Raw genomic sequence first — 144,179 nt, 5'->3', positions numbered from 1 at the left:
CATTGGTGTTTTGTGCATCTGTATTTCTATGTAAAAGTGCCAGATCCCCTAGAACTGGAGTTACAAACAGTAAGCAGTTGTAAGCTGCCATGTGGGTGCTGAGAATTGAACCTAGGTCCCCTGGAAGAGCCTGTGCTCTTAAACGCTGAACCATCTCTCCAGTCCTTCCCTCTGTTATTTAAGGCAGGTAAAGTAGAGTTATAGTTGTTTTAGTGTCCTTGTCAACTAATTCTAATACCTGTATCATCAGCCCTGTGGCTCTCCCTTATTCTGGGGGTCGTCAGCCACCAGGCCCCAGAGACAAGGGAGCATAGTGACGAACTCAGGATTTGGTAGCTCGTGAACATGAAAATGACGACTTCTGGGACCAGCTTCTGGGCAGCAGATCAATTTTATTCGGGGTTAATAGGGGTTATATAGAACTTTGGGGAGTGGATACAGAATTCCAGGGTGAATGAAGATCATTGGCTGAAGGGCTAAGGTACTGAAATGCCTCATTTATATGAACAGGCATTCCAGGAATCCCAGGGGCTTGTTGAACGGGTTATAGGGAGAAACGAAGTTGGACCTGTAATTTCCCTAAGGGCCGTAATCGGATAGAGGGTATGCAGATCCTGGCTGCCAGGGTAGAGAAGAGAAAAGCTCTCTCACAAAGGGAGTCCTCCATTTTGCTAATTTAGCTCAGGGCTTTCTGGTCACGGAAACCTTAGCTGCATGGTTCCTCAACGAGCCCTGAGTTACTTTTGACTGACTTCACTCTGCCCTCACATTCATTTTCATTTTCTCCCTTCTTCAGATGACTTGTCATTTTAAATTGGGTACCAGGTATTGTGAGTTGGGGAGGGGTATATATATTTCCATAGAAATTCATTATATCTAGAACGTGGTTAAATTACTTAAAACTGGTTTGGTCCCTTTGAGTCTCCTTCGTATCATTTTTGTGGGTTAGTGTAGAGCAGCAATTTATGGAAGCCAAATATTGCCTCCTGGCAAGTCAAAGTATTTTGTAGGACTCCAAAGAGTGGCCTATAAATTGCAAGTTTTATCAGCTGACTGGAACAAATATTATTTCCAGCATTGTGGGACCATCTTCTAAGATCCAAGGGTTCCTGGGTGATACCTTACTGAAAACTGCTCAGTGTCTCAAGCCTGGAAATGGTGAATTGCTTATGATGAGACATAAGCTAGGCACAGGGAGAGTCTGGCTCTCCCCTGCCTCCATCACTGCCAGACTGATGAACCTACTGAACATGAGGGAGGCAAATAGGAAATCACACATAAATTCCACCAGAGTCCTGTTTCTGTTGGCTGTAAGCATTTTTGGTGTCACGGTATATTTTCTCTCATTTTATAGAACACTGGAATCTATCTATAGTTTTGGGTTCACTTTTGTCTCAGTTGCCTATTATAGGCAGTTTGTTATTTTTGTTTTGTTTTGAAACATGGTCTCTCTGTGTAGCCCTGACTACATATTTGAACTCACTATGTATTCAAGGTTGCCTTCAAATTTATAGAGATCTGCCTGCCTCTGCCACCCAGGTGCTGGGATTATAGGCATGCACCACCATACCCAGCACCAGTTTGCTTTTTTAAGCTTTCAATAGTGCTTACAAAGTCTGAAGACTATACACTGCAGTCAGGTCTATTATAAGGTAGATCTGTGGATTCAAGCAGCAGCAGATCAAGAGAGTTGTGTCTGTAGCAAACATGTGGAGATTTATCTTTATTATTCCTTGGATGATAGAGCATATCAGCTACTGACCAAGTATTTAAATTGGGTAAAGCGTAAGTATCCAAAGATGGTTTAAAGTTTACATGCAGGTGTACTAGGTTATAGGAAAAGATGGTGTCATTTTATGCTAGGGAATCAAGCATCCCTGGGTTTTGGTGTGCTCTGCCAATAAGGGATGACTCTATACCTCCATTCTTTTCTTCTTTTTTTTTTTTTTACCCCTGACCTTGGCTTTCTGTATATATCCTCAGATATGCACAGAGCTTATCAGTGTACACTCAAGTGGCACAATAGGAGATTTATACTCTCACTTTGGGGCTTTCTTATTTTTAACAGCAACTGTCTATAGTTAACACAAATAAATGAATAAAAAAGCCAAGAGGACAAACTCATGATTCTAAGATTCAGCACCAATATCTTTCTACCCTCATTGCTTAACCCTTCTCACTTTCAACCAAACACCCACTGTCAAATACATAAACGTTTTCTCTTGTTGTTCTCTACTTCTCATGTACAGAATGTTCTTTACCTCCTGGGACATTCCAGCCAACTGTATGTGTGTATGTGACATATGTGTATATATGCAGAAGAAGGTGACAAGTCAATGCCTTTGTTCCTTTTCTGGGGATGATGATCTAGTCACAACTAGCAGAAGGAATTGAGTTGTAGGGAAGCTTTGACAGAGCCAGAAGGAACAAATGGGAGAAAGTCAGTGCCAGGTCTTTGGGACCACTGCCCAGTGAGCATGGCGTGAACTCCTATATGCCAATTAGCTTTCTACACTAGGCCATGAGCAAAGCAATATGAAGACGAGAAGGGCAAAGAACAGGTGAGAAACAGGAAGCATGAGTACCAGTGGTACCAGTACTTATATTATCTGTAATTTTCTCATTTTCCTGCATAGAAAGAAGTGAATTTACTCGGAATTTCAGCATCAGCTGTTGCATACAAGGAAGAGCCTACAAATTTACTTGGATGGTTATCAATGTTTCCTTGGATCTTGCTGTTCCCCAGCTGACAGCAGAGCTTCCTCCTTATGTTAACAAGTATTAGGCATTCTCACAGCTGCCAAATGAAGGCAAACAAAGAGAACTTATTTCTCACAATTGTAGTCAAGTGCTCTGGAGTCTTAGCGGAAAGCACCCACACTTATTTTTAATATCTTGGGTTTGTAAGTTAGTGAAGTAACCTGGCCTGAGGCCTGGAGAATAGGTCTCCTGGTTCATTATAGACTAGGAATGCCAGGCATGAAGACAGAGGGGGGCAGTGCTGGAGGGAACACAAGGGAAGCCCATGGGAAAAGGCTTGTCCAGAAGAAGGGGACACAATGTTTATATCCAGGGACAACTGTTAAAGTAATTTCTATTCTCCCGATGTAATCGTCATCTCCAAGGCTTACTACTGCTTCAGAGTGCTAACTTAGGCCTAGTCCTGAAAGCTTCAGACCTCCGTACAAGCTACTCTAGGCGTAGAATGTTTTCAGCCTCTGAGACTTACTATAAGCTTACCCTCTCTAATTCTTTTTGAATGCTGGCTGGCTGGCTGGTTCTACTCAGCTGTTTTGGCTCGAACTCCTTTCTAAGATGGATGATTCAGTTTGGCTTCTCTCAGCTTCTGACTGAATTGCTCTTCTTGACCTCATCCTTTGGCAATATGTTCTAATATTCTGGCTCCTTCTCATCATTCTCTGGCTTATTCTGTCTTCACCTGTGTCCAGCTTGTTCTCTTGTTTTCTCTCTCTTTCTCTTCTTTCCTTCCTCCCTTTTCCCCTCCTTCCCTCCCTCCCTCTCTTTGCTCTCAGTTCTTTTCTGATAGAGAACCTTGGGCAATATAGGCACCAAAGAAGACAGATTTTTACATTAAATGAAAGAACCATTAGAGTTGTGCTTTATCATACAAGGCTAAACAATCACAGGCTATGTAAAAATTATTATTGTTCAAATCTGGATGCGTTCCTGTAAGTGCAAGGCAATGAAAAGGTACAGAAGACAAAGCTACCAAGACTTTTCTGAAGACAGTGCAGGGGAAAGCACTCCGTCAGTTTCTCCCTCAGTCCCAGGTCCTCCATCTTCTATAATCTTATGCCCCCCACTGCCACATCTCAAGCCCTAGCACTATTTGCACCACTTCTTTTCTCTCAATAAACTATTGTTCACTGTGTTACAAACGCTGTTCAGGAATCACCACAGTGTCAGCTGATATACCAATCATCTATGTGTGGTGTCTCCAAGGGAATATGTGTTTCCAAGATCAGAACCAAGCATTTAAACTCTGAAGGAATGGCAAGGGTGGACCTAATATTTTGTGTCAGAAAGCCTTCTTAACACACTGTGAAATTACATGAGAGAAGACATCTGACTTTAGTGCCAACAGCCGCTAAAGGATTTCTCTTCATTTACTTTTGAAAACAGAACACTATGGACTGGATTAATTTCATAAAGAAACATTTCTGAAAGCTGTGAAGTTCAAGATTAAAAGCTACAATTGATGAAGGGTTTGTTTGCTTCCTTGCTTGCTTTTGCCTTTTGATACAGAGTCTAGCCCAGGTTGGCCTTGAACTTGAGAACCTCCTGCCTTACCCTTCCACACATTGGGGTTACAGGTGTGCTCCACTGTGCCGAGGTATTTTTTGTTTTAGTATGAGTATGGCCTGGCAGAAGACATCACAAAAGATGGGGGAGGGAAGGAAGGGAAAAAGGACAGAAGAAGAGAGAAAAACAGAGCGAGGATTGAACTTTTATTGCAAACCAAACTCAAGATAGTGACATCATAAAGGTGCTGGTTCTTTGACACAATTATATCAATTCAATTTTAACATCAGTCTCAAATTGCAGTGGGCTCCATCCTCAGGGCTGGCTGGCAGTAAATGACACAGATCTGTCAACAGACAGAAAGCTTCTTAAGGTCACCACTAAGTACATGCCCACACTTCTAGTCACTTTTTACACCATCTGCCTTCTGCCCCATGAAGACACAGCCTCCCTTAAAAACCCAGTTCACCATATTCATTCCTCTCTCATAGGTTTAAAATAGCACACTCTTCAATGACCTCAATAATTTAGAATTCATGAATAAATAACTTGCCTAGGAGGCTACATTGGGGCTTCTATTTTTACCTAGAGTCTCTCACCAAGCAAAGTGACCTCTCTCAAGGATCCAACAGTGACACCCGTTGGTCTTCTGGCTTCCTTGGGAATGGCTTGGTAGAGTGTCAGTATAGAATAGTTTCTGAAGTACTATAACGGACTGATATGCACTAGACTTCACAGCAAACAACAAGTTAGGTATATATGCCTTGCTAAGAACTCCTAGACGTTACGCTGAGGTGAATGGCTTTCCTCCATCACACAGTTCCACCATGGCATTTCTGTCCTGCCAAGGTCTTGAAGGCAATGAAACCAGATAGCCATATCGAGAGAAACCTATGAAATCTTGTGCCAAAATATATCATTCTTACTTAAATTGTTGCTCTTGGGGATGACAGCCATGAAGCATCTGGCTGACACATATATTTGCAATGGCCGCCACTTTCTCCATTTCTGTCTTCTCTGACAACTTATGAGAAAGCTACTAGGGGTAAATGTCCTTAACTCAAGATTCCTCAGTCTGAAATTCTTATTATTACTGTAAGCTTCACTGAACCAGGACAGCCACCACAGTCCATCTTACTGTATGAGACAGTTGTAATGTGTGTTCAAGATTACAGTATATAATAATCAGCTCCAGCCATCAAATATCTTCTTTCTTATCTTCAAAGAGTAAAACTTGAGCATTTCAGGCAAGCTGTTCAACAGTCTATTTAGCTCCTAGTTTTGACTCAGTAATATATCTTTAACCAACATGATCAAAAAGATAACTTTTGTTAGAATTACTCATAGCACAGTTCATTAATTCATTTATAAATATTTATAAAGAATTTTGTATGCACTGGATTTTGATTGAAAAACTTTAAAGAGCTCTGATTTTGAGAATTCAAAATAAAGTTGAAATGGCTTTAGAAGATTCACTGGATTTTGGAGGGCAAAGACATGAAAGAGCTACCTTCAATATCATGTGAAAAATGGTTGTAAGAATAATAACAGCACATGCTGGTGTGGTGAGTAAATGTGTCCTAGAGAAAGGAGCAATGTAGATAGGTTAGTAGAGTGGGCCAACTTGTCAAATGTCTCAAAAACCAGAGAGGGGAGTTCCAGGTAGGTGTTGAAGAGAGAAAAATCTGTTGTAAAGACCCTGAGCTGGGGCACATAGTGAAGAAAATAGTTTCTTTGGGGTAAGAAATATGTGGTCTTCCTTGAGAATAAAACTCCCTTTTGTATGTGCAACTTAAAGAAAACCAACACTTGCCATCAGAGTCAAAAGTAACCGCCTTCTGGCCTAGATGTGAAGCACAGAAACAGGAATGCAAGGCACCCCTCTCCCCGTTCACAACCCTCATTCTCTGTAGCCCTCATCTCTCAGATCCACAATGATGTGGGTTGCAAGATGTTCCGAAGGCTGCTAATAAGATGCAGCAATAATGTATTCAGCTCATAGCCTTTGCTAGAAACCACACTATCCACCTCCCGGTCGCATTTCCAAGGTGCTGGAGGAGGGTTGCAAAAAGTCTGAAGGGTGGGGCATAGGGAGAAAGCAGGCCTCACCTAGGCAGGGCATTCCCTTCTCCTCAGGCCTTCAGGGGACATGGCTTCTCACTGATACACAAAGTCAGAATGAACTAGGAAAGCCAGGCAAGGAAAAAGGCAGAAAGGATTGAGGACAGAGATGGCTTAGGAGTGAAGGAGGGTGAAACAAGGAGACACTTAATTATGCAGAGGGCACCTGAAGAGTAATTGGCATTTCTGTGCATCGTCTCAGAGAACAGAACAAGGCTTAGGCAGACTTGCAGCCACAAGACTGTGATGTCTTCATGGGCCAACTTTTTTCCTGACAAGCCACACACACATGACTGTAAGGCACCAGAATATTACCCCCAAATTCGTGTGGCATAAAGATCATTTTGAGTTGATTATTTCTGAAAAACTGTAAACACGGGGGAGGGTTAGAATCTGAAAACAGAGGAATTAATACACTTTATGAGGATTTTTACATCCCCACAGGGGGTTTCATTTGAATATATTGATGTGTTTCTCTCCCCACCCCCCATGAAAAGGGAACTGGCTGAGCCAATAGAGATTTACCAGCGGTGAAGGTTGTCACCTAAATAACTTTTTCTTTAGACTTAAGCCTGAAGTCAGAGGCATGTCTTCTGAGTTTACCTGTGGATAGTCCCATGCCTGTCCCTCCCCCTACCCATACTGTGTACCCACACAGCGCACATGTTGTTATGCTGCTGCCTGACATGCTCGTGCTAATCTGTCTTTTGGCACTAGGAATCCCAGATAAGAACTGTGAATCTTAGAAAATTGTTTTCCCTTCCTTTGCTAGTGTGAGGCCTGTGGACAGGCCAGGTACCTAAAGAGATGGTGAGACTACGAAAGCTGCCTCTCTGGCTCTGCAGGACAATGCCAACTAAGAAAGGACACCTCGGAAGACAGGAGAGGACATTGGTTAGTTTCCCCAGGTCCTTTCCAGCCATGGAACCATGCACTTTTTTTTTTCCTTAGTAAAATAAAGTTAGTCCAATTTTATTGGAATACTTACGGCCTGGGGTGGGTTTGTGTGAGGTTTGCCATTCTGCCCTCCCCTTCTTACCATCTATGTCTGAGATACATAGGTCTGCTGTCTCAAAAAGCCAAACCAAGCAAGCAAGCAACCAACCAAACAAACAAAAACCTATGCTTGAACATTCTGGGTCTCAGGACACCTTTTTTCTTACATCCTGCAAAACTTTTAGTCGGAGTTGCACATTTGAGCCCCTGAGCAAACATAGTTTGTATTCTTTATGGTTGGGCCAGTTTTGCTTTTTAATCTCAATTTGTTGCCGATTCAGCATGGCAGAAGCAGTATTTTTGAACTTTATTTTCTCCTAGAGCCTTCTGCAGGATTCAAGAGTTAGAATAAGAGAGACGGCCAATAGTTGCATGTGTCATTCAGCTTTTATTGAGCACCTACCAGGTGCAAGTGCTTTGGTTTCTTTGCTCTCAGAGATGTAAGTTTATACAGGGGACTGTATTATTCTCTGGGAAGATCAGCTCTCAGACTTCTGGTGGCAAACTGTTCTGCACAACTAGCACCCTATGGACAAAATCCCGGGAGTGATGACTCTAAAGAGCAAAAAGAGACGCATCGGGCTGCGATTTAGAATTTTAAACTAAGCTCTGATTGATAGAGGCTAAGAATTGTTGAGCATGTGGAATTCACAATTTCTTCAAATCTTTCTCCTTACATATCATCTTTTGGGAATAGAACATCTTGGAGTTGGTCTTGTTTATTTAAAGAATGTATGACTGCAGATGGTCTTCAGCCTAGAATGGTTCAACTTGTGATCTCTTCACTTTAAAATGATACAGTATGATACATTTTTAGTAGAAACCATATTTTTGAATTTTGATCTTTTCCTGGGCTGGTGACACATTGGGAGACATTGCTGTGACACTGAGGGCAGCAGCAATTCCCAGTCAATCATATAATCACCAGAGTAAAACACAGATAGTCCACACCACCCTGTATTGCTAAGCTGTGCTGTTCCATAGATAAGGTGTTCAAAAATACATTTCCGACTTGGGATATCTTCAACTTACAGTAGCTTTATTGGAATGTGGCCTCGTCATCAGTCAAGAGGCACCTGTATTGAGTGGAATACCATGGAAGTATCTCTATTAATCTTGTTCATGAAGCACCAGAGGCAGAACTGTTTGCTAGTGAGGATTTGATAGCTCTCTTTAATTGTAGTCAAGAGCTGCAACTGAGAAAGCTCAGTTTAAATGATAAAACTGTGAGACATCCTAATGTTACATCATAAATATGACATCATGCAATTATATGATGAATTAGATTCAAACACCCATCAATAATGATGATCATAGTTTCATCTTTAACAATTTAGAAACTTGTGAGAATCTCATGATGCTCTAACATTTTATGAGAACTCTATTATTATTATTATTATTATTATTATTTTGGATTTTAAAATTTGCTTTACATCCTTGCTGTAGCCCCATCCCTTCTCTCCTCCCAGCCCTACCCTTCCTTCCTCTCCCTCCCTGCTCCATTTTTCTCAGAAAAGGGGAGCTCCTTTTCCCATCTTCCCCAGCTCATCTAGTCAAATCATGGCTGAGTGTGTTCCCTGTGGCCCTGGTCTACAATTCTTCTTAAAAGACCTCGCTTTGGTTGTAAAAATCTGGACATTTGAACTTTCTGGTTATTTGTATATAATAACAGTTATCATACAGCAAAAAATAAACAAATAGGAGTTAGAATTTAGGTATCAGGCATGTATTTATCTCCCTGAGAGAGGAATTTAGCTTTCCTTGAGGTTCTTTGTATTTTTGTATTGCTTTATGTGATGGCGACTATAACAGCATTCAAATCTTTCTTGATTATGTTATCTGAAGTTCTCAAGCCCTTTGCATGCTGGCACACATGGTAATTAATAGTTCATGAATGGCTCCCTGGAAGAGCTAAAGAGTGAACTAGATCCCTCTGCTCATCTGTAACTCATCTAGGCCCTTGGGTAGGGTAGTCTGGAAGCATCCTTTAAAGAGCCACCTCGCTCATGGCTCTCTGTCCATCATTTACAACTATCCTTCATCATCTCCATTATCCCAGAACAACCTTATGAGTTGAAGGACAGTTCTAGAAGCTGAAAATCGATGAGCAGCCTTTCAGGAAGGAGGAGCTGGCACAAGTTTGTAGGAGACAGCAGCTGCTGTCCTTGGGGAATTTTGCTGACAGTATGAGAGTAGGGCATGATGTCACAGGAACCCTGGCTTGGCTAGCTCAGTGTGGCATCCAAGGCAGCTGATCTCTTCATCCAGTTTGAAAAGACTTCTCCTCCTACCGCTCTCCCACCCTCCCCTTCTCCCTGCCAGTCAGAGCGATAATTGTAAAACCACACAGCTCCTTTCAGAAGTAGGCCACGAGATCCAGAGCCGGGTGTTATCATGGCTGTCATGCTGCAATTATCTCTGAGGACGCTCTGATGACAGCATAATGCATGTGGTGCTTTGTGCTAAAAAAGTCAATGTCTGTGGCCTGGCCAAAAGCAAAACGTCCAGAGATCTAAACACAATCTTAGAATGACATATGATCTGCTCAGGGCGCCAAGGCAGGGGCACCTCTCCTCATCTTCAAGATTATTCTTGTGATGTAGAGCATTGAGCCAGAACTTAGGCATTCTTTTCCATCTGGGAACCCTCAGCTTGAAACAGAGTAACAAAGGATGCTTTCTCAGTCACCTGTGTCAGAGTCCAGAATTCAGATTTATCTGAATTTCAGAGGAGAGTGTGTCCTGAGAATAGGATTTTTTTAAAAGTCTGAATTCAAAGTGTAGCACTTTGTATCTGTGTGACTCTGGAAACTTTAATTATTTTCTAACCTTAATTCTGAAAAAACAAAAACAAAACAAACAAACAAAAAAACAAAACCCGCATAATACTACCTTCATGAAACATTAAAATTCTGACTAAAGAAACACAAATGAAATATTGTCCAATTTAAATGCCATCAAAAGCAGTTGTTGCTACCACTATCACTGAGTTCATAATTATTGTCATATGCACCATGCAGGGTTTTCAGAAAAGAGCTCTTAATAGAACATTAGCCATATCCTTGTCAAAGTCTATATGGCAGCTTATATGTTTTATTGCCATTTTCACTTGTTAAATTGTTTTTAGCACTGAAAGAAATCTCATGAGTATTATACAGGTAATTAGAATTATGATACCAACTGTAATCTCAAAAAATTTAATGGGTCATGTTTATGATGAAGGTCAACTGCTAGTATCAAAACAAAATAAAAACATACTACTTGTAGAAGTAACCTGTGAGTACAAATGTTTCTTTAGGATCTTAAGCGGTTCAAAGATTTTCTTATTAGGAAAATTTAAGGGCCTGGGGAGATGATTCGGGGAATACAGCACTTGCCATGAAATCTGAGGAACTGAATTCTGAACCTCGAGACCCACGTAAAAGTTGGGCAGGTGTGATGGCCTGCCTACAACCACACATGGCACAGGAGGCAGGTTCAGGATCCATGGAGAAAGCTAGATGGGCTAGATTAGCTGGGTCTACCAGCTCTGTGTTCATGTGAAAGACCCTGCTTCATTCTGTAACTGGAGGAGAAGAACTGAGGGAGACAGCAGATGTTACCCTCTACTCTACACACACATTTTTAGGGACACCTGCACACACATACACACACACACACACACACACACACACACACACAAATGCCACAACCATCTACACAGGCCTACTGCCAAAGAAAATGGCTCAGTTGGTAAAGTTGCTTACCATATAAGCATGGGGAGCCGAGTTTGAATCCCTGACACCCATGTAGAAACAAAACAAACCTGACATGTCTTTGTGTGTCTGTAATTCCAGGACTGGAGAGGTAGAGACAGAGGAACCCTGGAGCTTGATGGTCAGCTAATCTTGTGGAGTTGGTGAGAGACAGTTCAGTGAGAGACCCTGCCCCAGAAATGAGAGATAGAAAGACACCCAAGGTTGACTTTAGAAATCTACAAACAGAACACATGCATGCATAAATGTGCATACATAATGCCCATACACAAACACACATGCTCACATATAACCATCTCAACATGCACACCCCAAGAAGGCTACTAGAAGAGTTGAAAACAATGATAAATGATTTAATACTGGTATCTTTTACAACTTCTTGATTCTTTGTGAATTACACATCACTCACCTCAATCCCACTCTCATCTTCCCATATCTTCATATCCACCCTTGCAACCTCCCCCACAAAATAAAATAAAATAAGATAATAATAATGATAAAGCCAAACAAACAAAAGCAAAAAAGGAAAAAAAATCTTGTCATGGAAGCTGTAGTATGTCACAGTGTGTTACACAGTATACCCTTGCCTACACTACCCTACAGCAGACCAAGGGTAGGGCAGGCTCTCCTGCATTCACACCCTTGGGTCTGGCTCCCCTGCTTCCCTGAAACCAGAGTCAGCTCTGCTGCGTTGCCAGGTGAGGGGTGGGACCAGCTCAGCACAGTGCCTCAGGCGGCAGTTCAGACCAGGTACATCTGCATGGACTTTGGCGATAACACCGGCCTGGGACATCAGCACAGATCTCGGCTGCCACTGGACCAGGGACTGAGCTGTGGCCCCCTGCAGCGGTGGATGTCCGCAGGGCCTCAGGTGGGAGCACAGGCCACCCAAATCAGCATGTCCCCTTGTGGCAGCACGGTCCTTAGACATTCACATGGTCTCCAGTGGCAGACCATATCACCGGTATTTTGGCCTTTGGTGGTAATTTGGGTCACAGCCACAGTCCCCAGCTGCAACAGGACCACAGACCCAGACAGGGCCCTTGGTGGCAGCCTGGGCCAGGATCTCACCGTGGCCTCCTCAGATCCACCTGTTCCTCATCTCGGATGAGGCTCCAGTTCCACCTTTCTCCACAGCATACAAACTCTTTTGTTTCTCTCTCTTCCATCTCTCTGTGTACTCCATCTTTCCCATCTCTCCATTAAAAATCCTCCCCGTGTATTGGCGCCCGCAGCAGGTGCTCGAGTTGGCCGCCCCTTACATAATATTGATAATTTTTTGTACTAAAAGCTTTACATATTAAAACTTTTATATTGTTGAACCATCAAGAACATGGTGTTTTCCCCCATTACACGACTATTTTATTTATTTACTACTGAATCGCCAACCCGAAAAGGCTTTGGCTTGTTCATTATTCAGAAACAAGCAGCTGCTTTTCACTATGGTCTAAGTCACTTGAAATTCAGAAACACTTTTACTTTAACTCAGTGACTCAACCTGTGGGTCACCACCCCTTTGGCAAATTTTTATGTCCAAATATTTACATTATGATTCATTACAGTAGCAACATTACAGTTATGAAGTAATGATGAAAATAATTTATGATTGGGGTCATTATACAGCTATAAAGAATTGAAGCATTAGAAAGGTTGAGAACCACTGCAGGTCAGCTAGAGGCAGAGCACTATTGCTTATCTTGGTAAGCAGCTTACAGCCGGGGATATTTAAATCAGCCTTAATGTGTACTCAAAGCTCATTCAATGAAAATGAGTGAAACAATGGAAAAAATATATTTATATTAAAAACAAATATAGGGATTGGACATGGTCATGCACACCTTTAATCAGCACTTAGAGAGGCAGAGGCAGTTGGATTGCTTCGAGTTCGAGGCCAGCCTGGTCTACAAACTGAGTCCAGGACAGCCAAGGCTACAGAGTGAATCCCTGTCGTGAAAAACAAACAAACACCAAAACCCAACAAATACAGGGCCAATGAGATAGCTCAACAAAGCCACAGCTGTGCAAGCCTGAAGTTGAGCCCACTTCCAGAGGCATATCTTCTCCATCAAGGCCACACCTCTTAATCCTTCCCAAACTGGAGACCAAGTACTCATATGAGCCTAAGGTGTCATTCTCACCCAATCCTCCACATTATGTTTCCTGTGGAGATCCCCAACTTTCACAACATCACCCCAGAGCTTGAGATGAGCCATACATCTGTGGTATGGGGAACCTATGCTTGCTCGTTTCTGTTAGCTTGGCCACTTCATTGGCTTCTAAAAGCATCTAGCTTGCACTGGCATGTGGAGAGTGCACTGCATAACCATCACCCCAGAAGCTCATGTTTTCTGCCTGAAGATACTCCATGAACCAAACACCCCTGTTGCAAAGTGAGGTGTGCATTTCTTCACACTGTGATATTTTTACATTGTCTTGGTAAAGTTATAGAGAGTTTGAAAGCAGTAGAGAATTGGCCTTACAGTCAGATCTGAATCAGTGTTATAACCATTCCCGAATGAGCTCTCCTCCATGGTCAGCTGTGTACACTCTTGGGTCCTAGTTACCTCATGTCGGTAGACTGACTTCAAGAGTTCAATCAGGTAATGCATGGACATACATAGACATCAAAACACATTAAGAATAATAGCGATGACTAACGTTGGCAGTGTTTACTGGGTTCTAGACTCTGCTGAGCACTTTGAACAACTACACATACCAATTCTGTATATGAAGGCCCCTTTGCAGTCCAGCAAACTAGGAAAGAAGTGCTAAGTAGTTTATACAAATTGAGAGAACAAAAGTCTTATTCCAGAAGGCAAGCTCTTTACTATTCTGTGAAACTGATTATACTCTTAGGTAATAAAAATGATCACCTTAGGTTGTTACTACTGAAAAATCAAATCCCGATACAAGTTTAAACATTGGCTTGGGGTTTTAAGTTGTAATTTTCAGGTCCAAAGACTCAAGGATGAATGGGCAATTGGACTTCTTTCTAGAGAAGTTTATGATAGGAGTGGAGCTGAGTGAAAAGAGACAAGGGTCATTTGTAGAGAGTTAATGGGTCTTGATTTCCTCTGTTGTAAATATTTTCCCCTGCCCTGGGTTTTTAGAAGCATTAGAAAAGGTCATTGTGAAAAGTGTTTAGCAAGTTATTCCTAAGGCTATTGACATCATCAATTCAGCCCCAACGAAGTTTGACAAACTGTCAGATCATGGTCCAAAATCTGGTACTCAAAATTTGTGCTCCTTAGTGAGTATCTTTGTTGATTAGATCTTGTCCTCCCACTTAAACAAGAATGAAAAGAAATAAGAAAAGGAGGAGGGGGGGAAGAGACAGAAAGACAGACGAGGGTAGGGAGAGAACCCATGAAATTAAGTTTACAACTGACAGACTCTATCAGCTGCCTCCCATTAGGGGAGGAGGGGAGTGTTAAATAGTCCAGGAGGCTGCCCAATGCAGATTGTTGAGACTTGCTCTTTTTTTATTGTCCTTCCTCAGTGCGCTCCATTCCTCAAGTAGATGCATCATACAGAACTCTGAGAAATGACACAGAAGGCTGCAAAGGGTTGGTGCAGAGGAATAATTTAGCAGCAGAGTTCAGTTTCTCCTCATGTAGTTCTCTCTAGGCAGAGTTTACTGGTCTTTGACACACGTGTGCTGCAGAAGTCACTCATTTTTAGTAAAGTGGTCTCTAGTAGGGACCCAACTACAGTTCCAACTTGCTTTCCCTGTCATGATTCTCTCTCCAAACTCTTTGGGTTGGCATGTTCATGAACGGATCCCCTCCCACACAGTGGAATCAGTGTCCTCTTCTGTTTTCCTTACCTTCTCTAAACAGTAGCAGGAGACCACAGAGCAGGACTTAGGAAGCCCAATTGTGGGCAGTCTCTGGTGAGTGATGCTCAGGACCAAAGCTCTGACCGGCTGCAGGAATGTGAAGAAAAGGTTCCGTTGGTCTCCAGTTTGGTGGAGCAGAAAGAACCACAAGAGGTATACGTCATTTGCAGAGTAAAGCATCTAACATCAAGATTAAAGGGAGGGAAAAATGGAAAAGATGGCAATTTTCTATTTCCTCTTCTCTCTCCCAATGATTACTGTTGGCTTTTGGACAACTGCTTCACCTGGAACAAAACCCCAAATCACCTGAGGAGGACACCAAGAGCAGCCAGAGTTCATGCTGACACTGATGTTATACCTATTTCAAAGTTCTTGTCCACTGTTATCTTTTGATCCTTCTTGTAGCACAAAGAAAAGAATGAAAAATCTGAGAACGTTTATTGCTGATTTTTGTTGGGAGGTTATATATAATCATTGCCCAAAAATAAATCAGACAATACCGGAAAGTATAAACAATTAGAGATCACACAGTCTTGCCGTTTAACGAGGAGATTTTTAAACACTTCTTATGTAAGTTAACACATTAGCAGAAAATCATAATGTCTCTATAGCATGTTTTTTAAATCAGTATATTCTCAGCATGTTATACTAGAACATTTTGATACCGCTTTAACCTTTTGAAACATTCCCCCAAAGCATTCCCATCATATGGAAGCTACTTTATTTGACCAACTTCTTAATGCTGAGAATTTAGTTTTCTGTTTTACAGAGAAAAATCCATTCATAAGTATTCTAAACATAATTTTCAGGGAGTTTTCTTAAGCGGTACCCTGGATCAGAGGGGTTTTGCTTTCTTTTGCTCCTCTGTCAACTATAATTAAATTACATTAGGGAAGTTTAAGAGGAGCAGAATTGCTTCCTGCTCTTGTGTAAAGAGGCACAGCAGTTCAGTGGCTTCCTGAAGGTGAATCAGCCCTTTATAGAACTATCACAGCCAGTGTTTTAAAACATCAACTGAGATGAACTTGTGAGGCACTAAAAAACCACTTAAGCTGCAGATCCTAATTTTTTGAGGCAGATTGAGGAGGGAAGGTATGTAATCTTGAGCACACAGGTCTACCTCTTTAGACCTTCTTTGAGTTTGCCGTTGATACCAGCAGTTTGACATAAGGCCATCTGCTAAGTCAGAGCTACTTGTTTTAGGTTTCCTTAATGGCACCATAGTTTTTCCTGATAATCAGTCATTTCCACTCCAAATATTAAAACTCCACTATGTAGACCACAATCAGAGGGCAGGTCTGGAGTTTCTGAACCCATTTTGGGTTGTTTTTGTTTTAGCTGGGAATGTTCCCCTCTTAGAATTCTGTGTGGCTAGTGGCAGGCATTCTCCGGTGACCACTAGGCGTCACACTTTCCCCTCCCTCTTCCAATTATGCTGCTTGTTCAGTAAGTGACTCATTTGCTCAGTCATGAGCTCTTCATCTAAGGGGGTTTCTTTGCCATGGTCATTATGATGCACAGGCATAGCAGATTTCAGCAGCGCTGATTAAGCCTGCTTGTTTCAGGGTTGCTAGCTTTTCCAGCAGACCTCCTCACTGTAAACCGAGGAGGAGGCAAGAGAAAGACCAAGGGCCATGCTTTCACCATTCCTAGGGAGAGCCACAGAATTCCATTCCTGTCACTATTGTGTAGATAACTGGGCTCTCTTTGCTAACGGGATGCTGGCCCAGACATCTCTGAGCTTTCCTTATTTGTCTTGAGGAAAATTAAGTAACAACCTAGTCAGTAGCAGGGTTTGTATTCTATGAGCGAGGTGAGTTGAAATAGAATAACACACCATCAACTCTCAGGATTTACTGCATTGAAGGCACTGCACTTAAGAACCAAAGGGGAATATATATATATTGTAAATATACATTTGTCTGAGAAACTATTCAACAAGTATTTATTGAATAGTGGGTAAGCATTGGAAAAACGACATGAAGGTAACACATGGGGAGTATAAAACTTTCACTATACAAGAACACTTCAGTGCTGCACACAAGTGCATGGACCTTTCTATCTGAGAAGAGACTTCATGGCCAATGTTTTCTAACCAAAATGACTCTTCTATGTAGCCCCCATCACTTTACAGAAAACCTCAGTTTTGTGGCCTCATCAATTCCTGTTTTATTCTCTCTCTACCTGACATCCTTAAGAAAAGGAGACAAACAACAACCTGTCTTAGACATTGAGAAACACAGAAAGCGCAAAAGAACTGTTTTTCTCAAATCACAAAGAAAGATAGAAACCAAACCAGATCCCTTCTCTATTTCATGAGCTGTCCCATGGGATGCCAAGAAAGTGGCTTTACCCAGGATATAGATAACAACATGAAACACAGCATCTTGTAGAGAGCAGATACTTAAGAAATATAGACAGCTGGTAAATGGAAAAAAAAAAAGCTTCTTTTGTTTTAAAAGCTAGTTTTCCTGAAGCCCAGCACACCCACTCCAATGCTTCTGAGAAGGAGATCTCATCCTGGAGACATCATCTCTCCCTCTCCTGTCCTAGATCAAGAGGTAGGACTCCTGGAAAAATTCAAATTCACTTGGGCAAATACACTGGCTGTGACTGCCTAAAGCATACTGGAGACTTCATATGGTATTAACGAAAAAGCCACCAGTGGCCAAGTTGTAAATAAAGAGCGGAGTAACTGCAACTTAATTTTTTTCATGGAGTAGCCATCTCTGCGCTTATTTCCCTAGTTAAAGAATGGCATCCTACAACCCAAAATAATATCTTACTACTCTGACTTAGCCTAATGTAGCTTCTCGTAGGGGTCTGATCCTCATATGGCACTCGAACAATAATCTAGCTTATTTTGGTTGTTTCTCATGAGAATCTAGTGGAAGAAGAAAGGTTAATAATCCAACAGAAGAAAGAAAATATGTTAATTCTCTACTTGATTTGTTTTCTAATCAGCTTTAGACACTACAGATTTATATCTGTAAATTTACTGATGAAATGTTACTGTGCATATCATGGACTACTGTGCAGTAATCATGTGTCCATACTCTTCAGACCACACATAAAACTAGACCTTAATGACCTAAATGACCTACAGAGAAGACTGTCCTGCACACCCAGCCCTCTCTGTGTGATTTCTACAAACCGGTCAAGCATGGGCACCTTCTTTTGGTGGTCTATATTTTAATTTCCTTCTTGAGAAAAATACCAGGCTCTGTGAATTTGAGGCCAGCCTGGTCTAAAAATGAGTACAGGACAGCCAAGGCTACAAAGAGAAATCCTGTCTCAAAAAAACAAAAAACAAAAACAAACAAACAAACAAAAAAAAAACAAATAAGAAAGAAAGAAAGGAAAGGAAAAGAAAGAAACAAAGAAAAAGAGAGAGAATAGTAGAGAAGTGAAAATCTATTATAGGAAACCTAAAATGTTTTAGGCCTATAAGGAACAGCAATCTTCCCCTTATTAGTAGAATGTTTTCCTCTTCTTCACCATAAAAACACATACACTAAATAAATCACAAGCCATCTCTGCATTTACTGGAGTATTACTTTCAAAACAAACAGAATCGCACCAGGAAGAAGAATACTGCCAGCTTTTACCGTCTTGTACTTCCCGAATTCCAGCCCTTCCCTTTAAAATTATGCTGCAAGATTCTGAATGATCTCATTCCCGAGTCTCCGCCACCCCACTCCCCCCGCCCCCACACACACCTTGCAAGAAACGCTTTGAGAGGCCCTGAGAGATCCATTCCTTACTCTTTGTCACAGTTCCTAAACAGGGAGTGACGGCACTAACACAGGCATCCATCCAGCCCGAGCACCCAGCATCACCTCACCTAACAGACTTGGACCCAAGAGCTGGTACCCTCAGGTCAGTTGGGTTTCCAGCATGACTCATCTGAAAAACTCAGCTCAGCTTGTGGACAGCAGCTTCATTCCTGTGAACATACTTTCTGAAGAAGCGCCCAGCAACCAACCCTAGCTTCGGTTCCAAACCATCATATCCACATTCCCTTTGAAGACAGGCTAGCCATCTCTCCCTGGAACTATAAGAAGAGGCTAAAGAAGCTAGGAAGTCCCTGTGAAGATGTAAGCATTGCTATAGACCTAGTTAGCTCCCAGTTTCTTGAGTATAAGGCATATATTGCACAGGATATTGAGAAAGATCTGGAAATGGGAACTTTCATTACATCCAGGACACAAAGAGTTGGAAAGACACAAAGAACAGAAGTTTCTAGAACATACCCAGGACTATATATTTCCTACATTTTCCTTCTGTTAGAAAACTTGTAGTTGAGATCTGGTATTCTAATAGGTGCCTAGAGTTTACCTTAGTCTCCTGCTGTTTGGCATAACTTTTGGTTCTCCATGACCATACAAGGTTCAAAACTCAACTTTTTTTTTTCTTAAAGTACTTGATCACATAAATAAATACTTTTGCATAATATCACTTAACTTCCTTGGAATGCTTATTGAGAATTCCCTGGGTGTTCAGGAATGTGTACTCATTTATCTTGTTTTCAATATACATTTATTTTCTTTTTTTATTGCTGAGACTATAAACCTAAGACTTTGTATGTGCTAGGCAAATGCTCTACTACTGGGCTGTATTCCCAGCCTTCTTTTCAATAAACGTTGACATAAGTATCCTTAGCTCTGAATTTAATACTACATGGATAAAATGGACTGTGATTTTTCTGGGAAGTTCTTACTCCAGCACAAGCTGCATTACTTTTATCCAAAACAATTCCCAAGAACAGTCAGTTAAGAAACACAGCACATAAGAAATGTGTGTGTGGATCTCTAAATAGTCTACAAGTACCCTTAATGATATGCCCTACTGAGGTGCAGTTATCTTTAGGAGATAGTTCTATCTAAATTTCATTTTCTTTACATTTCATCTTTTGTTGTTTTTTTTCACTAATGAAGACATAACATTTATACAAGTTATATCTTATATCCCCCAAATGAATGTGTTTGCACACACATGGATTTAGATGAGGGTGACTCTTTTAGAGAAGCCAATCATAAACTCAGCTATGAAGGTAGGAAAGGGGTGATGTGAATGTGGACAGGAGAGCATAAGTTGCATTTGGAAATTTGCATGTCTGTGGTCTGCACAGTGTTGGGTTGAAGTGTTAATGGAAGGGCATCTGTGGAGCCTGGACTTGAGTGGGGCTCTGTGGGGGTAATCAAGAGCTCCTTCTCTGAAGGTCTGGTGGAATTCTGCACTGAAACCCTCTGGCCCTGGGCTTTTTTTTTTTTGAAGGGAGACTTTTGATGACTGCTACTATTTCCTTGGGGGATATAGGATTATTCAGTCTTTCTACCTGATCTTGATTTAATTTTGGTAAGTGGAATCTATCAAGGAAACTGTCCATTTCATTTAGATTTTCAAATTTTGTGGCAAATCCAAGTGGGTTTCCCTAGTAAGGAGAACAGAGACTGTCTCTGATATGAACTCAGTGGCTGGCTCTTTGACCTTCCTCCTTCCCGAGGAAGGAGCAGCCTTGCCAGGCCACAGAGGAGGACATTGCAGCCAATTCTGATGAGACCTGATAAACTAGGGTCAGATGGAAGGGGAGGAGGACCTCACTTATCAGTGGACTTAGAAAGGGCAGGGAGGAGATGAGGGAGGGAGGGTGTGATTGGGAGGGAATAAGGGAGAGAGCTACAGCTGTGATACAAAGTGAATAAACTGTAATTAATATAAAAAATAAAAATTTAATTAAAAAAAGAGCTCTTTAGTAGACGACATGTACTGAATGCAATGCTACATGCTAGGAGAGTACTGTTGGCACAGGAAGTGTCAGGCTTAATGGCCTCAAAAGAAACAGGCCTAGAGACATGGAGGTAAATGTGGAGGCTCTTTAAAACACACAAACTTAAGACGACAATGTCCAGTACAGTGGTACTTGAGGAGTATGGAAGGAAAGAAGATACTCCCTCAGGCACTTATCAATAAGCTCTAAGGAAAGAAATGCCGAATCGCAATCTCACCACGTGATATACTAAATACAATACTAAACAAACTTAGCTTCAGGTGCAGTTTACAAAATAACCGTTTTTCGCTATACAGCCACATATATTTTAAAAAAAAATGATTCAGTTCCACTCTTGATGGGCCACTACCTGAAAAGGCATGCCTAGGAATAGGAAATGCAAACTGGACCACAGATGTCATGAAAACAGAAGCTCCCAGAAGACAACTGGTTCCTGGTTCTCAGGTCTTAAGGGGATGTCCTCATTAGGTCACCGTACAAGGCTTTCATCCTAAGGGAAGGTCACTTTGCCCTCCAATGACTGGAGTGTTCTGAACACTGAACCATGCAATGCCTCAAGCACTTATAACAGATGGAACAGTGGGCCTGGGAGGGGCCTTGGGAAATGCAGTATTATTTCAATGATTTGATCTTTATGATCCGTATGAAGCATTTACCAACTGTAGGTTCATCATCACTCGGAGAGGCAAGTGAGCTGTGCTCACCTCGCTGGATAGATGCAGAGCCTCAGTGTAGCTCCCTTTAAAGACTTATAAAATACCTTAGTCTAGTGGTTAAAACTCAAAATCTTAGGCTTCTCATAAACCATCATGTTCAGATTCATGTAACTTTAATGTAAATCCAGGCCTAATTTTCCATTGCTTTCTGTCAATTTTGATTAGATTTTTTTTCCCTTTCATTTCTTAATAACATTCCTCAACTTGAAATATCCCCTGTTCAGTTCAGTTATTTCTTCCATGATTAGTTGTCACCCACAATAACGGATACCAAGACTGGGGAGTTTGTTAGCAACCAGAATAATTACCCCCTTTAATACTCATTTTCATTTTTTTTTTTCAAATAAAAACACGATGAACTACGGCTATATAGCCACTCCCACACAGACACAAATCTCCATGTAAAAGGACTCCCATGATACAGTCCAGTCACATGGTAATGACAATGTGCATATGAAAAATGATGGAAGCCTCAGCATATCTCTGGTTCACTCAGGTTCAGTAAGAGAACAGTCCATGGACTTGCAGCCTCTGCTCCCTGCAGATGCCATGGAAACCTGGAGCTGGTTACCAAATAAAGTGCACTTCCTCGCTGTGAGATCTGGGGGACTTAGAAGCAAATGAAAATGAAGATCTAGGGCTTCTGAGTAAATAATCAAGAACGGGGTTCTGGAATGGCTAGAAGAAGCTGTGTCAAACTTTAGTGCATCGAGTTCAATAGAAAGAATGGATCAATTCATTCATTGGGATTGATCATGCCTTTCTAGCAACTTTCTTGTGCTCCCCAATCCTTAGGGACAATACAATGTCAGCACAGGGGGCAGAAAACTCCAAATACTATATAAAGAAGGATTGAATGTGACAGCACAGCATCAGGCATTATCGGGCAGCTATTTCACAGTGGGTTCTAGATGTTAAATCCGGAAGAGATATGCTTTACAGAGCCAGGCTATCAATCACGCACCCAGCGTTTACTGAACACATCCTCTCTATCAGACACCGGATGGTCCATGATAAAGAAATTTACTAAAAAGAGTCTATCAGCATCGTATTTTGTATAGCCAATTCCTGGTTGATTGATCCATCCAGCCTTGGAAAAGCCTGCATAAGTGGGATTATATCCATCGACCAGAGAGATGGGCACAGGGATTGTTGCCATGTGTCACCCCTTAGAGGACCTCAGTGAAGGAACATCCTCAGCACATCCCTACTTCCCTTTCTCCCAGCTTGAAAGAAGGGAGTAGTAGCTCTCCCATCTCACAAATAGGGAGACCAAGTGAGAGAAAGATAAGGAGATTTTCCAAAAATCACCTAGGACATATGGCAAACCAGAATCCTCACTCCCTACACAGTTATTGGATGGGACTCCATAAGACAGATTTTCATCCAAGGCAGAGTCTAACCACAACCAAGGCTCTTTACAGGCTGCCATTCAAGTGGTGTCAGAGAAATGCAAACAGGGTAAACCGGCAGAGTCAGGGCAGCATAAATAGCCAGATTAGTCATCTGAACCCATTTAAAGAAGGATGTCCGTAAGAGACTAAACAACAACAGATAAACAACGGGGGAGACACCAAGTGATTCAAATGAGACCCTGAGGATTGGCTCTTACTCTCCAGAGCAACAGTGCATGAAACAACAATCAGCAACGTGTGTTAATTTGCAGCCTAAGCCTGCTGCTCAGCCTGTGCTCTACCCCCTCAGGTTGACTGAATGTTAGGGTCATTTCTGACTACTGTGTTCTTTGTGACTGGGTGAGGGAAGACGTGTGTGTGTGACCTGACAATGTTTCCTCACAACTGAACTGTTGCTATGGCTCAAGAGATCAGTGTTGGGATGCAGACGTGACCTCTCTGCCTCCAGCCATCTCTGCCCCTGTCCAGCTGCCAGGAGTGTATTCAGAGACTGGAAAGAACATGGTGTTTCCTGCCCATTAGCCCTGCCTGGTGACCAATGCTGCCCCTCGTCTTTCAGAAGAAAAGAAATTCTACCGTCCAGGCAGAATCTGTAGTCCAGAGTATGCGGACAGCGTTCACGTGCAGAACAATGTGAGAATGGACTCAAAGCTACCTCCGCTGTAATGATGGTGCCTAGTCACTGATTGTGGTCCTGGAGAGATACCCTTGTGGTAGCTGGGCTCAGATGGGTTTTCTGAAAAATTGGGCTGGGAAAAAGTTTAGAATATAACAAAAATGTATGAAGATCTGTCAAATTTGGAAAGCTTTTAGCAAGTTTCTAGGAGTATATAAAGAGTATGTACAATGTTTATCAATAAAATGTTTTTTAAATGTTTTTATGTATAAGAACAAAGTTAATCTAGGTGTGTGTGTGTGTGTGTGTGTGTGTGTGTTGGTTTATGGCTATGTAGGTATCAGATGTGTCCCCATTTATATGCATGTGTGTGAAGGCCAGAGGTTGATGTTGGATGTATTCTTCTATTTTTTCTTCTTCAAGACTTGATTTCTCTGTGCATCCTTTGGCTGTCCTGGACTCACTTTGTAGATCAGGATGGCCTCAAACTCACAGAGATCCACATGCCTCTGCCTCCCAGAGGTAGATGTTTGCTGCCATGCCCGGTTGATCTTCCTCTGTTGTTATGAAACTTACTTTATTTTTTTTTAAGATAGGGCTCTTGTTTAACCTAAAGCTGTCCATTTCAACTAGCCTGACTGGCCAGGAAGTGCCTGAGATGTGACTATCTCTGCTTCCCCAACACTGCAGTTACTGACACATGCTGACCCATCCAGCTTTTTTGTGGGTGCTATAAACATGGACTCAGGTCCTCTTATTTTCACTGCAAGTGCTTTATCCATAAAACATCTTTCCAGCAAAAACTAGTTTTTAAAATGGGCAAGGCAGGAAATTTCAAACTTGCAATTCCAGCATTTCTCTCTGGAGATGGAGGCAAGGTCATCATGAATTCAAGATCAGCCTGTGCTATTTCATGAATTCCCGGTCACCTGGGGTCACAGAGTAAGATCATGTATAAAAATAACAAAAAAATTAAAAAATATATATATCATGATTGGGGTTGGCAAGATGGCTCAGTAGGCACTTGTTTCCTAGGCTGATAACCTTAGCTCCATCCCTGCAATCTACATGGTAGAAACAGATATCTCAAAAGTCATCCTATGACTTTTACATACCTCCACACATATATACTTACCAATAAATAAATGTAAAATCAAAGCTCAATAAAATTTCCTTTCATTGGGATGGCCACATTGAGCTCTGAAAGAGGCCCTTCTTCCAAAGCAATTATACCCATCCTCCCTCTCCCCGTCCCACCAAGCTCCGTTCAACTCTCTGTTCAAGTAGACAGAATTCCTTTAAGTTTTTGTCTTGTCTATATTGTTATGTGTGTAAGCTACAGAAAAGGGTCTTCTTTTAAACATTAATATCCTACTGCTCACTGTCTTTCAGAAAGTATTAAGCCTCAGTTCCCTAAGGGGACCCCGAGTGTTTGGAGAGGAACATGGATAGGGTAATCTAGGAATAATGATGAATTGATGGAGATGAGGCCTCCCAAAAAGGCAATTGGGGAGGTTAAAGAATACCCTTCCCTTCTCCCTTTAGTACAGCACCATAAACTAGGCCTGGAGGTAGAAAATTGTCTAAAGATCACCACCACACATGTACTTGCAAAGACTTGGGTGCCTGATGCTAACAATTCCTTTAAACATCTCATCAGGAGAAGGCAGATGCTTGAAGAGCATGTTTGGATGATGTCCACTTGGGGGACAGGCAAGGAGCTGTGTGCACACATGTGCTAAACACCCTGCCACAATGAGGTTGCCTCCCACACAGCTTCTGAAAAGAAATGGGACCGGGCTCTATGAGGGTTAACTTGCTATATGGTGAATACAGAAAGCAATTAGCAACTCACTAGACTTTCCACCAATAGAAAGGCCCTGTTGTGAAAACTGACCCTTGTTTGACACCTCAGCTATTTTCAAGTTAAACATCTATATTCTTCAGCTCTGCTAATCTGTAAAGGCTAGCATGCCCTGTGCTTCTGGACTCCATGGAGCGCTCCTGAAGAGCAGAGTCAGTTCAGGCAATAATTAGGTTCTGCTGAAGAGGAGGAGGGAAATGTCAAGGGTTTATTATTTCTGGTCATCTTGTTAGACACTGATATTGAAATGCTTCAAAAATAACACACAGAGAGAATGCAGAATGCTGAACTCAATGAAATCAACTGCAGTGGCTGAAGAGAAATTAATCCCTTTCTTTTCAAACCATCTAGAAGTTAAGTTTAAAGTCTCTGCCGAGGGTGGAACAAGATGGCTGGGTCTCACTGCAAACGCAAACTGGCTGCCGGACTCTGACATTTTTATGTCAATACGTCCTTCACCCCAAATACTTAAGTCAGTAAAAGGAGGGATGGATGAGAAACCTGGATTGTAGTGTTTGAGTGTGCCCAGGAGAAATCATCAGTTTTGCCCGTGGTAAGAAAAGAATAAACAGGAGCCAGGAGTGGTGGCACACACCTTTAATCCCAGCATTCAGGGAGGCTAAGTCACATGGATTGCTGTGAATTCGAGGCCAGCCTGGTCTACAAAGTGAGTCAAGGGCAGCCAAGGCTACATAGAGAGACCCTGTCTTGAAAAGCAAAACAAAACCAAAAAATAAGAAGAAAAAAAAAAGAGAAAAGAATAAACAAATAACTTCAGCTCCAAATTACAAAGTGTTTATTCCTTAACTAAATGTGAATCAATAAAGTGACGAAGTGTTAATTTTCTTGTGGAGATGATAGCTGTGGGAGTCTGAGGAGTCTAAAGCAATCTGAGCAAAACAAGAGGCTTGAGGCACAGGTGCAGGCACATGACTGACAACCTGGGACTCATTCCACGAAAAAACAGCAGTGAGGACTGGCCTGATCAGTGGGGCTAGGGTGGTGTGTTCTGTTTCACAGCACTGTTTTCTGTTCTCTGTGGTATCAGTGTGACAGGCTGGGGTGTCTCAGCTTGAGCGACTGACAGCACTCAGCCTAAAGGATGGAGACAGGAAGTCTGAACGTGCTCACCCGAATGTGACTGTGAAGGCTTTATTACAGTCTGTAGTCCTGTGTACTCTGCACACAAAGAATTTTATTAATGTTCTCTCTCTCTCTCTCTCTCTCTCTCTCTCTCTCTTGTTCCTTCACACGATTCTGCTTATATAGCTGGGCGACTAGCTACTGTCATCACTCCTGAGTTATGCTTGGAGAAATGGAGAACCAGGGAGGTTAGATAACCTGGTAAGGCCACCGATATTAAGGTTGGGTAGAAACAAATGATTCTCAATCCTCTGGGCATTGAGCTAGTCTTTCCTTGTGTTGCCATCTGCACGAAAAGCGTTCACTGCTAGAAGGAATGACTTGCTTTTTCTAGACAACCCATCTCCCTGTGGAGCAAGTCCCTAATGAACCCAGGCCTGGCTTTGTAAATGTGGTCCAGGTGCTGTGTAAGGGGTGTGTGTGTGTGTGTGTGTGTGTGTGTGTGTGTGTGTCATATTAAATAGGTGATCATAAAGATAATCTTGAGAACCTGAATGGGTGCAGGACCCCTGTGAAGGCAGCATTACATCTAATCCTATCGAAAGGAGTTAAAGTCACAGTCACTCAGATCAAGGTCACATGCTAAGCTCTTGCATGCTTGCCTGCCCTTGTCCCTACAGCCACCCCGTGGGGAGTCTTCACAAGGGAGCCTCTGGCTGACAAGAAATCGACTTGTCATCTGCTGAATTTGAGCCTACTCAGCAGAATGCTCCTTCCCAAGGTGGCACAAAGGGTGCAGCCTTTCTACACAGTGATTCATCTCTTCTCTCTCTGGCTAACTGGGAACTTAGATAAACTCCACCACAGTAGAGCAAAATATGTGGAGAGGGAGGCCAGTTCAGGGCAGAAAACATCCAACTGGTGAGAAGGTGGAAGCCAGGGCCAGAACGTGCTTTTTGTGTCTCTAACCTTTTCCAGCCATGGCACTGGATGCTCTCATGACCTTCAAAGCCTTTGGCTCATCTTCTCTCCACTGCCCTTTTCAGCCACCATTTTAGTCATCCATCTGTGGCTTTTCATTTTGCTGTTCAGTGTCATTTAACTCCTCTTTCCTTGGCCTCTGAGCCAAGGCCAAAGGTTGTTTAAGGTCCCTGAAAATTCGGTTTACTCTCCCACAAGGTGAACTGCTGCTTTCTGATGAAGCCTCACACCGTCAAAGAGCTTGTGAAAATATTCCACACAAAAATAGCCTGGTGTTTACTGTGTGAGACTCAAGTTCTGGTGTACCCAGCCTCCATCAGCTCTCTCTGGTTTTCCTTCTCAGTGACAAGCAGTCACTCACCTCTAGACCTTTTCAAAGAAATCTTTCAGGTGATTCTGACAGCATATTTGCAATATCTCTTAAGACTCAAAACAGTTAGGTTTGGAGAATTGGCTGAAAGCTACAGCTGGGTATAGTGACATATCGGGAGGCAGCAGCAAGAGGACTTCGGTAAACTAAAGACCACCTTAGGGGATATATGTATATATTTTCTCTCTCTCCATATATATATATATATATATATATATATATATATATATATATATTCTCCATATATAAAGTACTGTGTTAACTAAGAATAATTAGGTCTACACAGAAGACTCTGATTCACACACAGGAGAGAGAGAGAGAGCAAAAGAAAAGAAGAACAAAAGAGGAAAGAAACTTATAGACTGGCTCCTTCCTTGCTCACTCTGAGTGGGCTGACACAGGATGTTGAGGACATGAGAGAGGGCCATTCCTAAAAAGGAGACCATTAGTAAATAACAGAATGCATAATTCCTTGCCTCTTCCTCTAAGGTTGATTTCTTTAAGGGCCAGTCTTAGGAGTCTGACATCCATGAATATTGAATAAAGCTTCCAGGCTACCTCAGGATTGGTCCAAACCCTAAGAGTGTCAATTTCTCCAAACCCTAAGAGTATCAGTTTCTCTGATCCAAACACAAGATGACCCCGAGTGGGCCTCTGAGCAGCTCCAACAGGTTCATTTTCATCATGTGTAAGCTTTGGAACAACCCACTAGGAAGAAGACCACGAAACAGTGAAAAGCATTACTCAGTTCCAGCTTTTCCAGATGTCTTGCCAGGATGACCTTTGGGATTACCAGCAGATGCTGAGCCTCATTTCCGGAAGCCACGAGGTTGAAGGCAGCAGGATGTACTGCAAAGTATTCTAGCTTCTTGTCCAACATATCTGGTTATTTTGTGCATGTAGAGCATACCTGGCTAGGAGCAGGTACAGAATCAACTGAGATGATGGGAGCATCCATGTATGAATACGTCTTCTTGATAAGAGGAAACATGTGAACAAACATTTATAAAATGAAGTAAAAAGTACAGGACATCATAGGTGATTAAGAATAATAAATAAACAACAGCCAGTGTTTACATAGCACTCACTGCATATGTGTTATTATGGCAAAAAAAAAAAAAAACCACAACCCCATAAAGACCCTCTTTAGCATTGTGAAGAAAGCAGTTTAGTGGCATTTTGTGATGCAATTTACATTTTTGTGTAATACAGTTATCACCACCACCCAGAATCAGAAACTTATCAGTCCACCCTGAAAGTCTATTAACTCTTCCTCTGCCCACCAGTCACTGGCAGCCACAGTCCTACTGCCTGCCTCTGAATCTGACTACTTTTGTTACCACATAAAAGTGAAATCACACTGTATTTATCCTTTTGTGACATTTTAAGCATTGAATGTATATTAACATATTTAATCATAATTTTAATCATAATAATAGCCCTATGATGTAAGTAAAATTGGGAGAATGAAATACACAGAAATAACTTCTACATGAGCGGGAGAGAGTGCTCCCATAGCTTCTCTCCCCCCAGAAGTCCAGAAGCCACAAAAGGAAGCAACTGGTCTCCTTGTTGGAGGACAGCCCAGCCACCTGTCACCCCCTTCTCAGTTACCACAGAAGGGCTGAGCAGCTGGGCACTTCTGTGGACTGAAGAGGGAATGTGCTGAATGAGTTAAATGCCCCTTGTCACCCTCCCCTTCCGCACTCCCTGCAAGCTGAGCTGGTGACCCAGGCAGGACAGCAGCCAAAGGATTAGTCCATCACAATGAGATGGTCTATTCTGGGCAGGCGGCAGAAACAGATGCCTGGTGCCTGCACCTTATAGGAGCAGTGCAAAGGATAGCACCCACACAGGCCCACATTGCACCCACTGAAGTGAAGCCTATTGAGGAAAAGGAGCCAAATAAGAGGTGGGCAGGGTTCAGCGGAAGCCTCAGGCGTAGGGGCGCTAGACTTGTCTGTGTCAATGGAGTTTCTTAGGCATGCTCTTGCAAGAAATCTCCCCCACCACCTCATGTTCCTCACCATGCCAGCCCACTCCTCATGACTATGCTCAGGGGTATTTTTGCTGTATTTGCACCATAGTGGATTCACTATGGGGATAAACAGCAGTGGAAACTGATGGCTGGGTGTAAATGACAATTCAATCCTTAAATTGTGGTGGGGAGGGTCAACTGACTGCTACTCTTATGGTCTCTTCCCAAGGAGTTTCAGACGCTGGGAGGCCTGCTGTGTGTTGGTAAGGAGTGGGGTGTGCCCAGTACTTCCCTGGAGAGAGCTTCAGTGATGCCCTTCCAAGATATGCCAGGGGAGGCGGGGGGGGGGTAGAAGGAAAGGAAAGGAAGGGCTCCTAGACAGGTTTGGTTAAGAAGCCAAGGTTTGAGCCTACCTTGGTGATGTTCTTGTAATTCCATCTCTCTGGAGGTGCATGGAGGAGGTTGGGAGCGGGGAATAGGATGCACAGGAGCTGAAGCACAGCCACAGCTACCTAGATTACATAAGATCTTATCCCAAAAGGACAAGGAGGTGTGTGAGGAGGAGGAGGAGGAGGAGGAGGAGGAGGAGGAGGAGGAGGCCCAACCTCAGGGCTTTCTGCTCAATTGGAGTGCCAGTCCCTCTCAGAGACAGAAAAGTACATTTTGGAGCATAGACAAGAGAGTTTATAGGTTCTAGCACAGACCCTATGAGAGCATAGCCAATGCAAAGTTTACAGTACATAAGATGGAAGAAAGTGTGACACACAAAATGTTGCAGTGTTGTGTCTTTTCATGTATGTTCTTGACTTGACCTTGAAAGTGGATAGGATGACTTCTCCCTAACCTTGCTTCAGCCATAACATGTGCCTAACTTTTTTGCTTAATGTTTCCCTCCTTTTCTGCTCAAATACCATATCCATTTTCCAAGACATAATCTTTCTAAACATCAGACAATGAGAATATTTGGTCAAATGTCAGATCTATTTTAACACATCCCAGACAGGAAGTAAGTACTAAAGAATTTTAAAATGCTGTCAATGTGTGCTTATGGATATAAACAATTATTTAGACCTGTTTGTAAGTCTTGTTAGACTTCTGTGAATATAAAAATTGGCATTCCCTTCTGCCAATCTTCTAGGCCTTCTTCCTGGGGTCTCCCGTTGAAAATAAACCACACAGCAAGCATGTCTGGTGCATTTAGGGCTTTTGCTCATGATTCAGCTGAGAAGCTCTCTCTGCAGACTTGTCTGTCCTCAGAGAGAATCCCAGCTCTGCTATTGATATTCCACAGCTCCTTCTGAGCTCACTTCTCTACTTAAATTCTGGGCTCCATCTCTGAGCCTTGGCTTCTTTTCTAGACACTATCTCACTCTTGTTCTTAAATGCAGAGATTTTCATTATCCACATAAATAGATAAATGTGGAAAACAGGAGTTCAGTATGTCTTAGGAATTTCTATATGCAATGAGTTTTAAAACAATGTTGAAAGGAACCTTGGAATCCCATGGTGGCATGCAATATGAACCAGCACTGAGCATGCGTGTGTGTGTGTGTGTGTGTGTGTGTGTGTGTGTGTGTATGAATATTCATGGCTACAGAATAAGTAGCTACAGAAATAGACATTCCAATAGTTCCCATACATAAATGCAAACTTATAAAAGAACATTACACTTGACATCTTGAGATGCTTCATTGTTTAATGGAAGGATTCTATCATTTGAAGAAAATAATTTGAAAAAAATACTTCACTATACACAGGGGGGGCCCTTTAGGTGTGTGCCCAGTGAGATTTCAATGCCAATGTAACATCACACAGAAAAGATCTCTCTTGGTTCCAGCCACAAATAAAGAGGACAGAGTTTCATGATTCCATCTGGGCCAAGGTACATGACTGCCAAGAATAACCTGGCACCAGGGGATTCAAACTCTTTGCCTTCAAGCTCTGGCATTCCAATAAGGACTGTACTGGACCATTACGGGAAACTCAGCAGGCTAGGAACAATAAATGCAGCTTGGCATTTGGGAGGAACTAGAGCATGGCTCAAAAAATGATCAAAATGAGTAAACTGTGTTAGCCATTTTTCCAAACACACACACACACACACACACACACACACAGAGAGAGAGAGAGAGAGAGAGAGAGAGAGAGAACTAACAATCTTCTACATTAAGACTTGAACTCTCATGTTGAGTGAACTTAGGTTTCCAATATTCACCTGAAACTATTTCTACTGAGTAGAAACCTGTAGAAACCTGACTATAATCACTATTTTTAAAAAGCATATTCTTCAAGCATTTTTGGTATTTTTGTTGGCTAATTAATTTTTAAATTAGCATACAAAATAGAGGGTTTCATTATAGCATTTAAATACCCACATCATTGTACTTGTATTCATCCCTTTACTCTCTGCCTCTGTCTCTCTCATAAGTAAATGTATTAGTGTTACTAGAATATTAAAATATATATGTAATATTTGAACCTAGATGTTACATATGAGAGAAAACACAACATTTGTATTTCTGAATTGGGTTTGTTTTGCTTAGCATGAAGCAGTTTACAAAAAAATACTATGTATATATAAGTGAACTTAATTTTTATTTCTTAGGGGAACTCTGGACTTACCCCATAAGGATATTGATTGCTAATGTGCATAAAGTAGACTATGGTGATAATAACCATCAGGATAATTCAGTTTATGGAACACTTCTATATCCTGGATGCTTTCCTAGCAAGATTGTGTGAGACCAGTTCTCTTGGCCTCCACCCTCAGTCTCCCCAAAAGAACACTGATTGTACAGTTCAAAAGCATGTCTGCAGTAATACTTAAATTTAGTAAGAGCAGACTTGAGGGGAATCTTAGCAAACTCCCAAACCCTGCAGTTTTATTAATTTATTTTAGCATAAAAATAACGATTTCATTTTTACATGTATACCATGTACTTTCCCCAGATTTCCCCTCATTGTTCTCCTTCTCATCAAATAATTCCCCTTCTTATTGTGTGTGCGTGTGTAATTGATATTTGTCTTAGTACTGCTCTTCTGCATTGCCCCAGTCTAAAGATGGGATGTAAGTCTTGAACTTGCCTGTGCTGACCAGGGTGAGGGAATATGAGCATTCAAGAATTTAATCTCAAGTTTTTCAGACTATCTACTCTCAATGCCGAGAGTATCAAGTAATAACGATGTGATAAAAAAAAAAAAGAGAGAGAGCTTGAGCCTAGGAGATTTAGTTTGGATCAGTATGCCTCTTATACCTCCCATTGAAATGCTCAAATGCCTAAAGCATTGCTCACACAGTCCCAGCTGTCAGTGCCTGCTCTTTAAGACACAAAAGAAAGAGATTCCAACCAACAGGAGATAGAAGAGTAACAAGCCAAATGGAGTAGAAAACAAGATGCTCAAGAACTATGGCTGGCATTCGAATGGCTCTTGCACTCAGCTGTTGTCTATGAAGTACATAATTGAAGGCTGAACTTTGGCATTCCAAGGTGTCTCCTTTCCCTCCCTCATCTGACCCTCCCATAAAACAGTTGTCTGTCCAACTGTGGTGACAACTGGATGGTCTCTTTTTCTCAGGCTTGCTCTCTAAGTACATACTTGACACTAAATGCACATTACATGTAATTCTGCTTTTAAACTAACAGTTTTTAGGCTTTATGGCTGGGAACTAATGACTTCATTTCCTAGGAGATAAAAGACAGAGCAGAGCATAGCATCCCTCCGCACAGCATATATCCTAATATCTGGCCATTTAGCTCAGGGGATCCTTTGGAAGGTAGAACAGGGCAGTGAGACACATATTTTCAAAGGTCTAGAAATTACCTGGGACTTTGTGATAATGCAGAGTCTAAATTAGCAGGTGGGGCCTGAACTGTTGGGTTTTATGCAGCACCCAGTAATGCCATGGGGCCTTGTTTGAGGAGCATATTCTGCAAAGAGAAAGTCAAAAATAAGCAGGAGAGAGGGACTCGAGGAACATGAAGAGGAAAAAACCCCCCTATGCACATCTTGAGTCTCTCTAAAGCACTGAGGGAAGGAAAGAGAGGATATACATTCTGCCTCGTTCTGATAAAACTGACTAAAGTCTTTGCTACCAGCTAAGTCTCAGAGTGTGTGGGCTAATCTGAGTATGTCTTCATCCTCTGGAAGTTATTGTTTTGGGAGGTCCAGGCAAGATATTTCCATTTTCAAATCTTAACAGAGTATTAAAACATTTTTATATTTCCATCCAAAGCATGAAAGCTTAGTGTCTGGAGGTAGTTCCTGCCTCCAAGCTTGTTTATTTTAATTCCCCATGACTCATGACCCAACTATTCCATGTAGTATTCTGACTTTAAAAATTCCGAAGGCTCATAGATGAGCAGTACTCTGGCTGAGACAGTGTGAACTCAGGTCTGGTTCAATGGACTAAATTGCTTTACTTAGCTGAAGATTTGAAGCTTGATTGACTTGCTATTTTGGGTTAATTGGATTCTACTTGCAGTGATACCAGGTAGCCTCAGAAAAAGGACACTCTCAAGTCTAGTCACAATTCTTCCTTGCCTTTATATCTATCTATCTATCTATCTATCTATCTATCTATCTATCTATCATCTATCGATCTATCTTTCTTTCTACCTTTCTCTTTCTCCTTTTACCTGTTACCCAAAATCATGCTGTTTGAATAAACTTATAGAGGGAATTTCTCAATATCTGGAAAGGCACAGCTCTCTTTCCTAAGACACCCATGCATGCCCTTGTCTCGGTTGTGTATTGTCCTTTTCTTGAGCATCTCTCTCTCCCTTCTCATGCTCATGTTTAAGTCTATATTAAAACTGTTACTGGGCCAGCAAGATGGCTTAGCATGTTAAGGTATTTTCTGTTAAGCCTAAGGACATTGAGTTTGATTTCACAGACCCATACTTTCCCCAAAGTGTCTTCCAAACCTCACACTACTATGCTGCACACGCATCAAAGCACACAGGTATGGGCACCATCCCCACTAAATAAAAAGCAAACAACGAACAAATAAATAGTGTATAAAACAACATAAAACAAGTAAGTATTTAAAATCTGTTTTTCAAACAAACTCTAATTTTGTTTCATAATAAAAATAATAATAAAAGTCTAGGGAGACTGAAGTGGCCATTGAAAGATCACTGAAATCCGGTCCTTAAATTCCAGATGTTTCATTACATCTTTTGTGCCTGGTACTAAAGCTTAAGCTCCAGATCTTGCATCTATGATATGAGCACTAGACGACTGAGCTACACACCAGCCCTCCCTGATAAATGTCAAGGTATTACTGAAGGTCTAACCTAGACATAAAAGTCTACAGAGCAGAAGTATCCTTTGCCTTTTCCTGAGTTTACACACCAGTAAGCTTCAGAAAGCGAGAATCTAGAGGATTGAACTTTTGATTCACATTTGACCCTGATCAGTCTACAAAGGTCAAATGGATTAGCCTTCTACACACACACACACACACACATTCATTATTAGAAACTGGCTTCTGCCATTTTGGAGTCTGAAAACATTCAGACAGCTGGAGACTCAGTTCCCAGCCCTGCCTGAAGGCCTGACCTGAAGACCTGAAGGAGAGCTGGTGTAAGTTTTTTGTCTGAGTCTGAGTCTGAAGATGGAAGACAAGATCTTGGGTTTAAAATGGCAGAGAGGCTGGAGGATGGCTTAGTTGAGAAAGTAGCTTGCCTCACAAGCAGAAGGACCTGAGTTTAGTCTCTAGAACCCGTGTGGAAAAAATCCAGGTGTGGTAGGTAGCAGGTGCTTGTAATTTCAGTGCTGAGGAGATGGAAACAAGTAGATCCCTGAGTATGATTATCCAGTCTAGACTACCTGGTGAGTTCTATACCCTATCACAAAAAATAAAAATAGCACCCCAGCAATGACACCCGAGATTGTCTACTGTACTCTACACACATAAATACACATGAGCACACATGTGCACACAGATGAATGTACACACACATATACTAAGGGCTGGGGTGCGGAAATAGGTAAATAGGCAGAGGGATTCTAAATTATTCAGGCACCATTCTATTCAGCCTTGCAGTGAACTTGATGATGCTGTATTTTGGACTTAAAGACTCCTCCAAAGGACTCTCTGCTAAGACTGTATTTTCTTGGGAGGTAAAATCCAGAGCAAGTAGAGCCTAGAGGGGGAAAGTTAAGTTGGTTGTGGTTTGTCAAGTAATTGATGCCCCTAATCAGCAGGAATTAGTCTATTAATAATGGCTCCCCTTTCCCCTCTAAGCCTTTTTGTCTCCTATCTGGTGTTAGAGAGTTGAAAGGGAGGAAGTAAAGGGGTGGAGAAAGGTGGAAGAGAAAGAAAGAACTCATAAACTAGTAAACACCAGCTAACTTGAAGATATCAGCATGCCTCCTCTTTTCTATCCTTGACTTTCCTGGCTACTGTGAGGTGAACTCATTTCCTCTGCCTCCACTTCCATTACAATGCACTGTGCTGCCACAGGCACAAAGCAATTGACCATGCTTCCACAGACTGAAGCCTCTGAAACATGTCAAAATAAATATTCTGTTTTCCTTGGGTATCTTGTCATAGTGAGGAATCTGCCTAATGCACACAACACTCATCCAGAGAGCACCTGGAGGGCACCTCTGTTCTTCGCAGTCCACTGGTGCAAAGATCAGTCTCATTCGGAAGCGCCCCCCAAGACACACCTAGAATAGTAATGCTTAATCAAGTACCTGCACATTCAGGGGCCCTGTGGAAATGACACCTAAGATTAACAATTCCGGCATAAGGGTTCATGGAGAGTAGGTATGGAGATGTGAAGGAACACTGGCTATTTCTCACTAGGCTGAAATTTAAGCACTGGCTTAGCATCATCAGAATATACCTTTTAACGGCAATGCTATGAAAGTGTGTGGTGTGATGTGTGTGTTTCCATTGCCCTAGTTTGATCCTTTTAGAGAATGTAATAAAACCATGTGCTCCCTGTAGCAGCCTGTAGCCTTGGCTGTTGTTCTGACCTCTCACCATCCCAGAGTCCTCCTAAATCAGCTTACATCTTACCTTTTTCTTGAAGCATAAAACAATTACTCTAGTATACCAATCTGTTTCTTCAGGCTCTAAGACTCTCATTACTGCTCACCGTATTTTCTTGGCACTTTATCACATACTGTTTGATCCTTCCTGTTTTGAGACCTGAGCTCAGCAATTGAAACCAAAGGCATTGGAGTTACATATATTTATTAGATCTGTGTGCTATGATTTTCAACCTGCACATTGGTAAAATGAGAACAATAATATTAACACCCAAGTCAGACTTAGAAGAAAGAGGTAGAATGATGGCTGTCAAGTGTTAGAGGCGGGGGGAAATAGGGTGAAGTAGTGAGAATTTTGTAATTTTGGTTCCTTTTTTTAAAACACACACACACATAGAAACGGGGCTGCTTCACAGCAGCTGACTATGATTTGCCTCGTGCTCTGGCAACGGTGTGGTTTTGCCAGCTACAGATAGTTTCTGTGAGTGTGTACTGTTTGGAAGTCTGAGGACTTTTCAGAAGATATATAAACTCTAGAGCTTCATAGGTATGTGGCTGTTTGGTGGTTGGAGGCTGTTGGTTGTGGTTTGTTGTGGTTTGCCAAGTAGAAATAAGAAAAAGAAACAAGAAAAAAAATATCCTACTGGGGAAGATCAAACTTTCCCCAAGGAACTAGAAGCCCCTAATCAGCAGGAAGTAGTATAACAACAACAACATCCTGTTTCCCCTCTATCCTGTTTTCTCTCTTTTCTAGTGTTGGGGGTTGAAAAGGAAGAAGTAAAGGATTGGAGAAGGCTGGTAGAGAGAAAGGAACCCACAAAGCAGCAAACACCAGCTACAGGTGTTAGGCAAAGTCTTAAAAACAATGTATCTTATTTTGCAAAGAAGCGCTAAAAATAAACAATGACAGGAATGCTCGTTTTACAGGATTCAGATGGTCCTGCTTCAGAACAGTGTCACATCAAAGAACAAAGTACAGTAAGAAAATACTGACATCAAAGTAACGTTTTACTCACATTCCTCCATACCTGGAAGAAATAAAGTGCTGACATTTTACAGTAACTTCTCTTATGTGCTTTTGTTACACTTCATAATTTCTCAGAACCTTTTTTTTTCTTTTTGTCTTTCTATTTACTCCCCTCTTGGCCCTAGATTCTGGAAATCTGGCATCTTACCCTCTCCTTTCTTCCTTGTCCATTTTTTTTTTTTGTCTCTCTTGTCTTGCAAACACATAACAAATCAGCCGCACCCTACAAACACTGGTACCCTCCACACCCTGAGTGGTGACAAAGGTGAAAAGAAGATAAATATCATACATATTATTTCTGTTCTGCCTCATGTCAATATCTTCCAGGCCTCCAGAAGAACAGCTTCTATTGTTTCCCTGTTGTCAAGTATTATAAAAACAAGAGAATGCCACACCCTTTACAAACATGCACACTGCTCCACCGGATCACAAGCTCTTTGACAGAAATTCTCTTTTTATATTCTTTTATATGTCATACCCATTCCACCTGCTAGACATTTGTGTGCAGTGAAGGAAACAGTTTGTCAGCTACTGTCTAATATGTAGCAATACTTTAAATACAGTTAATGCAAATCAGAAACTGAGAAGGTTTTTTTTTTCCCCCTTCACTTGATTTGTTTAACTTATGAAATACCACATCAGTGTTTTAAGACCTGGGGTCTCACAGCTCAGGAGTTCAATCGCGCCCTTCCCAGAAACTCCCCCAGACCAAGACTCGTTGCAAAAGCAAGAGGTTTATTAACCATTGTACAACGGGGTCACCCCTGCCGGTCAGCAAAGAGTGGCACCGGGAGACAAAGGCCTTTAGGTTTTTAAAAGAAAAATTGCAGGAGATTTGAAGTTTTAGTTTTGGCAATTTAGGATTGGATGAGGAAGCTATAAAGTAAGATAATTGGTTAGTCTTAGGTGCTCAAGCTTGGCCAGTCCTGCCAAGTGTGGATGCAGCTGCACTTTAAGGTGGGGGTGGTTAGCTCATCCTTGAAGATTAGGGGCTACAGACTTTTGGCTGGAGGTCAAAAGCTACTCAGAAGAAGTCTAGGTTCGTTGCTAAGAAACGCTATCTCAAGGACAAGGGTCTGGCCCTCCTTTTGCTGAGTGAAGGTCATTGCTTGCTTGCCCTTTTTTTATATCTGTCCTCACAGATAGGGTCACATTCCTTCACTCTCTGGAAAGGTACTAAGAGGCTTTAGCTTAACCTGGACCTAAAACTCAAAACTATAGGCTTTAGAAGACATATAAGTTACAAAGTTAGCCTAACCCTTTCAGTGTCTACCATCTTTGGCAGAGATGACAATAACTACTATAGTCCCTTGTGTAACTTTTGCTTGATTGATGGGGAAGCAAATGATTACTAGAGCCTAGCTCTTATTTATATTTTATACCATTTATAATTTATAGCCTGGCTATAATTTATACCATTAAAGTACTGAGAGAGGCTGGGTGTGGCCATTAATCCCAGCATTTGGGAGGCATAGGCAGGAGGATCTCTATCTCTGTGAGTTCGAGGCCAGCTTGGTCTACAAAGTGAGTCCAGGATATTTAGGGCTCTGTTACACAGACAAACCCTGTCTCAAAAACAAATAAACAAACAAAGTACTCATCGAGTTCACAAAGAGGTGATTTTACTTACCTGGATGAGCAGAGCTACTTTCTTGTTGCTGTATACTCTGGAAAAATTTTCTTGCTTCAGACAAGAATAGCAAATGCTAATAAACACACAAACAAGACTCTATATTTAGGTATTGCTTATTCTTTGCTCAGTATAAATTCATTCTGACTCTGAGGTCAACCTCCTTTGTTTCTCAGAAGAAGAAAACAGCACTGTAATGTGCACGTTTTATTTAATGGTAGCTTCTAGTTATGACATTTTCCTTTAGGAATAGAAGAGAAAGAGATAAGTTATTGTCAGTGCAGCCACAAGCAAAGCCAACCATCCTCTAAAGACTGAAGAGAAATGTCAAAAGGGATTAATCATGTCTTGAAAATGTGTGGACATGTTATCCTCATATATTGAGAGAGATGTGTTTAAAAAATTGAAGACCATTATGAGCTAGTTGAGCTCAAGCTTAAATAATATTGATATCAGTGGCCCTGTGACCTCCACTGCCTCCATACAAATACAGAATTACGCCATCGACGTTTCATCTGAATGGAGGTTGCTTGTAAGAATAGTGAGCTTTTTTTTTTTTTGATGTTTTGTTTTTTAATGAAGCCAGTCTCAGAAAAAAAGTATCACGTTTTCTCTTGTTTGTGGATCTTATTTTACATGGATACATAAAATCAAGTGTGTATATGTAGTTTAGGTGCATATTTAGTTTTATGGTATATACATAAAATCAAGAATGCATGTATCATATATATAGACGTAGACACAAAAATAGAAGAAAAATGATCTAGGGTAAACAAAAGAGACTAATGGGATGAAAAAGGAAAAGGAAGGGATGAGGAGACATGAGCAACATACTCATACATATGTATACTTATACATGAATTGTTCTTATGAGGCTTAGTATCATCTACAACAAATATACAATGATGTAAAAATATTGAACATCTTTACATTGTTGCATTTATCTCATTATTGTTTTATATTTTCAAAGCATCATATCTGAATGAAGTTGTACTGTTTTGGAACTTTCTACTTTTTCAAAGATGACACTTAAAAAAAAAAACTATAAAAATGGAGTCATAATGAGATTCCCAGAAGCATGAGGAAGAGCAAAATTATATTAAACATAACACAGGAGGCCTGGAATGTCACAGAACGTCACTTCACAACCACCTACTAATCAGACAAGTCAGACAAAAAAGGACAAGCATTATGTGACGTCACCTATGCAAACCATCTAAAGGAGGCAAATTCACAGAGATGGAAGAGAAATAGAATTACTGCTTAGTAAGCATGAAGTGTCTATTTGTGGAAATAAAGTTTTGGAGCTAGAGAGTAGGGATGGTTATACAATACTACTGTGACCGTAAATAATGCTACTGAAGAGTATGATTAAGACTGGTGGAAATGGCACATTTTGGGTTACATACATTTTACCATAATTAAGAGCAAAGACTGGTCACTCAGTAGATATCACAAAACAAAACAAAACAAAACAAAAACACTGAGATAGGGCTAGCAGCCAAGCTAACCCCAAGTATTGGCCCAGCAAATTCATGCTGAAAATGTGTAAGTCAAATGTAGGTGGTCAGGCCTACAATTTCCAGCTCCTGGGAGGTCAAGTCATCAGATAACACACCCGAGGCCTGCAGCTCCAGCCTCAGTGAGAGACTCTGCCTCAAAAACTAAAGGCGGAGTGTGATCAAGAAGACACCTTACCTCAACTTCTGGTCTCCATGTGCATGCACACCCACATGAACATGGGCACATAACTAACACACATGCACACATAGTAGGGCTAATTGTTCAGTGGCAGAGAGCTTGCCTGACATCTGAAGGCTCTGGGTTCACCTCTAGCACTGAAAAAAAAAAAAAAAAAGGAAACAAATCTAACTCTGTGTTTTAGTTTTTTAAGCTATAATCAATAAAGAGGCAGAGATGTCTACAAAATCTACATTGGCCTTTGTTCTGAAAGGGTGAAAGGGAGCTTAGCAAAGGTCCCAGGAAAGCCTGATGGAGGGTACACTCCCTTTAAGTGATAAACTAGAATACAGCTCTACATATATGAAGACGTTGTCAGGCACTAGAACACAAAGCACAATGGGCTAGAACCAGTGAATTGAGCTAATGTGGAATTTCTTGAATGACATGTTGCTGTGCTGTGGTACTAACACTGAATATGAGTGAAGAGGTCATTTTCCCATCCCTTTGGGGTGTAGCAATACCAAAGTAAGCTATCTTAAAGTGAAAACTTAGACATGTTATGACGACGTGAGTTCAAACGGTTCTTCCTCCTGACTCATGACAAACAGATGGGAGGTCCCTATCGTCTCATTACTACCTTTAGAGGTTCCACATTTGTCTTTCAGAACCTAGAGTTTAAAAATGAACATGACACTTCTGGAGGGGTGTGCCTAACAGTGCCTAGCACTGACCACATGTAACAGTCAGGATTATGTGGAAAAGGCAAGCCAATACGGTAAAGAAAGAGAGGGGAGCTGATATAGGAACAAGAGGCTACACAAAAGTGGGAGCAGCCTGGCCAGGTCTGGAATCAAGAGCCAGATGATCCTAGACAGTGCCGCTAACTTTCTAGTTGAAGCACTAGCTAGAGCACATGTTGAACCTGATGAGGAAACTCGAGGAACAGAGCATATCCGGGTGACAGAGTAGGGCAGGAACTCCTGAGCGCAAAGGAGCTGTGGCTCTGAGCAGCCGGGTGGGCTACCGCCAAGCACCAACACGGAGTGTACAGAGCATCGCTGGTCAGCAGGGCCATAGGAAGGAAAGACAGTTCAGGAGCAGGTGGACACTGTCCGGAACGTGGCTGACATCTCTGTGTCCAACACCATAACAATGTCCACAAAATGCTCCCTGAGACATGGCTCTGTTTCACTTCTATCTTCTGAGTCTCACATGTTTTTTCTCTTGCCAGTTCTGACTGTGAACTGAGTAGTGCCTAGTGTCGGTAACACAAATGGCATAATGTCGCCTTTCCACATCTCATAGCTCGTTTCTAGATATTAAACCAAATAGCATTGAATATGCTTCTTAAATATGAATAAATAAAGCTGTTCTCCACTCTATTCTTGTCCTGCTCGAGTGAATAAAAGACTGAAAATTGGATTTTTTAAGAGCCAAGAATATTTTACTTTTCCCTTCTGACACTGTTAATTTACTTCGTGGTAATTGATGGTAGAAAGAGATAGCATGTTGTTACTCCCCATCACATCAGGCTGAGTCACAAGGCTGTCACTCCACATTTTTAGTTCAATTGTAAAGTGTTATCTATCAGCAAATTGAGCAGTTTCTAAATTGGCTGTCTTTATATAATGCCTAACATCCAGAGGTAGAGTTTTGTTTGCTATGATAAAAGCTTGAAAACAACCAAAAGTATCCATTAACAGAGAAGTGGAGAAATAGGGTATGGAACAAATAGGCAATGGGATACCATGTAGCCTTTAGGGGGGAAATAAAAATAAGACAGTACTACTTACAGAGCCACACTGTCTTATTTAAGCAGAAAAGGGCACTGCAAGAACAGCTCAGTGTTCCAAAGAGATGCACACACTGTCATTTACCTCTAAAGAAAGTGACTTGTAGGAATAATTCAGGGGTGGTGGTGGAGTATATCATCTCTGATTTTGGATATTTTTGTTTGGATGGCGTGATGGTCAATTTTGACTGTCAACTTGACACAATGTAAGATCGTCTGAGATGAGAATCTCAATGAAGAACTGTCTAGATAAGGTCGGTTTGGGTGTATGCCTATGAGGAACTTTCTTAATAGGGGTTAGTTGAAGTGGGAGACCCATTTCAAATAGGTGTTTCTTGGGCTGGGCCCTGACCTGTGTAAAGAGGGCTAAGGAAGTTGAACAAGACAGCATGTGCGTGTTCATTTCTCTCTCTGCTCTTGACCGTGGATGTGATGTGATTGGATATTCCAAGTTCCCTCCTGAACTTTTCTGCAGTGATGGACTGTCCCCTACAATTGTGAGCCAAAATAAACCCATTACCCTCTAAGTTGCTTTTGCCAGAGTACTTTTATCCAAAAACAGAACTAGGACAGATGGATGAATAGATGGTGATAGAGACAGACAAATGATAGGTAGATACATAGATGATAGATAGATGGTAGAAACGAGAAAGAACACACAGAGGAGATAAATGACAAAGTTGTAGGTTAAAAATCTGCCTTATCATATAATGAACTCTGGATTATTTTACCTTCTCTTGGGATCAAAGATGGTGAAGAAAAATTTTATCATAATAAATGCCATGGTAAGGGAAATAAGTTCACCTACTTGGTCAATGTACCAAAATGTACAAATATGAAAAAGACATTTAAAAAAGTTCTTCCTCTGCCTTCGTTGGGTTGGTCAGTATAGGCATCTTTTTTTTGTGCGTTTTTAATTCCATCATGTGAATGTAGACAGAGATGTAAATTATATTAAAAGTGGTTCTTCTCCAAGGTACCATCTTTCTGCACTACTGAAAGAAATCCTTTCTTCCGACCCCCAGAATCAACTATTTTAGGAGACTAGGAGCAGCAACACTTTTACTACCTAGGTTAGTTAAGAGGCTTAGTCTTCTCTATAACTCTTGTCACGGCAGGATTGGATTTGCTGTGTCTCTCCTTATAATTTACTTTTTGTGTCTAAATTACATGCTTCTCTTTATTGTACCCAGATGTTTGGCAGATGTGTAACTTCTGGCCTTCACACTACAAACAAAACAAACAAACATTAAACTCTACACCATCTTCTTTTTAGTACACGAGTATCCAAAACACAGGAGCAAACTGCAGTTTTTCATGAACTCCTATCCAAATCAGAGGTTCAGAAAAATCCCACATGAGTGTGGGCTTTGGGTGGATAGTACAGGTAGTATAAGAGCAAGATTCTGGGGGAGGGAGAGGATTTCTCTTCATACATGCTCTGCATCTCCCTACACCACTCTTCCTGGCACTTGATTAGCTAATGTTTGTATTAAAAACACTTCTCAGTGATCGTAACAGAAAGTGCCATCAGACATGATCACATGGTGGGGACTTTCTCTTCTATAAACTACCTTGGCCATCTCCTGATTAACATTCAGAACTAAGCACTGAAAAGGTTATATATATTGGCATCTTTTAAAATGCTTTTCAACTTATTTTTTTTTACAACAAATCTTGCCTTTACACTTCCTTCCTTCAGCAACCTCATTGTGCATAAAGGGGCATTCATTCACCCTTCTTGAAACACAAGCTCTACTACCAATACTCAGCTATTTTTTCAGTTTTCTTAGGAAGAGCAGCACCCTGGAGCTGAGCTCTGCCTTTGGATCCACTCTATTATTTCTTGTTAGGTTTATTTCTTGTTAGGTACAAGAAATTGGCTTAGCATCTTTATCTCATTACGATTGGCTTATTTAGAGGAAAACTGAAGAATGGACAAGGTTGGGGCTATGATCATCTGTATTAGCATCTTATCAGATCACTGCTCTTTTCCAGGTAGAAAACTCACGAAGATCAGGGGAGGTCAGCAGGACCATACGTTTCTGATTATACTAACTTTATCTCACTCAGTTATAGCTGTCCATAACTTCTCACTCTTCTTTCTAACTCAGGGCTCTGTCACTTGTTGGTCTATCTAGAAAACCAAAAACAGAAAACATGGCTCATTCACTTGCTTCCTGTTGATAATTGTCCAAATGTCATCATCTTGCTGGACGCTTCATTTAAAATTACGACCAAAAAAACACTTCCATTCTTATCTCCTTGCTTGATTTTCTTCTAGGGATCTTCACCTTGCATATTTTAATCTGGCACAAATTTCCAAATGTAATTCTAATTCCCATTCCCAATTGTGGGCTACCTTTACACACTGCTCTGAAGACATAAAGGAGAGTCAGCTCAAAGGAGTGGATCCGGTACTAACTCACTAACTGCTGTTATGTCCTAAGCATTTTATTTTGCTTGCTATCCCAATGTCTGCCTAGCACCAACGTGGCTCCATACAAACTAGTGTTTAGAGATTACTTACTTCCTGCCTCTTGGGCCATCTCTTTGTTGGCTCCATCCATTTGGCTGTCATCAGAGTCTCTACATTAGCTCATCCTGACTTAGTGCTCAGCTGTCATTGTTGGATGTGGGAACATAACTCTTGCTCAAGCTGAACAATGAAAAAAAAATCTCCCTCGAAAGACTTGGAATCCACAACAAGAGATCCGAACTCAGCCAGTGACACCATTGAATTGGGAAAATGTAAAACTTTCAGAGGTGCTGTTAGCAAGCCCTGAGTTAAAAAGAAGAGTGAGAAGTTATGGACAGCTACAACTGAATGAGATAAAGTTAGTATAATCAGAAACGTATGGACCCGCTGACCTCCTCTGATCTTTGTGAGTTTTCTACCTAGAAAAGAGCAGTGATCTGATAAGATGCTAATGCAGATGATCATTTGTGCAGACTGGCAAACAGAGACTTGGTCTGTGGTTAGAAGAGAGGAAGCACCATGAGTAGAGATGTGTGAAACTGTAGACTTCATGCTCTTTGCAGCTCTATTACAGTTTGTTTATGAGAGTCAACGGGGCATCAAGCCTTGGGTGTTCAAATGCCCCATCATCTTTCCACTACATTACCCTTCAAAATTTCTATAGATGTTATTTTACCACTTGTTAAGAAACAATAAAGCTGCCTCAATGAGGGCAGATAGAAACTTAATGAGGTAGCTCCTGCTTCTTTAATTTTCCAGATGAGGGGTTGTTAGGAAGGTCCTGTGTCTGTGGCATTACTGTTAGGAAGTAGCTTAGCTGGGTTTGCTAGCTATGATTTGAAGTCAATACTCCAGCACTCACATGAACTTCCAGTATGGACCTCAACCAACTCCAGCCACCTTGATGCTATGTCTTTTCACTACTTGTACTGATATTTTTACAGACACAGCATGTACTAGCTCAATCCATCTCCAAGTGTGCAACAACCAGCATCCTTATTTTCTGGTAGTTATTTAAACAACAGACTTTCAGAAAGAGAAAAACTGACACTATAGGCTTTCCAGTGTTGGAGTGGGATCTGGAGTATGGTGTACAAAGTATCTCCACGGCAAACTGCAGGACCAAAGAGAATGAGCTCAAAAATTTTGGCTGTCATGATCCATGTAACAAACAGTGCCATCAGAAGGAGGAACACATACTCTCATTAGAAGGGAGGGAATTGTGTGTGAGAGCATGCGTGTGAGTATGTATGTGTGTGATGGAAAGAAGGGGAGATAAATCAGAGATATGAGAGAGAGATTTTCTAGCTCTACTGAAAAGTGTCGAATATTGGAAGGCTCTTTCGAGTTAACTGAAATATAAAACACAATCCTCCTCTCCCACCTAAGCATGTTCATGACAACCAGGTAGATTAATGCCCAAATGATGGCCTGAGATACTTCTTTACAGGCCCCACTGTCAGGATTTGTTTGTTTTGACCTACTTTCATTTTTTTTCTGCCTCTGGTTAATGATTGACAAGTAACGCCTTGGTAACAGGCTACGGGACTCACTCTCCCTGTTCTCTTTTAAGGCAGGGAGTAATCCTGAGCCTGGGGACAGTGGCATCACCCTTGATTACAGCTGCACTCAGGACACTGTTGGAGCTGAATGGAGCTTTGCTCAATGAGATGGCTGGTCCCCAGCCTGACACCCTGATGGCAGCTGCTGTCCCTTCCCCCTTTTCCCTCCCTCCTTCCCCTGAAGGACATTTATGTAAGTATCACTGAACGAACAAACAAACAAAAAACCCAAAAAAACAATGAAACAAAAAAAACCCAACAAGGTAAGAAATGAAGTCCTGAGCTCAGCAGGGTGAGAGGGCACACTGCCTCACACTGAGGGGACCAGCCCCAGAACTGCCAGTATGCACCCCATCACTCTCAGGAGATTCCCACTTCCTGTCATCATTGGGCTGTGATGCATGCATGCTCTCTTATTCCTGGCATGGAGATAGCTGCCAGCCCTAATACCTACTTCAGAGAAAAGCATGAGGATCAGATGAGATTTTGGATACGAGGTGTGTAGCTAGCTGAAAATGCTACACAGAGGTAACCGACTGTCATTTTCATTACTCTTCCCAACGTGCTGGAGACCTGCCTCCCACACCTGTCTACCGAAAGCCCCACTCTACTTAAGGAGAGAAGGGAGGCTTCATTCAACATCTATTTCTGAATGACAGCAGCTCCTGAAAGAAATCAGCCAATATTTATGATTCACATGCAAAAATGTGTCAAACATACTTAGCCAACTTCTCATGAATTCCTTGTGCCTAGCAACCAAAACCGAAAAATGGAACATATGGGATTGTGGTGATCTGATACCAATTTGTCCTGAATGAACATCAAAGTTACCCTCTTTCTCCAAATATGGATCTAGTACAATCACCATTGCCTGTGAGTGGAGATAAATAATGATCCTCCCACTTGTATTTTCCTAGTTATTTCCATCCTTATTCTTTCCATCTTTATTCTTGGCAAAGACAGAGACCCACAGATGCCAGTACTCAGTATGTCTCCTGACTGGCTATTGCCCTGCCTTTTCTAGTGCAAAACTGTTAACTTCATGACGCTTTCTTCCCTATTGGGCACATTGTCTCAAACACCACAAGAGCGGCAATTTTCTCTGGAGGAAAAACATTCAGCTATTAGCTCTACCTCAGACAGTACACCTGGGTGAATCTGAAGAGAGGAAAGCCCAAGAACATACTCCTTTTTCTGTAGGCTGTTATCTGGAAGGTGTCTTCCTTTGGGAGAAGTAGTTTCTAGCTTGCCCGAAGGAAGAACTTAGGAACCAGGAGAGCCACTGGATGGCAGGGGCATGGTCTTCAGCCATGGATATGGGCGGTTACCTGGAAAGGAGACTCTTCAAACTTGGGGCGCTGTGCAAAGGGATGGACTAGTATGGAATGCCTGCCAATCCAGGGAGCCCATGAATCTACAAAAACGCTGAGCTGTTTCATGCTCCAAACCAGTTTCTTTCAGCGGAATTGCTTGAACGAGTTGAAAAGGCCCTACTTAACGATGCTTATTTCGTTGACTCTTGATTAAAAAGTCCACATTTCTCTCTGGACGAACTTTTCTTTTCTGACGTTTGTTTAAAAAGTAATCATTAAAAAATTTCAGATTTGAGATGAGAGAATTCACAAAGAGCTCTTCCTCCCTCTTCTAAGAGAAAAGATAGGTGGAAATCCCATAGGGTTATTGAGTGAAAAGAAAGAAAGAAACAAAGAAAGGAAGAAAGAAAGAAAAGTAGAAAGAGAAGTACTAAAGAAAGGAAGGGAGAAGGATTTTGAGACATGTTGCCCACATTACAATTATCTGAGACCCAGTCTGACACAGGCTGGGATATTTTTGAGTCTTTCAAGTATCTGTAGTGTCTTTCAACATCTTTCCAAGGTTCCTCCCTAAAACACCAATCATCTCATAGCTTTGCCCAGCCAACCTAGCTTGTACATCACAGGCAATTATTGCCCAACTGACATATGTCCTTCAAACTCAGCCATAGCATTCTAGATGAGTCAAAAGTGGTGGTAGTGGGTATTCAACTGTATGGAAGTATCTCCCTGTAGCTCATACCTTGATTTCTCATCTCTGTCCTTATATCTCGTAAACTCCCTGAAATCATTTTAGAACTCTAGAGGCTCTGCTGTTAGCACTCCTCTGTCTTTGGAGCCTTGGGCAAGATAAGATCCTCAGTCTCACTATAGTTATGAATAGTGCATTTTTAGTAATTGGGGCAAGACTAGGCCCATTCAGGCTTGGTTTGGCTGTAGACCATTTTAGCATCTGGAGATTTAGCGCTCAGCAGGCTTTGGTTTGAGGACTTTATTTGCACCTGGCTGTCTGACATTGAAGAAAGAGTGACTTTGGAGCTCCTTTTGGCACATGTGAGATGGCTATTTTCTTTTCTATTTATCTTACAAGTTTACCAAAATGGAGGGGCTTATTTAGATCTAAGAACAGAGTCATGTTCTAAGGAAATAAAGAGATTTCCTCTCTAGGTCTTCCCTGAACACTTCTCCTTCAGCAAGAAGCCTGGTGTACTGGCTGCTGGGCCTTCCTCCTTTTTCAAATTTGGATTCCACTGTGTGCTCTGAACAAATGACACACTCCACGGAGCTAACAGTAAGAGTTATGTGACTGACCTGCAATGAACTATGAGATGGGAAAACATGGTCTGCCTTTCCAACCTCCTTCTTGCTTGTGCTTGGCATCCTCCTCCACAAAGAGCTCTGATGAGTTCAGGGTATCAATGACCAAACACAGCCACCAAATTTCTTCCTAACAGGTAGTCATTATAGCTATAGAGAAGTAACATTTAGCAAACACTTAATGAGCCACAGGAATCATGAAGAACTCGTTAAGAACAACCAAATTTAAGACTTCCAACAATCCAACGAAATCTATGATTTTTATGATTCTCATTTTACAGATGTGGAAACCAAGTCTTATCCAGATTCAGTAACTTCCCTTGATCACACAACTAGGTACAGAAAGAACCATGATACTACCTCAGTGTCTGACCCATGGGTAGGCTCAGCAAATACAGATTGAACCCATCAAAGTCTAATCAGAGAGAGACGATCAAGGGATGGTACTATAGCATGGACCTCAGGTATTTTTATAGTGAAGTTTGCTTCTAAAGCTATATTTGCAAGTACTGTCCGGCTGCCTGACATTTATCTCCACAAAATGGGCAGGTGGTGAAGCTAGCATTCGCCTTTCATTCTTCGATTATTTTGTGGTTAAAAAAAATTAAATGAAATGATTTAAATCAGCATGCAAGGCATCATGTCATTTTTTTAAACAAACAAAAAAAATTGCCTTTAGAAAGGTGGAGCCCCTGCCCACAGTCCCCACTTTGTTAATGTGCTATCTTTTCTACCCAGTTCCTTAAAAAAGAATTCCTTACATCATTGCATTTTCTCACTTAGGAAAGGCTTTTAAAGTACCAGCCACCATCCTCTTAACACCCTGGGACCCCAGGAGCACCAGAGAGAGGTGTGGTAAAGAAAGCAAATAGATCAAAGTGAGGACTAAATGCCTGCCGAGCTCATTAGCACCCAGGCTCAGAGAAGCAAATGCTATTTTTATCAAATGTACCTTCACTTAAATATCAGAGATACATGGAAAAAATAACCAAAACCCACACAAGGGCTCCCTTAGAAATGTTTGTTCCGACCATTCAAGACTGGCAGTCTTGGGTGTTCTTCTAGCCCCATTGTTATCCTCAGACATGCACTGTGTGGTCCTCCAAAGGTGCCCGCTTCGTTATTTGCATTTGTTGACTTGTGGAGTTTCCATCCCCACCACTTGCTCTTGGCTCTCAGCTCAGACCCAGCGGGAAGCACTTCAAACCCAGTGACTCAGAGTTTGTGCCACCTGTGAACTGGAGTTGCTTTTCAACCAGCTAAGCTCTGATCACATGCAGTTCCAGTGATGATTCCTTTAGCCAGAGCTAGCTTTTGTCTTAAGACATGAGCTGCAGTCAACTTCATGAGAGCATAATTAGACCCGTGTGCTTCCTTACAGGGACATCTGGGACAAGACCTTGGCTTCAAACTCAGAGGTCACAGGCACCAAAAGTGTCTGTACTGACCACTTGTGTTAGGAAGTTTCCCTCCCTCTGTCCCCCCCCCCCCCCCCGTGTAAACTTGGTTGTCCTGTACTCACTTTGTAGACCAGGCTGGCCTCTAACTCACAGAGATCCACCTGTCTCTGCCTCCCTAAGTGCTAGAATTATGGAGTGTGCCCACCTATAGGCTGCAGAAATGACTCAGTGGTGAAGTGCTTGTAGCATCAGTGAAGAGCAGAGTTTAAACTCAGAATCCACTTCAGCATGAGTATGTGTAATCCTAGTACTTCCAAGGCAAGACATCAGGTAGAGAAGAGACTCCATGGAGGCTCATAGGTCAGCTATGTTGGTGTGTGCAGTGGCAAAACACTGAGAGCCTCTGTCTCACACAGATGGAAGGTGAATCCCATCACACATCACTTTCATGTGTGTCTATGTGTGTCATGGCGTGTGTGTGCCCATACCCACACATACAAGTAACATGCACATTACCACACAGGCACAAATGAACTCCTAAATCACTTCTGCTTTTACCCTTTCTCTCAAATCAAAATATGATAAGAATGTATACATCTTCCTGTTATATAAGCTTGCTTTGCTAGAATTACAAGTTATCTGCCTCTTGAACATTTTCGTTAACTGCTCACAGTCATCTTTCTGACAATCTGGCAAAAACATATTGACAACATTAGTTCGCTGTGGGTGTAAAAGCTATAACTCGTAACAGTCCAAGTATCCACAACTAGGGAGTTGTTCAAGTAAACTGTGGTACCAGAATGCCCATTAATCAAAAGCATGTTGTAGAGACATTGGCTGATATGGAAAATGTTAACCTGCCTCTAAACGGGAGAAGTGTTACAAAAGCCTCATCTGTGGTCAAACCTAGGAGTGGCCTGCACAAGTACACAACAAAAGTCAGGCACACAGGTGTAAGAAGTTTTCCATTGTGTTTTTCTCTGTTCTGAATACATATTACTCTTGTAAGTATGAGGAAATAAATGACAACATTTGAGGAGGAAAGTAGTACTTTCAATGTCCTCACTCATGCCTGCACTCCCAGAAGCTAGCTGGATGACCACAAGTGAGGCCTGCCCACTTCTCCAGGAGACTTGGTTCAGCTTCTACTTGGTTGGATTCTAGTTTCAGTTCATCACAGCAAGGACCAAATGATGGAGTCCATTGCAGCCAGAGAATGTGGCAGAGCTGAACAGGAAGCAGACCAAGTACGGGGTGTGGCCAGGGTCAGGCTGTAACCTTCAAGGTTCAGCCTTGAGTAAGCAACATCACCCAACAATCTACAAAAACAATTCAATGTGCCAGAGACTGGATGTTCAAACACTAGAACCTATGGGAGACATTAAGGATCAAATCAAAATAGTATTCTTAGTGTTAACTCAGCACTGAACAACTGCAAGTACTGTCTTCAGTACTGAAAGAATAGTATATATACTGAAAGAATAAATGGATCCATTGACCATCTTTCATGTAAAGCACAGCAATGGAGAAATAAAACAAAGAAGAAATAAAATTTCAAGTATTACCCTGAAACACCAACCAATAAACATGAATCATAGGACAAGCAATGACCCCAGAAGGCAGGAAGATACAGAGAATTGTAGTCAGGAGAGATGAGAGCCATAGGTATATTTCATAGCTTAGAGAGCCTAGGACCTATCAAGGACTATTATGTTAGCCAAAATTCCAAAAGAAAAAAAGATAAAACATGGTTTCTTATGTTGTGCCAGGAGTAGAGATGCCTAAAGTGATACCAGATGTAAATACACACAATAGGTAATATACATACAGCTTGGGGCCAAGAACATAGGTACTTGCCCTTAAGTTCGTTATCTGACCTAGACTAAGGCCAAGAGAATAGCATGGTAGAGTTGACAAGCCGAATACTTATCTAAAGCAAGATTCTCTCTTGCACATAACCTATTCCTAGAGTGAAATCTGGGTTTGGAGTATTGCTGATGACAGCTAATGACCATTGTTCAGATCAGGCCAACCTTTCCAACAAGCCTGAGATGCCCATTTTTTTTAATCCTAACCTCGTCTCAGTTTCCATCTAGTCAGGAGTCCTTTCTACAAGCTTGCTATCTAGAATCAGCTTGTCTCTATGAAATGAATGAGTGAATGGCATGGCCTTCCTTGTCCACCTCAAGGTTATGTGATCCTATCCCTTTGATTAGCATTTGTGAGATCTCATCTTATGACAAGCACTACAGAGAGAAAGGTGATGGTCTTGGAAAGCCTCGTGGTCCTATGCTGTATCACCATACACACATAAAGAACTCCTGGGGTTGGAAGAATGGCTGTTCAGTTACAGGTACTTGCTGATCTTGCAGAGGACCTGAGTTCAGTTCACAGAACTCACACTGGTTGGCTCACAACCACCAGTATCTCCTAAGTCCAGGAACTCCAGAGCCTCCTCAGGCACATTCATACTTGTAATGGACATCAATTCAAGCAGGTACATAAACAAATACATTTTCTTAATCTTAAGGAGGAATTTTTAAAAACCTTTTGGAGGAGAGGAAAGAGGAAAGGTGTTACAATGAAGATATGATGAGAAGAATATGAAAGAATAATATGCCAGAAGCTTCCTGTGACCTCATTTGACAGCTCTCTTGAAGGCAGCGTGAGAAATGTTAAAATGTGGCCTCAGCATTAGGCTGGCGAGCTTGACTCTAACCATGATCGTACATTAGCTAGGTGACCTGGTGGGTGGGGAGGACATCTAGATGGCTTAACTTCATCTAGAAAATGGGTCTACTGGGGTCTGAATGGTGTCACTCCTGTAATCATGGAACTTGGAATGTAGTGAGTATACATCTGTTTGCCTTTGCTGATCCTCAATCGACTCTTCCAACCATTCCGATTTCAGATAAAAATTTCAGGGATTTCTTTCATTGCCACAAAGAAAATAAAAAAAAAAGTAGGGAAGAAAATATAAAATTGTGCAAGACATAAGATGTTCTTTGGAGAAAGCAGTGATTTGCAAAACTGTTGACCCCCACCTGGAGGCAGGTACAGCTGATAAATCTCCCTAGTTCCAATGTCTCAGAGGTATCAAAACTCACCAATTCTATATTTAGGTCCCATATGTTCCTATTGGCCACAGTTGCCCACAAATACAAACATTTCAGTGCACAAAGCAGCAATTTCCGAAAGATTTTCCTTTTAGAAGAGGTAGATTCTACGAAGCTTAATCGGTCTAAGTGGTTCTGAAATATTGTATCAATTTACATCAGAAAGGTCATCGTGAAGACTAAGCACAGGGTTCTGTTCCACGTCTGGGATTTAGCTGACTAACTCCCACTAATGTTGATGGGGCCATGCTGCCAAATCCCCAACCATCACCCTAGATATTTGCTCCAATCCCTTACTGTTGAGATTGAAATGTGTTCTCCAAAGCAAAGCTGATCCGGAGGTTGCAATGAGCCTCTGCATAGTCAGACAGGACAGCGTGGCTGATGCCTGGGGACCTGGCACAGCTCAAACCGGCAGTGAGAGGCTTTGCCGAAAGGCGCCTCCTCACACTGTCCGCTCACCTGTCATTGGCTTCCTTTACCCTATGTGTAACACTGCCCATTTGCTTTCCAGGCTCACTGCTCACTTCCATTTATGAACCCCGGGGAAAAATAAAATCCCCTCCGCCCACAATTTCCACATCTTCCCCAGCCAGAACTCATTCATGGGGATCCTTAACTTCTTTCTTTGGGATAGACATTCCCAAATAACTCCTTTAAGGTGAAATATTTCTATTCCAGTTTGGCTGAGATCATGGATCTCCTCGAGTGCTGCAGGTTCCTAGCTCTGTGGCGTAAGCTTACGTCTCTTCAAGCCTTCCTCGTGGCCCCAGGGCTCCAGTCCCAGATCCTCTGTTGCCACTCAAATGCACAGCTCCTTTCACTGACCCTGAGAATGGAATCAGAGTTAAGCTGCCCAGAACCCTTCTACCTGCTCTCAACCTATGCCAGGTCCCCAGACCTTGTCTTTGGTACAGACCCTAATTAACTCCCAGGCTGGCCATCCTCAGATAACAAAGAACAGGTCCCAGCTATGAGAGATTTACTCAGCTTCGGGATATGTACCTAGGTAGCTAAGACTGGTCCCCATCGCTGTCCTGTGTCAGGTCAGGCTGGCTGTCCACAGGAAAGGCAGCAGGTGCACCTACCAACCTGGGATGGGATGACACATTACTTTCCCTAAAGGTGGCAGATAGCATTTGTCACCCATGAAATAAGCTAGGAGCACCCATGAGCTAGGAGCCCTGAGGCACTCTCATCAGCTTGACAAACAAACAAAAAAAACAAGACAAAGAGGTAAAACCAAATTCTCAGTAAAACTTTTTATGCCTTGTTGATTGAAGTTTTTCTGTCTCACTCCATTCCCATCTCCCAACTTGATACACACACACACACACACACACACACACGAAGCAGACACAGAATCTTCTTTTTCAGAATACAGGCTTCGAAACATGACAATCCCAGATCACATCCTGCTGTTGGAGGCGGTCTGCCCCTCCCCTCGGGCTGAGTGGAGGCCTTGTGAGGGGAGGAGAACAGCGTGCCCTTCTCTTATTCCTCATGACAACATCCAAGGGATTACAGATCATCGTTGCTCAATTTATTACTGAACTGACTTGAATGACCTTCTATCGCTTAATGTTTTAGGACTTTTGGATATTTCAAGAAAACAAGTTGGAAATGAGGGTGTTGGGAGCATGCTTACAAAGGAAGGCACTTCATTTGTGACATTAAACACGTTGTGGGTACAGTTGCTCGTAGTTGGAAGCAGATAAGAACAGGTCTACTACCTGCACCTCGCTCCTCATAGGTGCCAGAGGCTTGGGGCAATGGCCCGGATGAACAGTGTGTCTGGCCCACAGCAGGTCAGCATTCATCTCTGGTTCTGTCCTAAAAGGCCCAAAGCTGAAAGAAGCTCTGGGATCATCTTCGCCGTAACTACTCTTTTAGGCTTGGTTCAAGGTTAGCTTCTACACTGTCTGCTAGAGTACAGCAACCTGGTGGTGTAACCTTTGGGTGGACACAAGGCCGATGTGACAGGCTCGACTGACTCTCAGAGCACTGTATAGGATGGAATTGATCATTTACCTCTTTGCTTCTGTTATTTCTACCCAACCTTATAGGGTCTGAAAAAGTCTAGGGTAGTCTGTGTTAAGTTTTACCTTGCTACTCGCCAAACTAGTCGATGATTCTGAATGTCCATTTAGTACTACTTAAAACTCTTCCATCAAGGGGCTGAAGAGATGGCTCAAGTGGTTAAGAACACTGTCTGCTCTTCCAGAGGTCCTGAGTTCAATTCCCGACAACCACATAGTGGATCTCAACCATCTGTAATTTGATCTGATGTCTTCTTCTGTCATGCAGATATTGATGCAGATAGAGAACTCATCTATATGTTAAATAAATAAATAAATCTTGAAAAATAAATAAAATGTTTACATTAAAAAATACTCTCATCTAAGCTGGGTGAGGTGGCACACATCTGTAATCCCAGCACTTGGGAGGCAGAAGCAGTTGGATCTCTATGAGCTTAAGGTCAGCCTGGTCTACAAGTCCAGTCCAGGCCAGCCAAAGCTGCACAGAAAAACCCTGTCTCAAAACAAAACAAAACAAATAAACAAAAAAAAATTCTTTCTTTGACCCCAATTCTTTTGGCTTCCGAATACCACTCCCTCCCCTAACTATAAGGGCACCTGATGGTGTAAAAATCTTTAGTGGGTCCTTCTAAATTACTATGTAGAAGCCCTGACACCAGTATATCAGAATGTTGCTTTATTCAGAGACAAGGCCTCTAACTGTATAATTAATTTAAAAGAAGATGATTATATAGTTGGCCTGGGCGACCTGTACCCTTAGCACACATGAGACAAAGGACAGGAGGATTTCGGGGGAATTCAAGACCATCTAGGCTACAAAATGAGACCCTTTCTTGACCACCCACCTCTAAGTAAAAGAAAGTTAAAAACAAAGCCCACAAACCCAGTCTGACAGTGTCCTCATGAGAGGAACTTAGACAGAAAACTTGAGAGATATGCACATACAAACGAAATCCACATGCACAGTGAGGTGGCGGCCACCTTGAAGAGGTGTCAGGGCGAACCAATGTACCAACACCTTGGTTTTGTATTTCAGCCCCTAGAACGATGAGAAAATGATTTCTGCTGTCTAGTCACTCTGTGATCTCAGCCCTAGCATACGAAAAGAGACAAACTGAAGTCGTTCAAAAATGTAAAGCAAAATAAAGTCAAGGGATGTATTCTAAGTATTTCTGTCCTCCAGGATGTTATCATTTTCCCAAAAAACCTGCTGCTCTGAGTGGGACTTTTAGGCCTGCCCTTCTCTGTGTCCAGAGGTCACAGAGTACATAGAATACAGCTGTTATCACTCATATCTGTGACCTTTGAAGTATTTGAGGACCTACAAGTAACACATTTTGTTCTTTCAGCTATTTTTTTCCTCATACTAAGCAACTTAATCACTTCAAGCCACTTGCCAAACTTTTAAACACAGTTAATAGGCTGCTACCCACCACTGCACCAACACACACACACACACACACACACACATACACACATGTGCTCATGGGCAAATGTACATATACTTACTCACGGACTGAAAAGACTTAAAGCTTAGCAAAAAGCTCTGAAACTTAAAAGAATCTATCAGTGACATCCTCTCACAAAATATAGATTAGGGTCACATCCATCACACACATGAGAAACATCAACCCATCCACATAGATTCCTTCATTTAATAGAAAGCAGGACCTTCTGAGGGGTGATTGTATACAGAGAGGATGTATTCTTCTCTGTGACTGATACATGAGTTAATCGTCTTGTCTCTGGCAGGTGTTTAGAAACATCAAACAACTGCAAGAGATGAACCTCACTAATGAGGGATGTGCTTCTACCAGGAAACACTCCCCATTTTATACCACATCAAGGCATAAATACAACAGACCTTGTTTTCCACAGATTCCCATTTCTTTCACACCCAAGCATATGCTAAGAGCGCCCAAGCGACACTCTTCCTTCAGCTTCAGGGAGGTGTCTTGAAACATTTTTAGCTTACCAAACACAAGGCAGAGGAGAATCTGTTTCTTTACTCAAGGATAACCGTCTTCAACCGCTTATTTATACTGCAGATGGAAACCTATAGATTGAAATAGACACATTTTCATTCTAAAATTGGCATTTACGTGGCTCTAGTTAAAAGGTGTAACCATTGGGTTGGAAAAACAACCACCCAGGAAATTCTACACTGTTTCCTGATGCCCAAACCAAAATCTCATTGAGATTAGAACATGTATAAAGTTAAACAATATAGGAAGAACATTAGTTTATAGATACAGGACCACATGTAGGAAATGATAAGACTAGAAAGGCCCTGTGACGTTTAAGCAGAAGATCCATCCCCATTTAAAGGTACAAGGAAAACAGCTGATTAAAAATTCTAGAATGGTGCTGTGTGATACTGCAGCAGATAAACCATCATAGCTATTTAAACCAATCAAAGTTAAATCAGATTAGAGATCCTGTTCTTTAGTTGCACTAGCCACATTTGAAAATCTCAGTAGTCTCATGTGGCTAATTGTTCCCAGGTTAGACAGCATGGACAGAAGAAATCACCATCACCAGAAAAATTCTACTGGACAGTGTTAGTCTAGAGGACTCCTTTTGGCATCTTGTTAGACACCAGGCTCTAAAGAGGTCAGGGGTTGAGCAGCATGCCTGCCAACTGTGACAATCCATGGTGGGAAAGAATGAGAGAGAGAGAGAGAGAGAGAGAGAGAGAGAGAGAGAGAGGGAAAAAAACAGTCCTAAATAAAGTTACTGTGGTCCAGTATTATTGACATTTGTAACCCAAGAAATATACTTACATGGGCAGAGAAATGTCAAGCTGAAGCCAGAAAGGAGTTAGGAAATAACCACTTACACACTTCACCATTCACATTTAAACATTTGTAAAACTTGCCAGCTTCTCTCCATCTGCTCATGCCTAATCACACTTTGTTATTCATCCCTCAGACAGGTTTCATCTATCGTCCACTTCCTGGACTGAATGTTCCTCCATTACAACATTTACTTAAACAGTAAATGTTGTTTAAATAACTCCAATCAAAATTGAAAAATGCAGACTCTTCCCAGGTTACAAAAAAAAGGCAAGAACTTTATTTTAAACAAATCCTCAGTTGTATAACATACCACGTCCATATCTAAATCAAAAAACCCATAATAATAATTCAAAGGAAACAGAGGGCTTCCAGAAAAACATATTATCCGAGTGCTACTCTTGCCTAATGCTTCAGCTAAATACACAGTAGGTAGGAAAGATGGAATATGGCACTTAAATAAGAGCAACGAGAGGAAAATTGTCTCAGTCCAAACAACAGGTTTTTGAACCTTTGGTATATGTCTCAAATAAATATCCATAAACACGTCTTAGCCAATAATGTCTGCTTCCAGGTTTATTAAGCCAGTGACTGTGTGCATGTGTGTGTGCTTCAAAAATAACTGATGCTATAAGTTGGGATGAACAGGGGCTGATTAAGGTCTCTGGTGTGAGCACACAGGTAAGTTTAAACCATGGCAAAATGATGTGCAGCTGTGTAGCACAAAATTAGGTAAGAAAATGAGTAAGATCTACCAGTTAGAAATTCTGTGGCTTGAGTAGATACCCTTCACTTCATCATCAACAACAACAACAGCAACAAGAACAAAAAAAAAAACAACACATATTTTAATTTCTATCCACAGTCCATAAGCTAGAAGGCAGAAATATCCCAAAGCTCAGAAACACATGCTCAACAGTGAAATGACCATCTCACAGAAGTGTTGTTGAAATTCCCTCCCTCCCATCCCCCACCCCTAATAAACAGCACCAGTGCAATTTGAGTTTTAAAAAAACTGGAAATATTGAGACATTCCTAAGGTTTTCATAATGACTAAGAGCCAGTCATGTGGGGCTCTACTGCAAACTCTGCCCTGGCCAGTCTCCAAAAAAGCACCCCATGTAATTCCCTCTAGCTTGCAGATAAACTGTGTTAGGGCTAATATAAGGCCAGATCAAGGAAAAAGAAAAGCTGGCATGCTATCCTGGGTTTGAGAGAAAGGGGCATGCTGATGTGGGAGAAAGATCCTCCGGGATCTTTTTCTGCAGCCCAGGACAAAGGTATGTGCTGAGATGGGTCACAAATTTTATATCAATGAGTGTTTGACTCATGCCATTCACCAGAATACAGAGCTCAGCAGAGCTCAGTCTTGCTTGGCAGCTGCGCCAGTCCACTATTGTCAGGAGCAGGAAGGGCCATCAAAGAAATTGGCCCAAGGAAGTCCAGCTCGGCCACCTCGACACTCTGTCCAATCGTCTCTATAGAACTGATGGTGTGACGGATGATGACAGTTCTACCTTTCCTCTCTGTTGAAGAAGACCTCTTACTATCTGTATCCTAGACCTTGACAGCGAGCGTCACATCAATTGGGGCAGATCTGTCCACCCTTGACTCATCATCTGCCTCTGGGCTACTTGTCACCCAGCAGGCCTTCCCCAAACCTGCCCCTTCACACGTAGGCGGAGTCACTGGACTGAGTCCTGCCGAAATTGGGAACACTGACTCGAGGGAGGTCTTTGTTTCGTATCTCATAGACAGACTTCCTCTTGGCCTGGGCCCCCCGGACGGCCAGTTTGATCTTCCGCCACCCCAGGTGATTAAGTTCAGCCAGATTGAGCACCACACAAATGCCGCTCACAGCAAACATGAACACCAGAAAGACCGTCTTCTCGGTGGGTCTAGACACGTAACATTCCACCTCCTTGATGCAGGGGTAGCGGTTACACTCATACAATCCTGGGACGCTGAAGCCGTACAGAAAGTACTGGCCCACCAGAAAACCAATCTCCAGAGCATTCCGGAACACCACTTGGATGATGTAGAAGCGGGAGATACCTTCCTGTCTTCGGAGCTTGGACCTGGCGGCTGTGCGCAGCCCCGAAGGGTGTGGAGTCAGCTCTTTAACCTCCAAGCAATCTGGTTCTGTCTCTTTGCTGGTGGTCTCTGTGTTCTGCAGCACCCCATTGACAATGGCGTTTTGCAACTTCTTATCTTCCCGCTTGCACCCACCACCGCCCCCGCCCCCAGGTCCTCCTGGTCCACCTATAGATTCGGCAGGGTCTCTGTCCAGGGCTAGGAAGACAGTGGAGTACCGGCGTTCTCGCTGCTTGGCGGACTGGTGCACGGAATAGGTGATGAAGCAGAGGCTCGGCGTGCACACCATTATGATCTGGAAGACCCAGTAGCGTATGTGGGAGATGGGGAAGGCGCGGTCGTAGCAGGCCTGGTTACAGCCGGGCTGCAGGGTGTTGCACACAAACATGGTCTGTTCATCATCGTACACCGTCTCCCCCACAATGGCCACAATGAGGATCCGGAAGATCACCACCACAGTCAACAGGATCCTGAGCAGAGGAAGAGGAGGGGGGGAGAAAGGTTCTCATAGGCTAAGTCACTGACGGGAAGTCCCTGTTCTGGCCTTTCGTGTTTCAGCAGTGTTATCAGTCTTTGGGCAGGGGAGCTGTCCACCCCCGAGTGGTACTGAACTGGGAACCTGGAAAACAATTTTAGCTCTTCTTTTTCTGTTTGGTGCTGGTGAGCTTAGAATACTTCATTTTTACAAGGATCCTGCATCTGCACAGACTCACGCACCGTTTATGGTTCTTTTGTAATATATACATATATTTAATATATAATATATAGATTCCAGCTTTATGTGAAGAATGCCTAGAAACTGTAAACACACCTTTACTCTGGCAAATGCATGCAGCATCCTTCACAAGAGGATGTGTTTGAGGGTCTACACCTGGGGTGAGCATTGACCCTTACGTATGTAAGTTCTAGCCTCAACGTATAGAACTTAGATCTCTATAAGGACAGTTACAAATACAAAATTCACATGTCTATAAGCAGAGATAGCTGTAGGTACCTATAAGTATGAATAAATGAAGATATACCCACATACATACATACATACATATAGATATAGATATTGGCAAGAAGAAGCCAGCCAGCCATGTGTGTGGCTCTCTGACACTAAGTTTTAACGGAGGACATGGTCTAGCCTAATAAATATCTGTTAAAAGAATGATGCATCTGCTGTGATGAGCAAATCCATCTCCCCACTTGCCCTTCTCTGTCCAAATGCAATTCTGCCTTCCTTGTAGATTCTATTTAGGGAACCAGATGGAGATTGGCGCTGACTCTGGAGAGTGGGGGGGGGGTACCAGGACTGAGTCCACAAGTCCTTTTCTGATGAAGGAACCGTGAATCCCCTCCCCCCCTTGTGGTGCTTTATAGAGAAAGTATGGGGGAGCTGGTCAGGAGTAACTGGAGGAGGGGGGCGTCACTGGGCATCGGGTAATCCCTTAATGCAGGCAACACTGGCACTTGGACAGAGCATGGGGAGGAGGCAGAAGACTGCCTCGGGGGTCCGGGGGTCGTTAGAGAGGGGCGAGGGTATTCCCAAGGGCCGCCCGACGGGCCCGCTGACGGCTGGCTGGGTGCCCTTACCTCCCGATCATAGTGGAGTGCTGCTGCACCGCGGCTTCCAGCAGCCTCTCCAAGATGGTCCATTCCCCCATCGCTGTGCATTCGGAGGCAGCAGACAAAGACTGGGCAGTACCGTGCACGTTCCTGGGTCCTGGCCCCTCCTCGGGCCTCACCTCCTGACCAGGAGCGAATTGCCCCCAATTAAAGAAGCAAACAAAAATGTTGTTCCAAAAAATAATCCACGAGCCCCTCCCCCTTTTATTGCACTTAAAAGAGGGGTGTGTGGGGGGGAGCAATCTGTGTGAGTCTCGACCAGTGGGGATGCTGGCGCGGTGCGGAAAAGCTGGCCAGCACCTCGATGCCGTCCGGGGGGTCAGGTTGACTCCCGCAGTCTCCCGGCGAGGGGCGGGGCCCGGGTGGCAGCGTGCAGGTGGCGGAGCTCCTGCCCGCGGGAGACCGGTCCCTGCGCCGCGGTCCCCGCGATCTTGCGGTAGGAGGGAGGGTCCGCGCACCGGCCCCCTGCGCCTTTCACTGGAGCGGGCACCTGGCGCTCCCGCGCTGCGGCGCGCAGAGCTGGCTGCGGGGCTGGGGAATCCGCGGCCACCGCCTCTAATCCGCCCTTAAGTAGTCTCTGCCTGCGTCACGCCAGGTCGGCGGAGGGGAGCAGAGCGCGCCGTGCCGCTGTCGCCCAGCGTCGGAGCCCGAGGGGCCGCGGCCGCGCGCCGCCGGGGGGAGGAGACGGTCTGGAGTTCCCCGCTGCGCCCGGGGACGGGAAGACCGAGGACCGCAGCGCCCCTCGGGGCTTCTGGGGAGCCCAGGTAACCTCACCTGGCTGCCAGCCTTCTGCAGGAGGAGCAGACGCGTAGGTGAGTGAGGGGGGGACCCGAGCAGGTAGCTTAGCTTGCCTCCTCCTGCCCCTCACCTTTAGCTTTGGGCCTTCTGAGCCACCACTGAAATTCCTTTTCTAAATGGTGGTGCTGGTTGGGGGAAGGGCGCTTGTAGCCCTTACCGGGAGAGGACGGCCGCTGGCGCTGGCGGGAGGGCTGCAGAGGGTCCGGACTTCGACTTCGGTGGGTGGATCGCGTGCTGGGGTGAGGAAGGGAGACCTGATGAGGCTCCCTGCTGGGTGACGCTTAGAGGCAGGTGTGAAGGTGTTCTGATCATGACGGTCTGGGTACAAGGTATTTACCAACCAAACAGGTGCCTAGCAGCGAGCCAGGGAGCTGGCCTTGATGAGTTCTCATTTCTCCCAGCGCAGGTTAGGAGGCCGTGTGTTTCATTTGCCCGTGACTGATGGGAGTAAAGGGGGTGCTCTTCAGGTCGGCACAGTCCAGCCTGAATTTTAAAGAGACTCAGTGTTCATCTAGCAGAAACAGCAGTTCACAATCTCACCCCACCCCCACTCTCCCTGTTCAGCCCTTGCTTTCCTCCCTCCCTCAAGGAGCGGATTCTAGAATCAGTCTTTAAATTTACATTCTGTTGTCAGTTCCATCCACAGCATCTACTTAATTGGTCCCAAGGAAATTGAAACAACCGCACCAGGCTGCTAATTAGCTTAGGGTCAGTTTTAGGAGACACCAAAGTTGGGAATGTTTCACATAAATGTACCAAAAGCACAATGAGTAAGGAGTCGTCATCCTTTCAAAAAATAAAACTGTGTTGTAGCTGGTCTTAAGAATATAAATGCAGCCTTAATTACCCATAGGGAACATTCACTTACGTGTATTACATAACCTACACCAGAACGTGCTTTCTATTCAAGGCCAATTAAGTCACTTGGGTACCTGGTGGCCCTGAGGAAGGGCCGGGAGGAAGGGCACAGAGTAGGGTCCTTGTGCACTCATAATGCTTGCAGGCAGCACACAAGCTTGAGCCCCTGAGGGCTGACTGCAGCAAGGCTGTCTCTTGGGCTTGATGCTTCTAGCCCAAGGAAGCAGCTCTTCGCTGAAGATAACAAGGGGGTCCACTAAAAATGGAGACATGTGTAGGATATGAAGGGGGTGTTACGGTTAAGGTGGGGGTGGCTTCACTCTCTTGGCAGAAATAAAGTGTACAAGAATGGAGGCAGAAAGAAGTCTTTCCAGTCGGCTAACAGATGGCATGGTGTTTCCCGCATCTCAGATGTGATGCACGTTCCCAGGTTTCCTCTTCATTCTCTTTGGTTCATCTATGGCAGACATTTTTTTTTTGGGGGGGGAGTTAACAAAATAATAGATAAAGAATGGGAAAGTACCATCTTTATCTAATAAGTACCAACTTATTAGGGGACATACCTTTAAAGGTCCCCTAATAAGTTGCACAATTCAAAATCGCCTTCTGTGCTTGCACATTTCAATCACTAGGCTATGGCTGAATTGTTAATTATAGGTTTATTATTTTAATGATATGCTTTAGTACGACACACGGAAGACACACCAGTATCACTGGTGTATAAACACTCAACACTTTTAGAGAGAACATATAATGTAGGACATCTATAGACTAAGTGGCTTAGTCTGTAGACCATAGGCTTGTGTTTAAGGCCACAAAAACTTATTACTATCATCATTTAAAAAAAAACTACAGTTTTTACCTTATTTATTAAAAATGTAATTGTCGGTTGCACTGCAGGAAACGGAAAAGGCACAAACCTTCATTTCTGTGTTAAACTGTATGAAAATTCATTTAGGATACTAAAATTTTGGGCTTTAACAAGCTTCCATGGGACAAAAAATAACCTTAAAATATTCATCAATTTAAATGTCGTAACCTTAAATTTCAAACTTTTGTGTTTTCAAAGGCCAAAAGCCTTTCAAGAGAATTGTAAGAAGAATAAAAATGATATCTTGGAAGAAAATGCAAATGCTGTTCCAAAAATTGGGACTACAAAGTTGAGAAAAGATCCAACTTTTCACTCTTCTTATTTTCAGAAATCATTCATAAATTGTTTAACACATCTATGTTTCACTTTCTCTTTTGAGCCTAATCTACTTCACTTTCAGTGAATAATTTGCCTTGATTGCTCTGCATTAAATATAAAGGGGTTCTGTGTACAGCTGGACCTCTCTGAGCTTCCTCGGGCCATTATTTCATTTGCCTAGATTCTGACCATCTCAATTCCCCTCTGATTGAAGATACTTATTTAAGTCAACAGCAAAGTTCTTCCCATTAATTCTAATTTAAGTCTCATTCTGCAGTACTAAATAAATGGCATCGGGTGAAAATCAAATATAGACCTGATAGAATTAACCTTAGCGTCAGTAGGACACTTGGGTAGGTTAACAATACAGACATGTTTCCATATCAGATTGAAAGTCTGGGGAAGCAAGGCTCAAGTTTTTGAGTTTCTAACAAGCTCTAGGTACCTGTGACATAGGCATCTGTGAGTATCTAAATCACAATGATTTCTGGGTTTGTAAATCTTTGTCTTAGCATATAGCTGTGCCCATCCATTCACCAAGTATGGAAAGCTTTATCTCATCTAGAAGGAAAAGCTGCAAAGACTAGCAGAGAGTGTGGATTGAATATTCTAACTCAAGAATGGAATGCAGAATTTCTAACAATGATATAAGTTACTATCTGGGTTGTCCGGATGTACTCTTATGCTTAAAACTTTATTTTCTTCAACCACAGGTTCCCCAGTGAACCTGTTAACAACTCAACTTCAAGTATTCGGTAAGTGAAAGCTCACTGGACCGCCATACTTGTTGTAAGACTTTAGGTTGATCTATTGACCTCTGCTTTACTGGGGCATATGTTACTGGAAACAAAGAAAAAACATGGTGCTTTCCCCAGTGTCTTCAGCACTGTGGAAATCAAGCATTGTTTGGAGGAGTATGGTGAAGACACTCAGAAATCTAGTTCTTGTGACCTCGGAGAGCTGCACATTCCTTGATTGGAGTTGGTCTCAGTTTTCCTTTATGATATAATTGTATTGAAGGCAGAGAGGAAAGGGGGGTCCACTTGCCATGTCGGGGGTCTTTACACATTAAGGGTGGTCTGGACAACCCAGGGGAGTGCCTTCTTGCTGACTGTTGGTCCCTGCTGCTCTCCTCTCTATTGTTTTCCTCCTCACCGTGGTCCTGACACGTGCTAAACTATGCCAGGGAGTGCTGCAGCAGCAAAGTTGAGGCTGCAGCATCAGCATCAGCAAGGTGGCCTTGGAAAGATGATCAGAGCCCTGGACATATGTCTCCTGAGAAGCAGCAACATCTGCAGTCTCCCAGGATTTGCATGATTGGGAGCGACTCCATTCTTCTTGGGATTGGTCTCCACATTAAAGTCGTTCACATTTCATTCACAGTTAGAATTAACTCAGCTCCACTTCTCCCAGTGGCCTACATGCATCTGTTTCCCAGTGAAAACATCAAATTGTCTTCCAAAGAGGCAAAACTTAATGTGTCTTAGGAGACTTAAAGGAACATAAATGGCAAATGAAACCTACTCTTTGGTGCAATGATGTCTCCCTTTTTATCTTTTGTGTTCTTTCCATTTGTTTAAATCTCAGCTTGGATTTTTTAGAGAAACACTTGCCTTGAAGGATACACAAAATTTACTGTCTCAAAGGGGAATAAAGCTGTCCAACCTACCCATCATAAATAGTCCTAAATATGGCCAGAATCTGTTTCCATCTCATGAGCCCAAATTTTAACCTGTGACGTAGCCTCAAGAAAACATGTTTCTAACTGACAGTCAAATCTACTGTCTTCCTCCTGCTAGTCCTTTGAATAAAAGCTTATATACCACCTTTTAAAAAAAAAATCACAGGTACAAATTCCCCATTCATCACTCACCTTGTATATAGAAAATATACCTTATGCAGTTCTATCTTAGGGATTAACGTAATATGGCATTGTGGCCAAAGCAGATGTGTGAAATCACAGCAAATAAATTAACACTCCATTAAGAATCAAATCAGCCCTGCTGACACATAATCTTTCCCGTTTATGTCAAGTCGTGATTCCCATTCACATCGGGAGCTTCCCAGGGAGGCTCATTAGACCTGCAGGAAAGAGATTTCTTTTAAGTCAAAGCTATTCAGAAGTTATTCAGCTACAGTGCAAAAGAGCCTTCCTGGCGTCTGGGCAGCCTCCTCTCCACGATCTCTTTGTCACTGTCCACCCCGAGCCCCAGCCACGCAAGCTATAGCTAGGCTTCCTGCTGAGTTTCCAGTCTGTATAAAAGAGATGAGGAAATTATAGAGAACATGTGTGTGGGTAGGGCGTGCCCTTGAGAAATTGTCAAACTGGGAGAGTATCTTTTGGTTGTCATCTGCACCTTGCCTCTGCTTCTTTTACACCTGCGTGCAGTGCCAAAAGGCAGATCTCAGCATTGAGTTCTTCCTGCTGCCTTAGATAAACTTCCAGTTTTAATAGGTGCTGTTGGAGTGACTCCACAGAGAAAACATCTCTAAGAGTTGGGGCTTATGCTCAAGCCCCAAGTGGACTCTACAGTGACTTCCTGAAGTTCAGCCAGTGTCTCTTTTGTCAGGATTCCAAGGACTCAGGACTCAGGCATCTTCTTGTTCATTGGTTGTCACCCAGTCTGGCTTCTGCTTTCTCTTAGGCACCCACAGCAAAGGCTTCTATGGAGAGCCTCTTGTTTCTGCAGCTGAGTGAGACTAGAGAGGGACCACCCTTACTTGTCACTCACTCCCTGGCCAGTTTAATTTAGCGGTTCTCAACCTGTAGGTCATGGCCCCTCCCAGGGGTCATGTATCAGATATCCTGCATTTCATATATTTACAGTACAATTGTAACAATAGCAAAAGTACAGTTATGAAGTAGCAATGAAATAATTTTAATGGGAGGGTGTCACCACAACACTAGGAACTGTATTAAAGGGTCACAGCATTTAGGATGGTGGAGACCTTTTGTATATACTCATATTTCTACCCTGATCATAGACTGGACTAATACCCCATACCTAGGACCTACTTTGAATCTGTATCCTGTTGATCACTGAGTCCTCCATCACTGTGCTTCACCCATTCCTACCCCTTACTCCACCACCACAAAGGAAAGTAATCCGATAAGGGAACACACACAGGGTGTTAATAACTGATAACCACTTAATGTATTATCCGTCTCAGAGGAATTATCCTTATTTAAGTTGCAAAGCCTTCATCCAAAGAAATGAACATTTTGGGGTAGTTTTTCTAATGCTTTGCCTTAAGAAGGGAGCAAAGGATATCTAAACCTTTCCAAATGATATTTCACACACACACACACACACACACACACACACACAACACTTGCTTCACTTATTGATCTATAAAGGGTCTAACTTGTGGAAATACGGGAATCACACAAATGTGATGATTCTTATATTTACTGCATCTTAAAATCACTGGGGAGCTTTGAAAACTCGCAATGCCTAAGCTCCGCTCAGACCAATAAAAATCAGTGTTCCTGGAAGTGAAATCTATGCACTTATGTTTTCAAAAGAAAAAAATATTTAGCTTATTCTGGCTCCAGTATGCAGTCAAATTTGAGCCCCACTGCAATAATGTACACTATTAACTGCAGAGCAGCGGCTCTCTTAATAAGCGCAGTGAGGCAAGCTTTCTCTTCACGATGGGAATGGCTGCTGCTGGACACAAAGCCAGAATTTCATTCTGAAAATGTGTTCATGTGGTCCTGTAAGTACTTAATATAATCCACACAGGCTAAGTAGTTAGTTGCCAAACTGAAAACACCCATCTCATTTCATCTCAGTCCACTCCTGGCCATCTGGTCCTCTGCATTTCCATTACAGGGCCATGTGTGTATTAATGAAATGATTGCATCCGATTACGTCTTTTATTCAGAGCACAAGAACGGTCCATGAATTCTGTCCTCCAGCAGTACTGTTTTTGTCATGAAGTCACTAATTAAGTTACTCATTTCAGGCAGAGGTGAGACTGCTGCTCATTAAGGTAAGAAAATAAATATGTTACTGCTGAAAATAAAATCATAATTTTGCTCCCTAGCAACCATAGGACAGAAACATCAATCAAAAGTGCAACTCCATTTTTTTTGTTTGTTTTGTATTAAGACAAGGTTTCTCTGTGCAGCCCTGCCTGTCCTGGAACTCTTCTCTGTGGGCCAAGCTGGCCTCAGAGATCTGCCTGCCTTTCCCTCCCGTGTGCGTCACCATCACCTGGTGTATATCCATTTAAAAATGTCCAAAATATAGCTTATACTGCCGACCAATCTGTTACAAGTGGTGCAAAAGAGGGAGCACAAAGCTAGTCACTTTATTCTCTAATTTCTTTCGCATCTCTGGAACAGGGTGGATCATCAGAGAGCCACATGCCTTAGTTATACTACAATGTAATTGTTTGGCTGAGTAGGTACCAGAATGAACAAGAATGAGTGGATGGTGACTGAATGGATAAATAGCATGGAATTCAGTCTATTAACTATGACCTTTCCTACACCCCCATCTTTCAACAGCGTATTTTATTTATTTTTATTTTTATATTTGTATTGAGTTTCACAACATGGATGTCTCTCCCTCCCCTTGTAACTACTCTCTGCCCTTGCAACTTAACCAACCCCCCAAAATTAAAAATTAAAAAACAAATAAACAGAAACAGAGCAAAGCATAGAAAACATCTCATCGTGGAAGCTGTAGTACCTCAACAGAATACCCCTTTGTCTGCTCAACTTTACTTGCAAATGTTCATTGCAATGAGTCATTGGTCTGGTTTGAGGCGTACTTTTTAAAAAAATCAATAGATGTTCACAAATATGTGAACATATTATGTGTCTGTAATTACTGAGCCAACCATATTCTTCTAAATCACTAATCTCTGCAGTACAGATTTCTGACCTTCTCATTCATTCATTTATTCAATGAGACTTAATTCATTGCTGCCTGTGTGCCAGGAGGAGGTAAAGTGAGCAGAGCAACATGGTCTCCGACCTCATCAAATTTAAAATCTAGTCAGAGAGATATCTTCATTTTAGCCAAAGAATAATGAATCAAATCATTTCAGACGCCAAAGTTTAAGTTTAAGACTGTGGTTTAAAAAAGGCTATTGATAGCTCTAAGATATACAGCCTGTGATGTGTAATGGAGCTGGGAAAGGCTGACCCACTCCGTGGGAAGGCTTGGGTGATGAAAGATGTGCTATAGCTGAGTTCTAGAGGAGCCGTAGGTGAAACGCAAATGAAAGGCTGGGAGTGCAGCATTCTGAGCTGGAGAGACAGTTCAAAACAGACCTTAAGTAAGATAGAGCAGCATGTCCAAAGGACTGAGTGGTCTCCATGGCTCGGCAAAGCAGGGAGAGGCTTGAGACAAGGCTGGGGAAGCAGGTAGGCATTAATTCAAGTAGAATTTAATACGTTAGGTTAAAGACGCTTAAGTAGCTTCCTAACAGTCATGTGTACCATTTGAAGGCATGCAAGAAAGGAGTAATATGAGTGAGCTTATTTTCTAAGGTTAAAAATAATTATGTGTATATGTATGTTTCCATGTGGAGATGTTCATGTGAGCGTACCACCCTCAGAGGCCAGAAGAGGGCGTCAGGTGCCTTGGAGCTGAAGTCTTGGGTGATTGTGAGGTATCCCAAATGGGTTGCTGGAAATTACTTGGCTCTTCTGTAAGAGTGAGCAGGTGCTTCTAACCCCTGAGCCTATTTGGCTTGTCTGCTAAAATCCAAGAGGGTGCTCTATTTGCATTGCAGTAAGATTCGAATAGAGAGGCATATTTCATTTCTAGTTTCTCTGATCAAGTAGCCGACAAGAAGCAAGTTCAGGAGGGCATCTTTATTTCTGCCTACAGTCTGAGGCAATACACTCTATCACCCCGAGAAAGAAAGGTATAATGGCGGGAGTCTTAGGCTGCGTGGTCACTTTGCATCCACAGTCAGGAATTAGTGGAGAGTGATTACTTATCTATAAAACACCACCTCACCCCAAAACAGTTGCCACAGCTGACACAAAGGTTCCACAGCTTTCCCAAAGAGTGGTCAAATCTTCAGACGTCTAAGTGTATATGGGGCATTTCACATTCTGACCACAACAGCAAGAACAGCACCAAGGAAAGAATGGGATACTGCTCCTGCAGATCCCAGCTGCCTAGACTTCAGTGAATACCCTCATGCATATACCTGCCTTCCTTCAAAGATTTGTTACACTGAAGAAACAAATCTCTAGGTTTAACAGATGCTTATATCCACCAACAGGTAAATGAGTCAGATGACATCTCAGCAAACATCCCATATTTGTAATGCAATTTATTTATGAAGAAAACAATAGGCCCTCATTATAATGGCCAACAGAAACCACAAGTGGATAAATCTTGGCAGCAAATTACCTACTGTGATGCCTCATCCACTAATTTTAAATTTGTTCATCTTTAGTCATAGTAAACAAATTGTGCAAGACTGCTCTCTGGCATCTATAAATTCGGAGATATGGTAAGAATGGTTATCCAAATTAAGTCCAGGTTTCTGTGTTCTTTCTCTCCTTCTACCCCTCAAAAAGCCCAACTTTGCCTCCATTCTGTAGTTCAGCAAAGTCTAGAGTGAAATCTAGGTGGGGTGTGTGTGCGGGGGGGTCTTCACAGAAAGAAATTTGCCAAGACATTAATATTTGGCAATGTCTTGAAACTTACTTAAAAGTGGAACAACTGTCAAAGATAACTGAAGAGTTCAACTACCAAGTAGGACCAACATTGTTACTGACAGGCAATTCTAAAGAGACTAAAAGTCGTGTCTTTAAAAAAACTACACAGATAGCCTGGAGAGATGGCTCAGCAGTTAAGAGCACTGGCTGTTCTTCCAAAGGTCCTGAGTTCAATTCCCAGCAATTACACTATGGTTCACGACCATATGTAATGGAATCTGAGATGCCCTCTTCTGTCATGCATGCATACATGCAAATAAAGAGCTCATATAAACAAACAAACATTCTTGTTCCAAGCATGGTGTCATAACTCAAGAATGTTTGTTTATAAGCTCCTATCTGGGGAGTGTCTTCAGAGCCCCTTGTTAGTAGTGAAGAAAACTTTCATTATTTAAAATATCCACCTTGTTTTTTTTTTTTCTTTCGTTGTTGTTGTTTGTTTTATTGTTTGTTTTGGGTTTTTTTTTTTTTACCACAGTTTATGAGCCAACCAAAATAACTTGGTTACCCAAATGTATTTTCATTAGTAGAACTGAAAATGCATGTCTTAATAAGTCTAAAGTTAAGAAAAGATTTTGAAACATGTCTGGCAGCTGCATTGCATAGCAGGCAGCTGTGAGGTCAGGTCCAACTTCCCTCTACTATGAGTTACAAGTTGGGAAAGTTTTTCATGTTGGCCATTGGTACCCAGTGACTTGTAGCTGTTTGCAAAATCAACCTTCCCTTCAGAGGACGAGTTTGCCATTACTGAGGACACTTATAAATACTTTCTGTAGCTCCAGAGAAAAATCACAATCATGAGTCAGCAAGTGCCTATACAGCTCGATAACAGTAGCAGCAGGCAGTGCAGTCATGTGACCTCCCAGGTGCAGGAAGAGCCACAGTGTCGGTCTGTGCACTCCGACTGTCAGGAGCACAGTTGCCAATGCACTAGAACATTGAAGGTTCTCTGGTGAATAAGTTAGGCTGAATAGGTTTCAGTTTCATTCAAAGTACCTATTTTCTGGGTTAGAAAGGGCTCAGCAGTAGAGAGCACAGGCCCTTAATTCCCATCTTTAACACTGCACATGTCTGTATGAGCACACACACAGAGAGACATAAACAGTGTTTCTAGGCAAGTGTTGGGCCATTACACTACACTTCTTTCCCAGAACTATATTCGAAGTGACAGCATATATATTTACGGATGTCATTAGGTAATGTTTTTAAAACTTAAAAAAAAATGGGAAAATAGATTACTCCCAAACAGAAGTTTGTATATGTCTGTGGAAAGTGTGTGTTGGCTATCACAAAGATTTGGAGAGTTTAGTCTGTGGTAAGATGGGGTTGGATATGCCTGTCATCTAAGTATTCAGGAGAATTTAGCTTTAAGGCTAGCCTGGGCTATAGAGCAAGACTCCCATCACAGAGATGGCCTGCTGCTCTGTTCCCTCTTTCATAGAACTTTATACATCTTGCCAACTATTGATGAAACATGTGAGTTCCCATACTCCTACTGAATTGTATACACTACAGGATTGTTGTGACTTCTTGGTGGAATACAAGATGCATACTTAATCTCCAAGCACCTTTTAACGGATCAATATTATATCTAATTCTCCTAAGAGTCCTTGAGAAGGAAGGATCACTAAACTTGGCAGTGGTGTCCAAAGATTCATCTACAACTTAGAACACTGCTGTGCCTAATAGAGCTGCCCCACAGACATCTAGATGCCAAACTATTGACAAGATTAATTACCTCCTCTTAAAGTCCTTTCCTAGTTGCTTGGTCTCCTTGCTCTCCAGATCCTCTCTTGGCCATTAAGTGTTCAGCTCTTCCCTGGGAGGCTTATTCTTTACTGATGACTTCTTTGAGACGTGCATTCAGGTTTGAGCAGTATGGTGTCCTAGCAAAAGCTGGAGAATTGGAATGAGCATGAGGCCAGGCGGTGGCCAGCTTTGGTTGTTTCCAGTGAATCTCTGTGGGTACAGTTTCTGCGATGCCCTTCAACCCTCACAACATTCTGGTAATTCTATTTTGCTCCCTACACCTTCAAACCTCCAGGTAGCGACATCTCCCTACTGCTGTTAGACCTCGGGTGCTTGAGTCTCTATCTCTTGTTGAGTTCTATACTTCATTCCTTCATGAAAACAATCTTCAGAAATCACAACTGAGTCATCCAGTTCCCGTGGGGCCCTGACTGATCCACTACCGTCCTTCTTTAGTTTATTTTTATGAAACATTGACTTAAAAATATGACCACGCTCTTCAAACCAAAAGCCTAGATGTCTGTTCCTGTCTTTTCACCCATTCATCAAGCCATGATGACCCATTTATTCCCTAAGTATCTCTAAATGCACCTCTTCTCCATTTCCTTTCTTTCCTCACAGCTGATTTGACCCAGGTCCTCCGAAAGTGCCTGTTTGTCTCCTAAACTCTCTTTTATGCTCCCAGTGAAATGGCATTTGTATAACTAGCTCTGGTCAACCTGTCGTTCTCCAGTAGTCCTTGCAGTCCTGTGAGTAGGTTGGACCATATACAGGAAGTTCTTTTGAACTTGGCCTCTTCCCACCTCTCTTACCTACTCACCTGTCCAGTTTCCATACTGCCTTCATTCTTACTATACAGAGCTTCATATAACTTCAAAACCTGATGGACTGTTCCTTCCCACATTCCCATGTGCCACCTCTGCCAAGAATGTCCACTTCTAATCCTTTCCCCTGGCAGTCTCTGGCTCGTTGTCCCTAAATCTCTTTCTATTCCATAATGTTAATGGGGGTGTGTGGAATTAATGTGGGTGGGCACACAATGAACAAACTGATTCTCCGCGTGGGTCTGCTCTGTTCTTTCAAGTTCCAGAGCAGGTCCTGTGACGAAGATCTTGGCAGAAGATGGAGTAGGCATGGTTGGGAACTAAGTGCTTCCGGATTTCCTTAAATCCATTTGACTCTCTTCATCTCTACCACTACGTGGTTCAGATCACTTATAGCTTTCCATGGATAATTGAGCAGCCTCCTTGCTGACTTCCCTGCTTCCCTCCTTCCTCCTCCCAGTGCGCCCTTCATACTGCAATGAGCACGCACTTGCAAGCCCCTATCTTCCTTCCCACGTTAATATATTAAAACCCAACAATCCAGACTTTCTAGGATGTGGATTCTTATATCAACTGACCATTGTAGATCTTTTCAGTCCCGTCTCTTACAGAACCTCCTCTATACTCTGGCTGGACTGAGATAGCCGCTGTCCCCCTAATTCACCGTGGTGCTCTCACCGCCTGGGAACTCTCTTACAGCTGTCTCCTCACCCTGCCTGCTCCTCTAGGGTCAGTCCTGAGTAGACTGCCCTGCTCCCATCTTTCTCCACCCGCTGTTGGGTGCTCCCCTAGCATGTCAGCACTCATGCGCTATAGCAGCACTTCTCATTACTACACTGCAAATTTCTCTGATGCAGGGGATTATTTTATCTCTCCTGTTCTACTTTGGGTTTACTTTCATATACTTAAGCGCCTAGAACAATCCCTGACATGGAATAGACGCTCAAATATTTGCTGAGTGAAGCTTCATGCATAGGGCAGTGCTAAGACACTGGTGGGAGAGAGATTGTGTGACCAGATTTCTCCACAGCCAGTAAATCCACACACCAACACTCCTCTCTGCCATTGCCTTTTCCCAGAATTCTTGCAGACCTTATCCTTTTCCTTATGTAGGTCTATTACTCTTTCTAATACTGTTTTTGAAGAAAGAATAACATATAAACATGATAGATTGAGCCTAAATCTTGCTATGCAGTTATTTCCGGAGCCAAATTACTTTGGATTTTTTGAGCACTAATATTTCTCCACCGTTAGAAGGCCGACAATATAACTGGGCTGAGAACGTGACATGTTACCCGCTACATAGGAAGTGATCCATAAATGCATGACTGTAGTACTTTTTCTTTTTTGCCCCTTGTCAGCTTGTTGGTATTTAGAATCACCATGAACGCATATGTGAGGACTTTTATAGATTAGTTTACTGAGGTGGCAAGACCCATCCTTAATGTGGACAATGCCATTCCATGGGCTGGAGTCTCAAAGTGCCCTAAAGGGAGATTGCTGTCTGGGCACCAGCCATCATTAATTACCCTATGACTGAAGACCAGCCCACTCCTGCCTCCATGACTTCCCTGAAATATACCAGATAACTGTGACCCAAATAAACTCTCCCTTAAGTCATGTTTGTCCAGCATTTTGTCTCAGCAATGCAGACAGTAAGCAAATACCCCTCTCCCACACTCTATGCACATCCCAGACTGCCAGTCCCTTCTGTTCTTGGACTTGAAGTGAAGAATTGCACTGCTACAATTCACCAGGGCAGAGAGGCATTCTCGTGTTAGTTTACTGAATAAAATTCTTGATTTTTCTGATTATCAACCTGGGATTTAGAGAGATTAAGTGACCTGCTTAAGTCTTACAGCTGGGAAATGGCTAAGCCCAAAACCATATCCCCAAACTAATGCTTAAAGCAGTGTTTATTTTGCTCAGTTGCATGAAGCCAAGGGTAAATATATACATATCTAAGAGCAAGGTCCTTGGGTATATTAGACAAGCACTCTGCCTAATGGCTACATCCTCTACCCTCTTTTTACTTTTTATTTTGAGACAGAATCTCACAGAAATTGCTTAGGCTGGGCTTGAAGACTTGGAGCTTGCTGTCCTACCAGTTCAGCTTCCTGGGAGCCAGGTGTGTAGAACTTGTGCTCCAGCCCAGCTGCAAATTTTTCCTCAAATGCTTTTTTAATCTCCTCTTTGTCTCTTCTGTTCTAAAATTTCACAATGACATGCTTTAGTGTGGATCATCAATGGAGCTAGAAACTCAGAGGGCCATCTCGATTAAAAGAAAATCTTGCATACTTCCATTCTGGGACAGGGCCTGCGGCTTATTTTTTTGGTGGTTCCTTTCTCATCTTCACTTTGACTTGTTCTGTTGTTTCCTCCAAGGATTTGTCAAATAGATTCTGACTGATCTGACCTGCTGATTTTTGTGTTTTTTTTAATTATCTATTTCTTTACTGTACTTTCTTGGATATTTTTTTCATTTTTTTCTCCTATTTTTGTTGCACTTTTTTTCTGTAATCATAATGTCGATTGCTAAGAATTCATTTGAACTGAATTTTTCCCTGTGTATGGAGAGTTTTTCCTCTTTTTTAATGCACGTATGTGGTGGATTTTCATGTGTGTTCATGTGTGTTCCTGTGTTTGTGTGTGCATGCATATAAAAGAAAGCCAGAGGTCACATAGGCATCTTCATCCAACAACATAGATCTTTGTTTTAAGACGGGGTCTCTTACAGAGCCTGGAGCTCACTGATTTAGCTGCACTAATCAGATAGTAAGCCTTACTGATCCTACTGTCTCACCACCAGAACTGAGTTATAGGTACATGCTACCATATCGGATTTTTTACATAGGAGTTCTGGATTTGAACTCAGGTCCTCGTGCTTGTAGAGCAAGCACTCTACCAAATGAGCTATATTGCCAGTCATGAGAATGATAATTTTTCAAGTTTGCTTATCTTCTGATGCAGACTTTTCTGCCTCTAAAACTTTTTGTTTTGGGGGGGGGTTGTTTTTGTTTTTGTTTTTGTTTGGGGGGGACAGGGTTTCTCTGTGTAACCTTGGCTGTCCTAGACTCCATTTGTAGACCAGGCTGTCTCGAACACCCAGAGATACACCTGCCGCTGCCTGCCAGAGTGCTGGGATCACAGGCATGCGCCTCCGCAGCCAGCTTCTAAAACCATTTTAAGTTTACTTCCAACTCCACCTTTTGCATTAATGACTTTACTTCTCAGATATCTGCTTGTCAACTCACGTCTAATGTGAATAAAGCACTAAGAAACTGGCTGGAGACTCTGTATGCATGAATGGAACTTGATGGCTTTAAGCTTCAGTATAAAGCTGTGGTTCTTGGTCAGAGGAAAGGCCCTGACACCGGGAGATGCTAGTGCTTTCTAGAGAGTAGAGACCAGACATGGTCCCTATTTACCAACAATGCACGCTGTAGCTCCTCATAGCAGCAGCAATCTTGCTTACCTCATTGGACCGCTGAATTAGGGACCCTCAAGACAGTAGTCTTTATCTTTCCTTGACATGATTTGATTCTCCAGATAGGAGCCACCAGTCTCCTGCTTGGACAGTGTACCCCGCAGCTCTCAACATTCTGTAAGCTAAGGGGTAGGGAGTGATTTCAATCCTGCTCCTAGCTACGTTTTTATTTTTGTTCATCCTTAGTTCCTGCAAGCTATTTCTACAGTTAACTGTCAGTCACAATCAGCTCTGTCTACTTTTCAGCTTCCTTTTTCTCTTTGATCTTAAGAATGTATGCCTTCTTAAAATTGCTTTGCTGTTGGAATGGTTGATATTTCTGAAGGGGATGGGAGTAAATACATGTGTTATCTCCCCTATTAATTGGAGCCTCAGAATTGTACTCTTCCCATTGATGCATTCACTGGAATTCTCTAGTAAGGAAATCCTAAACATAATGAATCATGAAAACAATATACTTGTACATAAATGCCTGCTACACATAAGGAATAGTGTCTGTGCTGTGATGAATTTCTCCTGGCCAGTTTGGAGGCACATGTTACTGAGCGGGTTCTGATGTCAGTGGTGATTTGATACCTTTTCTTCTCTTAAGGAAATCTATTGACTACAATTACTGGGAAAAACTAATTTGGACTGCATACAATCTGTAGGTTTGGGTGTAATAGGAGCAGAAAACAATTTAAAGCTAAGCCCAGAAGAAAACAGGAATCCAAACACAGTGTGCTAGAAATAAAAGTACAGCCTGGATTAATTGACTTGCTGGAGTTCTGTGTAAATAGAAACCAGATTTCTTCTGTTGACCAATTACCAGAGCCTCTGAGACAGTGCTACCAACTGCAGTTTCCTTAGAAATACGATTTTCTCTGTGGTCTTGAGAGCTGGTGGCTCTAGACTGCATGTGCTTTGAACTTCCATGCACGCACCAATGCTTGCAGTGTTGCTGCAGCCATGTATGTGACTGTTATGAAATCAAGAAGAGAACAAAGCCATCCCTCTGTCCAGTGAATGCTGCCTGTGACTTCTTCCTACTTTCACTTAAGTCTTAAATGAAGGTAGACCACACATTCCATCATGGGAAGGAGAATTTCTAATGTCAAGATAAAATGCATCATTTAAAGCACATTTGCATGAAAGTTGTGCTATTAAATGCAGCCCAGAACAGCTAAAACTTGAACCCAGAATAGTAGGACTCCTCTATTTTGACAGCTAAAGAAAGGGACTACTTATATGGTGTCATGGCAACAGCATCATGTCCAATGGTTCTTGGAGAAAACCTTGCAGAAATATGATCAGAACACACAAAGATTTTGGTATTGATTTGATAAACCAATGGTCAAAGTATTTCAGTTTCTATCATATTTTACTGTTTTCAATTTTTTTAAATATACAAATAATACTCAGCATGAAAGAACTGGGCTATGAAATTGCAAAAAGAAAAATATCATCAGTGTCCTCCTACAGATATAAGCTCTGTCTTGCAGTTTTCTGTGCCTCTACAGGCCCCCAAATTCATGACAAAAGGCAAAAGCACAGGGTTGTTTGTGTTTTACAAATAACAGAAAGATTTACTATCAGAGATGTTTCACTGAAAAGGCTGCACAGAGATACAAAGAAAGGAAGTAAACCCTGAGCAGAATATGAGGGGAAAAAATGTATCCCTGATTTTCAAAATCATCTCCTGTCCATGTTAACGTGGGTAAAATGGTGATGAAAGAAAAATAGAGCAAAATGGCCAGAGATGCATAGATTGCTGGCAGATATACATTATATGCTTAAAGAAAAGCACCAGAAGAATAGAAATACAGTGCAAACCTTCTAGACTGTACAGAAAACAGAGAAAAAAAAGAGAACATTGGCTTGGTTAGAGTCGGCTTCATCATCTGCTGCGGTAGCAGGTGTCCTGGGTATACAGCACGGCTTCAAGAAAAGATACTCATTTCCCACAGTACCTCAGGCTGCCAGAAAACACTCTTTCCTTAGCTTAGTTATCTTTCTTCTTGCTGAGTCCTCTTAAGGTGGAAAGCATGGGGAAAAGGCGGAGTGTGAAAAGGTGAGGTGAAAAGGAAAGGTTGAAGTGTGAGGAGACAACACGAATCCCATAATGATGACCCACTTTCATGACGTTATGGAATTACAAATGCACCACAAAGGTCCGAGCTCCAAATTCCACCATGCAGGGAGTTAGGATTTGGCATCTGTGCTTCTTAAGGTTTTTTTTTTGCTTGCTTGTTTCTTTGCTGTGAGAAAGCGCTTGAAATAAACAACTTAAGGAAAGGTTTGTTTTGGCTCATAAATTCAGTGATTTCAGTCGAAGTCTGCTGCCCTCATTGCTTCTCCACCTGTGGCAAGGCAAAAAAAACATCAGGCAAGAAGGACCTGACTGATAAAAGTTGTTCACATCTCAGCAGACAAGAAACAGAGATGAAGAGAAGGACAGGACAAGGGATAAGAGACAACCTTCTAAAAAAAAAAAAAAAAAAAACCCACAACCTTCCAGGACACATTGCTAGTGACTTTCTTCCCATCTTTTGGTTTCCACCAATTCACAAAAATGCCATCAATTATGAACTCATTAACATATCAATCCACTGATTAGGTCAAAGGTGTCATGATCCAATCACTTCTCTACATCCTCACCTCTTAACATTGCACTGAGGACCAAGACTTCAGCACATGAGTTTTGAGGCAAATAAGTCATATCTAATCCAACAAGAATGTAAATATAGATGGCTGAAAATGACAAGCATATTATGTCCATAAAATTCAGCAAATGGGGAAAAGTAAACAGTATACTAAAACTAAGTATTCTGGAATGAACATGTACTCCTCCTATCAGTTTAGAGACTGAAACAAGAAGATCTCTAGTCCAAGGCCAGCCTGGGCTATGTAATGAGTTTAATGACACCAGTGGTTACATAGTCAGATCATGTCAACTAACAAACAAATGAAGTAATCCAAAAGTTCAGTAACAATAAGCTGGGAGTGGAGGTTAGGGAGACAGAACTGAGTTTCTTCTTCAGCATTACAAAAAGCTTACTAAATAAAAGATTTTTAAAAAATGACTATGGGAGTATCAAGATATTGTGACTTATTCATGATTTCATATGGTTTACACAACTGATTTTAGTATGACATGCAATTTAGTATTCAAAATGGATGAAAATGATATATATGAATTAATAAAAACAGATCCCAGCACTCGGGGAGGCAGAGGCAGGCAGATCTCTGTGAATTTGAGGCCAGCCTGGTCTACAGAGTGACAGGACAGACAAAGTTAAATGGAGAAACCCCTTCTTGAAAAAAGCAAAACAAAAAAAACAGGAACAAAAAAAACCCCTCAGCTTTATACTTGAATAGTTAGTATTAGTATGAGACCTATGGATATTCAAAAAAATGAGTGGAAACTGCCGATGAGCATATTTGAAGGCCAGCCTCCAATTATACTATAGTGCAATGAAGAAGAGGGGTGAAGAAGAGCGAGAAACAACTCCTGTTGTATTGTTTTTCTGAAGCATCTGTTGTTTGGCAGATGCTCTTAAATCTTGAAGATAACACAATAAAGACAACGTTACTGCCCCTGTGGAAGCAGTATGAAGAGAAGTCAGATGTTAATCAGTCATTCACAAGATGTAAACTATTGTCATCCTTGTCCAGGTGGAGGGCAGGTTGGAGAGGAGCTTTCTCGATGCACAGAGCAGCAGAAGCAACAGTCTGGCAGTGGGAACAGAGGGCAGAGGAGGACAGGGAGAGCCAGGACTGGGGCTGGGGAAAAGGGTGAGAGATGAGGCTAGAAGGGAAGACAAGGTTTTGTGGAGCACAGGAGCAGAAAGTCACCAAGGAGGATGTGTAGTCGAGGGAGATTAAACAGAGCTTTGGTTTCAGATCACTCCTTATAAAAGATGTCGAGCTGGCAGGAGGAGTTGCAGGGAGAAGAGAAAATGTCACCAGTGATCAGGATGGAGACAACGCTCCACTCCATCCTCCACAGTGTCCTAAAGTGTCTCCTTTCCCTTAGACACCTGCATTCAGACATAACCAGGACTCCTGCTTCACCACAGGAAAGATTTCTAAGATGAGCCTGTATGAAACAGACCTGGAGAGTCATTAAAAGACATTTAATCTTCTTTTGTAAACAAAGCCATAGGTGTACTTATTGTGGAGAAGTTTAGGGATGACAAGAAAGCGCCTGAAACCCACCCACTTGGGCCCTAAGTAAGCACAGCTTATTTCCTGTCTTTTAGAAACACAGATTGTCTTCATGGGCAACTGAAGAATTTTGAGTCCATCTTCTGACAAGCATGCAGACCATTCTCATGCTTGCCTCTCAGGTCTCCATCTTTCTTTTCTGCCTCAGAACATATGGGAATTATTGTAGCTTTCTACATCAGTCTAGGCCTGGGGAGTTTGAGGAAGAGAACGAAAAGGAGGAGATAAAATTCATTGACAGAATTAAAGAGATATCTAGAAGGACTATCAAAATGACATATGGCTCTCTGTGAGAAAAAGACAGTGGGGATGAGTCCCAAGCTCAGTAGAATGGACAATTAACATTTAGAGAGGTGTGGAGGCATGGAGTGTGACCAAGTTTGTGGAGAAGATTATAAACTTGGTTTTGGACAATTTAAAATTAAGTGCCCTTGAGATATTTAAGAGAGATCCAAGAAGCCAAATGAATAGGAAAGTTTGAAACAGGTGGGAATTAAAAACAGGGAAGTTGTTCTATGAATTCAGGGAGGAAATACAGCATGGTACATTCTTGGTGCTGAGAAATTCCCTCATAGGGATAGGCAAGTGCTGATCCTGCAAAGGACACAGAACAGCTGAAGTTTCGAAGAAAAAAAAGTGAATTCAGTAAAGAGAGTGTTTCTACAGCAGGAAATAGTAAGCTGTGATGAATGAAAAAAGCTGAGTCCCATGAGCCCCACCTATGCAGCACTCACTACCCATTCCCTCCATCACCTCAGCCCTGTTGCCTAAGGGTCAAGCTGAACCCTATGCCCTCACTCCCCAAGTAGCAACATCCCCACAAGAGTCTATCCCTGACCACAACCACCAGAGGAACACTTGAACCTTCCACAGCCTTCGGAGGGTTTGCAGCTGGCTCTGTGGAAAGTTTGTACCTGTGCCCGGAGGCTTTGTCTACCACTAGCTAAGCCGGGACCCCTTCGGTTACTCCATTCACACACCAACACAGAGTGACCCTATGGCTGACCTCCAAACATTCAGCTGGCCTAAAGCCTGACAAACTGTGGTAAGAGCAAACAGATACCCAAATGTGTACTCAACAAAGGTAGAGTAAACATCCATAGAGAAACTACCAGCCACCTAACTCCAGATGTCTAGGTCCACGGCAAAACACAAACATCACTGACAACCAAGACAATATGTCTCCTCTGGGATTCAGCATTCTCACAGCAATGATTCCTGAGAAAAACCCTTGGATGACACATGAGACAGTTATTGCAAGATAGCAATTATAAATATACATGAGGTGCCCAGAAAGAATATGAATAAATGCTGGAACAAAGACCATGAAATCACAAACAGCTGAAAGAAATTAAACAATTCAAGATATAAAGAGAGAATTTCTGAAGAAAACCTAAACTGAAATAAAACTTGAAATGAAAAAAATTCAGTAAGTAAAATAAAAAGTCCAAAACAAGGTCTCCTCAAATGGATCAAGCAGGAGAGAACTTCGAGGCTGAAACACGAAGCAGAGGAATTGGATCACTCAAAGAAAATGATAAATGCAAGGAAAATCCTCTAGGGATCAGCAAGATGGATGTCAGCAGAGACCTTCTCTTACAAAACAGTGTTAGCAGAATCAAGAGAAGACTGGACTGAACTGAAAGGTGTGGGATGTAGAGGAATAGGGAACCACAACTTGGAGAATTCTGTCTATGAAAAGGAGAGAGAAGCCAGAAGCTAAAATAGAATGTCAGTTTTAGGCAGAGTGCTTTCTGAAGGGAAGATGAACATGCAGATTGGTGTGAGACTCCAGCTTTCCCACTTTGCTTTGTTGGGACAAAACATGGACCAGGTTACTTACCAGGTAACTCAAAGGTTACAGTTCTTCATTGAGAAAACAAAAACAAAAACAAAAACAAAAAAACAAGAGCTCAGTGCAGGAGCTTGAAACAATAAAGGTAGATGAGTGCTGCTCACTGGCCTGTACCCCAGACCTAGTTGCCTAGAGATGCTACCCACCACAGTGGGCTAGGTCATTCTGCATCAATGAGTTATCTAGAAAACAACCCACAGACACAGTCATTGATCAACCCAAAGGAGGAAATTCCTCAATTTCTCTTCCCAGGTGTGGCAAGTTGACAACCGACAGTAACTATGAACACGGACAAAGTTTCTTTTTACGGCTTCTGATTTCTTTTTGAAGTTGGAAGAGGGAAGTGTTAAAGAGCAAGGAAGAGGAAGGGGGAACAGTGAAAGTAATTGTTCCAAAGGTTAGAGAGTTCTGAAACAGCACCAGTTTTTGCTTAGTTACCTGGTTTGGGCATGACACTCATCTCTAGTTACACGTGTTTGAGCCTCTTATACAAGCACTAGTGATTCTTCGGTGTTGTGAAGTCTGCGTTTAGTTCTCTTTGGTTTTTATTCTGTAGGTCTCCACTCCCTAGTGGAGTTTAAATTTTCCATGCCATGCATGTAACAAGACCTTCGTGAAACGAGGACCAAGTTTCTGTATGTGACTTCTGAGACCACCTGGAGTCATTCTTCAAATATGCCGAGCAGTGTTTTCTAGAGCAGAGCGTGAAGTCATGGAAGGGACAATGCTGGTAAAGCAGTGAGGTCATGCTGGCTGAAGCAGTTCTGGGGAAATAGGATGGCAGGGACACTGGTGACTCCTCTGCTGCTTGCCCATCCAGTTCTCTAAGAAGTGCTGAGCGGAAAGAATAAGTGATTCTCGAATGAGATTGTCAGGGGCTCTGAGTGAGATGCTGGTCTTTCTTGTACATTATAGCTGTAAAAGGAAGTTTCAGTTCCCACCTTACCAGCACCAGCAGAAGACGTCTGGCCTTCATCAACGGAAGGCTTTCTTGGTTAACTCAGTGCCGAGCCTGAGAGATCAGTTTCTTCATTATCAAAACTTAGTCTGGCTTCTCTCAGGTAGCATACACTCCAATGTTTGCTGTTCTTTGAGTCCATTATTTACGAACAGGATGAGATGTAAATGTCCTGGATATGGCAACTTTCAAACTATACTAGATGCTGTGTCTCTTTCATAAAAAATAGAGAGCTGGGTTGAGCCGTCCACAGTGTCCGTGAGGTTTGCCTCAACTCTCCTTCTCGCCTTTCTTTCCCCAGTGGCTTTCCAAGACCTTTCAGGAAAGACTCCCACCTGACCTTAAAGACCCCCAGGAAGGATTTCTTCCAGTACGATAGAAATCTGATCTGCCTTTGGTAGAATGGAACAGAGAATTCATTCATTATAAACTAATGGAAGAGATGAACAATATTATCATTTGGAAACTGAAGATACAAGCAGAGTTTGTTTTGCAACTATTGCTGCTTTATTATGTCTAAGTTTTTGGATAAATTTGTTTTAAGGAAGAACTTAAAATGTATTACTATATACCAAACTATTTACCAAAAAGGCAATTTATGTTGTACTTTATACATATGGATTGTCCTAAAGCAGAGCTTTATAAAGCATTTACCTTCACTGTACACTTTCCTATTCTCTGCCATTTTTGGTTAATATTTAATATGGTGTTGGAATCTATGTGACAGATTCCAAGATATGTCCATTGATTATTTCCCACAGTTTGAAGAATATAGATCAAAATCATTAGGCAAATCATTCAGTTTTCATTTGTCTGTTGGCCTGTGTCAAGAGAAAAGTGACTTTCAGGAAAAGGATAGAGGAAAAAGAGCACTCTAAAAGTTTTGCCTCTCTTTTTGGGAAAGTCAAGCCCTCATCTTGGGTGCAGGTGTCAACAGGGGTTGGTTAAAAGTGAGTGCGTCATGGGTGCCAGGTCTGTGAATGAGGAGCCACTGCCTGCATTTCCATCCATTTGTTCCTAGAAAGCACTCATCTTCTAAACCACCGCCCCGGTCTCTGGGCCTCACGGCTTTGCTATCGTGGATCTCATCTCCCATCTGTGCGCATTTCTCCAACTCGCCCAGGTTGTGAATTTATATCCTGCTCTCTCTTCTTCATTCCCCTCATGATGTTACCTCCACTAACCCGTGTCACCGACAAAACTTACATTCACCAAAGGGAAGGGACAAAGCATGAGATTCCCTCAGCACTTAAATTCCATTGTAGCAAAGGTCTGATGAAGCAAGCAGAGTGCAAAGTCTGATGTCTAGAAGAAAGCTCTGAATAAACTCACCTTTGGTATTTTAAGAATGAAATATCTAGTCTTCCATTCTTCAGCAAATGGCAATTAGCTTCCTGTTGTGGAAAAAGGTGAGAATTTGAAGACCTCAAGGATTCAGTGGGCATCAAGGAAATGCAGAATAGCACCTTGATATACCACATAAGAAGCTTCAAGTTTTAAAATACTGTATGAAGAGGCCCTCAAATCCAGAGACATAGAATATATGTTACATACTTTACATATTATAAGCGTGTGTGGAATTTTCAGTAGCAGACACACACCGGGTAAACTACTCCCTGAAAAAGCTCGTCTTCCACTCACGAAACACTTCTGTTTGGCTGAGGAGAACATTGCCATTCCTCCAACTGCAGAAGCTGTACTTCCTTCAATATTAAGGTTAATGAGGGCTGGGGCCCTGTAATCTACATGAGTACGTTAATTCTCATGTGCCCTAGATAGTTGAGAGAGAGATTTGGAACTTCAGCTGAGGGGAGAGGCTCACACTGCCAAACTGGAAACACAAGCATACATTGCACGCAGTGAGAGAAGCTGTGGGCAACGCGTCTCCAGGCCTGGCTTCCCTTTCAGCAGAGCCCAGATGCTGAGCAAGGCCGGCCCTTCCCTGCACACGAAGGAGAAGAGCCAGTTCAGTTCCAAAGCTTTAAACGATACTGGAGAAAAGCTGTCTGGTGATTCAAACCCTGGCGATATTATAGTTGGAGAGTGGTTTATTAATAATTAACCGAACGGTGAGAACATTGCCGACAGGACATTCACGTGTCAAGTGTGTTTTAGAAGTGAGGATATGGCATAAATTGATCTCTGGCCTGTATCAAGGATATGGATATGCAAGATGCTACTGAAAATGTCTTCATGGGCAAAGCTGAAAGTTCAAAGTTTCAAGACTTCACAATTAGATGAGACTATTCCTATTTGTTTACTTAAAATATGTTTTTCCCAAAGGCAAAGGAAGATAAACTTTCTTACAACTATCTTCCTCATTCTCCTTTCATATTGCTAATGGAAAAGATAGATGAATGCTAGAAAAGCAAAGAAAATGAGACAAGAGACTCCTATGGTTACCTGTCATGGTAAAGTCATTATCATTGCCTGCAAATGTTTAGATGCCTCCAGTTTTTAACTAAAAGCTGATAATTATCTGCATCCATCCTCCTGGCAGGCTCCGATCTAGATACTGTGCTGGAAGCATTTTAAAAGCAAAATCTTGTTATAGAGGCAGAAAAGGCACAGACTAGAGAGCACGATGTTTAAATGAGGAACCCTGCGAAATTCCGAATCAGATGGAACTATGGTGACAAGGAGCACTGGAGGCTCAGATGGCCAGGACTGGCTTTGGAAGTAAGAAGTTGTTTGAGAGGTGCCATATTTTGATCTTGGTGGTGACACTGGGTATCTACAGTTGTTTGAAATTATTGAATCATGTGATCTAAAGAGGTTCATCTTTAAAGACTTGGATTTTATCTTTTACTAGTTCATTAAGAGTTTTGTTCGATGTGTTTTGATCATATTCACCCTCTAACTCTTCTCTGGTCCACCCCTCCCCCCTTTCTTACACACCCAGTTTTGTGCCCCTTTTATTTTAAAAATCCGTCAAGACTGATTTGTGCTGCCCAGACATTCTTAGATGTGTGGTCTTTCACCAAAGCAGATACAGTTTACCAGGGACTATACTCATAAACGCTGTCTCTCTTTCCCCTGTAGCTAACAATTGTCTTGGGAGGAAGAGATGAGATATAAATGCCCCACTTAATGCTGAGCATTTTGCAGTCTCTTCTCTGTTCCTTGGCTCTCTGTGGGTCCCTGTGTTAATCACCATTTCCTACAAATAGAAGCTCCTCAATGACGTTTGATGGAGGCATTGACACATGGGTGCAATAAGTCATTAGGAATTGTCTTGGTACTATGTCGATTTAGCAATGCAATAGTAGTAAGTTAAAAAAAAATAGTAGTAAGTTCTCCGCTTGGGCCTATGACATGTCTTTCCCAATCACAGTGCCAAGTATGGGTTTCAGCTTGTGGAGCGGGACTTAAATCCCATCAGAAAGCTCACACGCATGCACAAAGAGTTAAAATGAACTTACCCTACAACAGGGAAACAACCTTACTAACCACCAGAGACTAGCAAATAGAAGTGAGGTCCACGGAACGGGTTAAGCAGGTGTTTACATTTTGTGGCATACGGATTATATCTCAATGAAGTCAACTAGTTAGAGGAGTCTCGCGAGGCCCCGCCTGAGACAGCGTGATAACAAAGTTCCCTCCCCCTCAGCCTGCGTGGAAGCCTCCAGGGGGTGACCCTGAATGCTGCTCATCGTTTTTTCTTCCTTCAGTTCTTTCTGTCTGTGAAAAGCCCATCCACATTCAGAGGGGATGCTGCCCGATTCCTGAATTACTAATACCAACCAACTCAACCTTGAAATTCAACTGCCAAGGTTGTTTCTAGACAGAAAGAAACTCAGTGGGGGTTCACATTGGGAAAGAGCACTGGTGCCTCTCTTACTTTCCTTTCAATAGACGGCAAAATCTATCAGTTTTATTAATATAAACCTCATTATATGTACATAGTATCAAACTACCATCTAATATGTTTCTCTGTTCCCATAGATGATTGTATCTCTTAATCCTTATCACGGGAGTGCCATTGTGCTGTGGATGGAGGCTAATACAGAACCTCACCATTGGTTAAAGTGCAAAGAACAAGTCTCTGTGGAGTGCTAAGCCTTAAAGGTGACATCTACAATATCGCCCCACCATTTCAGCATGGATAGGGAGGGGTACAGAGGCCCATTCTGGAACAGAGCCCTTGGGACAGTGCCATCCAAATTAAGGGTGGGTCTTCCCATATTAGTTAAACATGTCTGGGAAAATCCTTCATGTGTCCAGAGATATGTCTCCTATTTGATTATCAGTCCCATCAAATTGGTGGGATTATGAATCCCACCAAGATTAAACATCACAGAACATACGCAACCAAATCATCACATCAAAATCCTTGTAAATGTATGTGCATAAGAGCAGCAGCCAGAATGCAGAGTTTCTTTCTAAGATGATAAATGTGTTCAAGATTTGATATGATATTGACGACATTTATTTGGAGATAAACCATCAAGGTTGAACTGGACACTCAATATAGGTGAATCATATAGCATGTGAATTATATCTCAATAATGTGTCTTTTTTTAGATGGTAGCATAATCCTATGCAAGCCAGAAAGGTAAGGAAACTTTGGCCACAAGCCAAAGCAAAGTTAACTGGGTCAAACCTTTAATTTTGATTTTCTTCATATCACACTCACATGTTAAATCAACAAGAAACACGTAGAGTAACTTTGGAGCGACTTGCTATTTCACTTATATGGTAAAGGGAAGTATAACCATCCCCACTCCCGACAGGGTAACACGACTTCCATTTCTGTTAGTTTATAATTTTGGATAACCTGAGAAGCTCCCTTAATTAAAATGAAAATTATTCCCAACATTAATTATTTTTACTGTATTTCTCATCTGGTATGAAGTCACTTCCCAACCCCAAAGCAAACGAATCTATAAAGCAGAGTTTTGAGTTAGCAGATTTAATAGCCCAAAGTGAAGACGAGCAGAGACCAGGCAAAGTGATGTTGTAGTTACAACCACAATCTTGGTGGTTAAATGGGAGAAGTATGTTTCTCACGGGGTTGGGGGGTGGGGGTTCATGTCTGCAGGAGGGCCCGCTCATTCTCATCTGTGAGGAGGCTCCTATCCAGGGCAGGTGGACGGCTGTCAATGACTGTTTAAGCTACACTCCATTCTCTTCAAGTCTAGAGATAATTTAATTTTGACATTGGCCTATTGTGATTTATATTTGGAGTGAACATTCATCAGGCTTTTCCTGTTGACTCCTCATCCCTACCAGCCTACGGTTTTCTTTTTTAAAACCAGAAAGCTTATACTGTATTCCAGTGAAGGAGTTCCCTTCCATGTGTTAAAATCAAGCCAGTTATTATAACACAATGGGATTGACACTCCAGGGTAAAGATACAAAGGGAATCGTGGCCAGCCCTTACTGTAAGATGTAAAGGGTTTTAAAATAAGTTCCCTTCAACTTGAGGGGAGACTCACAGTGGTGTGAAAAGTGCTTTCTATACTGAGAATTCAGAGAACCCAGTTTAGATAGAAAACAAATGTTGTATGGTGTAAGATCATAGTAATTATCAGACGATCTCCTTGTTAAATCCCATAGTATGAAATTACATCAGTTTCCCCTCTGAAAAATAAAGGAAAATCTAACCCTATAGTCTTGGTCTTTTCGCCTATGGACAGTGAATTCTCTCGCTGTTCCTCGTTGAGTATTTTAGGCAAAGTTCTGTACAGGAACATAACACTCACACACACACACACACACACACATAAGTGGTAGATTTATTAGACTGGTTAACACTTCAAGGGCTGAGCCATCTATACACTGGAGACACAGAGTACCTAGTAGCCGCTAAATCCACGAAGCTGGATGCCTCCAAAGTTCCAATCTGGTGTGAGAAGTTTGATTGCTTCTGGAATGTCACTGGCATTGAATCCATGTTAAAAGTGGTGCTTAAATCTAATGTCAGTGGGAGCAGCATACACACATGTACAGCTACTCAGTCACGTGGTCACACGGTCACATGGTTTAGGGGATTGCATGTAGGACCCTACACATGTTAGATCCTTCTAACGTGTTCCACCATTGAGCTACATCCTAAGGTCTACAATGAGCTTTGAAAAAATCACAGTCTTGGTCTTAACAGCAACAACAAATACAATTTCTTTTTTTTTATTTTTTTTTATTTATTTTTTTTATCAGTTACATTTTATTAACTCTGTATCCCAGCTGTGTCCCGATCCCTCATTCCCTCCCAGTCTCTCCCTCCCTCCCTCATCTCCACTGTGCCCCTTTCCAAGTCCACTGATAGGGGGGACCTCCTCCTCATTCATCTGATCCTGTTTTATCAGGTATCTTCAGGACTGGCTGCAAAGCCCTCCTCTGTGGCCTAACAGGACTGCTCCTCCCTTCGGGGGTGGGGAGACCAAAGAGCCAGTCATTGCATTCCTGTTAGAAATAGTCCTTGTTCCCCTCACTTTGGGAAACCAATTGGTTACTGAGCTACCACAGGCTACATCTGAGTGGAGGTTCTAAGTTATATCCATACATGGTCCTTGGTTGAATGTCAGTCTCAAAAAAGACCCTGTGCCCAGATATATTTGGTCCTTGTGGAGCTCCTATCCTTTCCCCATCAGACTAACTCCCCTTCTTTCTTATGATTCCCTGTACTCTGCCAAAGGTTTGGTCATGAGTCTTTGCTTTGAAAACACTGCTAGTTAGAGTCTTTCAGATGCACTCAATACACTCCTGTCATACGTTCAATGCACATCCCATCTGTCTTTCTAAACGAGGATTGATCATCTTACCCCATGTCCGCTCAATTGATTATCTTTTTTAGGTGTATAGATTTCATTATGTTTATCATATCTTATAGGTCTATATAAGTGAGTATAGCCCATGTTTGTCTTTCTCCTTCTGGGATATTTCACTCAGAATGATCTTTTCTAGATCCCACCATTTGCCTGCAAATTTCATGATTTCCTCCTTTTTGATTGCTGAGTAGTATTCCATTGTATAAAAATACCACAATTTCTGTACCCATTCCACCGTTGATGGACATCTGGGTTGTTTCCAGGTTCTGGCTATTACAAATAGAGCTGCTATATTGCATGGTTGAGCAAGTGTCCTTTTTGTGTACTTGAACAAACTTTGGGTATATACCTAGCAGTGGTATAGCTGGGTCTGGAGGAAGCACTATTCCTATTTGTCTTAGAAAGCGCCAGATAGCTTTCCAGAGTGGTTGTACCAGTTTACATTCCCACCAGCAGTGGAGGAGGGTTCCCCTTTCTCCACAACCTCTCCAGCATGTGTTATCGCTTGAGTTTTTCATCTTGGCCATTCTGATGGGTGTAAGGTGATATCTCAGGGTCGTTTTGATTTGCATTTCCCTGATGGCTAATGAGGATGAGCATTTCTTTAAGTGTTTTTCTGCCATTCGATATTCCTCTGTCGAGAATTCTGTTTAGCTCTGTTCCCCATTTTTTAATTGGATTACTTGGATTGCTACTTTTCAGCTTCTTTAGTTCTTTGTATATACTGGATATTAGTCCTCTGTCAGATAAAGGGTTAGTGAAGATTCTTTCCCAATCTGTAGGCAGTCGTTTTGTTTTGATGACGCTGTCCTTTGCTTTACAGAAGCTTTTCAGTTTCATGAGGTCCCATTTATTGATTGTTGCTCTTAGAGCCTGTGCTGTTGGTGTTCTGTTCAGGAAGTTCTGTTCTGTTCAGGAAGTTGTCTCCTGTGCCAATGAGTTCTAGGCTGTTCCCCACTTTTTTTCCAATTGATTTAGGGTATCTGGTTTTATGTTGAGGTCCTTGATCCACTTTGACTTTAGTTTTGTGCAGGGTGATAAATATGGATCTATTTTCATTTTTCTGCATGTAGACATCCAGTTGGTCCAGCACCATTTGTTGAAGATGCTGTCTTTTTTCCATTGAATGGATTTGGCTTCTTTGTCAAATATCGAGTATTCATAGGTGTGTGGATTTATTTGTGGGTCTTCTAGGCGGTTCCATTGATCCTCCTTTTTGTTTCTATTACTGTTGCCCTGTAGTACAGCTTGAGATCAGGAATGGAGATACCTCCAGATGATCTGTTGTTGTACTGTATAGTTTTGGAGATTCTGGGTTTTTTGTTTCTCCATATGAAGCTGAGAATCTTTTTTTCAAGGTCTGTAAAGAATTGAGTTGGTATTTTGATGGGAATTGCATTGAATCTGTAGATTGCTTTTGGCAGGATGGCCATTTTCACAATGTTAATCCTACCAATCCATGAGCATGGGAGATCTTTCCATCTTCTGATATCTTCTTCGATTTCTTTCTTCAGAGACTTAAAGTTTTTCTCAAACAGGCCTTTCACTTGCTTGGTTAGAGTCACACCAAGGTACTTTATGTTATTAGTGGCTACAACAAATACAATTTCAAGATGGCTGAACAATTTGAACACTCAAATAAAATATAAATACCTTTTATATTTTATATAGCTGTCAGAGAAAAGAGAATTGTCTGATAATATGACATCATGCTATCCCAGTTGGAACAGCTCTTATAAAAAAAAAGTAAAAGACCCCTGCACAGATGTAGCCCGTGGCAGTTCAGTATCCAAGTGAGTTCCATTGCAATAGGAACAGGGACTGTCTCTGACCATAAACTGATTGGCCTGCTCTTTGATCACCTCCCCCTGAGGGGGAAGCAGCCTTACCAGGCCACAGAAGAAGACAATGCAGCCACTCCTGATGAGACCTAATTGACTAGGATCAGAAGGAAGGAAAAGAAGTCCCCCCCTATCAGTGGACTTGGGGAGGGGCATGCGTGCAGAGGGTGGAGGAAGGGAGGGATTGGGACGGGAGGAGGGAGGGAACCACAGGGGGGATACAAAGTGAATAAAGTGTAATTAATAAAGAATACAATAATAATAGTAATAGTAATAATAAAAGTGAACTCTGAGGAATGTGCAATCATACATAATCCAATATATAATGCAAACACAATGATGATTACATTAAATAAAACACTGGTTTAACTGGAAAAAAAGTAATAATAATGGCAAAAGTGTGGGGGCAAAATTCTCTTGGTGAGAATGTAAATTATAGCCATGGTGAAGAACAGTGTGGATGATCCTGAAAAATTAAAAATAGATCTACCATGTCATCCAGCTATCCAAAATATGAAGCCAGTCTATCAGAAATCACTATAGATCCATGTTTATCATGGAATTAGTCACAATTAGTAAAGATACAGAATCAGCCTAGGGACTCAACAACAAAGGGATGGATAAGGAAAACATGGGATGTATAACTACAGGGATATGGATGGCACTAATGGACATTATAAGTAAAATAAAGCAAATACAGAAAGATAAGTATCATGTTTTCATATGTAAAAGCTAAAAAAAAAATGACCTTACTATGGAATAGTGATGAATTGAGGTTTAGAGTGGGAAAGAGAAGGGAGGCTGGATTTGACTAGTGTGTGCTATATGCAGTGTTGAAATATCATACATAATTGTATTTATGTGTGCAATTGATGCATCTTAATCAGAACAATTAAATGTAGAAGTATATTCTTATGCATTTGACCCGCTATCACCTTTTGTCATACTTAGAATGTAAACTTCTTGCTATCGTGTGAAAATCCCCAGGTGATTTATATTCTGACGCCTTCCTAGCGCCCCTCGGGTCTGCCTTTCTCCTCCTTGCTTCCCAGACAGTGGCCACCTCCTGTTCCCTGTGCATAGTATACCTTCACGCATGTTCTTTTCACTGCTGGCTTTTCCCATTCTTCTGATCTTTCCAAACTGCGTTTCCTGACCATCTTAACTAACTGGTCACCTCCTGTTCCCTAGAGTCTTTCGCTGAACACTATTCTTTCTCTAATCCTCTGTATTTTTGTTTATTTGGTTCTTGATTGCTCCCCCAAGACACACTGGCCCACAACACACTCATGGGTGCACACACACACACCTTACCGTTGGGCCATAAGTCAAACAAATACAGGTACCATGTCTATTTTGTCTCTGGGACCTAGTAGAAGAAATTCAATAAAAATATATTGAATAGAGCAAGCAACTGATTCTGTTGCCTAGTTTTATACCTGTTTTTACAGAATCTTTTTTCCCCTTCTCTTCAAAGCAATTGAGGGTGCACTTACAGTATGACAGTGACTCAGGAACTCCTTATAGATAGAGTGAGTTCATGGGGAGAGCATGTTTTCTGGTGTCCAGCTGCCCTTGTTGGTAAACAGATCCACTCAGCTGTGACAGGGTATGTACAGTCTCAGTTACTAACTAGCAGTGTGACCTAAGCCAAGCTTATGTCTCTTTAGGTATCAGCTTCCATCAGTCGAGTGGAAATAATACTGGACCCTGCTTCATTGTATGACTCAGTCCCCAAGCCTTGCCAGACTCCGAGACCTCCCTGGAACTTTTGCTGCTATTGCCTTCAAGAGGAATTTTTACTTTGTTATCCCCATGTCTGGTGAGTTTGTAGAAGAATCTTAATTTACCATGCTCAAAATGTGAAAAGAGCCGGTATTAGTCTACCGGAACTACTCCAACCAGATGTCACAGGCTGAGTGGTTTCAACAAACACACTTACTCCCTACAGTTCTGGAGTAAGTGTAAGCTCAGAGGAAGGCTAAGCTCAAGAGGAGAGCATGGGTGCTTTCTCTGGAGTCCTTCAACTGTCTTGCAGAAGGCTGCTTGTCTTCTGTGTGGCCTTCTGTGTGCTAACTCCAGCTGTCCCTTTCTCTTCTAATGAGGACACCAGACCAGGACAATGAGGTTCCTAAACTTACAGGTTTGTGTAAGCTTACTTCTCTCCTTAGAGGACCTCTCCCAAACACAATCACACTGGGATAAGGATTCACTGTAAGAATATGGTTTCACAATTCAGGTTTAGAATCCATGGGAGAAGAAAAGAGAATGTCAGGCATCATCAGAACCCAAAGGGCAGAGGCAGGATAGTCAATTTCAAGTCCAGCCTGGACCACCTAGAGAACATGTCTCTTGTAACAGATGAATGAATAAATGAATGAATGAATGAACAAAACTCCCAGTTTTGACTGGGCCCTAAAATGTTGACTTAAGCCCTAAAACAGTAAATCAGCTCCAGTGATCTACATTTTTTCTTCAGTAATTTTTTTCTCTAATTCTACTCTCTTGAATATTTATAAACACATCTACAGTAACACCAATTTCTCATTCATAAAAGTGAAAAATAGTATTTGAAGGTATGAAAAAATACTAACAATAGTTTTTCATTATAATCTGAGAAAAATATAAATAATACAAGATTTTGTTCTTAGCATTTTACTGAAATACATTACTGTAAACATATCAATCATTTTACTAACATGAAGGTAGCTTTTGAAAAATATGATTAGTACCTCTCCTAAGAACAGTTTTTGAAAGATTCATCTGTCCTAGTATCTTGCATTTAATTTTCAAGCATTGACCAAAAAGACAGAATGCACTGTAAATCTATGTGCTTACCACTTTGGCTACAAATGTCACACAATAATTCCTAAAGCTTCTACTCCTAAATAGAAACAATGTACATTATATATCTACTCATAAATAGAAATAGCAAGAGATTATATCCAAGTAAATTGTAAAACCTTAGATATTAATGAAATATTTAGATATGAAATTTATAATAGGTATAATAGGTATGAGAGACGAAAGAGACAAAGTGTCACACGAATGGCCCAAATATGTCTTCTTGTGAGACACACCTTTCAAAACAACCCATTTCTGCTACAAGATACTGCCTAGGGGAAAAAAAAAATATCTAAAATACCATTTGTACCTTTTCTAAAGAGAAGGCCACTGAATCAGATTACTATTTACTCATTATTGCAGAAAAGACCTTCTTCTTGGCTTATTCTGAATATAGAACCCTGAGCTCCTCAAGCAAAGAAAACACGATCTGATTCAACTTTCTCTCTCCCGACCCTTCTAGTGAGCCTGGCCCAGAGTCAAGGATCAAGAGATACTTTTAAATGTGATGACCATAAGGACAGGTTTGTGACCTCGACTGGTAATGACAGCAGCGGTTTACTAACGGTGTCTGGTGAGCCTGAAGTGCTCTGGATTTTGAACGTTCCAGAAGGGCAGAGAGTGATAGAATGGGGATGCCCTCAATAAACTGTGACTAAAGTAGAAAATACGCCTTTAGGAGCACTGTCTCACTATTTGCCGGAACGTCTGAGTTCTGTCTTAAGTATTCCACAGAAGAGCCCTGTAACACTGTACCAGGTGCTTAATTTCTCCATCGCGAGTCTCTCAATAGATGAAGTTTAATTAAGCCCATCAAACACTCTGTGAGCTCCAACAGTTCATGCACAGGATAATTTGAAAATGAAGAAATTTCAAGATTCTGCAATTGAAACCTACTTTTCCCAATTAGAGTTTCTAAAATTTTTCAGCTCCCATCAGGCTGCTGTATGGCCGGTCCCTTAGCCTCCTTCCCATTTCTTTCTGCTGGGACTTCCTCCCTGCTTTTCTTACCTAATTCTAATTTGTTTTTTAAGTTATATTTATGTTTTATTTTATGTGTATTGCTGTTTTGCCTGCATGTATGTACGATGGTGCCAGATCCCCTGGAACTGAAGTTATAGACAGTTGTGAGCTGCCATGTAGGTGCTGGGAATTGAACCTGGGTCCTCTAGCAGAGCTGCCAGAGCTCCTAACCACTGATCACCTTCCCAGACTCTTATTAATTCTAATTCTTGAACATACCTGTTCATCAGTTGAAGGCCCCAGCTCATAAATATTAGGGTTTGCCTGTAGATAATTTTTCCAAGGACAGAGCAAGAGTGATCCTGCTGGATGTTGTTCCCCTCATTTCTCCCAGCGTGCTTTATGGCACCTCAACCTCTTGTTACCTTTAACCTTCACACCTTTATTTTACTCACTCCAGCATCCCAAGATCACAGAGAAAATGAAGCAGCTGAAAGTGTGGCCCAGAAATCTGTCACCAAGTAGACAGAAGTATCTGGTTCTTACTCCTCTTTATTTTTCACAGCCTGAGCTCAATGTTCCTAAGTGTGCTTAGAAAAAGCCTTCTTAAAATTTCTACTTGTGATCTCCTTTCAGCTGAAATAGATTTTTGTGATTCTAGGCATATAGCTATGTAGAAGAGAAATACAAATTATAAAGGAACTTATTTTAAAATAGTTCTTTGGCTATATATAAATTTAACATTTATTAAAGATGAAAGTAACTTTGCCTACTAACAAGATGGTTGTACTTTTTTTATATGAAGAATTAAATCTTGCCTGAATATTTGATACTATAAGACACAGATTCTCTTCAATATTTTCCTCATGTGATCTATATTTTGGTTTTTGTAACCATCTGACATTGCCACTTTTCATAAATAAATAGTACAAAATGGCAGAAGTACAATGAGGGGCATTTCAGAAATTGCTGGAAGCCTGTTATAATCCCAAGGACAAAATTCCTTCTTTTAATAACTTTTAATTCAAGTCAGCAACTCAGACAGCAACTTTAACACTCAAACATTCTAACATAATACAATCCAGTGATACACTAACTTGGTGCTTACGTGGTGAGGACAGTAGAAAATATTAAACTCTATTTTCAGTAATTTAACTATTATGTTTGAAGAAAAATAGGAAGCTTTGCACATACAATGAAAACACTACGTTCGGAATGGACAGTAGTCTTGAATCTGAGCTGTTTCAGGCAGTTCTGGTTGGTGTTCCATAGTGTGGTGTAATGCGAAATACACGCGTTGTGTACTCAGAACCAGTGTTGCAGTGAAGTCATGTGATACAACACAGGTGATAGTTGTCGCAAACACCTTGGATTAATTTCGGATTTGATTCTGGAATTCGATTTTGGTCATTGTGAGTTCATAAGCTTTTTCATTTTGTAAAATATTTTTATAACTTTCACATAACCCAGGTTCAAGAACCTGGGGGTGGGTTAGTGAGAATATGCTTTAAGACAAGGCAACACCTGGCAAGTTGACCTTCTCATTTCTGACATAGCCCTCAAAACACACCGCAAGCCAGAGAGCCGTCTCGGTGGTTAATATCCTCACTATCCTCTGTGGAGGACTCTGGTTCGATTTCCAGTACCCACATGATGGCTCAACCATCGCTAGCTCCAGTTCTCCAGTGGATCTTATGCCTCTGTGGCTTCCAAGACTGCACATGGTGCGCAGATATATATGCAGGCAAAACATTAACACACATAAAATTAAATTAAATTAAAATTAATTTTTAAAAAACCCAGACAACCACGGAGTACAGCAAAACAAGAAGATAAGCTAATTTAATAACTTTGAGCCTCTTATTACCAATATGTGTATTTTCTATAAAGTCATGCAACTAATTGCAGACACTTATGTTTATTATCTTCGTTTCTTACTTATGCAGAACTAAACCTATCAACTAAGCCACAGAACTCATCTTTACTTTTAAGATTCCAGATATATTCATGATTCCATCCCAAAAGATGAAGTCGAAATGTAGTGCCGTAACTCCTAGTTCAGCTCAATGCCACATGAATTCACTGGGCAAACTTTGTGCCGCTCTAACATTGTAATGCTCTGGCTATCAGAACAAATGCTTTCCCCATCCCAGGCCCACTCACACAAGAAAGAAGACAGGCTTTTGTAGGTTGCAAGTCCTGGTCTGGTTTATTTATAAAGCAATAAATATTTGAAGCACAAACAAACTGCACGTGTGTAAACAAACTGTACAATGACTGATGAGAGATGGGGGAGGGGGCTCAGAGGATTCCAAGAAGCACAATACCGTCATCCTAAATATAAGGTAGACTAAGAGAGAGACACCTCAGAAGCACTTGCGATGGACAATGGATGGGCCTGCCTCATCATACTCTTGCTTGCTGATCCACATTTGTTGGAAGGTGGACAGAGAGGCCAGGATGGAGCCCCCAATCCAGACAGAGTATTTACGCTCAGGGGGGGCAATAATCTGCAGAAAGAAAACAAAACCATCGATGTGTTCTGAAGTTCTCAGCAATGGAGTGGGCAGTAGGTTTGCAGTATTCACGGATAAAGGTATCAGGGATTAGATAAATAATGTAGGAGATGCTATAGCGCAAAGCAGTGTAGCCAATCGAGTTTGGCAAACTTTCCTGCATTTCATCATTTCTCCATTTCTTTGTACCAGAGAATAACATGGCAAAAATCTAAATGCACGAAGAATAGCCCCAAATCTGGGGCCTTTTAAAATGTGTAGATAGGTTTAGTTATTGCTTTCTTTTCCCCTTTGTGCTTCGAGTATTTACGTGTATTCATATTCAGAAGTAGCCCTAAAGGGTAACATCTTGGGTAAAGAAAAAAAAAATCAGGAATAATGCTAGCACTAAATAGAAATCTTCACAGAAGATAGAAAGCTAAGACACAGGAGAAAGAGGTTGGGAAGGAAGCTTGCCTTAGAACACCAAGATCTGCCTCTGCTTCTGGCTCCCAAATGTCCCCTACCTTAATCTTCATGGTGCTAGGTGCCAGTGCAGTGATCTCCTTTTGCATACGATCAGCAATGCCAGGGTACATGGTGGTACCTCCAGACAGGACATTGTTGGCATACAGGTCCTTGCGGATATCAATGTCACATTTCATGATGCTATTGTAGGTAGTTTCATGAATGCCAGCAGATTCCATGCCTAGGAACAAGCTCTTTTTACTTACAGCACATTCAGGCTAGGGGGAAGGGGGGGAATGGAATGCCTCTGTGTTTGGTGAGCTGCCATCGTTCGTATCTAAAACATATGTTCCCCCCCACAATACGCTGCGGGGAACAGGTGGGACCTGAGTCTCTGCAATGTGCTAATAGATAATCCAGTACAGACTGCCAAGAGACAGACAGCTGTGTTCAGTGCTTGTTTGGAATGAACACATCCTGCAACCATCAGGAGTGTGGAGATATATTACCAAGAGAACGACACATGTTTAAGTGAAAGTTAGCCTGCTTTGGTTTGTTTTGAGATGAATCTTATTGTCTAGTACAAGCTGGCCTTGAACTCAAGGCCATCCTCCAGCGTTTCTGAGCACTTCGATTGCAAGTGTGAGCTGCCACACCTGGCTTATACTTTTCATTTATGGCCTAAAGTCAGATTCCAATGTGCAAATGTGTAGGCAATGAATAGAGTTGTGATTGTATTTAATGGTAAATTACTTTAAGTCTAGTCCATCAGTAATGGAACTGAGAGGGGACAAATTGGGTCTCTTCAGGAATCAGACATGCCCTGCTTAGTCTCATCATCTACTGTGAGGTGAGCTCAGCATAACCTCTTCATTTTTCTCTAGAGCAGCTGAGTCTTTCTCTTTACTGAGATGTCAGGAGGCAACAGTGAGCTGGGTGAGACGCCAGAACCCTGTCGTCCTTCTAATTAAAATAGATATTACGCTGGGTGACTCCAGAATTTTTAGAGAAGCTGGGCCCCAGCACCAGAAGCCACCACTCACCAATGAAAGAGGGCTGGAAGAGTGTCTCCGGACAGCGGAAACGCTCATTGCCGATGGTGATGACTTGGCCATCAGGAAGTTCATAGCTCTTCTCCAGAGAGGAGGAAGAGGCAGCTGTGGCCATCTCATTCTCAAAATCCAGGGCGACATAGCACAGTTTTTCCTTAATGTCTCGGACAATTTCACGTTCAGCTGCAGAGAGATAAAGGGTTTCACAGTCAAGCTCTGAAGAAAGAATCAAATTGTGGGAAAGCAGGCATATCTACCGAGAAAGCAAAATGAGCAGGCATGTGCCATGTCAGGTAAGACACACACACACACACACACACACACACACACACACACACACTCACCAGTGGTGACAAAGGAGTACCCGCGCTCAGTGAGGATCTTCATGAGGTAGTCAGTGAGATCCCGACCAGCTAGATCCAGACGCATGATGGCATGGGGTAAAGCATAGCCCTCGTAGATGGGGACGTTATGGGTTACACCATCCCCAGAATCCAGAACGATGCCTGTTAGAAAGGACAGATGAGAATGGGGTGGAGCGCCAAGGGCCATTCAGCTGGAGTAAAACCTGTTCCTGCTTGGATAAGGGAAGCAATCCGACCCCTTTACGCAAAGAAGAAAAATGACCATCGTGGATGGATACCAACTCTGAAGGCAGCACAATTTGTCTTACTAAACATCATGGTAAAAGAAAAATTTTCTGAGGACACTTTCAAAAGGCCATCCCCTTATCAGCCATTAGTGTGTTATGTAAGCATTCAGGTGTAGTTTTTGTTTGTTTGTTTGTTTGTTTGTTTGTTTGTTGGGAGGCACAGTCTAACTTAAAATGTGTCCTTCTGTTCTGATTCAGACCCTGTAAGGGGAATGTGTGTCCTTGAAAATATCTGCCCAGAGGCTGTGAATGCTGCCTATCACATGTCTTAGAGGAGGGAAAGATCTAACTTCATGGGTTCTCAGGCTCTCACAGTAAATATTCTCTGAAGCTAACCTCAGGGAATGGTTGTCAGCTTGCACTCTGTCAGCTTAGATACCTTGCTAGAGAGAGACAGGGAGGGGGCCCTTTCTCAGGTGAGAACTGGGGTTCACAACGAAGTCAGTGAGTTGAGAGTTGGGTTAATCGAGGACTGTGCCCTAGGGCAAACGAACCTGTTGTTCTTCCAGAAGCATACAGGGACAGCACTGCTTGGATGGCCACATACATGGCAGGGACATTGAAGGTCTCAAACATGATCTGGGTCATCTTCTCCCGGTTGGCCTTGGGGTTCAGTGGGGCCTCGGTGAGCAGGGTCGGGTGCTCCTCAGGGGCCACACGGAGCTCATTGTAGAATGTGTGGTGCCAGATCTTCTCCATGTCATCCCAGTTGGTGATGATGCCATGTTCAATGGGGTACTTCAGAGTCAGGATACCTCGCTTGCTCTGGGCTTCGTCGCCTACGTAAGAGTCCTTCTGCCCCATACCCACCATGACACCCTGTAAAAGAAGGTGAGAACATCATGTTCCGTCAAAGACAGGAATATAGTCCTGGCCTTATTTAACTTATGTACAATTCCCAAGACAATGAGTATCTGTAAAATATTAGAAAAAGTAACAGCAGAATTTAAAAGTTAGGCATGCTATGACCTCAGCACTCAAAAGGCTAAAACAGGCCACAACTTTAAGGCCAGTCTGTGCTATAGTGCAAGTACCAGGCCAGCCTGGGCTTTAGTGTGAGACTCCACCTCCAAGAATTAAGACATAGTCCTAATTTTAATGAATCACTCAGATTAATGTTACACTTCATCTCCGCAAGAGGAAGTATATCGATTAATTAGAGCGTCACTGTGGAGAAGAGTATAAAGGGATTTTACTGAAGAAGCGAGGCATTATCTTGTTTATTTTCTTTTTTTTTTCCCAAATGGCTCCATTAAATGACCAAGCTTATCGCTGATGTCACTTACGAAATAGATGACTATCTTTCGGGACAACTGAATTAATGATGTCATTACATCTTCAGGTCCCCTTAAGAAGAGATTCTGACACCTATCCACTGCACACGAGCTGACAGGCCACTATCACTAAGACGAAAACTCAAACCACTTAGAGCATCCTGGAGTACCCTTCTCTGGCCAAGCCTGAGGACTCCCATCTCTGCTCTTTGGCACCCTGTCTGGCCACACATGCCACAAACCCAGCGAGCGTGGCATTTCTTTTAATAAACAAGGTGGTGTGTATGCCACTATCACCGTGACACTTGTTGCTTTAGTCACATTTGGCTTCTAAAAATGCAACACCCAGGAAGGAGATCTGTTACAGCGTTGGGCAGTTCTGTCAACCGGCTGTGAACAAGAGAGAAGAATGTAGATTGGGTACTGGGTAATTCCGAGTAGCTGCGTTACTGGTGGTTAGCTGAATTATTTAAACCAAATTGAACAGATGAAGGGCAGAGGGCCAGAGAAGAAATCCACATTTATGAGCTGGAGAAGACACTGCAGTTGAATAGCCACAGGCTCAGAATGAGAAGCTGGTGGAGAGAGCCAGACCCATCAACAAATGCGCCGCTGCAGTGGACTGCTTGGCTTTTGGAGGTCGACAGGGGTTGCTTGCAGTGGCTTGGGGTTGAGACTCACTCACTGTTTCACTTACATGACCTAAAGAGTTTCTCAACAGTTGGGTCAAGAGAGTCACTTTCCAGATTGCTGGGCTGAGAAGGGGTCCACAATGTGGACGGGGAGCAGGCCAGGAGTGGCGGAGAGCGTTACCTGGTGGCGTGGGCGGCCCACGATGGAGGGGAAGACAGCTCTGGGGGCATCGTCGCCCGCGAAGCCGGCCTTCACCAGCCCAGAGCCGTTGTCGCACACCAAAGCGGTGGTCTCCTCGTCGTCACACATCCTGGCGCAGCTTCAGTGGGATCTGTGGGCTGAGGAGAGAAGAGCGTCCATGCTCAGTGCCTGCAGAGCTGGCCTTCTCCTTTAGAGGAGAAAGAGGACGGGGCGCAGTGGGGTCAGTGGGTTGTAGAGAGTGGGGAGGCAAGTGTGAGCTCCCTAATTCTCAAGACAGAAAGGGTGGGGGTTGGAAGAAGCAGGAAGACTGTGTGGGTAAGCGAAGTCACAAAGAGAACCCACCCACGCTCTCTGGCCAACAGGTTCACCCTCCACCCCAGCTGCAAGGAGCCGTGATCCTAGACACCAGGAATCCCAACTCCTCAGTGGCCAAGGCTGAATCCAGCCTTTTCAGCTGTCCAACAGAAAGCCCATTCTCCCTGCCCTCCGAGGTGGGGATGAAAGTGCTAGACTGTATCAGTAACCCACCAAAGCTCAGGTGGTGAGACAGAGTGAGCTCTTGTGCTGTAGAGGCTTGATGAGGCCAGGACCAAGCAAGTCCGAACCACACCAAAGAGTTTGCTTAGAAGACAAACACAGAACAAAACCCCAACAACGACAACGAAACAAGATTCACAGGCGCCCAACAGCGCAGTTCAGACTAGGTCCTGCAGGGAGCAAGGGCGGAGCAAGGCTGGCACTCACCGTGCTAGGGGCGGCTGGCTTCAGCAGGGCTGGTGCTGGCGGCAGGCAGGCACTGGGTGTCAGTCGCCTGGAGCGCAGCTTTATAGCGCGCTGATGGACGGGGTCAGTTGGAGCAGCCGGGGGCAGGGGTGGGGGGCCCCTGATCTGCCACCTTGCCTTATTTGGTCGCCTTAGCGCCATCTAGGACCGCTGAGGCCATTCTTGGAGCCAAGGGTAGGATCATCCAGGGGGCTCCCAGACCATGTAAGGAAGGGGAGGGGGCAGCCAGAGCAATGGCCAAAAAGGGAGCTAGGGAGGGGCAGGCCGGCAAGGGGTGAGGGGCCGGGGAAGACTAAGTGACGCCAGCCAACGAGCCCCTTCCTCCTTACTGGGATGGGGGAGTTCCCTAGTTCTGGGGTGGGCTTATTGCTCTTTAGCCCTGCCAGACTAAGAGACAATAACTCTCTGTCTCTCTGTCTCTGTCTCTCTCCCTTGCACACGCGCACGCACACACACATACACACATGCCGGAAGGCTTGGCACTCTGCCCTTGGAGAAGGGTCCTGACAGCTGGGCTGGGGCTGCAGGGGAGAGACAGCAGCTTCTCATCTTCCAGTACTGGGAGATAGAGGAGCACAGTCCAGGCTGTTGTCATAGGCACAAGAGCACCTTGTCAGTACATTGGAGTACCTGGGTTCAAAGGGGGCACCTGAGTAGGATACTTCTTGGTCAAGTTTAGCTTGAGCAGGAACTATGCTCACTTAAATGGAAAAGCCAGAAGTCACCACTCAGGACCCACATTAGTTAGCAGGGAAGAGCCTAAGAAGGGTTGTCCCAGGGTCTGGCCAAGTCCAGCCCAGAGGTCAAGTAATCCTCCCTCATCCACGCTGTAGGGGTTTTGCTCAAACTCAGATTTCAATCTTTAGGCTACAAAGGGGTCCTCTGATGCCAAAGAAAATGGATCAACACCAAAAACAACTCCCCCACTTGCTAGCAGACAGATGGGCATCGTTTAAATAGGGGATGAAGTTCTTTATTCCAGGTAAAGATCCCTCGTGAAAAGAAAATGCTTTAGTGGGGAAGATCATAGCCACTTAGGATATGAAAATCTAGCAACCCTCCTACTCAAAGTGCAGACTGTGGACAAACAGCACATTCATAACTTGGATCATTAAGGAATGCATCGTCCCAGGCCCCACCCTGGAATCGGGTCCACTGTAAGACAAGATGTCCACGATCAGCACTTACATTAAAGTGTGAGAAGCATTGCTCCCAATGGGTGTCACCTCCTTTGTGGAGAACAGACTTCGAAGGACCTTTGCATTTTTTTCCAGAAAGAAAAAGAAAGATAGCCTAAAGTGAGGTGAGGGGAAGGGGAGAGCGGATAGAAGGACACAGGTCGCTAGCTTGCCCTGGCGTGCCCTGTATTCTTGGTTCTTGACTAGTGCCGGGACTTCTAATGCTGTGCTTTTCCTTCAGTTCACACCAGTTAAAAATAGAAAACTGGGCATCGGCATCTCTGTCTAGAGTGGGCTTGGATTGATATGCTGAGGAGGACTGCTGATTAGATACTTCTGGGGCCCGGGAATGCTGGGCCCTCCCCCTCAGAGCTTCCCAACCATGTTTGGGATGGTGTGGGGATGAAACTGTTGGGGCATGGGGACGGGGGGCGAGGCCCTCGTGGCTGAGACCAAGCCTGGCTTTCCCGTCTCACAGCGAGAATGTCCACTGACAGGATGTAAAGAGCAGGAGAATCAGAATGACTGAGGGCTTCAAATGCCCCCCTCCATCACTTGACTACATACGGCACATTTGGTCTTGGGCAGGCCAGTGAACACATGAAAATATCATTTCCACCCCACCCCACCCCCGGAAAAATGGCACAGTTACTCAGTTCTCATGGACTGGCCCAATGAAAGACAAGCAAGCTAAGTCAAACACAAGACAAACCGAACTTGATCTATTAACATTCAAGAAGGATACTTTCAGAGACAGAAGTAGCCTTCTGTTTTGGAAAATTGAGTCTCTGCCATTCATTCCCTAATTCGGCCATGTTCCATCGATTCTGAGGCAAAACTCAGTGGTAAATAACACACAGCAAAACTCATCCTCATGGTAATTTTGGAAGTCAGAGGCATGGTACATGCTGGGAAGGAAGAGGTGGTCTCACTCAGTTGTTAGAAATGGGGGGAGGGTGGCATCTAAAAAGGAGTTTCAGAGACAGCCTTTCTGAAATAGTATTTACATTTTTTTTTGGTTTGGTTTTGGTGTTTTTTTTGAGGCACTTTCATGTAGACCAGGGTGGGTCCCAACCAAATGGGTAGCAGAAGATGACCTTGAACTCCTGACACTCCAACTTCTACCTCCCAGGTACTGGGATTCCAGGTGTGGGCCCCCAACCGCCGGTGGCTTAGTTGATTTCTAAAGTAGGATGGATCTGAAGTTCATGAACTTGAGTGAGAGAGATGCTGTTTGACAGTGGCTGATGAGAGGCTCCTGTCACTGCAGAAGTTTTCCGGATCTGGGAACCGGGATATTTGATCTGATAGTTGGCAACACTGTCAGGGCTTTCCTACCCACTCCAAGAGTGTGAGCCTTAGTGAAGAATGGGTAAGTCCATTGAGGACTACCTTTGGGAGGCAATACTCAACCTTAAGACGTTTTAAAACTATGCTTGACAGTCTATTTCAATACATTTTAATTTTTAAAATTATTTATTGTGATTTATCTCTGGTGTAGGGGGAGCATTGTTGGTGCCACAGTATGTGAGGTAGGCCAGACGACCACTCTATGGTTGATTTTCTACACAGAAGGACTTATTGTTGTCTAACTGTAGCTTAGTCCTCGCTAATCAACCTCCCCCATCCCCCCCAGACTCTCCCTCCAGCCTCTAGTACCTACCTGCTTCTATGAGGTCAGCCTTTTCAGATTCCATACGAGTTAGAGCATGCGGGGATCGGCTTTCCGTGTCTGGCTTACTTCTCTTAACATAATAATCTGGGAACTAGTTCCATGCATGGTGTTGAGAATGCCAGAATTTCTTTCTTTTTACAAACACACACATACACACACGCATAAACACAGAAACATACGTCACAATTTTCTTTATTCGCCAGCTGCTGGACACTGGTTGTTTGCGCTTCTTGGCTCTTGTAAATTTTGTTTTGATGAACACTGCAGTGCAAACATCTCTTTAACATACAGACATTATTGTCTCTGGAAATAGATTCCCTGACGGGAGGGTGTGCTGCATCCTACGATAGTTGTAATTTGAAGTTTTTGAGGTACCCAGAACTCTCCCAATGGCTGCACTAATGTACATTCCATCCAACGGTGGGCCAGAGTCCCTTTTCCTCACTCTCTTTTGGTTTTTTCATAATAATTCACTCCTAATGGGGTGAGTGGATGGCCCGTTGTGGTTTTGATTTGGGTCTCCCTGATTAGTGATGCCATTTCCCTAGTTGTTCATATGCCTGCTGGCCATTAGTCATTTATCTCTTTTCTTTCTGAGACATGTCTATTTAGATCTATTGCAATTTCAAATTATTTTTGTTTTACTTATTTATTTATTTGTGAATGTTGTTATTTATTTAACTTGGCTATTAAGATGTTTTGGTTTCTCATGTATCTGGATGTTAGTCCTGTGGCAGGCAGAGTTTGCAAGTATTTCCTTCCATTCTGCAGGTTGTGTTCTTACTGAGAATTGCTTCATTTGCTGGGCAGATACTTTTTAGTCCTATTTGCCTGTTTGTTCCTTTTTTTAAAATTTCTTGTGTGTTTTTTTTTTTTAGTCTTGTCCTTAAAGATTTATGGCATTTAGTATTTACTGTTGTATCACTGCTCATTTTCACACTTTAAAGATACTAAACTCTATTTTAAAATATAAATTAATTAAGTTGGTAAGAATCTTCAGCTTTTCATTTAACATAAATTCTCAGTGATTTATTTAATTTGGAAACAGATAAGTGAGTGCACAGTTCAATAGCGCTAAGCACATTCCCATTGTTAGGCTGTCAGCCTTCTAATTTTATTTGTTCATGCTTATTGTAGCTAAAATGATTTTCAAATCCAGGAATGGCTGCTCCCTGAAGTTTGAGAGTGTCCTGGTCCTCAAAATCTGGAATTCTCACCTGAAGTTACAAAGATGAACAAATACTTGCTAACTGCAACGAGGCAGGCATCCGAGTGAGAGGGCTTCCTAACTGCCTTCTGGTCTCCTGGGAGGGATGTTAGAATTGCCTGGCTGGGCCGCCTAATAGAAGTTCAAGCCGTGGGGTTTCACCCTTGAGGAGAGATGAAGCTTTTCCGCACTGCCTGGCCCTGCTGTGCCTCCCCTGCCCACGGAGCTTTGCTGGATGGAACCCAAACTGCCACTGTTGGCCAGAGTCCTCCTTGGCTGACCTTGAGCGTCCCAGCGGGATAGCAAAGCCAGGCGGGTCCCCAGGGCGGCGGAGGGACAGCAAGGTCCTTCCTGGCGCAATAGGCCGAGAGGGTGACGTGCAGAGCACGCTAAAGGGACAGAAGGTGGGACAGTTCCCTGTGTCCTTGCCTGGGGGAAGCCGGTTTCATCCACCATCTGCTGGGATCTGAAAGAGAACCGCCCAGCCTCCACCCCTGCGTTGGGGGATTAGCAGTCACTTATCTCAGCTGTTCCTCCATTTGGAGGTGTCGTAGTATTTACAGAGAAGCCAGAAACAGAACAAGCCACACTTAATTCCTCCCCACAAGCCCGCCTGCCCCTCTGGTCCCTCCTGCATTCCATGTGCCTGAGAGGAGCCTGGGAGAGGCTTGCTCCAGACCTAAGTAGGGTAAGGGAAGAGCCTTCCTAGGCAATTTTATTTTATCTCTTTACACACTTTTTCATCCTCATGCCCTCGGGCTGGAGCTCATTGTCAATTTTCATTTAAAAAGAAGGTGATGTGATCGCAAGGTGTAGCCTCCCACACGTCAGGCATGGCTAGCTAATCTTTGTGGCTTACTTTGTGTGTGTGTGTGCAGCCACCAAAGAGATTAACCTAGCAGGGAGGGGTTTTTAGCCCCAAATCTGTTCTTGGCAGATTCCGAGATTCCAGAAGGCATGTCTACCTTCTGACATGATAAGACCAGTTGTAATGAGCCATCTAAAAAAGAGTCAGAAAGGAGGACAAGACCAGGAGAAAGGGGAGGTAGGCACTGATGGAGATGCCAATAGATTCTGGAGTCACTAGGTCTTAATTATCTCAGGATTCATTTTTCTGCCAGCCTATGGCCTGGTAGAAGGCAGGGAAACCAGAAAGGATTTCTGTACAGCCTTCTTAAGCCCTTAAAAGGAAAGTGCCCTTCAAGCCTCAAGTGCTCACCCTTGTGGATTCCTTCTTGGAAGGTGTCCCTCTTAGCTCAGATTTGGCTTGCTCCACATATTAGCAGTGAGACTATTTATGGAGTTTTGGTTTTTCAAGTGTTACCTGGAGCAAGCCCACTTTTCCTGGATGGCCCAAACATGGCAATGTCCAAGCTAAGCTTCAACTAACAGTTTCTGCTAACAGAAGCGGTCACGGCCACGTATAGGGGGTGAGCTGTGGGCTGATTCCATTCACCGGCACTATTTGACCCTCCTCTGTTCCCTGTCAAAGAAGAGACACACCTCAAACACAAGCTAGCGGTACCAGCAAGGCAAATTATAGCTGTGTATAGAGCACTTCTTAGAGACTAGGTCTGTTCTGAGACATTCTGTGTGTGTGTGGTCAACTAGGTAAAGTTCCACTGAAGCCTAACACACTGCCAGCTGCAGGGCTCATTCCATAGACCTGTTCTCCTTCCTTCCTTTCTTTCTTCCTTCCTTCCGCTCTTTTTTCAATAGAGAACTGTTTTCTTGAGAATTCTTTTTCTAAATTAATATTTCAGTTTAGTCATTGTATGTGCGGTACGGAAGTATACGGGCCAACTATGGTATAAAGGTGGAAGTCAGAGACAATTTGTGGGTGTCAAGTCCTTCCTTTCATCATCTGGATCCTGGGGATCAAAGTCAAGTTTTAAAAGGCTTGGTGGCAAACACTCAGCCCACAAATTCAGCTTGCCTGCCTTTTGATATGATATCACTAGTTTATATTCAGGGACTGAGGAAGAAATGGGTCATTCCCTCTGTTGTAAGGACATTGTTATGGATGCCCACCTCAGGGACATGATCTTCTCTTAGAACGAATATTTCCTGTCTGACTCTCATACCAAGCCTCATCACACTCAACAAACAAAGGAGCTTGTTTTCAGTCTGTGGCTTCTGAAAGCAACATATATGGCCCAGCTATTAACACAAACCAAGGTGGGTGTCTATTGCACACAACTATCTCTGGTTTTCATTTTCTTTCTCTTCCACTTTTTACTTTAATGTGTTCTTGACTGCCTTTGGAAGCTACTATAGGGGTGTGTGTGTGTGTGTGTGTGTGTGTGTGTGTGTGTATAAAAATAAGAAGGAATAGATGGGAGAGATAAGAATGAGTTTATGGGCACGGTAACAAGCATACATGGAATTTGAACTAGGCTGTTCATTTCACAAGTCATCATTTGTCCACGGTGAGTTAAAAAAATTCCTTCAAGCTTCTTCCATCATATATATTACTTAATGAAAATAGCCAGTGCTCACATACCATGATCATCTTTATTTCCTCTTTTAACATTCGGCTGTACAAAATAATGAGTTTTATTGTGACATTTTTATACATGGTTGGTTTTTCTCTTGCTATGGTAAGTATAAAACTGTCGATCTAAATTAACCTTCCCCCTATTATAGAAATATTTGCTTATTGCAGTGAATCAGGAAACATTGAAAAGTACAAAGGAAATAACACTTCTGGGAGAATTGTATGGTTTTGTCTTATAACTTCCCTAACTTAAGTGTGACATAAAAGTCATTTGGCCTTGCCTTTTGTGTCTACTTACAGCTGCTGGACTGAGGAAAGCCTGGTAGTTTGCAAGAATGCCCACTTGTTCTTCAAAGGGAGATGTGCAATGTCAGGAATTTGCATTAAAAGCATTTCTTGCTCCTGCCATTAAAATCTAAATCATCTTTGGCTAACAGCTGAAACCAAAGAATGCTGAAGCAGGAACAGCATCTGCCTTTTGGGATTATACCATCCATGTCTCCTTTATATATTTTAGTTCAGCTGTTGAGCTTTTTAAAAATGGTAGTCTGGAAACAACGATCTATTGCAGACAAAACTTAGCTATACATGTATAGTTCCAAAGACATTGTTTTCCTATGAGGAGTTAGAAAGCTGGCATTTTTTAAGGGGAAAAAAAACAAAACAAACAAACAAAAAAACAACTTACAGCTACTTACTGATCATTATTTCTAAATTCCTGTATTTTTTTCTTGTTTTTGAATTCTATACATCCTTTATATATATTTTTTGGTTTGTAGTTATTTTTTTTTTATTTGTTTCAAGACAGATTACCATGTAGCTCTTAATATCTTTGAACTCAATGTGTAGATCAGACTGGCCTTGAACTCACAGAGATCTGTCTTCTTCTGTTTTCTAGGTGGTGGGATCAAAGTTGTGAGTGACTACACCTGGGACTTTTAGGTATATACTATGACTTCTGGTATTCTGTTTTTATGGGATTCCTGATTGTGCAAGCAAGTGGGTGTCTGTGTCTATATCTGTTTTTTGTGCCTTTTCCTGGCCTCCTTTTCTTCTGTTTGTTTGCTTTGTCCTATTTCAATGTGTTTGGTTTTATTTTATCTTATTACATGTTACTATTATTCCCCAAATGCCCTTTTGTTTTCTAATGAGAAACAGAAAAGGAATCCATATGGATAAGAGAGAAGGTATGGAGGAACTGAGAGGAGAGGCCATAAGCAGGATATATTTTATAAAAAAAAAATAAAGACTATTTTCAATAAAAGAAAAAATAAAGATTGCAGATAACCAGTCTATCTTGTCTTCAGAGAACTTGATTGCTTGCTTAGAGGAAGGCTGGCCTCCAACGTAATGGTTCCTTCTACCTAAGCTTCCTGAGTGTTAATAGTGTAGGATTGCACCATTATGCTTCACTCAGCACTAACTGTAGAAACTCAAACAATAAAGGCTTGGTCCAAAGCCAGTGATCTTTGTTACCTTAAGGAAAGAGACAGAGATGGTATCTTCAAGCTAAAAGTAACTGAAAATCCATTGCTTTCACATGAATGCTAACCTCAATACAAAAAGGAAAGTGTTCTGGGGCTTAAGATATTTGAAAGAGATGAACCAGCCTTTAATGGCTAAAAGAAGAAAAAGAAAAAAAGAAATCATCAATTAAATCATAATGTGGCATTAGAAAATAATTAGAACAATTTTAAATTGGCCCAAAGAATGAGCCATTTAGATAAAGTATTGCATCATAAAGAAACATAGTAATGATTGAATGCACAACGGGCCCATCTCTCCACCAATGGTCACATCATCTTTCTTTGTCCCCTACCTAATGACAACAGAATCCAGAGCCCTGATCCTAAGTGTCCCAAGGGAGAAGCTTTGAGGCTAATCCCTCAGACTGACCTGAAATCTCATTCTTGGTGTACACACAAAGACCTCATCCCCAAGATGCTAGCCCAAGGTGATGGGGATGAGAGGATATCATGATGGAATAGAACAGATTGTGATAGAAAACTGAAAATTGTAACCAGAGAACAGAAACAATTGCCTGTAATCCCAGCCCGTGGAAATCTGAGGCAGGAGAATCAGAGCTTGATTCAAAAACATAGGGAGATCCTATTTCTAAAGCAAAAATATAAAACAAACAAACAAAACAAAAGTAAACAAAACCTTTTAAAACTAAGTGTTCTGCATCTGAGGCATCGACAGGCCTTTGCTTTTATGTGGAAGAGGGGAGTGTTGGGTAAACTTTGCTCATAACTGTCCTATGAGGCAGAAACCCTTACTGTAAGCTCCACCTTACAGTGGCTCCTATGTTCTGACATCTTCTAGAAACATCCAACCCTAAGACCTAAATCTTAAAGTTGAAAATGTTGTTCTGTGGCTTGTGTAGTCTGTTTCTTGATCTGTCTGTGAAGTAACCCTTATTTTGACTAAATGTAAAAAAAACTAATCTTTTAGATTTGCCTGTTTTCTGTCATAAAGCATACACATACAAACCTGAGAGAATCAGTTGTGGTAAAAGGTTCTTTGGTTCTGCTTCTTATATTCCATGGTGATGTGACAAGGAAAACACAGGTACTCAAAACACCTCATTCAGCCACAGCCATGGAGAAAAACCACAAGGCTGGCCTTGAGTGAAAAGATGTTGTTTCTTTCCAGAGATGAGTGTGTGTGTGTGTGTGTGTGTGTGTGTGTGTGTGTGTGTGTAGGGTCTGGATAATATTTCACAATCACCAGCTTGAGCCTAAATCAAATACATCTTCATGTGACATCCTAGAAAAAAAAATCTATCTTCAGAGCATGTAGTATTTCTAATAAGGTTGTTTTTTTTTTTTTTACTCTCCTACTCACTGAACTTTATTTAAATTCTCAGTATCAACTATGAAGACATCTAAATCTCAGTAGCCAGTTACAAACAAAGATCTTCAAGGATCCCTGAAACTCCAAGGTGCCACACATCTTTTGTTTTGTCAATTACTTACAAAATGTTTCAGAACAGGAATCTTTACTTTTTTTAAAGATTTATTTGGGGTGTGTGTGTGTGTGTGCTGTTGTGTGTGTGCGGCCATGTATGTGTGGAGATCAGATGATAACTCCCAAAACTTTGTTGCCTCCTTCTAACATGTGGCTTCTAGGGAACCAAGACAGGTTACCAGGCTTGGTAGCAAGTGCATTTACCCAGAGTCAGGTTGCTGGGTAACCTGAATAAAAACAATGAATAAGCTTTTTCATTTGAAAGAACATTCTCAGTACAATCAAAATACTGATGCTCATCATGGAAGAATGTAAGTATGAACGAGAGTGAAAAATCCAATTCCGTGGGGAAGTGATCACCTTTGCAATCCAGATGTGGTTTGTGCAGTCTGTTGATTTGATTGATTCTCACCATACGCCGTGTCTAGACACGGCATCATACCAGCTTCTGAGGGAGTGCTAGAATGGATGGGACGAAGCAAGAACCCAAGGAAAATGTTTCGCACCAATAATATCTAATAAAAAAGTGTGCCACACATATAAAAGAAGAATTAAGCAAAGGCTAAAGGGCTGGAAGACGGAAGTCTTTCTCATTAGAGCACTTGGGAAGGCTTCCTAGCCTATGGAATTTGAATTATGCCTAAAGGGTTTGGCTGAGTAATAGGTCCTTCCTAATATTAAACCACATCAGTTTGGCATAATTTTTCATGTACATTAGAGGAAAGGACAAAAGTGTTAATAACCAGAAACTTCAAAGATAAAACACCAGAAGGGAGAATTACTAAGTTAGCTTTAGAATATTATGCTGTGCCTATGGAATAATTTTCTACCACAATCATTTTTTTTATTTAAAGAACACTAGTTTCTATAAACAAACCCACAAGATAAGACCTTACTCATCCAATACAATGTGCATTACTGCTGTATAGAAAAAAATTAAGTTTAACATTTCACGACTGAGATAGCTGTTAATTTCTCTGCAATGTCAACTTAGATAAACTGTAGTAGTTTTTATCCGAAGTTGATAGCACAGATAATGATTCCAAAAATTCAAATTACATATGTTTACCCATTTATTTATATGAAAAATCCAGTAATATCAGTGTGTTATGTATCACAGCAGTAACAGCTTCTCTAAGGTCTGTGGTCATCTGAAGAAATCTGTAGACTCATCCCCTGAATTCTAGTGAAAAATAAAGAAGAAGGAGAGAAGGGGGGCACAGTTCTGGTACTGCTATTGGTACCAGGCACCACTTTTTTTAATTAGCCTCCAGTCAATATCTGGAAAGGAACACTCTGAGTTCTGATGAAGCCTGAGCACCACTTTCTGTTCACACTCACAGAGGTGTCCTATGTACTGCTTTGGGTCTATACTAGAGAATACAACTGAAAGGCACCATTTGAGTCTTGATTCCACATCTCCAGCAGAGGGCTCAGAGGATGGTGGGACAGCTCAGTAAAGAGATGTGCTCTTAGGTAGGACCTTTCACTAATAGTGTGATGCTCTGCTCACTCTTCTCACAGACGCTCGCTAAAAACTGTTATTTTTTTTAACTTTCTTAAAACATGAGTTCACAACTACTAGACTCATACAGAGACTCAGCTCTACTAACTCTTTACCAAATCTGCTCCCACTGACGGGAGAGAGCTGGAAGAAGGAAGGGAGTATCAAGTGCTGCTCCAGCATTTCTGACCAGAGTCAAAATGTAGCATCACGAACAAAGCGAAAGCACATAGGTTACTGTGTCTTAATGTAATTTTCTTTTCCAACAGACATTGGTTGACCTGCGGAGACCATATCCCGTACTTCTGGCATGACAAGGCTGAGGTTCAATGCAGCGCTCAGCTGAAGTGCTCCCTTTAGCTCAACAAAGTAGCAAAAAGCGTGTGTAGACATGCCTATGCGTGTCTGTGAGTGCGTGTGTGTGTGCAATGTGGTGTTTCAGAAAACAGCTTGCATTTTATTCTTCATAAATTTAAAAGCCAGATCAAATCTGATACAACGTTCTTCTCCAGGAACCTGAGTTACCTACCATGGCTGACTGAAAATTCCAGGGAGATTTTAGTGTCATCTGTCCGTGGAAACCTGTGTTTGCTGATGGCTGCCTTTAAAGGCCAACACACATGAAGTTAGCACAGAAGAAGAAGGAAAGAAGAAATTGCTATGATTTCTCATTTCGTACCTATGCATTACTTGAATATATTGACAGAGACATGTATCCATTTTATGAACTTAAGAGCAGAGGAAAGTAGTCTGACTTAGGCTCTTCTTGCTGAATGTCAAACATCATTATCGTCCCGTTTACCCAGTGCAAAGCCTGCACAATAACCTCCATGTACTGAAAAATAACACATCAAAACTCCAAGTGTGGACTCAGATCTTTTCCACCAGTGTGACTAGTTTTAAACCTGTCTTCAACTTTCCTCTGTAACCTAATTCTGCTTCTGTTCTTCATGTGCAATAAAATGTCTTTTAGACAAACGGCTTGACTGTTGTGTTTCTGGTCCACCGGAAAGTCCATCAGTTGGAGAATCGAGCCCATGTCAACGCTCCCACACAAAAACTGCTGAGGTGGTTGCATTGCAGTAATCCCTCAGAAGTTAGTTCCAGGATGTTCTGCTTTGGAAAAGTGACTCTTGCGATGTGTCACAGTGTTGATGACAGATGTAGTTCCTGAGCTGAGATGAAACACAATTTATATGGATTGGTTGTTGGTACTCACAGGGCACACCTGTTATCTAGTGCTTGTCTTTAAGGTTGAGTATACATTAAAGTTCTGGTCCCAGCCCAGGTGGGAGCATCTCAGTCTCCTCAGGCACTCCTTCTCACAGTGGTAGATACCAGTGAACCACCATAGAGAGGGATGAAGAAGGCAGACTGTGTGGGAACCTTGGGGCTTAGAAAACAACATGCCAGTGAGTTCTTGGCTTGTCTCATGTGTCCTGAACATGAATGATCAGCAGGTACAGACAAAATCCACTCACAGAGAAATCTATTATTCTGATCAAAAGATAAAAAAAGGGGTGACCCCCACAGTGGAAAGCCATTTATTTAACAGCTGCCTTTCTCATGGCAAACAAATGGGAAAACTGTGTGGGTTTGGGTGTGGGTGTTCTTATTCTCTATCTGGAGACATTAGATTTGGGTGCTTGGATATCCCTGCCAGATCCCATGGGAGGGGTATTTAATCAGATGCTAGTCTCCACTTAAGGCCTAGGTGATGGCGGAGTTACTCTTCTCCCACATTAAAGTGTCAATAGCCTCCAAACTGAAACTGCCACCACCACCATCTATCGTCCAAATGATGAGGCTCTGTACGCTGGAGTCAGTACTCCGGTGTCAGCAAGGTCCTAAGGAGTACTGAACTTCAATCAGCAGTGAGACTCAACAGGAAACAAATCTGAGGAGCACTCCTGCCTTCCTATCACCCTCACCCAGCTTTAGAAAACAAAACGAGAGTGTGGGCTGCAGATCCTAGCTGACCCGCTGTTCTCCTCACTCACTGGTTTCAGCAGCAATGGAGAGCTGACCTCCCCTCTTGGTCAGCCTCCTGCTTCCTGCCTCTCTGTGGACAATGGATCCCATCAGGGAACTAAGTTTCATCCCTTTTTGAAGACAACGGGATGGCAAGAGTCAGTGCGCAGGATCACCTCAGGAGTGCCAGTGAGGCCAAAGGTTGCTGAGCTTCCTGCCACGCATCCTCTTTATTGAGTTACTGTGATGAGGCACCCTGCTCTTGCCAGGAGTGAGTCAGAAATCTAAACCTGTACACCAAGAGAGCTCTCTGCCACTCAAACGGGACTGGGGGTTTCCTGCTAATAAAATAAGGGCATCATGATACAATATCAAAATTGTCAGGATATAATTTTTAAAATTTAAAATAGGATTGGGGATATAGCTCTGTGCCCTATTGTGTATATGGTCCTGGGTTCAGCCCCCAGCAGCACAAGGGGAAAAAAAAAAACATTTAAAAAAGGTGAACAGTAGGCAGCCAGTATCAATACAAATCTGCTGCTAGAATTATCAAACAAGAAATTTATTTGCTTGGTTTTTTTTGTTTGGTTGGTTGGTTGGTTTTCCTTTTTTTGAGACAGGGTTTCTCTGTGTAGCCTTGGCTGTCCTGGACTCACTTTGTAGACCAGGCTGACCTCGAACTCAAGAGATCCATCTGCCTCTGCCTCTTGAGTGCTGGGAGCCACTACCACCTGCCCAAAGCAAGAATATTAAAGCAGCCGTTCTTAAAAATACCACAATAAGCAATTATAAATTATCTTTAAATAAATTAAAGAAATAAAAAGTTGCGGCAAAGGAGCAGCAATTCTACATGAAAAAGATGAAACTAGGACTGGGGATATAGCGTGCTAGTCAGTAGCCTGCTTGCAGCACAAACTTGAGGTCCTGAATTTGATCCTCAGAACCCACCTCAAACCAAAGCCAAGCGTGGTGACTTGTACTCACAATGCCAGCACCCAGACGGCAGAAATAGGAAGGATTCCTCAGGCTTGTGACCAGTCTGCCTAGCATAATCAGTGAACACTGTGATCCAGTGAGAGACCTTGTCTCAAAAACTAAAGTGGAAATCTGAGAAACAGCATCTGTAGTCTCTGCCTTCCACACACATGTGCACCAGCACCTGCATACATGCACATAGTTAACACATCTGCACTCTGAAACTGAAAGAAAGAAAAAAATCAAATAGCATCTAGGCATGGTCACTCACAACTCTAATTTTAGTGTCCAGGAGACTTGAAGCAGGAGGGTTGCTGTTATGATATATTTAAAAATGTCATGCATACAACAGATCTGATATGTAAGAAATTAACTATATGGAGGTGGAGAGAGAGGGAAGGAAGGAGAGAGAGAGAAAGACATGGTGGGGGCAAGAGAGAAACTGAGGCAGTAAGAGTGCAAGAGAAGAGAGAGAGAAAAGGCAGGGGTTCTTTTATCCAGGGACCCTGGCGGTGGCAACCAATGATGACATCACAGGTGGCTAAGCAACCTGGGAGTGGCCTGATGCATCAAGATTTGTAAACTAATGGTTGCCATGATTTCAAGGCAATCTGTACTACAGGATGAGTTTCAGGCAAGTTTAAGTCAGAGAGACAGATAGACAGAGACAGACAAAGAGAAATAGGGAGAGAGGGACACACAGAGAGAGAGAGAGACCTTGTCTTGAATGAACAAAATAATTAAAATAAGTGAAAAATGTGAACATGAAAATAGAATTAGTAAAAGGAAGGGCAGGTCAGTAGAATTCATGCAATATAAACAGAAAAAAAATGCACCAAAAATATAAACAATCTCAGGGAACTGTGGGCCAACAAGTAAAGCCAACATTTGTCCTTATTTCCCCACAACCAATAAATACAAAGAGGTTCACCTTAAGGCATACCATCATTAAAACTTACATTTGGGTAACATTTTGAGGGGCAGAAGTTTCTGACTGGGTGTGTCTGGAATCAAAGCATGAGGGTTTTCGTTTCCCAAAAGCTCCCAGAGGGTATTAGCACTCTGACGAGTTCTAGGGCACATGTTTATTGAGTTATCATTTCAACCTCCTATCTTCCCTGGCCAGTGTGGCTGCTGCAAACATCTGGACAGAGGAAAAGTACCAACCAATAAAGAGACTCACAGAGGCCTGAACCTCCCTACTGCCTCTGTCACTTAGCAACCATATGATCACGGCTAATTTTCTCTCAGTAAATTTGAATTTCTCCGTGAGTAAAAGAAGAAAAATTGTGTTATCTACACATAAGGTTGCTGCAATGGCTACCATTAAAAGCTTATCACTAATAAATGCATACATATGATGTCGATTTAATCCTGAGTCCCTCCTGTAAAGGATTAGTTCTCCTGTTTACAGATGAGGAAGCTGGGGTTCCGAGAAGCGACTTACCTCAAATCACTTACAGTTAACTACAAAACCATGCTAGTACAATAATTATCAGCTATGTGTAGCAATAATCCTACCAGGAATTAAAAAGGCATGGGATTCCAAAAATTACAGAATAGTTTCTTTTTTCTTTCTTTTTTTTCTTTTCAGCACATCTATGACATAGCAAACTGGAAGTTATTGTTATCCAGTCTAATTCAACCTTCTAAACTAGTGTGTGCCTTCAGTTTCCTGCACTGGGATCACTCATAACTTCTTACCCTTAGCGGTTATTTCTTGGATGACAGAAATAAAAAACTTGAGCTATGACACCTAAAGTGATTGTGAGATGAGGAACAGGAAGTGTCATTGCAGGCAGAGGTTCCATAACTCAGGAGTAAAAATGTTGGACCCTCCCAGCGTGCAGCCTCTACCGAGTCATCCACTCAAGTCCTTGTTTGCAAATTTGAAGAATGAAAGCCAACCAGAAGGGTGTGCTTAAAAGGCAGTTTTGAGGGCTGGTAAGATGGCTCAGTGGGAAAAGGCGCTTGCTGCCAAGTCTGATGACCTGGGTTTGATCCTCAGGACCCACGTGGTGGAAAGAGAAAACTGACTACTGCATGTTGCTCTCTCACCAACACACATGTGCAGTGCCATGCGCACGTGTGCACACCCACACACATACATGCACACACACAAATGTAAGAAAACTAACAAGACGTTTCATTATTGAGAGAAAGTGAAAGGAGAAAGACCGAAGATCTGTTGAAGAAAGCGGCACCCTGAAAATCAAGCAGAGCTGGGGTTGTGGGAGAGGGGCTGCAAGAGAAGTTTGCTATCAAGATTAGATCATCTCCCACATGGGAAGGAGCCCTAAGAGAGGGGAAACCCACAGAGCTATGCTTTTGAAGCCCCTGATAGGATTTCAGGCCCCAAACCAAAGACGGAGATAATTTCTCTTGAGATTGGTTGGTTCTGTGAACATAAGCATAAGCTGAGCCAAGTGAGAGCCCACACTGTCTACCCTTGTCTCCCTGGCCAACTAGGGAGATGATCATGCTCCATTCATGAGCTGCTTGCTTAATTAAGGAGGCATGGAAAAGGGTTGAGACCTCTCTCTGGCCACCTCTGACTTCTATTTTGTTAGCTGCTGACCTTAACTGTCTGCTAACAATTAGCCCTGGCCCGTGTTGCTACTGGCTGACTTTGAAGGTGTTGCTGGCCACAGAACTAGGCAGGATCTGCTAGCTCTTAATTGGACTATACTCCCTTTGTTCTCCTGTCTATGTTATCGGCTTGTAGTTTTACCATGACAGGGTGCTAACTCCTTTCACAGCTGCCAAGACATAGCTGCAGTTAGACTTGGTATCTCATATCCAGCTTCCTGTCTACCAGCACGGTTTCCTTCCTGGAATAGGTGGACAATGCTTGTTCGAGACTTACATGGAGAGGGGAGGGTACATGAACTCTCACCTTAACTGAGTACTGATTGACAGCAGATGGCTTCTGGGGGGAAGAAAGTCAGCTTTCTTGAAGGGTGGCTTCTGGTAGGCTGACCATGGGTCACTGGATGGTCCCACACCTGTGAATGTATGGGCAGCACAAATTGGACTTAGTGGGTTATTAAAATTAAAAGGGATACAAAGTTAGGAGGAGATGAGTAGGGGAGGTGATATCTGGGAGGAATTAAGGGAGTGAATATTACTAAAATGCATTGAATTCACCTATAAAACTCTCAAAGAACTAATGAAATATTATATTTTAAAATGTTCCAATCTGTATAATCAACTGCATTAGAAGGGAAAGGGTACATAAAAGGACCTGTTGGAGGATGTTTTTATGCACTGTGTATTCAAATGCTGATTCTGTACCCAGAGACCTGGTTGCAGTTCAGACTTTGATACTGTTAGCATCTCCTGCCTTGGCATGTCATAAACCTTGTTCTCCCTCACCTTCTGATTGGTCAAACAGCTGAACAGCCTATAGGTAGGCAGGAGAGAATAAGGCAGGACTTCCGGTCCCAGAGAGAGAGACACACACAGAGACAGAGAGATGGGGAGAGTCTCAGGTAGAGAGACAGGAGTTGCCCTGAGGACATGGATGAAAAAGGAAGAGCCGGGGCAAGATTGTCACACCCCAACAACACTAGAGACCTAAACTGATTTCTGTTATAGCCTCACCACTCTATTTTTTTTTTAGCAGTTTAATGGGTACATTATAGAGTCTTCCATTTTGTGTAGAATTAGTTCCTACACTTCAAATGCTCTAATTAACATCATTCAAAATAAAATCTGAATTAAAAAAAAAAAAAAGATGCCAGGTAAAATAAGCCAGGCCAGCACAGTCAGGTTAGACTAGCTCAGAATCTACCCAGCCATAGTGCCAGAAGCTTTTAATAAATATAATAGGTCTCCATGTCATTTTTCAGAGCTGGGGCAGGCATAGAAAGCTATAGGTTTCAAAGGGCAGCAATATTTTGTGTGTGTTCCACAAGAAGACTCTGGGGAACATTCTGGTCAGCCAATACAGAAGTTGTCCTCAATATTCTTGCCCCTGTCTGGACAGCTCAGCTATCTCACACCCAGCTGCAGGCCCCTTTTTTCCCCACTCTCAGCGTTCCCGACCTTATATTGATCTTAACATTCCCTTTAACTCTACCTCTGTTTTTACCTTAACAAACATATTTTGTTATTGTTCTTCTCTTCCTTCTCAGGCTGATGTAGTGGTCCTCTTGTTATCTTTTAATGAACCTGTCATAAATTATGTTGAGCACATCAACCAAAATTATTATGATTTGAGAAAAAAGAATCTACTATTTACATTATTGTAAGCATATGAATAAAATAACGGACAGGTTTTCTGGCTTAAAATGTATATCATCATGACCTATGTAGCCTCAAGAATGTAATATGACAAATAAAGTAAGTAAAGTTTTTCATTTTATAGAAAAATTAAATTACATATTTGATTTCATTGTTGTATTTTTTTTCAATTAAAAGCTAATGAACTGCAACTCTCTAACATAGATTTTATTGACAGAACAAAGATTCATGTAAAGAAACTTCACAAAATACAATGATTGTGTGGTCATTTTCTTGGAATCCCAGACCTGTTATTAGCAGAAGGCAATGTGACAAAAAGCAAGCTTTAAATAAAACAATGATCAATAACTATCTCCAAATCGAGAAAGATACCCAATCTGATGGTCAAAATTCTACCAACTTAAACTGCATAAATGCACAGAAAACCAGATGAAGCACATTGTCTGAAGAAACTGAAAGTGAGAAAAATGTCTTAAAGGAGCCAAAGGAAAGGTCATGTCAGTATCAAGCAGAAAAGGAAGCAAAAATGAAAGCCAAAGTGAAGGCGGTAACAAGAAGTAGCAAGCTTTGGCTGAGCAGGAAAGTGAGTTAATGAGTTTAATGCATAAACGTTGTCCAGGGCTACCGTTTCCGAGGCTTCCTTCCCTTTTATGATTATTTGGCTTATGAGCTGCAATAAAGCAGGAAATCACAGAGAAAAGGAAAGGTATTCATCACTGCAGCTAGAAACAAGAAGAAGCCAGGAGACATGGATTCTTATGTCAAGTTATCAAGTCTGTGTGTGTGTGTGTGTGTGTGTGTGTGTGTGTGTGCATGAATGCTGATTCTAAAGCTTCATAGAACCACAAAGGACCAAAGAAAGTAAAGATAGCTTTAAATAATAACACAGTTAAATTACAGGATATTAGGATTTATTATTAAGCTATGAAATGAAGAAGGTATATTGATGCCATCTTAGACAAATGGAGAATCTAGACAACACTATATATGTATATATGTGTGTGTGTGTGTATATGCATACATGTATGTGTGTGTATATGCAAACATATTTAATCTGAAACACATGCCATTTAAAAACACTGAGGAAATGGTAGGCTTTTAAATGAATGGTTCTGAGTCAATCAGATAAATATTTTTGGGAAATAAAGTTAACTATATCTACATAAATCAATTCTAAGTGAATTGTAGATAATGACCAAGTTACAAAATTCCTAGAATGTGACACAGAACAATATATTGTTTAAACAATATATTTATTTAATAGACAATACCTTCCAGGCTCAAATGAAAATGATAAACTTTACAATGGCACATTTGCTCCGAGAGTCTACCAGGAGACCAAAAAGGTGAGTGATGTTGTGGGGAGAAAATAGTTTGCAGTGCTATCCAGCAAAGAACTCGAGTATTGATGAAAGGGAATTCCTACCAATCCATGAGAAAAACAGACAAGCTCAGAAGACTACAGACAAAAGGATTCAAAGAGGCATACCACTAGATTCTGCCCACGCGGCTGTGAAAAAGGGGAGACTTTTCTGTTTCATCCCCCTCTAAAACAGAGGCAAGGGTTTCCTGGGGATGTTTCTGGATGCCTGTTTCGGGAGGTGCCTTACAGAACTAGCTGAAATCATCTCTTTTCTTTGAGAGTGTCTAGCTGACCTGGGGACATAGCTCTTGCCTGGAATGCATCCAAGCCCATGGTTTTACCCCACTACTGCATGGGGGGAAAATCCTATTTTTACTTAACAAACAGAGATAGAACTGCCAACTCCGACTCAAGATTAACTTTCACAGTGATCGCCAAAACTTTCCAACTACTTTGTCAGTCTCCCACGGCTGTCCCAAGTGCCAGTGAACCTGCTTTTAAAATAACCTGCATTGATGTGTCTGTCCTAATTAAATCCCCCAGATTTCCTTTATTCTCCGGACATACCAGAGGCCATCCCAGCCTGTTCACATGTCTCCTGGGTTGCAATCCTATTATCTGTTTACTCCCAAATAGAAGGTTCTCTGTTGGAGATTGGTCTACACAGCCAAGAAACACGAAAAGCTACTCAGTTTCAACAGAGATAGGAAAATTCAAACTTGAATAACAGTGGGCTGTTAAAATGGACCCAGTAAAACGGCCAAAGATTTTATCAGCACCTCCTTTCTCCTTTTCCTTTCCTTTCCTGCATCCTACATCCAGACCTCTGCCCCAAATACCATCTCTAATTTCCCCTGTCAAACCATATTTCTCTTTCCTTTTAGTGTCTCTATTTTATGTGTATGGGTGCTATGTCTGCATGTATGTCTGTAAACCACACACATGCCTGGTGCCTTCGGAGGACAGAAGAAGGTATTGCATCCCCTGGAACTGGAGTTACAGATTTGTAATGAAAGTTTTGGTTTCTTTAAAAAGTCAGTTATGTTATGTAAATATGTTTTTGTTTTAATCCCAAGTGTGGGATTTTAGTTTGGTCTTCAGTTTGTCCAAAGCTGATAACTGTCTCATGGAAGGTGTGGCCATTGCCAGCAGTTAACAGCCTGCCTCGTGCAGCACAGAGAGGGGCATGGTCTAGGGTTCTGAGGGCATAAATGTGAGAGCCCAGAAAGAGAAAGTATGGTGTGCAGTGGTGGCATGTGGTGAGTGGCAGTTTGGAGAGACCAGGGACAGAGGACGTGGCGGCTTGGAGACAGATGGAGAGAAAGGTTTCAACGCAGCGCCGTGGTTTGGAGAAGACTGCTTGCTGCTTTTGCTGTTGATGTAGAATTGACACAGCCCTAAGCAATAAGACAACTAAAAGAGATCAAGGGGATACAAATCAGAAAGAAAGAAGTCAAAGTATCACTATTTGCAGATGATATGATAGTATACATGAATGACCCCCGAAATCCAACCAGAGAACTCCTTCAGCTGATAAACACCTTGAACAAAGTGGCTGGATAAAAAATTAGTAAAAATCTCCTGTATACCAAAGAAAAAAGGGCTCAGAAAGAAATTAGGGAAACTACACCATTTACAATAGCCTAACCAAGCAAGTAAAAGACCTCTTTGAAAAAAACTTTAAGTCTCTGAAGAAAGAAATGGAAGAAGATATCAGGAGATGGGAAGATTTCCCGTGCTCATGGATCACTAGGATTAGCATAGTAAAAATGGCCATCCTGCCAAAAGCATTCTACAGATTCAATGAAATTCCTATCAAAATACCAATACAATTATTTACATAACTTGAAAGAACAATTCTCAATTTCATATGGAAGAACAAAAAAACCCAGAATTGCTAAAACAATCCTGTACAACAACAGATTGTCTGGAGGTATCTCCACCCTTGATCTCAACCTGTACTACAGAGCAATAGTAATAAAAACTTCATGATACTGACATAGAAACAGAATGGTGGAACAATGAAATCAAATAGAAAACCCAGAAATAAACACATACACTTACAGACACCTGATTTTTTTACAAAGAAGCCAAAACCATACAATGGAAAAAAGACAGCATCTTTAACAAATGGTGCTGGTCTAACTGGATGTCTACATGTAGAAAACTGCAAATAGATCCATATTTATCACCCTGCACAAACCTAAAGTCCAAGTGGATCAAGACATCAACATAAAACCAGACACACTAAATCTGTTAGAAGAAAAAGTGGGGAAGGGCTGAGAACTCACTGGCACAGGAGACAACTTCCTGAACAGAACATCAATAGCACAGGCTCTAAGATCAACAGTCAATAAATGGGACCTTATGAAACTGAAAAGCTTCTGTAAAGCAAAGTACACTGTCGTCAGAACAAAATGACAGCCTATAGACTGGGAAAGGATCTTCAGAGGGCTAATATCCAAATTATATAAAGAACTCAAGAAGTTAAACAGCAACAAATCATGTAATACAATTTTAAAACAAGAAAATTTGATCAGCCATGTTCATAGCAGCTTTATTTGTAATAGCCAGAGCCTGGAAACAACCTAGATGTTCCTCAATTGAGGAATGGATATAGAAATTGTGGTACATCTACACAATGAAATACTACTCATCAATTAAAAACAAGGAAATCATGAAATTTACAGGCAAATGGTGGGAACTAGAAAATATCATCTCAGAAGCAGAAAGACACATGGTATGTACTCACTTATAAGTGGATATTAGACCTATAATATAGGATAAACATACTGAAATCTGTACACCTAAAGAAGCTGAGCAAGAAGGAGGACCCTAGGTAAGTTGATAAATCCTCATTCAGAAAGACAAACAGGGTGGACATTGGAAGAAGGAGAAAACAGGAAACAGGACAGAAAACCTACCATAGAGGGCTTCTGAAAGACTCTACCCAGCAGGGTATCAAAGCAGATGCTGAGGCTCATAGCCAAACTTTGGGAAGAGTGCAGAGAATCTTAAGACAGAAGGTGGAGATAGAAAGACCTGGAGGGAATAGGACCTCCACAAGGAAAGCAACAGAACCAAGAAATCTGGGCACAGGGGTTTTTTCTGAGACTGATGCTCCAACTGAAGACCATGGAGATAACCTAGAACCCTTGCACAGATATAGCCCATAGCAGCCCAGATTCCAAATGGGATCCCTAGTAAGGGGAACAAGGACTGTCTCTGACATGAACTTAGTGGCTGGCTCTTTAATCACCTCCCCCCTGAGTGGGGAGCAGCCTTATTAGGCCACAGATGAAAATAGTTCAGGCAGTCCTGTTGAAAGTTGTCCTGATAGGCTAGAGTCAGATGGAAGGAGAGGAGGACCTACCTTAGCAGTGGACTTGGAGATGAGGGAGGGAGGGTGGAATTGGGAAGGAATGAGGGACAGCATTACAGCTGGGATACAAAGTAAATAAACTGTAATTAATATAAAAATAAAAAATGTTAAAAAAAAAAAGAAGAACCCATCGACCCAAAACAGCTAGAAAAAGTAAAGGGGTTTGCCCACCATCCCCCCTTCTCACTGTATCTCTCCTACATAGGGTTGGGAGTTGGAAGGGAGAGGATTTAAGGAACCCCCAATAAAATAGAGTATAAAAATGAGCGCTACACAGGTGTTTGTGAGCAACCATATGGGTGCTGGAAGTAGAATCAAGGGCCTCTGGAAGAGCAGCCAGTGATCTTAATCCCTGAGCTATCTCTTCATTCCCTTGAAATTTTTTTTATTGCTGATTAAATTTGAAGAAAGTGTTTTCCAATAATTTTATTTTATCACATTTGAAAGAAAAGCCTAATGTGTGTTTTGATTAATAAGAGTGTTTGGATGAGAAAAACATAAACAATCCTATTGCCTTTGCTATTTATTTTGGGTTTACAACATTGGTAACCTTGATAGTCAATCAAAGGACTGGAAATGTGAGCGCTGAACTGAGAAAATAATCCCCATTCTAAGATGAAGCATCTTCAGGTTCTGTTCATTTTACACTGAGAAAGAAAATTGTTGGGGGGAGTATACGAGGGAAAGAAGAGAGGTGATATAGGTTCTGCTACCAGCTTCAGGTGACTGTGTCACACTGTGATAATACAGTGGGGAACATTTTAACTCTGGGGAGGGGGGAAAAAAACAAGTGAAAACCACAAGGGCATCAGAGTTTAGGGTGGACCTGTCCCTCTGCCCTTCGTTAATTGTTAGAAACACCCTCCTATCTTTTGATGATTTATGGGTTTTTTTCTCTAGCAGGATCTAGGATGTGAGTATCACCTTCAGGATGAGTCTCTGAGACTTTTGTTTTAGGGAATAGAATGGAACAGAAATAAAAAGCAGCCAAAGGTCTTCTCATTACAGTGTCAGCAAGTTCTCCAAGCTGATGTCTCCAATTTCAAAAAGAAGAAAAAAAAATGAAAAGAAAATCAGATGGCACGATGGCAGGAAAGAAACACCAGGTTTATAATTAGCAGTGCCTCTGGAGATCTGGCTGTGTCCATGTGTGATATGATACAGTTTCAACACTGCAGAAGGCACCAGGAGGCAAGAAGTCCTCCTCGCAATGAGAAGGCCTGAGATCAGGACACCCTGGGTTATTTAATTGGATGTTATGGAGTTTGGCAATCTAAAAACAGTATTTGATCGAAGTCAGTTGATCTCTTTGGCTGGCATGGGCTGGCCAAAGAGATAGTAATAGTAATGTGCCATTACTATTGTTCCAGTGCTTTGTTTTAGAGAACAAACACAGCAGAGTTGCTATTTGGCAATGAAGAGTAGTTAACCATTGGGGGACTTGAAAGTTCCCCAGGAAGAGGAGTAAAGCAGAAAACTGTAATATATATGTATATGTATTATATGTATATATAATATGTATATATGTATTCCAAATTCCCTTTTGCTGGCAACTGCTGACTATCATAAATTTCTATGACAAGAATTCTGCAGTGAATAAGCACAAGACACAATTGCCCCAAGACTGCATAAAACAGAAAAAGAGAGTATGACAAACTGAAGAGATCCGGTAAGGCTTCCTGGAGCGCGTAGTATCTGACCTTGATACTAAGGTCAGATACTTGGTCTGGGTGGAGTTAACAAGGGGGGAGAAAAAGGACACAGCATCCCAAATAAGAATTGCAGGAAAAGCAAAGCCACAATGCTGATGATTTCTTTCTCTCTTTATTTCTTTCTAAGATTTATTTATTATGCACTCAATGTTCTGCCTGCATATACAAGTGCTCGCCAGAAGAGGGCACCAGATCACATTATAGATGGTTGTGAGCCACCATGCGGTTGCTGGGAACTGAACTCAGGACCTCTGGAAGAGCAGCCAGTGCTCTTAACCTCTGAGCCATTGCTCTGGCCCCCAGAGCTGCTAATGTTTTCATAGAAAACTAAGGAGGGTGGTGTGATGGAAGCAGAAAATGATAGACACGTGGCTTACTAAATGCATGATGCAGCCTTCCAGGAAGAGCCCAGCAGAAGGGAGGGAAGGGGAGACAGAGAAAGAGGCAGGAGAGTTTCTAATTCTCCAGTCATTTCAGTAGCTTCTTTATTGGAAATGTATGTTAAGATTTATTTTGTTATTTGTGGGGGGGGGTGGGGGGAGACCTGCTGAAGTCACAAGATGGCAGTGGAGGCTGCCCCACATGGGTACTGGGAACTGAACTCTGGTCTTTCAAAAGAACAAGTGTTCTCCACTGTTGAGGTACCTCTCCAGTCCCTTGACAATGTATTTTTAAATTAGAATTACTAACAATGTTAGAACTGTAGCTGTGGCCTGAAGAGACAGCTCAGTGGGTTCAGTGCTTGCTGCCAAAGTAGCACTGAGTTCACTCGCTTGCACCCACACAAAAACCCAGGCCCTGCGGCACACTCCGGTAATCCCAGAGGTAAGAAGGGACAGACAAGAGATTCCTGGAGCTTGCTGGTCAGCCAGTCTGGCCAAATTGGTGAACTCCAGGTTCTAAAGATCTCATCTCTAAAGATACAGCGGAGGGGCTGCAGTGATGGCTCCGCTGTGACAGGCACTGGTGGGGCCTCCAGAGGACTCAGGTTCAACTCCCAGCTCCCACACAGCTATTCATAACTATCTATAGCTCCAGCTCCAGGGGATCTGACGGGTTCTCCTAGCCTCCATGGGTACTGCACATACACACACACACACACATACACACACACACACACACACACACACACACACACGGTATACACACATAAGCAAAACAACCATACGCACACAAAAAACAAATAAGATTAAATTTCTAAAAATGAGGTGGAGAGAGACTGGTGAGGAGCCCCACTGGCAGCTGCTGACCTTTACATGCATGTGCACACATGTTCATGTATGCACACATACCTAGGAATGAATGAACACATATGCGCACAACCAGACACATCCATGTGTACACACCCATGAATGACCACATACACATACGCATGTGCACATACGTCCACACACACACATCTATAGATGAGTACATGTGCCCATACACAGAGAAAAGGAGAAGAGTGGTAAATCTAAGACACAGGGAAGGCTGCCTTGGGTACAGAGACAACAACCACAATAATAAACACAGTGCCCACATGACTGCTGGATCCTACCGCCGGCCTTCCTCAGTCCTTGGCCCCAGCTGCTTAACTGAGCTGTCTGAGGACACCTTGTTTACCGGTGTTTGCTGTTGGTGGGGTTTACTGTCTTGGTGATATGAGCATGTTTTCCATGAACAGTCTCTAGCCATCACCAGCTTACAGTGTGCAACAACCAGTGCTCGTGTCTAGAACCCCGAGCAGCTCTTGGTCTCCGGCTCTGCGTCAGGTCCCTTCTTCATTTCCCAAACAGCTCTTCTCGTGAGTCTCTGTTCTCTGACCTTTGCAAGAAAGAATTTGGTGTTTCGTAGTAGAACTGAAGCCATGAGGCTAGGTTGGCTAAACACAAACAAAATCCCACCCCGCAAAAACGAAAACGTTAAATTACTCTTATTAGAACTGCAGGATGCTAAGCATCTTACCATTTCATGTGTGGGCACTTCACTTCCAGCACCTGCGAAGCCAAGGACTTTAGCAGTACTGAGCAATGCTATAAACAGATGCACAAATGTCCAGCTCTTTAGAATCACTCTTGGGCACTCTCCGTAAGAGGCATGCACATTCCTAAGCACTCTATACCAGTCCCTAGATAACGGAAATATATGTACAATCCTAACTATGGAGGCAGGTAGGGGACAGTGATGTTGAAAGTCTGCCCTTTCAACAGGTTTCTAACTGGTGTGTGTCTGTGTGTGTGTGTGTGTGTTTACAGTGCTGATCCAAGGACAACACTTTAGGTGTAATCCTCAGATTAGCTGCTGACTGAGGGCCGTGGTTTGCCAAACCTGTGCGAATTCTCAATCTCCTAGCTGTTGTCTAAGCCTGGAGACCTCCACTCCACAGCTCTGGAAATTCTAATGATGCCAGCTTACCTTTTTTTTTTCTCTGACTCCATTGCCATAGCTTGCTTAAAGAACATCTGTACCCATTCTAGCAAAGTAAACTTCCACCCTGTGCTCCTCACCCAGGGTCATCAAAACATTTCTCCTGCCCACACCTTCTTTCCCACAATCCCCTCTATTCTCAGATCATGCTCATCCCCTCTAGGTTCTTAATCTGCCCCTGGGTCTTAAACCAGCTTTAATAGTTGCTTCACACATATACATCTTTAATTGACTCTATTTATATGGTGTCATTTTCCTATTTGTGTTCTCATGCAAATAATAGTTTCTTCTATCCTCAAGTCTTCAAGCACAGCAGTGTGACTTTTCTCACCACCTCCTCCTGCTCCTAGCCAGGTGTGGAACTTGCATAAGTCACCTCAGGAAGATAACACTCACGAATCCCAACCTGACTCCCCTGGGGTCTAGTCTTTCCTGTTTCCCTCTAAACCTTTCCCTGACTGACTCCCCTCTCTGTGTGCTGCAACTTTTCTTTTCGGCAGGGTACCGCCAGAAAGGCCAGCACCTTTGAGTCTTGTAGAGACAAGTTCAGCCCTGTTCAGCATGCAAACAAACAAAGAATTAAGAGCCCAGAGATGGTCCTGTCTCACTTTTAATATCATGTTTACTTATCAGGTATGTGTTTCCAGGTAGGGCATTTGCCCCTTAAGAGGGATTTCTTGCTCAAAGGAGCTGTCAAAAAACTGAAGCACTTGGAAGATTTGGTGAACTCATTCATGAAAAAAAAAAAAAAACCAATAAAAATGAATACAGTGTCATGCAGAGAGCAAAGCTGTTCACACGCAGCTTAAGAAGGTGATATAAGCTCTCTGACTCGTGACTTCCTCATGGACAAACTATGAATGATAATACCAGGGTATCCACTATATAGGGCATTGGTGACACACAAAGAGAAAGTGAACTACATACAGGAGTGTGGAAATGCTTGACCCATTGATGTCGCCTCCCAAGTCTCTTCCTCCCTTTGACTCATGACGTCATGAGAATGGCCCTTGCTGTGGACACTTTCGCTTTGTGGACCACCCTTTGTTCCTGTTCCCTTAGGCTTTCTTCCCTTTTTCCCTTCTCCTGATACATTTCACTCCATTGACAATATGAGTAGAGTGTGGACTATCACTCACCTCTCTTAAAGGAAGGTTATAAGAAAGACCCTGGACTGACAGGTCTGTGGAGATAAACACACAGAATGATGGCGATGTTTATATTAGCTCTTTCCTGTTGCTGAAATTACTGTTTATGGGGCATACCAAATTGTATAGTCATAGTCACTCTCTTATTTATTTATATTACAATTTACTCACTTTATATCACAACTGTAGCCCCCTCCCTCATCCTCTCCCAATCCTGCCTTTTCTCCCTTTTCTCCTCCTATGCTTCCCCCCCAGGAGGAGGTAATCAAAGAGCCAGCCACTGAGTTCATGTCGGAGACAGCCCCTGTTCCACTTACTAGGGAACACATTTGGACACTGAGCTGCCATGGGCTATATCTGTGCAGGAGTTCTAGGTTATCTCCATGCATGGTCCTCGCTTGGAGTATCAGTCTCAGAAAAGACCCCTGTGACCAGTTTTTTGTTTTTTTGTTTGTTTGTTTGTTTTTGGTGCTGTTGCTCTCCTGTGAAACTCCTGTCCCCTCCAGGTCTTTCATCAACTACTTCTTTCATAAGATTCCCTGCACTCTATCCAAAGTTTAGCTATGAGTCTAAGCATCTGATGAAATCCTGCTGAGTAGTCTTTCACTTTCTTAGTCATCAGGGAAATGCAAATCAAAATGACCCTGAGATTTCACCTCACGTCCATCAGAATGGCTAAGATCAAAAACTCAAGTGACAACACATGCTAGAGAGGATGCGAAGAAAGGGGAACCCTCCTCCATTGCTGGTGGGAATGTAAACTTGTACAACCACTTTGGAAATCAATCTGGCACTTTCTCAGACAATTAGGAAAAGTGCTACCTCAAGATCCAACTATACCACTCCTAGGCATATATCCAAAATATGCTCAAGTATACAATGACATTTGCTCAACTATGTTCATAGCAGCTTTATTCATAATAGCCAGAACTTGGAAACAATCCAGATGTCCCTCAACTTAGGAATGGATATAGAAATTGTGGTACATTTGCACAATGGAATACTACTCAGCAATTAAAAACAAGGAAATCATGAAATTTGTAGGCAAATGGTGGGAACTAGAAAAGATCATTCTGAGTGAGGTATCCCAGAAACACAAAGACGTACATAGTATATACTCATTTATAAGTTGATATTAGACATACAATATAGGATAAAATTTGTATTTGTATTTATATTTGTAAAATATACTAAAATTTGTACATTCTCTATTGATGATTACAATTCCACAAAAATGAAGCCAACAAGCAAACAACAACAACAAAACAATGTTGAGGTCTGCTTTAACTTTTTGCCTAAGTGTAGCCTCTCTGTTGAGACCTATTTTAGTTTTTAGCATAAATGTAGCTCCCCTGTTGTCACCTGCTTCCATCTTTAGCATAACTGAAGCCATTTTTGTCTTTAGTCTCCATTTTGATCATAAGGTTAAACTGAGTTCAAATTCTCAGACTCTGCCTACTTGACATAAAAATAGCCTTTTACTTACAGTTCAATACTTGTTAAATATTCTGTTTGAATTAATGATAAATGTATGTTCTACTTAAACAAAACCATAATGCCCTGCTATGTTTCTTTCTCCCTGAATGGTGGAGAACTGGAAATTCCCCAAGTTCCCATCCTAGCTAATCCCAGCTTAAAAGTTAGTTAAAATGTTTTGTCTAGCCACTAAGCACAATGTACCTGTAATAAAATGATTCTTTCTGCTTGGTTATGGTCTTTTTCCTTTAAAAACTCACCTTGAGAATGGCTCAGGGTCACAGTCTTGGGTCCTGAATCAAGACTGTATCCCTGACCAGTCAGACTTTGCTAAGCACTCAAGGAACTTCTATCTATCTGAGTCTGGTGTTTGAGTGGTCAGTGTGCAGCTTATTCCTGAACCACAACAAACAAGATAGCCAGCTCTATGTGAGACTGTTTGATGAAAGGTCAATCTGCAACAGAAGTCCTCTGAAGTCCACTGGCCAGCCATTCTTTCCAGTTAGTGAGTGAGAGGATGACATAAACTCCATTTTGTATCCATTTTAGGACCAGGCCTAACTTTAAAAAAAAAGTCATTAGTACCAGAATTAGGCCACAGCCACCAATTCCAGGAGGAAGACCATAAAATCCCCTACCCAAGGAACAGCCTGGAAATAACCACAAGAATGGGAAAATATCTTCTCTCAGGATGGGGCATCTGTGCTGGGCAGCCTTACTTCAGCCTGTAGTTAAACATTCATGGCACAGGAATGCAACCGACCAACTACCAGGATGCAAGCCAATGAGGAACTGACCCTTGTAACTTCCCTGTCACCCACCAATGAGGTCTTAGATTACCTAACCCTTGCTATAGTTTCCCTAGTTTCCTATTTAAAAAAAAGGCCTCTGAGCCTTTGTCTAGGGTCACCATTTTGTAAAGTGGTTTGATCCCCGCAAGCAGGTTTTCGAGAAATAAAACACTCTTGCCAATTGCATATATGAGCAGTGCTCTCTGTGTGTTGATTTTGGACTCAACAGTAATCTCTGTTCACTACTTCAAAACATAAAGTGGAAAGCAATCATGGAAGAGACTCAATAGCAACCTTTTGTCTTCACACACATACACCATCCTTACATGTATGTGCGCACACACACATATACAGTGCTATATAAACAATCTTCATAAAAGATGGAATTGGCCTACCTTTCCAGATTCTCAACCCGAAATGTCAAGTAGAATCACCTGGAAGACTTTTTTTTTTTTAACTTAACAAACTATAACATCCCTCTCAATCAATTAAATATGCATTTCACATTCTTATACACGCCTCAGAAGATTCTAAGATGAACTCTGAGTGTAGAGCGGCAGCAGCTCTGTTAGGTAGAAGGGAAGAGCCTGGCTTTGCACAAGGCCATGCTCTCGACCTTCCTTTGTCCTTCTGCAAAGGTAGAAGTTGTCTAATGACTTACATGTGAGTGTATGTCACTTGGGGTGTGGGCTTTGAGGCTTCAGACCCACAGCATTTCCATTTAGCTCACTCTTTCTGCATCCTGCTTGTGGATTGGATGTAAGCTCTCTTCTCCTGTTCCAGGGCCATGCCTACCTCACCTACTTTCTTCAATGCTTACGGTCATGGACTCTAATGCTCTGGAACTGTCCCAAATTAAACACTTGTTTAAATTGTGGTCTTCTGTCACGACAATATAAAACTAAGACAGAAGTGTCCTAAAGGAAAGCAGACACTGTCTGGCTGCTAGGTAGTATCTGCTAGGTAGCCTTAGACCTAGTTAATCATGAAGACCATTTTCTTCCTGATTGTGGGGACCGTTTCATTTCTAAATGTGAGTTCTTAATTTTTACACTTACTGTATGTGTGTGTGCATGTCTGTCTGTCTGTGTGTGTGTGGTATGATTGTGTTTGTGTATTACATTGGCACTTGTGTGCAACCACACACACGTGTAAGTCATGAGACAACTTCCACCTTTACATAGATTTCTGGTATCAGGCTTAGCATTAAGCACCCTTAACCACTGAATCATCTCTCTGGTTCCCATATGAAGAAGGGTTTATCATATACCAGCAACAAATCATACCTTATCTATTTTATTCTAGTAATAGTGCATAGCTTCTGGCTGTGACTCTTGAAAGTGTATAACCCAGACTCAGCAGTGGTTCCTATCTTCCTAACTTTCTGGATGGGCTTGCTCTGTGCTTGGCATGCCACTCCAATGCCTCCATTCAGTCATTCTACTACTCTGTGTCTGACAGTATTCTAGAAACTTGATTTTAAAATCTCTCCTTGGGCCAGGTGGTGGTGGCAGTGCATGCCTTTAATCTCAGCACTCATGAGGCAGAGGCAGGAGGATCCCTAAGTTTGAGGCCACCCTGGTCTACAGAGTGAGTTCCAGGACAGCCAAATCTACCCAGAGAAACCCTGTCTCAAAAAAACATTAAACAAACAAAAATAAATTAAAATAAAATCTCTTCTTGGCTCCTATTCTTATACCCAAGTCTCCTCCCTGTGCAGACAGATTTCCTTGATGACAACTGTCAAGGAAGAAAAATTTGTTACCACCTGCAGAGGAGTCCTGCTTTTCTAGGAGAAGCAGTGTCAGGGTGTCAACCCACCACGTGGGTCAAGGTCACCAAAAGAGACAAGGCTCAGACAGGCAGTAGACAGACCAAGGCTTTATTCACATAAGGAAGATACCCAGCCAGATCAGTTTCAGTAGTAGGAGTTCACCCCCATGCCAACAGCTGATACAGGGTGATGATCTGTCTGCATGTACTCCTCCCCTCCCACACCAGTTCCCTGCTGCCCAAAGACAGTGCCTTAGTGGGGTTGCCCAGGTACCAATTGAGGCATGGGCTAAAGAGAGGAAAAGAATATATAATATTAAGTATTATAATAAGTATATAATAATAATATTCTCACACAAGTGATAAGCCAAACGTAGACTACGAAGACTCTCGAGAGGAAGATTGCTGGATCTAAAGATCATTTGTGTGTGATCACACGAGATCTTGAGAAGCTGAGTGTTGAAGGAAGTCCTTGGGGTGATTGCATTTACTTCTGTATTCACATCAGCTTGTTCTTTGTCTCCTAAGTATATTTGACTGGAGACATCACAGCTGTTATGCTAACATCTCAGTGAATCAACCCCGTTTTCATCCATCCCCAAATCTGGTTCAGGCTGCTACAAATTACAATTTTTGACTCTTGAAAGACTGACCCTATAAGGAGACAGTGGCCAGAGCATATATGACCAAAACATCCCTAACCCAGTTCTTTACAACTAATCTTAGATGAAGAACCTCAAGCCAGAGGCAGTGGTCCATGCCTGTAATCTCAGCACTCAAGGAGGCAGAGGCAGGAAGATCTCTATGAGTTTAAGGCTAGCTTGGTCTACAAAGTGAGTCCAGGACAGCTAAAGCTACACAGAGAAACCTTGTCAAAAACCCAAGAAAGAACCACAACAATAAAGAAAAGAAAAAGAAAGAGAGAGAGAGAGAGAGAAAGAGAGAGAGAGAAATTCGGCTCCCAGGAGTAATCCCAGAATTAGCCAATGACTGTCAGATTACATATTTTTTTCAACTCCTGTTTCCAACTCAGAACTAACCAAAGAAGAGCAAATGCTCTTTCCAAATCAAATAAGGTCCCCTGTGTCTGGTAAGTGCAGCCTAAGCCTCCTGTGCCAACAGCTTCTACACAGGACTCACCTGATGCCTTCCTTTGCTCCACTATAGAGCTTTCATAGTCCTCCACTTGCCTTTCAGTGCAACACTGTGACTCTTGCTCTCATCAGCTCTGAATATATAAGCTCCACTTTCCTTTCTCATTAAGATGGCTTTTTAAAAAGAAATGTATATTAACATTGCAAAGCCTGAAGTTATCAGGCTTGACTGCAGGTGCTGTTACCCACAAAGTGATCTATTTTGTCCTTTAAATGGATTTTATTCCTACGTACTCGTTTAAGGTAAATTACATTAATTTGGAGCAATCTAGATACCATGGAATGAAGCTCATAATGAAAACATATGAAAAATGATCAAAGGGGAGATTATTCTGCATAATAGAAACTGAGCAAACGTTTTGGAATTTTTTAATGAGACCACTGTTACTGGCCCCCAAACCACAGAAAGACTCAACCAAAAAAAAGGGGGGGGGAATTATGGACTAATAATCTTTTATGTACACAGATGCAAAAATTCTCAATAAAACACTTGCAAACTGATCCAAGGAAACATCAAAAACATTATCCACCACAATCCAGTTTGCTTCCTCTCGGAGATGCAAGGATAGTTCAACACACGCAAATCAATAAACACAATCCGCCACACAAGCAGACTGCGAGCACAGGAAAAGCATGATCATCTCAGTTGCAGAAAAGCTTTGGACAAAACCCAATAAGCCTTCATTATAAATGTTATAAATCAGGCAGGTGAGGGCCGTGTATCAACATAACAAAGACAATTTACAACAAACCCAAAGACAACATCATTCCTTTTTATTTTTTCCCCAACATCACATTTTTATTGTTTTTTTTTCTGGGAATTTTATGTTATGCACCCTGATCACACTCATTGCCCAGTCCTTCCTTGTCTGCCCCCTCCCTGTGACCTCACCCCCCAAAAAGTAAATTTTTTTTAAATAGAAAAAAAAAAACCAAATGAGTCTGATTTGTGTAGTTGATATACTCACTGGAGCATGGTCAAACTCTCAGTGGCCTGCTCCTTAAATAGAATTAAATAGAGAGAAACTCAGAGCATTTCCACTAAATCAGGGACAAGACAAGGAGGTCCATTCTCTCCATATCTGCTCAATACAGTGCCTGAAGTTATAACCAGAGCAGTAAGATAACTGAATAAGATCAAGCAGATACAAAAAAAAAAAAAAGAAGTCAAAGTATCCTTATCTGCAGATGATATATTTATAAAGAAAAGGCACTAAAAACTCCACCAGGAAACTTTTTCTGATCATAAATACATTCACCAAAGTTGCCAGATACAAAACTAATGCACAAAAACCATAACCTTTCTATATACAAACAATACGCAGACAGAAAGCAATCAGGGAAACAAGACTTTCCACAAAAGCCTCAAAAAACTATTGGAGTAATGAAGGAAGTGATGAAGGACATGAAAGACCTGAGTGATTTAAAAATAAAACAAAAAACCTTTTTTGAGAAGAGGAATTTTTTAAGGTCTAGAGTATGAGGGGACACAATCCACCATTGGAGATAGGAGAAGTCATGGAGGCTGGACTGTGAGATAGCTGCTCACAATGCGCCTTCAATCAAGAAGCAGAAAGAGCGATGATGCGCTGACTGACATGGGAGCTGGGAACTGAACCTGGGTCCTCTGCGGTAGCAACACACATTCTTTTTTTTTTTTTTTTTTTTCAATGCAGTTTATTCAGGAACATTGAACAATCCTCGGACTCCGGGGAAAGCCAGCCCACAGCTTAAAAAGCCTCTGGGTAGCCAACCCAGGCGTGCCACGGGGGCAATGCAGATAGGTCCACATACATGGAAGCAAGCCAGATCCTCGGCCTTAGCCAAATGTGGAGTTGTTCGTGACAGAGAGCACTCACCATCGGGAAGGTGGAGGCAGAAACCAGCTCCATCTTTAAGGCATAGCATTCCGCAGCTCTCTACAGTTCCCCCTTTTTGTTTTAGACGCATCAGGCAAGAGTAGAGGTCTGCTCTCTGATATTAGAAATAAATTGGGACTTTGTACAGATGTTCATTTAGGTGTCATCCACCCAAAGAGCATCAGACCTGTCTGATACCTTTTTCTCAGAGGCGGGACCTGGGGCATCAACCCGCATGCAATCAGACATGCTCTTCTCTGGGTCCAAAGCGGCTGACCCTGAGTGCAGTGCTTAGCCTCGCATCCTGAGCGTATCATTTTAGCTTTTTATGGTATCCAACCATGCTTGGGGAGAATGTCCTGCTTCAATGGCTGTAAAGGCCTGAATGCTCATGGCTGCATCACACTGTTGTGAGACTCTAATCTTGCATATATACCACAGGCAAACCAAGGAGACCAACACCAGAAGGCCTGCTAACCCTCCCATGCCCGCCCATTCCTTCAGATGATTCATGGCTGCAGCAATCCATGTTGATAATCCTGTGGCTAGTCCTGCGTCCACTCCGGTAGAATTTACTGTGACAATGGCCACTCTCAGCTGCTCCATCGTAGTATCGAATTCTCCAGTCCAATTACCTAAAATATAGCTCGACAATTGTTTAGACAGATTTGCAGCACAGGAAAAATTCTCATATTGTATGCTAGTGACACAAAGTCCAGCATACTTTCATTGACAGCCAGGTTGAGCGATTTGCCATAGGGTATCAATTTGCTCCTGCAAGAGGTCAATCCTCTGATTGAACACCATCAAGCTTCCTTTTAGTTGAGCATTAATTCCTTTATGTACAACTAAGGCATGAGCTACATTGGCTAAATGATTATTCAGGGTCTGAGCAGTCTGCCCAGTATGATTCATGGCTAATGCCCTGGTGGTAGCTCCAACAGCCGTCAATGAGATGGTAGTAACAATGGTGGCTGTAGTTCCAAGATCCCTTTTCTGTCTGAAGAGAGTCATAGCGTGAGGGGCATCAATGGGCATAGGCACCCAGTGAGGCATGCGAGTAACCAGGGCATACCTAACTTTACTAGCATTCCAGCATTGGGCAAAAAAGCAAGTATCATTACCACAATTACTTGGCTCTATCTGGCTAATAATGAATAAAAATGGGGGATATAGACAAACAGGCGTGGGCTTATAGGAAATATTATGAGAAGCCTTAACCCCCTCGTTGGAACATCCTGCGTCAGTTCTAGAACTAGCAGTGGTGGTGTCCGAGGTCTGAGTAGGTTCAGGAGACCATTGCCCCCAGGGGCGAGACGTGCTCCATGCCAATTGACTAACTCCATGTTTTCCTCCAATTTTGAAAGTCATTTAAGGTTCTTAAATTATTTTTTCCCTTTTTTCTTAAATTTTTCATCAATTACACTTTATTCATTCTGCATCCCCCCCATAAGCCCCTCCCTCCTCCCATCCCAATCCCACCCTCCCTCCTCCCTCTGCTTGCATGCCACTCCCCAAGTCCACTAATAGGGGAGGTTCTCCTCTCCTTTCTGATCTTAGTCTGTCAGTTCACATCAAAAGTGGCTGTATTGTCCTCTACTGTGGCCTGGTAAGGCTGCTCCCCCCCCCCAGAGGGAGGTGATCAAAGAGCAGGCCAATCAGATTATGTCAGAGGCAGTCCCTCTTCACATTACTATGTAACCCAATTGGACTCTGAACTGCCCTGGGCTACATCTGTGCAGGGGTTCTAGGTTATCTCCATGAATAGTCCTTGGTTGGAGTATGAGTCTCTGGGAAGTTCCCTATGTTCAAATTTTCTTGTTCTGTTGCTCTCCTTGTGGAGACCCTGTCCTCTCCAGCTCTTACTATTTCCCAGTTCTTACCTAAAATTCCGTTCACTCTGCCCAACAGTTGCCCATCAGGCTCAGCATCTGCTTTGATAGTCTTAAGGGCAGAGGCTTTCAGAGACCCTCTGTGGTAGGTTCCTAGGTTGTTTCCTGTTTTCTTCTTCTTCTGATGTCCATCCTCTTTGCCTTTCTGGATGGGGATTGGACGTTTTAGTTAGGGTCCTCTCTCTTGCTTAGTTTCTTTAGATGCACAGGTTTTAGTGGGTTTGTCCTATGTTGTATGTCTATATGAGTGAGTATATACCATGTGTGTCTTTTTGCTTCTGAGACAACTCACTCAGGATGATCCTTTCCAGATCCCACCATTTACCTGCAAATTTCATGATTTCCTTATTTTTCATTGCTGAGTAATATTCCATTGTGTAGATGTACCACAATTTCTGCATCCATTCTTCAGTTGAGGGGCATCTGGGTTGTTTCCAGCTTCTGGCTATTACAAATAAAGCTGCTACAAACATGGTTGAGCAAATGTCCTTTTTGTGTACTTGAGCCTCTTTTGGATATATGCCCAGGAGTGGTATGGCTGGATCTTGAGGAAGCGCTATTCCTAGTTGTCTGAGAAAGCGCCAGATTGATTTCCAGAGTGGTTGTACAAGTTTACATTCCCACCAGCAGTGGAGAAGGGTTCCCCTTTCTCCACAACCTCTCCAGCATGTGTTGTCACTTGAGTTTTTGATCTTGGCCATTCTCATGGGTGTAAGGTGAAATCTCAGGGTTGTTTTGATTTGCATTTCCCTAATGGCTAGTGAGGTTGAGCATTTCTTTAAGTGCTTCTCTGCCATTCGGTATTCCTCTACAGAGAATTCTCTGTTTAGCTCTGTTCCCCATTTTTTAAGTGGATTACTTGGTTTGCTGCTTTTCAGCTTCTTTAGTTCTTTATATATACTGGATATGAGTCCTCTGTCAGATAAAGGGTTGGTGAAGATTCTTTCCCAATCTGTAGGTGGTCGCTTTGTTTTGATGACGGTGTCCTTTGCTTTACAGAAGCTTTTCAGTTTCATGAGGTCCCATTTATTGGTTGTTGCTCTTAGAGCCTGTGCTGTTGGTGTTCTGTTCAGGAAGTTTCCCCCTGTACCAATGAGTTCTAGGGTATTTCCCACTTTTTTTTCAAGCCGATTTAATGTGTCTGGTTTTATGTTGAGGTCTTTGATCCACTTGGACTTCAGTTTTGTGCAGGGTGACAAGTATGGATCTATTTTCATTTTTCTACATGTAGACATCCAGTTAGACCAGCACCATTTGTTGAAGATGCTATCTTTTTTCCATTGTATGGTTTTGGCGTCTTTGTCAAAGATCAGGTGTCCATAAGTGGCAACACACATTCTTATCCACTCGGCCACAGCTCCAGTCTAACAGAGGAACATCGAATGGCAGAGAAGCATTTCAAGAAATTCTCAGCTTCCTTAGTCATCAGGGAAATGCAAATCAAAATGACTATGAGATTCCATCATACCTGCCACAGTGACAAAGACCAAAAACTCAAGTGACAGTACATGCTGGCGAGGATGTGGAGAAAGGAGAACACTCCTCCATTGCTGGTGGGAGTGCAAATTTGTACAACCACTTTGGAAAGCAATCTGGCGCTTTCTCAGAAAGTTGGGAATAGCTCTACCTCAAGCCCCAGCTATACCACTCCTGGGCATATACACAAAAGATGCTCCACCATACAACAAGAACACGTGCTCAACTATGTACATAGAAGCTTTATTCACTATTGCCAGAAACTGGAAATAACCTAGATGT

General features: G+C 42.3%; 2 protein-coding genes and 1 long non-coding RNA gene across 10 annotated transcripts; 1 reads left to right on the top strand and 2 right to left on the bottom strand.

Annotated features, from left to right (window-relative positions):
* Positions 1-59,201: 59,201 nt before the first annotated feature.
* On the bottom strand, positions 59,202-62,909 carry Gjd2 (gap junction protein delta 2). The gene is made up of 2 exons (XM_021649476.2): positions 62,617-62,909; positions 59,202-61,508 (listed from the first exon to the last, which is right to left on the bottom strand). Exons 1-2 carry the CDS (start codon positions 62,685-62,687, stop codon positions 60,614-60,616), a joined length of 966 nt encoding a protein of 321 aa, XP_021505151.1. The 5' UTR covers positions 62,688-62,909; the 3' UTR covers positions 59,202-60,613.
* Positions 62,910-63,322: 413 nt separating this feature from the next.
* On the top strand, positions 63,323-117,250 carry LOC110555970 (uncharacterized). 7 transcript variants are annotated; one of them, XR_009587297.1, is made up of 7 exons: positions 63,329-63,461; positions 66,208-66,249; positions 69,464-69,490; positions 89,213-89,335; positions 95,549-95,700; positions 112,699-112,742; positions 116,787-117,250. It is a non-coding gene; the product is annotated as an uncharacterized LOC110555970 (long non-coding RNA). The 7 variants fall into 7 exon arrangements; XR_009587300.1 differs by lacking the exon at positions 63,329-63,461 and adding an exon at positions 64,721-64,735; XR_002476855.2 differs by lacking the exon at positions 69,464-69,490.
* Actc1 (actin alpha cardiac muscle 1) lies at positions 99,851-105,322 on the bottom strand. 2 transcript variants are annotated; one of them, XM_021649475.2, is made up of 7 exons: positions 105,205-105,322; positions 104,440-104,597; positions 102,847-103,171; positions 102,045-102,206; positions 101,692-101,883; positions 100,708-100,889; positions 99,851-100,195 (listed from the first exon to the last, which is right to left on the bottom strand). In XM_021649475.2, the coding sequence occupies exons 2-7, from the start codon at positions 104,566-104,568 to the stop codon at positions 100,052-100,054; spliced, it is 1,134 nt and encodes a 377-aa protein (XP_021505150.1). In that variant the 5' UTR covers positions 104,569-104,597; positions 105,205-105,322; the 3' UTR covers positions 99,851-100,051. The 2 variants fall into 2 exon arrangements, with proteins under 2 accessions (XP_021505150.1, XP_060227535.1); XM_060371552.1 differs by lacking the exon at positions 105,205-105,322 and adding an exon at positions 104,989-105,128.
* Positions 117,251-144,179: the final 26,929 nt, after the last annotated feature.

This window comes from Meriones unguiculatus, chromosome 18, assembly GCF_030254825.1.
Source record: "Meriones unguiculatus strain TT.TT164.6M chromosome 18, Bangor_MerUng_6.1, whole genome shotgun sequence".
NCBI lineage: Eukaryota > Metazoa > Chordata > Mammalia > Rodentia > Muridae > Meriones > Meriones unguiculatus.
Note: the sequence above shows the minus strand (reverse complement) of the source record. Positions and strands in the feature narration are given on the sequence as shown.

Excerpts from the sequence above, each read along its gene's own strand:
- Gjd2 (XM_021649476.2), bottom strand. The coding sequence starts at position 62,687 with ATGGGGGAATGGACCATCTTGGAGAGGCTGCTGGAAGCCGCGGTGCAG. Across the intron at positions 61,509-62,616 it reads CACTCCACTATGATCGGGAG|GATCCTGTTGACTGTGGTGG; the intron begins GTAAGGGCACCC and ends TCCTCTGCTCAG.
- Actc1 (XM_021649475.2), bottom strand. The coding sequence starts at position 104,568 with ATGTGTGACGACGAGGAGACCACCGCTTTGGTGTGCGACAACGGCTCT. Across the intron at positions 102,207-102,846 it reads TGCTTCTGGAAGAACAACAG|GCATCGTTCTGGATTCTGGG; the intron begins GTTCGTTTGCCC and ends CCTTTCTAACAG. Across the intron at positions 100,890-101,691 it reads CTTCCAGCCCTCTTTCATTG|GCATGGAATCTGCTGGCATT; the intron begins GTGAGTGGTGGC and ends GCTTGTTCCTAG.